At 45.1% G+C, this 144179-nt stretch overlaps 1 protein-coding gene and 1 pseudogene across 1 annotated transcript; both read left to right on the forward strand.

The window, feature by feature from the left end:
• The first annotated feature begins 38134 nt into the window (after positions 1–38134).
• Positions 38135–88911, forward strand: TMEM72 (transmembrane protein 72). The gene is made up of 5 exons (XM_088459796.1): positions 38135–38181; positions 44455–44521; positions 57251–57322; positions 85686–85825; positions 88044–88911. Exons 1-5 carry the CDS (start codon positions 38178–38180, stop codon positions 88517–88519), a joined length of 759 nt encoding a protein of 252 aa, XP_088315922.1. The 5' UTR covers positions 38135–38177; the 3' UTR covers positions 88520–88911.
• Positions 69983–70101, forward strand: LOC148473326 (5S ribosomal RNA; annotated as a pseudogene).
• Positions 88912–144179: the final 55268 nt, after the last annotated feature.

Below are 144179 nucleotides of genomic sequence, written 5' to 3' on the forward strand. Positions count from 1 at the left end.
GAGCTTGATGAATACTGTCCCCATACTAGTGTCTGTGATATATCCTGCTTTATCTTCTTGATGAATGGCCCGATAACTTAATTTCCACAATTGCACATCTCTCCAGCCCTGTCCAGCTTTTTCCGCCGCATGACGGGGCTCTTGTGAATATGCGTGACCTGTGGGCTTCTCCCAGGGAGGAAAAATGGAAAGTAGGAAAGTATGGAATAGACTCCTAAATTGTATAATTGTTGCTGTTCTAGAGGTGATGGGAAAAGCATGCAATTTCCTTCTAGACAGGTTTAGTACAGTGGGTAGAATACAGTATTTTCTCATTCCGATTAGTTAGACTTATGGGACACATCCACTAGCTGACCAGAAAAATTACTGCACGATTATGACATTGTAATCGTGCAGTCGTTTCATAGTCAGTGCTGTGCCTACACTGAACGTTCAGTCGCTCAGTGTAGGCACATCAATCATCCCCTAACATTCTCAACATGACGTTATTGCCAGGTTGTCCAGCATGTTCGGCCGATGACTGATGTCGAAAACGACCAGCGGGAGCGCGCATCGCTGGTCGTTTCTGACTTAACAGTGCACGATTTGTGCACGATTACTGAGCGATTGCACGATTATGATGTTGTAATCGTGCAATCGCTCAGTATTATCGGCATGTGGATGTGCGCCTTAAGCAATTATTGAGAGTGGTGAAGGATAGTTGCTAAAGGCATAACAGTGGATTATGCAGCACCCAGATTTTATTTTTACCTAGGATGAGAGCTAGTGGTGATGATCTCAACATCTTTAAAATATAATGAGAACATCTGGCTGATTAGGATTCTGTTTAATGATGAATAATTCATTTCTAATCATGCTACATCTTTGGGAAACATTATATTATAATCATCATTATTATGCATGTCACATTGTATGATGTATTCAGTAGCGTAACCTAAGATATTGCAGTTTATGTGGCTACTATGGGCCACAGCCGAGTTGGGACGCCTGGGGTTCCCTAACTTGTCACATCTGCATTGGGCCTTGGACATGCTATGTATGTGGATGGTGGCATTAAATGTCTCTATGGGGAGAAAAAAGGGAGGGAGCAGAACCACATACACGGATGACAATGTAGACTGTCAGCATTTGTTTTTTACAAGTCTATTGCTTTGCATGCAGCCCTTCATTTCACTAACCAGTGCTATTGATTACGATGCTGTCTGGTAAAGAGTCAGACTCGGTAATATCTAGGTACCAGGGTGCTATCTATATCTTCTCCAAGTCACACCAACACCTCCCTTAAAATATAGAAATCTGTATTTGAGGTGGTATAATTTATTTTTGTTGTGTATTTGGTATGATTCTGGTATATGCATTGGCAAGATCGGAGGAACTACAGCTCTCAACATACTCCACCACTATGACCAGGCATATATAGAGTTAAGATAATTATAATGGTTTTTAGGTAAAATTGGCTGCACAAAACTAAGGGAGTACCATAGTTGTCTTCTGGGACAGGCCAGCTTAACTTCTATAGAGTAGGTCATTCTGGGTCAGCAATGTTATGTTCTGGCACCATAGGAAATGTTGGGCCTGGTACCTGTGGGAGTGTAGCCACACTGCATTGTGAAATCCTGTTCCATCTATGAAGCAGTGGGGGACACTGGAGGGGTGCAGACCCACCATCTAGAAATAGCATGACTGCTCCTCTCTGGCAGGCCAAGTTAGGACATTAGTAGCTCCCTTCCCCAGGGCTGAAACTAGGATTTTTGTCACCCGGGCAAGGCAGTAAATTGCAGTCCTTCCACAGCAGGCCTCTGTTACCTGACCACAAACCTAAGGATCCCAAATTGGCTGTTGCCTATATAACTTGCCTGTATGTGCTCCTAGACCACTATACCTGGCTACTGCTACTTTCATAGACTGCTGCTTCAGGTAGATTTCTTAATTTGTTTTAATCACATAAAAATGTATATACATACAAGGGCTGATTGAAAAGTAAAAAGACTACCACAGAAGAGCATATGCGATGCCAAGTTCAATGCTGCTAGAACACCGTTCAAATGTCGGAGAGGGTACTCGATTTTCTGACATCGATTGTGAAATGGGCCTAATTAATGGAGCCCGCTTTTACAAAAGCCCAAACACTATCCAGTCTAATTTGCAATCACAGACATTTTCCTGGGGTTTTTAATACATATAGGTGAGAAACCTGGGACAAACATATCTCCCGTATATGACCTTAGGTCTCCATGCAGGATCACAGGTGGGGAGGGGATCTGTGTCCAACTGTATGTGTGGGGACAACCTGTCCATGGTGGTGTCAGGAGATGTATTGTAGGTCTTGTATAGTAAGACTAATATGGATATGCTGCCTTAGTGGTAAGTGGTGTGTAAACGAACAGGCGGACAACAAAGCACAGGGCCAATCCAACTTATTTGAGGAGACACAGTTCTGCTTTTAGGGTGGTCAAAGATGGTGAAGAAGTCTGTTCAATATCAGTCTTTTCTGGTGCAGTAGAGGATCCTGGCCCCTGTGGATATACTTGGTGGTGGTGTGACTCGGAGGGGAGGTAAGTGTGCTCTTTGACGGGACTACTTTCCATGCAATACACACATATCCCCTGCAGGACAGGGTCTACAGATTGAGGATCCGAGTGTATCTTGATAATGTATAGTCCTGGAGCACCCCACTTGAGCGGCGTCCCGCACAGTGGTGTCAAATGCTTACCTAACGGTAGGAGCTTGTTGAGGGGGGCTCTTGTCAATGGAACTCCTGCTGATGGGTGTTCAGTACTAGTGACGATAACCACACGGTCCCATGCGGTCTCAGTACGAGGTGCTGTTGATATCGTCTAGGTGAGTCATGTGGTGTGGACCCCGTAGTGCTGACAGAGCTGGTGGTCTTGCAATGTAGCAGTGACCCCATGGGCTATATATATTTTGCAACATGGGTATTGAAATGAGGACTCAGACAGGCAGGTACTTGGTAAAGCAGTGTCTTTTTAATGGTAGCAGACACTGCACCTTAGCATACGTGAGTTTAGGCCTGCACACATACAGGCACATAACAGAAAATTAAACAAAGTCTCAGCACTCCTTGTGCTAATCAGTCAGCAGTGGCTTGCAGCCACAATTTGGGCATGCTCTCCCAACATAGCCCTTGGACCCTGGCACTACAACACTGTGCCTCTACTTCCTGGCTGCTACTCAGCATCAGGGCAACGAGCATCGTGTGTGAGAGAGTTTAATCCCTTCCTGTGCTCCAGTGAGTATTCCAGCTGCGAAATGTGAAAAACTGTAATTCCACACCTCCACTGCTAATGCAGAACGCACAGGTTTCACTCCAGTTTCCCTTAGAGGGAGCCAATTCCACCAGAATGTGGGCAATTCAGGTGATAGACAACCCCTCTCACCACAATATATTATGTAAATATATATATATATATATATATATATATAAATCTTGGACAATGCTTGCGCTAACTAATTTTCCTATGATATACTACAACAAGAAACTGAAAGAAGCAAGATAAAAGGAACATAATTGCCACACAATCTTCCTGTAAATTGGAAAGGCTTGACATGTTACTTTAGGGCAGGGTTGGACTGGCCCACAGGGGTACAGGGGAAATCCCCGGTGGGCCCCACTGCCAGTGGGCCCACCCCCTCCTCTAGGTGTCAGTTTTCAGACCCCAAATTATAAATTGTTACAGTTACCTGGTGGAGCAGGACCACCTGATTAACAAGGGGGCTTGATTCACTTCTAAAGAATCTACACCAAGATTTGCCTAATGGTTAGCCAACTGTCTGTGGTGGCAGGCCACACCCCCTCTGGTGGATGACCACTCCCCTTAAGCATGGGGCCTTACCACTGATTATCCCAGTGGGCCCCTCATGCTCCTGTCCGACACTGCTTTAGGGGGAAATATATGGCTCTCTTCTGTGACTTTTTATCAGGGTTTTATCTAGAGCTACAGTATAGTTTGATTGCCTACTGGATTTTAATGTGTAGGATGCAGAACATATTTTCTGGGTGTTTTTCAATATGTATTGCCAATCAGACCAATCACACTCTTTATACTACAGTGCACAGGGGTGCTGAGAGAGGGGGGGAGCAGGTACTAATTACCCAAGCCCGGGCCTGTTGGAGGGGCCCGAGTCTGATGCTGCCCCCCTACCTCTTACCTGTCAGCAGCCCAGCACATGCTGCTGTGTGCTGGGCTGCAGTGGGAGACTGCTCGCTGCTGCTGAGCAACAGCAGTTTCCTCTCTTCTTGTGGGGGGGTGGGGAGTGATCACAGTGATCACACCACCACCCTGGTTTTACACCGGATTTAGGGGCTCACAGCGTCCCACTCCCCAGGGCTCAATCGGCACTGCAAATAAGTTTTTTTTCCTAAGGAGCATGGCCATGCCTCCCGCGATTAGGCCACACACCCTTCCCCCGAGCCAGCTCTCTGCGGTCCTGACAGTGCAAGTAGGATTGTCCCTCAAATCACATGCACAAGTCCGACCATTCATCTAGGCTTAGCCTAGTATTGTATGTGAGTCCTGGATATGTCGCAAGGCAACTGCAGGCTTCCACTATGAATTTTATTTACTAAAGGACGGTTTCAGGTTTTACAAACTGACAATTTAATAAAGTCAAAACCAATGGCAAAAATACCAAAAACCCGACTTTAGAACATCGGACCAAAAATCTATTTTTCAACATAAGAATCCTGAGATTTACTAATGATCAGTTTTAACTGTTGGTGATGTCGCCCAAACAAAAAAATCTAGTTTGGGAGAAGCACTGCACAGATCAGTATGAACTGTGTGGTGAGTTAAATTGTAAAAAAAAAAATGTGCGAGGCCAAAAATAAAAAAAATTCATAACCAACCTCAGTGGCGTTACTGCGCATGTGTGACCTACAGGTCACGCATGCGCACAAGAGCCCCGATGTCTGGCAGAAGGAGTCGGACAGGGGTGGAGGGATCTGAAAGGATCCCTCTTCGCAACCTGGGACTCCTTCCCATGGGGAAGGAGCGGGATGCGAGAATGGTGCAGGTAACGAATGCTCCTCCACTAGAGCTCCGACAAATTAGTATTTTCTGAGCTTGATGAATTCTAGTGTATGGGGACAGCGGGCCATTCTGTGAGAGGAAGGTAAGCAGGAAATATTTGTAATATCTCCTGCTTTACCTTCTTGATGAATGGCCCGATAATGTTCATTTTCACCTGCTTTTATAAAAAGTGATGATGAATAGACCACTATATCTTATTATTTGGTAAAACTATGTGATTAACTTTATGACTCAACTGTACCTTTAATTTGGTTAAAGCAATGCCACTACAAAAATGTGTCTGCTGCTGACCTAAAGTTCCCGGTTTAGGGGTCTGTCTGTGCAGGCTAATCTCTTGAACCACTGGATGGATTTTGATGGGGTTTTCACTATTATATACAGCATTGGTCGAGGAAGGTTTAGGTGTATGAACCATTCATCTGTGACAAAAGGAAATCGAGCAGTAGAAATAGTGAAGCAGTCACAGAAAAAAATCTTGCACCAAGCTGATATAGAGGAGCTGCCCAAGGTTCTGAAACAGCACCTGAAACTGAGGCTTGGAATGAAGCAAGTTACAGAAAAAACCTGTTGTGCTGTGGGAGTGACTGACAGTGAGAGCCAATCAGAGCTAGCAACGTGCCCTATTGCTTAGCAGCAGCCTAGAGAGGGAAGGGAGTCAGGGATTGAGCAGGCTCACGTCTGAGGCTGGCAGAAGGCCTGATTCATTATGGATTGCACCTGCGATTACACATGCAGTCGGCTTATTGTTGCATTCTGCGCATGCATATGGATCGCAGTGTGCGTGCGTGAAACAGCTACTGAGATCGCAGTGACTACACAGGCTTATCGCTTGTGGGAGGTGATGGGAGGGGTGGTCGGCAAAACTCAGGCATGTATCAGTGACTGATGCTGTGAGCTGCATACAAAGGATAATAATGGTATCAAGGGATAATAATGGTACTATAGAGGGGTACACACCTATACAATCAGCGATTCAATGTGGACCCTCTGATCCCTCTGGGTGCCTGTATAGGTGGACAGATTGCAGTTAGACAGGATAGTTTTATATTTGCTGATTTGTACATTCCTTTTAAGTACTACAAGTCCCCATATTGCTTGCAAAGTGTTAGCATTATACTTGTCCAGTAGCCGACCGGAAAATCTGAGTGACTCCCAAAGTTCAGGGAGTTCTATAGCATAGAGTAGACCGGCCTCCACGATCCTGCCAACATCTCCAAGAAAGTGAATGCTCCGGATGCTTGTAAGCAGTTTCACAAAAAATAAAGGCTTGTAAATGAAAGTACTTTATGCAAGCAGTGATATTGAGCATTGAGTCATGGAATTCTCCAGCAAGTCTCTCATTGTTACAAAATGATTCGACACTGAGTTAGTGGCCAATACTATTAATAATTTTGCTGTATTCAATGTTTGTTTAACAGCGAAAAGGGTTAAAGGCTCCGAAGAACAATTCTGCAGAAGTAGAAAGCAAAGAGCTGATCCATTAATCCCTCAGTTTGAACTATGCAGACTCTTTAATCAGAGCAGGACAAAAGCTTGGGCTATAGATTATTCACCCTGGTGTGTGTGTGTTGGTTTAGCAGGTGGCATGTCCTGGGTAGGAAAATGCACATACTCGGCATAACTGAGAGCCCAGTGGTGAGGGGGTGTGAGATTTAGTCATGGGCTCTGTGCAGATTTTGTATAGTCCACTGAGCAGCTCCTCCATTTATGTAATTAACCCTCTCTGAAGATTGGGACAGGGGCACACTGCAGATAATTACATATTTTTAATGCTGATCACTTCGGCAACTTAACTGTGAATGTTATTGGGAACCACTTTATAACAGACATCAGAGACATGTGTAAAGGGTAACTTCACCCAAAACTAAATATGTAGCTTTCGGTGATTTTTTTTCAATACAACAACATTGTGCAATGTGTGTGGGTGTGGGGTAGTAGAAAACTTCTCTTGCTTCACCCCCTCTCACCTTGGAAGATCTAAGAAGATCGCAGTTCACATGACACAAGAATACTGTAGAATGGGATGTTAGGACCAGACAAAAAATACAACATGGAAGAAGGATGATCCCGTCTACCTAAATAGCTGGTCAGGTGTAGGTCATCACTGGGGGAAAAGGCTCAGACTATTGTTTTACCTATAGAGTGCTCACACACTCAGATGAAACTGTCTGTAGTACCCACCAAACAGTGTTACTGGCAGGGCAATAACTAAGTATGGGCAACCGGTGCCGCTACACAGAGCGCAGAGCCTCTGTGGGCAGCTCCATCCCCACCACAAGGCCTATGCTCCTGGCTAGCGGGGTGCCTGGAAGCTGCACTGCTCACAATGGTGGGCCATTCAAAAGGTCCACAGCGAGCTCCCATTGGCTTGCCTCTCTAGCTTTCCTGCCTCTCTCTGTCCTTGCCATATCAGAAAAGCAACATCAACTTACCAAATGGATCTTTCTGATGTCCAGGAACGACTCTCAAGTACTGCGGTTGGTGGTGTCCCACAAAATCATGTTGTGTTTACAGTGGATGTGCAGTTCATTGTGTCGTGTGGGGTCACCAATGGCTGTTACTGCCCCACACCACAATTCTCTCTCCTCACAGTCCCAGAAACAGACCAAATGAATATCAATGTTTTTCCCGTGACCTCCTCATTCCTCCACTCTCCTAAGGCAGTAAGTAAAAGCAGTTATCTAAGTTTTATTTAGAAATAATTGTTAAAAAAAACATAAATCAGAATTAATTAATTTAAAAATGATTTTATTTTATTTTATTTTTTTAATAATATTTGTTTATTTAGCAGTTTACAACTAGGAAAAAAGTAGTAAGTAAATTAGACTGTGTATTGACAGTAGGAGAAGTAAAAGGGCCTTGTTTGTAAGCTTACACTCTATAGGGAAATAGGAATTTCATACATGAGGATAACTGCTACTGTACATATTGTATGTTGGTCCAGTCAGGAAGGATAAAAGGTTCTTGTGGGCTGTATGATCTAGTCATACAGGAATATTGGTCTGTGGTAAGAAGGTTATACGGTCACTACGATGCTCTCTCCATTATGTGGTGCCCACTGTATGCACTCTGCATTATATGGCAGTCACTGCAATACTCCCTCTATTATATTGCAAATACTGTAATGCTCTCTGTAAAATATATGGTGGTCACTGCAATGCTCTCTCTATTATATGGTGATCAATGCAATGCTCTCTATTATATGGTGGTCACTGTAATGCTCTCTGTATAATATACAGACACTGTAACATTCTCTACATTATATGGCAGTCACTGCAACACTCTGTATTTATGGTGGGCACCCCAATGCTCTCTGTATTATATGGCTGTCATAGTAATGCTCTCTGTATTATATGGTGGTCACTGCAATGCTCTGCATTATATGGCAAGCACTGATGGTCTCTGTATTGTATGGCAGTCACTGTGATGTTCTCTGCATTATATGGTGGACACTACAATAGGTTATATTAGCAGTGGCATAGCAATGGCCCCCACAGACCCTGTGGTAGCTTGACAGCCAGGGAGGATGTGTGGGCCATTGCTACGCCACTGCGAAATGCTGATCATGATCTACTGGTAGCTCGCAGAGCCTACAGCAACTGTGAATGCTGGCCTCTGAATCAGAGGCTAAAGAAGCCTCTGATTGCTTCAGAAGCCAGCGTTCCCAGTGATTCAGTGTGCGGGTGACATCATGATGTCTCCCGTGCTGTGAAGAGCCTGAGTGCCTGCTCTATCCAATTAGATCCAGTCAGCAGCAGCAACAGCGGGAGCCCTGATGGTGTGAAGCCAGCGGTGCCCAGCATGGTCAGGTGAGAACTGCACAAGGGTGTGGTGGATGTTCTGCACTGGGAAGGGGAACTAGAACTGGGGGCACTGCATAAGGCGAACTACTTTAGGGGCACTGCATAAGAGGCACTACCACATGAAGCACTGCATAAGGGGCACAACTACAGTGGGCACTACTACAGGGGGCACTGCATAATGGGCACTACTACAAGAAGCACTGCATAAGGGGTACCACTACAGGGGGCACTGCATATTGGCCACAACTACAAGGGGCACTGCATAATGGGCACTACTACAGGGAGCATTGCAAAAGGGGCACAACTACATGGGGCACTGCATAATGTGCACTAACCAGATACACACAGAGTTTACAGGTTATAACCTATGTTCCCAATAATCTGGTTCTACACGGACATAGAAACTGTGCAACCTGTCTTGAGCTGAAGTGACAGACTGGCAGAAGCGGAGAGGAGGGTTGGTGAGGTAGATCTTTCAGGGTGGGATGTAATGGGCACTACTGTGTGGCACAGTGTGCTATAAGGCACATCATTGTGTGGCATAATGTATAAGGTGCATTATTGTGTGGCATAATGTGTTATAAGGGGCATTACTGTGTGGTATAATGTGTTGTAAGGGGCTTCTTCCACTGGTGCCTGACTTACACAAACAACATCCTCATCCTCATTAGCGCCAGCGTCAGCTACACAAATATCCCCTCATCCTCTTGCACTTCCTTGGTGGCATCCTCAATTTCTATGCCATCATCTATATTTGCGCCCACTCCCCGGCTCATTACAGCCTTTGCCACCTCACCAACTCCCCACAGCAGCCAGAGTCTTCTCCCCAGACTCCGGTCTCAAAGTCCTCTCCTCCCTCTGCTGGCTTCTCTCCCCACACTCCTTGCTTAGCTCCTCACCTCAAACTGGTCTCCGGTCAGGTGTTGGCGACTTTTTCTCTCAGGCCTGTCAGGCGCGGTGTCCTCCTGGTGATGTGGCTTTCTGGGTGTCTTGAGGGCTGCATGGTTGGGCATCCAGACCGCGATGCTCCTCATGGTAACTGCGTCTACCTCTCTCCTGTCGGTCCCGGGGGCTGCATGCCAGTTGCTGCTGCTGGGCTCCTCTACACTGCACAATGTCATGTGCATGCAGAGAGCCTATCAAAGATCACCTGCTGTAGGCGGAGCTGGGCTAATCAATAATAGCTGCATAGACTGACAGCCGGCAGCCTCCTCCTGTCGGCAGTGGCAATATATAGTAAAATAAAAATTTACTCCGCTAGGGCTGATGAGGATCTGATTCTCATCATGTATTATCTGGTCGCCAGGTAGCAAAACGTTATGGAAACACAGTGGTGTATGGCCTGCAGAGTCATAGACCAGTACTTGTATGGTTTGGATACACAGTGGGGTACGGCCTGCGCAGTCACAGAATATTACTTGTACGTTATGGATACACATGGGCTATGGACTGCAGAGCCACAGTACTTGTATGTTATGCATACACAGTGGGGTACGGCCTGCGGAGTCACAGTATAGTACTTGTACATTATGGACACACAGTGGGATACGGGATGCAGTCATTTTACCGTCGGACGGGATGCCGGCTGTTGGAATCCCAGCATCAAAATCCTGACACATAGGCGTCGAAATGCAGATGCCGCCATCCCGATAAGTACACAGGAGCCCCTTAGCTGTTAGCTGCGGGAGTGGGTTAGGTTTAGGCACCATGGAGGGTTAATGTTTGGAATTGGGGGGAAGGTTAGGCACCACTGGGGGGGCTAGGATTATGCACCCCTGGGGGGGGTAGGGTTAAGCAATAAGGGGGAGGGTTAGGTTTAGGTCCTTACGGGGTTAGGGTGCTGGTGGGGACGGTTAGGGAGCAAGAAAATGAGGGTTAGGGGGAGAAGGTGGGTGGTTAGTATACTTACCCGACCCCTGTCAGTATACTGACCATCGTGATGCTGCTGTCGGCATCTTGTATCCAGGGGCGCTGAGAGGGGGGGAGCGGGTACTAATTACCTGGGCTCGGGCTTGCTGCCACTTGTATGAAAACAGCACAGCCACTTATATGGAGTCTGTGGACACAGCACAGTCTCTTGCAGGGCCGGACTGGGACTAAAAATAGGCCCTGGCATTTTAAAGCACACAGGCCCACCTCGCGTCAGCACCTGGGTCCTGGCATAGACTCCTCCCCTTACTAATCCTGACTCCTCCCACATCCTACTCTATGAGCTTAATAAAAGTGTACATCATTCTCTGTATTAAAATACACACAAAAGAGCACATCCTGCAGGGGATTCATACATGTGCCATATTTAAACTAGGGATGTGCAGGCTCGGTTCTACTCGGTTCCGTTCGGTTCTTTTTACCGAATCTTATTGGCTATCCAAAACTCGTGACAGCTGAAACCCAATAAGATCCGGTAAAAAGAACCGAACGGAACCGAGTAGAACCGAGCCTGCACATCCCTAATTTAAACATTTGGTATTTGGTTAGTTCTGTTAGGTAAAGCTGGCGCTACATTGGTATATGTCACGCACAAAGTAAAGGAAAGGCATTTTGCAATTGACCAAGGCCTAGCCTAGCAGTTGTAGAGGATTAGATGGTGTTCACTGTAGGAATTTTTTAGGGCAGGGGAGCTGAGCAGAGGAGGACACGTCTGTGCCACCAAAGCAGAGCTGTTACTACACATTTTGATGCCCTGTAGACATAAAGAGCTTTAGTTTCCCCCGGACACAAAAGAATATGGTAGTATGCGCACCGTATGCGTGCCTCGGAAAAAAAAGTGTGCTCGCTGAGAAGGGGCGTGAGCACACAATAGTACCCCCAATTCAAATTATTCCATACCATAGTGCCCCTTTGTCACATTACACTGCAGAGTAGTGCCCCTCATTCAAGTTACACACAGTAATGCCCCTTACACCCAGTGATTGCGCTAAATTAAAAAAAGTGTGGGTCCCAGGGACCCCTCACTTTAAAAAAAATGGGTCCTACTCCATACTGTCTGGGTCCTATGACAATTTATGCCTCACTGCGTGTAGCGCATAAAAAAAGCACAGAAAAGCAGAAGGGGTATCGACATGAGGAGAATAGGGGGCACTTAGTACACAGAAGAGCAGAAGGGGTACAGAGATGGGGAGAGGGGAACAGGGGGCACAGAGCTGGGAGGGCCGAGTACACAGGAGAGTAGAAGGGGTACACACATGGGGAGAAGGGAACAGGGGTCACAGAGGTGGGAGGGCAGAGTACACGGGAGAGCAGAAGGGGTACAGACATGGGGAGAGGGGAACAGGGGGCACAGAGATGGGAGGCAGAGTATACGGGAGAGCAGAAGGGGTACAGACATGGGGAGAAGGGAACAGGGGGCACAGAGGTGGGAGGGCAGAGTACATGGGAGAGCAGAAGGGGTACAGAAATGGGGAGAGGGGCATAGGGGGCACAGAGGTGGGAGGGCAGAGTACACAGGAGAGTAGAAGAGGTACAGATATGGGGAGAGGGGAACAGGGGGCACAGAGGTGGGAGGCAGAGTATACGGGAGAGCAGAAGAGGTACAGACATGGGAAAAAGGGAACAGGGGGCACAGAGGTGGGAGGGCAGAGTACACAGGAGAGCAGAAGGGGTACAGACATGGGGAGAGGGGAACAGGTGTCACAGAGGTGGGAGGGCAGAATACACGGGAGAGCAGAAGGGGTACAGACATGGGGAGAGGGGTACAGGTGTCACAGAGGTGGGAGGGCAGAGTACACGGGAGAGCAGAAGGGGTACAGACATGGGGAGAGGGGAACAGGGGGCACAGAGGTGGGAGGCAGAGTATACGGGAGAGCAGAAGGGGTACAGACATGGGGAGAAGGGAACAGGGGGCACAGAGGTGGGAGGGCAGAGTACATGGGAGAGCAGAAGGGGTACAGACATGGGGAGAGGGGAATAGGGGGCACAGAGGTGGGAGGGCAGAGTACACAGGAGAGTAGAAGGGGTACAGACATGGTGAGAAGGGAACAGGGGTCACAGAGGTGGGAGGGCAGAGTACACGGAAGAGCAGAAGGGGTACAGACATGGGGAGAAGAGAACAGGGGGCACAGGTGGGAGGGCAGAGTACACAGGAGAGCAGAAGGGGTACAGACATGGGGAGAGGGGAACAGGGGTCATAGAGGTGGGAGGGCAGAATACACGGAGAGCAGAAGGGGTACAGACATGGGGAGAGGGGTACAGGGGGCACAAAGGTGGGAGGGCAGAATACACAGGAGAGCAGAAGGGGTACAGACATGGGGAGAGGGGTACAGGGGGCACAAAGGTGGGAGGGCAGAATACACAGGAGAGCAGAAGGGGTACAGACATGGGGAGAGGGGAACAGGGGGCACAGAGGTGGGAGGCAGAGTATACGGGAGAGCAGAAGGGGTACAGACATGGGGAGAAGGGAACAGGGGGCACAGAGGTGGGAGGGCAGAGTACACGGGAGAGCAGAAGGGGTACAGACATGGGGAGAGGGGAATATGGGGCACAGAGGTGGGAGGGCAGAGTACACAGGAGAGAAGGGGTACAGACATGGGGAGAAGGGAACAGGGGTCACAGAGGTGGGAGGGCAGAGTACACAGGAGAGCAGAAGGGGTACAGACATGGGAAGAGGGGAACAGGAGGCACAGAGGTGGGAGGCAGAGTATACGGGAGAGCAGAAGGGGTACAGACATGGGGAGAAGGGAACAGGGGGCACAGAGGTGGGAGGGCAGAGTACATGGGAGAGCAGAAGGGGTACAGACATGGGGAAAGGGGAATAGGGGGCACAGAGGTGGGAGGGCAGAGTACACGGGAGAGCAGAAGTGGTACAGACATGGGGAGAGGGGAACAGGTGTCACAGAGGTGGGAGGGCAGAGTATACGAGAGAGCAGAAGGGGTACAGCCATGGGGAGAGGTGAACAGGGGGCACAGAGGTGGGAGGCAGAGTATACGGGAGATCAGTAGGGGTACAGACATTGGGAGAGGGGAATAGGGGGCACAGAGGTGGGAGGGCAGAGTATAAGGGAGAGCAGTAGGGGTATAGACATGGGGAGAGGGGAACAGGGGTCACAGAGGTGGGAGGGCAGAATACACGGAGAGCAGGATATGGGGAGAGGGGAACAGGGGGCATAATGGAGCTGGAGAGCAGAATGAGTATAGAAATAGGGGGAGGGTTAGGTCTATGCATGAAGGGGGGGTTAGGTTTAGGCACTAATGGGGAGGGTTAGGGGGAGAAGGGGGGAGGGTAAATATGAAAAGCTCAGTTTTTAACAAACAAAAAAATTTGGTGAAAAGTGAGAAAAATATGGAAAACAATATGTGTATATTAGGGGTGTGCACCGACTACTTTTCGTGTTTTGTGTTTTGGATCTGGATCTTTCTTAGTGTTTTGGATCTGGATTGGTTTTGCCAAAACCACCCTTCCGTGTTTTGGATCTGTATTTCTTTAAAAAAACAGCTAAAATCACAGAATTTGTGGGTTTTTCTGCTCCTATGCTATTATTAACCTCAATAACCTTAATTTCCACTCATTTCCAGTCTATTCTGAACACCTCACACCTCACAATAGTGTTTTTATGTCCAAAAGTTTGCACCGAGGTAGCTGGATGACTATGTTAAGTGACACGAGTGGGCGGCACAAACACGTGGCCCATCTAGGAGTGACACTGCAGTGGCAGACAGGATGGCAGTTTGAAAAACTAGGCCCCAAACAGTACATAATGCAAAGAAAAAAAAGAGGTGCAAGATGGAATTGTCACTGGGCCCACCCACCCACCCTTATGTTGTATAAAAAGGACATGCACACTTTAACAAACCAATCATTTCAGTACCAAGGTCTGCTACACGACTGTGGCTGAAATGATCATTTGGGCCCCCACAAAACAAGCTGGCAATTAATCTGTCCCTGCACAAACTGGCTCTACGGAGGCAAGATGTCGTCCTCATCCTCCTCATGCACCGATTCCTCACCCTCTTCAGTATTGTGTACATCCTCATCCTCACAGAGTATTAATTTGTCCCTGCTGGAATCCACCACCACAGGTCGCTCTGTACGTTCTGGAGGCTGGTCTCCCTGGAAGAGTTGATAATTAATTTTTATGAACATCATCTTCTCCACATTTTGTGGAAGCAACTTCCTACGCCTTTCGCTGACAAGGTTCCCGGCTGCACTAAACACTCTTTCGTAGTACACACTGGAGGGGGGCAACTCAGGTAAAATAGAGCCAGTTTGTACAGGGGCCTCCAAATTGCCTCTTTTTCCTGCCAGTACAGGTACGGACTGTCTGACATGCCTACTTGGATGCTGTCACCGATGTATTCCTCCACCATTCTGTCAGTGGTGACAGTATCATATGCAGTGACAGTAGACATGTCAGAAATTGTTGCCAGGTCCTTCAGTCCGTACCAGATGTCCAAACCGGCCCTTGACTTATGACACAGGTGCACGCTTGGCGCTGCAGCTGTGTTGATTCACGTGCGGATACTGCGCATACATTTCGCACACAAACACAGAAAAAAAAGAATAATTTTTTGTGGAGCGCACTTTGGGGGTTACACCACCCTTTAACAGACTTATGGGACACAGGTGCACGCTTGGCGCTGCTCCTTTGTTGATGCACGTACAGTGCACACAGTTCGCAAAGACAGAAAAAAAAAGAATTTTTTATTTTTTGTGGAGCGCACTTTGGGGGTTACACCACCCTTTAACAGACAGACGCACACTTGGCGCTGCTGCTTTGAGGATGCACGTACAGTGCACACAATTCAAAAACACAGAAAATAATTTTTTATTTTGTTTGGAGTACACTTTGAGGGTTACAGCACCCTTTAACGAACAAGCCACCCGGCCCTTTACTCATGACACAGGCGCACGCTTGGCGCTGCTCCTTTGTTGATGCACGTGCAGCCACAGAGCACACAATTCGCAAACACAGAAAATAATTTTTTATTTTGTTTGGAGTGCACTTTGAGGGTTACAGCACCCTTTAACGGACAAGCCAGCCGGCCCTTTACTTATGGGACACAGGACCTTTATATAGAGCTCCCAGTAGTGGTGCAGTGATCCCAGTGGTAGTCTCCCCCCTATGCAGTACCCCTAGTAGTAGTCCCCTACCCTTGCAATGCACCTAGTAGTAGTCCCCTCCCCTTTGTAGTGCCCCTAGTAGTAGTCCCCCCTTGTAGCCCTCATGGTGCCCCTAGTAGTAGTCCCCCCCTTCTAGTAGTAGTCCCCCCCTGTAGTGCCCTAATAGTAGTACCCCCATGTGAAGTACCCCCAGTAGTGGTCCACCGATGCAGTGCCCCTATTTGTAGCCCCCCCTTGTAGTAGTAATCCCCCCACAATAGTACCCCTAATAGTTGTCCACTCCCTTGCAATAGTAGTTCCCCTAGTAGTAATCCTCCCACAGTAGTACCACCCCTGATGCAGTGTCCCTAGTAGTTGTCCCCCCCCTTGTAGTAGTACTAATCCCGCCACAGTAGTGCTAGCCCCCAGTAGACATACACATAATGAAAAAAAAAAAAAAAAACACACCTGAAAGGCAGGGGAGGCAGCATGCAGGTCTTGCCCGGGATTTTGCCGAACTAGCTGCTCCCTGTTACTAGAGGTACAGCTGGTCCTCTAGCGTCTGGCAGCAGAACATGGCAAATGAAGACCTCTCAAATGTCAATGTGCTACGATGTCTCCTATGAGGCGGTGGCCATTTTGGGAGAGACAATTTCAATAGTACTGTTTCCATGTAGACGGACAGACTGGCCCACGCAGCCATCGGCCCTTCTGGCATTTACCAGAAGTGCCCGATGGTCAGTCCGGCCCTGGTCACTTGAACCAGCAGAGCTCAGCGCAGAACACAGCAGCGTGCCTGAGAACAGAGTGAAATGGCGTAGTCACCACCTCGGGTCCCTTATATAGAATTCAAAGCCCGCAAGAATCCGACGCCGGGAGTATGACGTTTTGCCTCGATATGGAATATGAGTCTGGTGGGAACACTTGGATTCCGGAAGTTTGGGAGCGTTGAGATTCTTTAAAATCCGAACCGCTCATCTCTAGTTTCAATTAGTATTTAAGATTGTACTTTTTATAACCATAATCACATATTTCATCATTATTGTTTATTTGTAAGGCGCAACAAAATTAAGAAATACTGTACAGTCAGAGCTGTTAGTTTAAATGACATTTGCTAAAGGTGTATCCATTTTACTTAATTTATTTTACAGCAATGTAAATTTGTGTACAAAACACACAAACGGTTTGTACAATATTACGTGTAGCTCTAGACCAGTGGTTCTCAAACTCGGTCCTCAGGACCCTAAACAGGTCACAATTTCCACATCACCTAGCACAGGTGTATTCATTACTCATACTCCTTTCACATCGCTAATGGCGGGTTGCACCCGGGAAGTGTGTACGCGTCGATCCCGGGTGCGACCCTCCTGAGACCCCTTTCAGACCGGCGGGCCGACCTGGCACTAATGCCGAGTTGATTACGTCACTGCCATCGCAGCTGAGCCGGCGCTTGGAGATGATCTCATCTTAATGCGCCAGCTCTCCCTATGCAATGAACAGGATCCGGGTCACCTCGACCCGGGTTACCCATTCACACCGCGAGCTGGGTTGAACTCGTGTTTAACCATGCTCGCTACACAAGTTGAAATGCTGGTTATTTCAAGTGGCACCTTTCACACTGCGCAGTAACCCGGGTTGCTGAGCGTTCTTGTGCAGTAACCCAGGTTATTTGATGGCAGTGGGAAAGGGGATCACGGACACATTTCCCAGGGGACCTCACAGATGCACAGGTGTATTCATTACTCACTGACACATTTTAACAGATCCACAGGTGAAGCGAATTATTTCACTTGTGATTCTGGGAGATCTGGAAAACATGTACTGTTTGGGGTCCTGAGGACATAGGGCCTGATTCAGAGCCGGACGCTATTTGCGGACGGTCGTTCTAAAAAAGGGGCCGGCTATATAATTTGAGCGCTCGCTCTTTGCGGTTTGTTGACGCCTCTATGTCTGAGCGAGCAAACAAAAAATGCGCTCGCTATTTTGTAAAGAAGCCCCTTTGCCGTTCACATCACACGTCATCTCCGGTATTTATTAGATTAATCGGGTACATCGAAAGGCATCTGAACTGCTCGCAGTGCTTGTGGTAGGTCTTTTTTACCGCAATCACTGCGAGCAGTTCAGGCTAAAAGACAACCAAGTGACGTGGTTGATGACGCTCCTTTACTAATTAGGCACTCCCATTAAACGCCCTTTTGACCGTTTGGCACGCCTGCATTCGGATCTCCACTCCCCCATTTTCAAGCACCTTCCCCTGTTACCACACACAAACGCCTCATCCTGTCATTCAAATTAGCAGCCCCTCGCTGTTTTGCGAGCGCACGATTTCCGACTGCAATGACTGGTTTGCGCATGTGCATTACGACCCATACGCATGCGCAGTTGTGCGAACATCATTCAGAGTGAACGAGCGGCCGCTTATGAGCGGCTCTGAATCAGGCCCATAGTTTGAGAACCTGTGCTCTAGACAGTTTACTAAAACGTGTTCAATTAATTGATCACCCCTGTATTAAATGTTTGCTTAACTTTAAAAGTAATCTTGCCTCTGTTGTGATGCCAAAGATTGTGAGGAGTCTATAGAGGTTACTGTAATGATCTGTTTATTATATAAAGGTCACTAGAATGCTGTATATATTATATATTTCTCTAGAATGTGCTCTGTAATGTATGTGTCAGTGACTGTGATTTGTATCAGGGGAATTGGTATGAAATACCGCCGGCCGCATGGCGGTTCGATTCCCGTCAGGGGCAGCCCGACAGGAGCAGAGTGCGACGCAGCAGAAGGCCGACAGCGCTGGAAATCCCGATCGTGGATAGGTAAGCATTTACTAACCTAACCTAACCCCCCTAACCCTAACCCTCCTTAGGGGTGCCTAACCCTAACTTCCCCCCCAAGTGCCTATCCCTAATCCCCCCTCTAAGTGCCTAACCCTAACCACCCCCTTTCCAGCTGCCTAATCCTAAATCCCCCGGGGGGGTGCCTAACCCTAAGTCCCCCCCGGGGTGCCTAACCCTAACCCTCCCGGGGGGGTGCCTAACCCTAAGTCCCCCCGGGAGCCCTAAACCTAACCCCCCCCCCGCGGCTGTCCGCTCGCGGCGCCCGGCATCCCTATGATCGGGATGCCGGGTGCCGGTCTCCTGGCGTCGGGGAAATGCAGGCGTCTACATCTAGATGCCCGGCATCTCACCCTTGCCGGGATAAGACAGTCGGGAAGCTGGCTGCCGGTATTTAGGCAGTCGGCTTCCCGAATGCCTCCCGTACCAGGGCCTGAGGTAGTTACAGTATGTGGTTAGAGGCTGTGTGAAGCAAACTGGAAGGTTTAATAAAGCTTATCCTCATAGATTATAAATGGTATAGGTTTATTGAATAGAATATGGGAATAGAAAATTGGAAGAGCACAAAAAAACAGCAGGGCTAGTGAATATGAAACGGTCTGGAACTACGGTGAGTGCCCAGCAATATAACATGGATAGTCTCTGGTGGTATTAACAGGAGACTATGAGTAATGGTTTATGTGATATTTCCAGCAGCAGGTTGTGTAGTCGGCAGGATGAAGTAGCTAAGGGTACCAGGATGTGATTAAGAGCCTTAAAGTGCATTCATTTCGTTATCGTTCATATCGATAATTTTTATGTACTTACCAACCTGTCAACGACCAACGATGCGCATTCCCGCATGGACAATAAAGGTATCTTTCATCGTCCATGCATGCAGGCCAACTTGGACGATATCATAAACTTTGCCTGTTCAAGGATGTGGCAGGATGACTTCACTGAAAGATATCTTTGAAGTTGTTGGTGGTACAGATTGTACCGTGTGTATGCACCATTAGACCAACTTACATCCAACTAGTTGATTGGTTGGAATGAAAATCTGGTAATGCATGGGAGCAAATGAAAATCAACCATTTTCTCCCAAACCCCGGAAAACAGACAAAAACAGTTGTTTAAACAAATTGTTTAATTTAACATTTAACCAACAATGACCATTTTCGTCTGTTTTCCGGCGTTTGGGTGCAGACTGCTGAATATTATTTGCTCCCATACCTTAGCAGATTTTCATTCCTACCAGCAAACTAGTTGGATGGTTGGATGAAAATTGGTCTACTGTATGGCCAGCTTAATATCTGTGCTCTCCAGCAAGGAGTGTTCAAGAATACAAATGTGCTGCTATAACGCTTCCTGCTTCGCCACTTTACTGAGGTGAAGCAGGAAGCACTAGTGATGAACATCTCATTGGCCAGAGCGGAGGAGTGATAACTCCCCCCTCCGATGATCACTGCCTGAGTACATAGCGCATCTGCCTAGTGCTGATGCACTGTGTCTCAGTCCCGGCCGACTCCACTGAGCAAGCGCGGGACCTGGAGCCGGCAGCCCACGCAGCAGGGACAGCGCTGTCTCTGCTGTGGGGATAGGGCAGGGGTTCTCAAACTTTTTTTCTCTGGGACCCCGTCTAACAATAAAAATTATTACAGGACCCCAGCATATTGCTGCAGAATGACTGCCACACGTGTGGTCAGCAGACCGCTCATGCACAGTAACACTAGGGAGACGCAAAACTGTAAGGTGTCCGATAATGTAATCATTTCATTTTTTACACATTGCAGGGATGAGCTCTTTTCGAAGCCCCTGTCCCTGCAAGACTGAGGAGAAAGTGGGTTACTGGTGAGGCAAAGGGTGACGTAGGAGGAGAAGCTGTGGGTGACAGGGAGAAACCGGGTGACAGGTGAGGAAGATGGTGGCAGAGAGTGAGGCAGAGGGTGGCATGGAAAGGCAGAGGGTGACTGGGGAGGCAATAGGTGATGTAGAAGGCAGTGGGTAATAGGGAGAAGATGTGGGTAATGGGGAGGCAGAGGGTGCCGGAAGGTGATGGAGAGGCAGGGAGTGGCAGTGGCTGGCAAGGAGCAGCATAGGGTGGCAGGGGAGACAGTGGGTGACTGGGGAGGCGGTGAGAGGCAAAGGGTGACATAGGAAGCTGTGGGTAACAGGGAGAACCAGAGGGTGACGAGGGAGGCAGATAGTGGCAGAGGGTGAGGCAGGGGGTGGCATGGAAAGGCAGAGGGTAACTGGGGAGGCAATAGGTGATGTAGGAGGCAGTAGGTAATAGGGAGGAACAGGGGGTGACAGGGGGAGGCAGAGGGTGTCTGTGGGTGACGGAGAGGCAGTGGGTGGCAGGGAGAGGCAGTGGGTGACAGGGAGAGGCAGAGGGTGTCTGTGGGTGACAGAGAGGCAGTGGGTGGCAGGGAGAAGCAGTGGGTGACAGGGGGAGGCAGAGGGTGTCTGTGGGTGACAGAGAGGCAGTGGGTGGCAGGGAGAAGCAGTGGGTGACGGGGGAGGCAGAGGGTGTGGGTGACGGAGAGGCAGTGGGTGGCAGGGAGAAGCAGTGGGTGACAGGGGGAGGCAGAGGGTGTCTGTGGGTGACGGAGAGGCAGTGGGTGGCAGGGAGATGCAGTGGATGACAGGAAAAGGGAGTGGGTTGCAGGAGGAGGCAGTGGAAGGCAGCAAATAGCAGTGGGTGACAGGGGAGGAAGTGGTGACAGAGAGAGGCAGTGGGTGGCAAGAGCAGCAAAGGGTGGCAGAGAGAGCCAGAGGGTGGCAGGAAAGACAGTGGGTGACTGGGGAGGCAAAGGGTGACATAGGAGGCAGTGGGTAAGAGGGAGAACCAGTGGGTGACAGGGGGAGGCAGGGGGTTAAAGGGAGAGACAGAGGGTGGCAGTGGGTGACGGGGAGGCAGGGAGAGGCAGAGGGTGACAGGGGGAGGCAGTAAGTGAGAAAGACAGAGGGGGCAGTGCATTTCAGGGGGGGAGGCAGTGGATGACAGGGGGAGGCAGTGGGTTTTTAATAAATTCATTTATTTTCTGTTTCCCCCCTCCAGTTCCCACACTATGTGCTCCCCTGTTCCCCCATGGGGTCAGTGCTCAGCACTCCCCTCATTCCTTGTGCTCCCCTGCTGATGTTTCTTCACCCTCCACAGCAATCATCACACATTCTGTGTCCCCCACCCTGGCAGCTGCGGCCCCCCAGGCTGCACTTACTTAAGAACATCTGCACAGACTGCAGAGAGAGTCCGGCAGCTGGCTCCTCTGAGTCTGTCTGCTGCTGATGCTTGCTTCCTGTGTGTCAGTTTCTGCTGCTGAGCAGGAGGACAGGAGACGCTGAGCACTGGGGTGGGGACAGGGCTGCCTGGATCTCTCAGCCAGTGATCCGAGGAGTCTGAAATAACAGACCAACTGGTTCCACTCTCCTCAGATCACTGGTTGAGAGATCAGAGGAGTCATCAACCTGACCACATGTGAGTCGCGACCCCAAGCTGGGATGGCCGCGACCCACATTGGGGTCATGACCCACAGTTTGAGAACTGCTGGGATAGGGCATTGCCAAGCTGTAGCTGTCGATAGCAACAGCTGCAGCGGGCGGAACAGTCAGGCAAACTGACCATTCATACATCGCACAGGCTATCAGCGCCGCTATCTTGTAGATAGCAGCGTCGATAATAACAGCGCTCCTGTCATTTACCGCCCAGCCCCCAGTCATACATGGGGGAGAAGCGGTATCAACACACGTAACGTTCGCTGATGCCGCTTCGGCGCTTCATACATCTCCCCCAAAGTATCTCAATTGCAGACTGTAGAAGCTGGTAAATGTAGGCAGGCTGAAATACTGTACCACAGTGGTACACTGGCTAAAGTAGTGCAGTCTGTGATGTACCAGCAGAACAGACTTTCTGTTGGCTACATTAGGATCTTCCAGATAATGGAGAGCAGCTCTAGCTGAACTGTCTGGTGTATATATATTACACAGATTCACATAGGAGACTGAATGGTTCTAACAGGATAATCTAACACTTTAGCAGCATACAAACACACTCAGGAGTCATTGGATAACACCCAGCTGCACTGATTAGCACTTGGCTAGAACATAGTTCAGCACATGAGTCTGTGAATAATACAATAGCAGGACTGAATGAAACTTTAAGCATAAATAGCCCAGGAGTCTGAGGGTAGCACTTTGCAGGACAGACAAGTGCTGATGAATAATATATCTTGACTCAGGAGTACTGAATAGAAAACAGCTGGTCTGGCAGGAATCTGGAAGCATACAATAATGCACAGGAGTCTCAGGATAGCATTCAGCAATACAGGCTAGCACTCGAGTAACACAAACAGCAACTTGACGCAACATATTGGACTGTGGGAAAACCTTGAATACCAGCAGGATACAGCAGAAGTTGTTCTGCCAATACTAGGGAGAGACTTATATAGGGAGTAGGGGTGTGCACCGGCCACTTTTCGTGTTTTGTGTTTTGGTTTTGGATCTGGATCTTTCTTCGTGTTTTGGATCTTTATTAGTTTTGCCAAAACCACCCTTCCGTGTTTTGGGTTCTGGGTTTTGTGTTTTGGATCTGTATTTTTTTTAAAAAAAGCATAAAAACAGCTAAAATCACAGAATTTGTGTTTTTTTCTGCTCCTATGCTATTATTAACCTCAATAACCTTAATTTCCACTCATTTCCAGTCTATTCTGAACACCTCACACCTCACAATAGTGTTTTTATGTCCAAAAGGTTGCACCGAGGTAGCTGGAAGACTATGCTAAGCAACACAAGTGGGCGGCACAAACACGTGGCCCATCTAGGAGTGACACTGCAGTGGCTGACAGGATGGCAGTTTGAAAAACTCGGCCCCAAACAGTACATAATGCAAAGAAAAAAAAGAGGTGCAAGAAGGAATTGTCCTTGGGCCCTCCCACCCACCATTATGTTGTATAAACAGGACATGCACACTTTAACAAACCAATCATTTCAGCGCCAGGGTCTGCCACACGACTGTGGCTGAAATGATTGGTTCGTTTGGGCCCCCACAAAACAAGCTGGCAATTAATCTGTCCCTGCAGAAACTGGCTCTACGGAGGCAAGATGTCGTCCTCATCCACCGATTCCTCACCCTCTTCAGTGTTGTGTACATCCTCATCCTCACAGAGGATTAATTCATCCCCGCTGGAATCCACCACCACCGCCAGTACAGGTACGGACTGTCTGACATGCCTACTTGGATGCTGTCACCGATGTAATCCTCCACCATTCTGTCAATGGTGACAGTATCATATGCAGTGACAGTAGACATGTTAGAAATTGTTGCCAGGTCCTTCAGTCCAGACCAGATGTCCAAACTTGGTCCTGCCTGCCCTGCATCACTGCCAGCGGGTTGCTTAGGATACCTAAGTTTTTCCCTGGCAGCCCCAGTTGCTGGAGAAAATGAAGAAGGAGCTGTTGACGTGTCACGTTCCGCTTCAGCTGACAGTGTTTTCACCAGCAGGTCTTTGCACCTCTGCAGGCTTGTGTCAGCCGGAAAGTGAGACACCTCATAGGCTTTAAACCTAGGATCAAGCATGGTGGCCAAAATGTAGTGGTCTGATTTCAACAGATTGACCACCCTGGAATCCTGGCAAAGTGAATGAAGGGCTTCATCTACAAGTCCCACATGCTGAGTGGAATTGCTCCGTCTTAGCTCCTCCTTCACTTTCTCCAGCTGCTTCTGCAAAAGCCTGATGAGGGGAATGACCTGACTCAAGCTGGCAGTGTCTGAATAGACTTCACGTGTGGCAAGTTCAAAGGACTGGAGAAACTTGCACATCACGGAAATCATTCTCCACTGTGCTTGAGTCAGGTGCATACCCCCTCCTTTGCCTATGTCATAGGTGGATGTATAGGCTTGAATGACCTTTTGCTGCTCCTCCATCCTCTGAAGCATATAGAGGATTGAGTTCCACTGCATCACAACCTCTTGCTTCAGGTGATGGTGGTGCAGGTTCAAGAGTGTTTGCTGGCACTCCAGTCTTCAGCACGCAGTCGCTGAATGGCGAAAGTGGGCAGAAATTTTTCGGGCCACCCAAAGCGTCTCCTGCACGCCCATGTCGCTTTTCAGAAAATTCTGCACCACAAAATTTATTGCGTGAGCAAAACATGGACGTGCTGGAATTTGCCCAGATGTAATGCCCGCACAATATTGGTGGCATTGTCAGATATCACAAATCCCCAGGAGAGTCTAAGTGGGGTAAGTCCCTGGGCGATGATTTCCCTCAGTTTCTCTAAGAGGTTATCGGCGGTGTGCCTCTTACTGAAACCGGTGATACACAGCGTAGCCTGCCTTGGAATGAGCTGGCGTTTCTGAGATGCTACTACTGGTGTCGCTGCTGTTGTTGCTGCGTAAGGTGATACATCTACCCAGTGGGCTGTCACAGTCATATAGTCCTTAGTCTGCCCTGTTCCGCTTGTCCACATGTCCGTGGTTAAGTGGACATTGGGTACAACTGCATTTTTCAGGACACTGAGGACACTTTCTGAAGTTTCTGTACAGTCTCGGTATCGCCTGCCTAGTGAAGTGGAATCTAGACGGGATTTGAAACCGGGGACACACTACCTCCATCAATTGTCTAAATCCTACTGCACTAATGGCGGATACCGGATGCACGTCTAACACCAACATAGCAGTCAAGGCCTCAGTTATACATTTTGCTTCAGGATGACTGCTGTCGTACTTCATCCTCCTCGCTTAGGACTGTTGGAGGGTCAATTGATTAGTAAAAGTAGTGGTGTTCCTACTTCCTCTCTGGGATGATGAACGACTCCCAGCAGCAGCAACAGCAGCAGCGGCAGCAGTAGGCGTAGAAATGCAGGATCCTCCGGAGGAATCCTGGATAGGAGAGTCAGTCATGCCAATGACATGGCCTGCAGGACTACTTCCAATCCTGACTAAGGAGAATATTGATGAGGAGAGAGTTGACGGTGTGGTTTGAAGGCGCTTGTGTACAACAGGACAAAGGGATTTAGGTGTCCCTGGACTGCTTACGGTCTTTGCCAAAGTTTCTGAACTTGACAGTAACTTTTTATGAACACGATGCAGGTGCTGTATAAGGGAGGATGTTCCTAGGTCCCTACCCTACTTATTTCACCTTTACATATGGTACATATGGCAAGACAGTTGTTGTCCGGATTTGGATAGAAATATTGCCAGACCAAAGAGGTGGAATGTTTGGTCTTCTGCCCAGGCATGACCGTGATGGGCTTTTTCATCCCACGGACAACAACTGTCTCCCCCAGAGCCTGATTTAAACAAACCACATCACCATCAGAATCCTCCTCGCCAACTTCCTCCTCAGCGCCAGCTACACCAGTATCCTCATCCTGTTGTACTTCAACAGTGACATCTTCAATATGCATATCAGCAAGTGGACTGTGGGTGCTCCTTTCAGCACTTCCAGGGGGTGTGCAAATGGTGGAAAGAGCCACCTCTTCCCGTCCAGTGCTGGGAAGGTCAGGCATCGCAACCGCCACCACACTTGGATTCTCCTTGGAGATTTGTGATATCTTCTTAGAAAGCACAGTTCTTCGCTGTGCTTTTGCCAGCTTAACTCGTTTGATTTTTGTAGCGGGAGGGCTTCCATCATCATGTGAAGCTGAACCACTAGTCATGAACATAGGGATAGACCTTAACCATTCCATGCCACTCTGTGTAGTAAATGGCAAATTGGAAAGTTTACTTTTCTCCTCAGATGATTTAAATGTTTTTTTAAGATCATTTTCCTGAACTTTGTCATTTGGGATTGTATATGCCCTCTTCTATGACATTGGGCATCGGCCTTGGCAGACGAATTTGATGGCATGTTATCATCTATGTCATGACTAGTGGCAGCAGCTTCAGCACTAGGAGGAAGTGGTTCTTGATCTTTCCCTATTTTATTTTTATCGAAGAAAGTTTGGTCCTCCATTTATGTTATATATATATATACGTGAGGCTAAGGCGCACACAAACACAGAAAATTATTATTTTTGTTGGAGACTAATGCACTTTGTGGGTTACACCACCCTTTAAGAAATGAGCCAGTCGGCTGTTTACTTATGGGACACAGATGCACACTTGGCGCTGCTCCTTTGTTGATGCACGTTTAGCTACAGTGCACACAATTCACAAAGACAGAAAAACGAAGAATTTTTTATTTTTTGTGGAGCGCACTTTGAGGGTTACACCACCCTTTAACAGACAGACACACGCTTGGCGCTGCTGCTTTGAGGATGCACGTACAGTGCAGACAATTCACAAACACAGATGAAAATGTTTTATTTTTGTTGGAGTGCACTTTGGGGGTTACACCACCCTTTAACAGACAGACACACGCTTGGCGCTGCTGCTTGGAGGATGCACGTACAGTGCACACAATACACAAACACAGAAAAAAAAAAATATATTTTGGAGTGCACTTTGGGGGTTATAGCACCCTTTAACGGACAAGCCAACCGGCCCTTTACTTATGATACAGGCGCACGCATGGTGCTACTTTGTTGATGCACATGCGGCCACAGTGCACACAATTCACAAACACAGAAAATTATTTTTTATTTTGTTTGGAGTGCACTTTGGGGATTACAGCACTCTTTAATGGTCAAGCCAGCTGGCCCTTCACTTATGACACAGGCGCACGCTTGACGCTACTTTGTTGATGTACGTGCGGCTACTGCGCACACAATTCGCAAACACAAAAAAAATATGAATTTTTTTTTTTTAGAGAGCACTTTGGGGGTTACAGCACCCTTTAACGGTCAAGCCAGCCGGCCCTTCACTTATGGGACACAGGCGCACTCTTGATACTACTTTGTTGATGCACGTGTGGCTACTGTGCACACAATTCACCCCCTGGACAACACTACAGCACCCCTCTAGGACTACAGCTTTGATGGGACACAGCACAACACAGTCCAGCCAGCCCCTATAGACTTTGGAGTGGACACAGCCACTATGGACAACTGACTACACAACACAGTCCAGCCAGCCCCTATGATACCTTCACAACACAGCCCAGCTAGCCCCTATGGACAACAGCAGCACCACACAGCCCAGTCAGCCCCTATGGACTGAGTGGTCACAGCCCCTATGGACAACAGCTGCACAACACAGCCCAGCCAGCCCTAGCTCCCACCCTCCCTCTTCACTGTCCACAGCCGGAGTGAGAAATGGCGCCGACACGGGGACTTTTTATAGAATCCAAAACCCGTGAGATCCGGAGGGCGGGATGATGACGATTTGCCTCAATTTCAGTTCCGAGTCAGGCAGGAAAAGTCGAGCCTGACTCGGATACGACTCGGATCGGGGGGCTCGGATTTCAGAAATCCGAACCCGCTCATCCCTAATAGGGAGCCCTAGCTGCTGGTCTCTGGAGTCATGTACAGGGAATCTGGTCCAGGATTGGTAGCACAGCGGTCAGCTGATTTCAGGCAAGATGGCGGCGCCCATACCACATACTTGCTGACTATTACATTTTCCTCCCCGGGAGAAGTCCGGGGAGGTGAAGCAGGTGGGCGGAGCTGACAGGATTGCGTCATTAAGCCATGCCCCCTCATGAGAATTCACCACAATTGTGCATATTTAAAATAGGGGGTGGGGCTAATTGACACAATTTTCGTAGAATCGCATCATTAGGCCCCGCCCCAACACTCGGAAATGCTAATCCCCGCTAATTTTCTCCACATTCTGCCCACTTCACTAAGAAGTGGGCAGAATGCGGGAGAAGTGCTTACACTTCGGTGGGGGTGGGGGGTTACCCGAAAAATCGTGAGCCACTCGCAAATTTCGGGAGGGTAGGCATGTATGACTTCCCAACAATGGCCGGAAGGCTCTAGAATATCGGGTGGCACTCCCAGCCCCCCGCAGGAGAGGGCAAGTCTCCCGGTTAGGTCAACATTGCCCTCCAACACCTCCCTGCATCCCCCGCACTTGTCTGTCTAAGGTGAGCAGTCTGGAGGGGTGTGATGCCATGATTTGCGCTGAATTGTGTCATTGTAGCCCTGTCCCTGCTTTACAATGTATAAAGGGGGCGGGGCTGCGATGACATGATCACAGTGCCACATCCATGCTCCAACCACCATTACCGCTGCCACGACCCCTACAGCGCCGACCTGGCTGCCCATTCCGGCATGCCATGTCCACATGAAAAAAAAAAGACTCTGGCAGCAGCTTGGCATGGGATAACGGACAACCAGTCCAGCATGTGACAGTATGGATGTCACTAGAATGTGCTCTGTATTGTATATTGGTCAACAGAATTCTGTGTTTTGAATAAGGGTCGCTAGAATAGTACATATTTACATACCTTCTTTACCTACAGAAGCACAGAGAGTAGATACAGCTGACAGCTCCGGGGGCGAGGCCAGGTGCACACATCACCTTGTCATAGGAAAATGCAGCAAATCGCGTGTCAGCTGGTAGGGGGCAGAACTAAAATGATGAATTTCAAGCAATTTAGCCCCGCACCCTCCATACTGGAAGGAAGTGGTCGTGATGTGGGAGATCCGGCCACTTTTATGGTGGTGCAGAGGACTACCCGAAAAATCAGGAATCTCCTGCACCTTCAAGGAGAATAGACAAGTATATAGGGAGAGGGGCCCTAGATTGCACACCCTAAGCACAATGTGAGGTGCTACCTGCTGAGACTTGTAGTGCTGCAAGCATAAAGAGACAAATGCAAGTGCACATTCTAACCATGCAGAACCTAATAATATAACTGCTAAATAGCATCAAAGAGGTTCTTTGCATAATAATGGCCATAATTATGGGCCTGCCCACCGCGTCCAGATGACCTCTATCAGGCAGGTCCCTAACACTGCCATGGAACAAATATATTGCACGGGACTCCCCAGGCCAACCCAGCAGAACCGCTCCATGGCATCACACTAGTGTGAGATTTAAAGTGAGGGTTAAAGAATAATAAAGGAAGCCTATGTGTTAAGTCCTACCTAAGTAGGAGGTTATAATAAAAAGTTTATAAAGTTCTACTTATATAAAAAACAAACTAAACAAGTGAAAAAGTGTACATTATGATGCCATGAAGCAGTCCAGCCACACCAGCCCAGAGAGCCCCGCACCCCAATACCAGTCCCAAAACTGACACATCATATATATAATAGGTCTTAGCCTCAGTGTGCCTCATTACATGTGCAGTCTTGGAGTACAAGGACTCCTTGCTAATTAAAAACACCCAGGAACAGGTGGGAGGGGTGCTAATCAAGGTGGAAGGAGGCTCGTCCTTCCATTGTACATACATACACACAGTACAGATTACATAGGGGGAGGGGCCCTAGATTGCACACCCTAAGCACAATGTGAGGTGTATTTTTTTTTTAAAAGCATAAAAACAGCTAAAATCACAGAATTTGTGGGTTTTTCTGCTCCTATGCTATTATTAACCTCAATAACCTTAATTTCCACTCATTTCCAGTCTATTCTGAACACCTCACACCTCACAATATTGTTTTTATGTCCAAAAGGTTGCACCGAGGTAGCTGGATGACTATGCTAAGAGATACGAGTGGGCGGCACAAACACGTGGTCCATGTAGGAGTGACACTGCAGTGGCCGACAGGATGGCAGTTTGAAAAACTAGGCCCCAACAGCACATAATTCAAAGAAAAAAAAGAGGTGCAAGATGGAATTGTCCTTGGGCCCTCCCACTCACCCTTATGTTGTATAAACAGGACATGCACACTTTAACAAACCAAACATTTCAGCGCCAGGGTCTGCCACACGACTGTGGCTGAAATGATTGGTTCGTTTGGGCCCCCACAAAACAAGCTGGCAATTAATCTGTCCCTGCATAAACTGGCTCTACGGAGGCAAGATGTCATCCTCATCCTCCTCATCCACCGATTCCTCACCCTCTTCAGTGTTGTGTACATCCTCATCCTCACAGAGTATTAATTCGTTCCCGCTGGAATCCACAACCACAGGTCCCTCTGTACGTTCTGGAGGCTGGTCTCCCTGGAAGAGTTGATAATTCATTTTATGAACATCATCTTCTCCACATTTTGTGGAAGCAACCTCCTACGCCTTTCGCTGACAAGGTTCCCGGCTGCACTAAACACTCTTTCGGAGTACACACCGGAGGGGGGGCAACTCAGGTAAAATAGAGCCAGTTTGTACAGGGACCTCCAAATTGCCTCTATTTCCTGCCAGTACAGGTACGGACTGTCTGACATGCCTACTTGGATGCTGTCACCGATGTAATACTTTGACAGACAGACGCATGCTTGTCGCTGCTGCTTTGAGGATGCAGGTGCGGCTACAGCCCACACAATTCACAAAGACAGAAAAAAAAGAAGAATTTTTTATTTTTTGTGGAGCGCACTTTGAGGGTTACACCACCCTTTAACAGACAGACGCACGCTTGTCGCTGCTGCTTTGAGGATGCAGGTGCAGCTACTGCACATACATTTCACACACAAACACAGAAAAAAAGAATATTTTATTTTGTTGGAGCGCACTTTGGGGGTAACACCACCCTTTAACAGACAGACGCACGCTTGTTGCTGCTGCTTTAAGGATGCAGGTGCAGCTACAGCCCACACATTTCACAAAGACAGAAAAAAGAAGAATTTTTTTATTGTTTGTGGAGCGCATTTTGAGGGTTACACCACCCTTCCTTTAACAGACAGACTCACGCTTATCGCTGCTGCTTTGAGGATGCTGGTGCGGCTACAGCCCACACAATTCACAAAGACAGAAAAAAAAGAAGAATTTTTTATTGTTTGTGGAGCGCACTTTGAGGGTTACACCACACTTTAACAGACAGATGCATGCTTGTCGCTCCTGCTTTAAGGATGCAGGTGCGGCTACAGCCCACACATTTCACAAAGACAGAAAAAAAAAGAAGAATTTTTTTATTGTTTGTGGAGCGCACTTTGAGGGTTACACCACCCTTTAACAGACAGACATACGCTTGTCGCTGCTGCTTTGAGGATGCAGGTGGAATCTAGACGGGATTTGGAACCGGGGACACACTACCTCCATCAATTGTCTAAATCCCACTGCACTAATGGCGGATACCGGACGCACGACTAACACCAACATAGCAGTCAAGGCCTCAGTTATACGTTTTGCTTCAGGATGACTGCTGTCGTACTTCATACTCCTCGCTAGGGACTGTTGGAGGGTCAATTGTTTAGTAAAAGTAGTGGTGTTCCTACTTCCTCTCTGGGATGATGAACAACTCCCAGCAGCAGCAACAGCACTAGGAGGAAGTGGTTCTTGATCTTTCCCTATTTTATTTTTATAGGAGAAAGTTTGGTCCTCCATTTATGTTATATTGATATATACGTGTGGCTAAGGCGCACACAAACGCAGAAAATATTTTTTTATTTTTGCTGGAGAGTAGTGCACTTTGTGGGTTACACCACCCTTTAAGAAATGAGCCACCCGGCCATTTACTTATGGGACACAGGCGCACGCTTGGCACTACTTTGTTGATGCACGTGCGGCTACTGCGCAAACAATTCACAAACACAAAAAAATATATTTTTTTATTTTGTTTGGAGTGCCCTTTGGGGGTTACAGCACCCTTTAGCGGTCAATCCAGCCGGCCCTTTTATTTATGGGACACAGGCGCACGCTTGGCACTACTTTGTTGATGCACGTGCGGCTACTGCGCACACAATTCACAAACACAGAAAATATTTTTTTATTTTGTTTGGAGTGTATTTTGGGGGTTACAGCACCCTTTAACGGTCAAGCCAGCCGGCCCTTTACTTATGACACAGGCGCACGCTTGGCACTACTTTGTTGATGCACGTGCGGCTACTGCGCACACATTTCACAAACACAGAAAATATTTTTTTATTTGGTTTGGAGTGTACTTTGGGGGTTACAGCACCCCTTAACGGACAAGCCATCCGGCCCTTTACTTATGACACAGGCGCACGCTTGGCACTACTTTGTTGATGCACGTGCGGCTACTGCGCACACAATTCACAAACACAGAAAATATTTTTTTATTTGGTTTGGAGTGTACTTTGGGGGTTACAGCACCCTTTAACAGTCAAGCCTGCCGGCCCTTTACTTATGATACAGGCGCACGCTTGGCACTACTTTGTTGATGCACGTGCGGCTACTGCGCACACAATTCACAAACACAGAAAATATTTTTTTATTTGGTTTGGAGTGTACTTTGGGGGTTACAGCACCCTTTAACGGTCAAGCCAGCCGGCCCTTTACTTATGACACAGGCGCACGCTTGGCACTACTTTGTTGATGCACGTGCGGCTACTGCGCACACAATTCACAAACACAGAAAATATTTTTTTATTTGGTTTGGAGTGTACTTTGGGGGTTACAGCACCCTTTAACGGTCAAGCCAGCCGGCCCTTTACTTATGACACAGGCGCACGCTTGGCACTACTTTGTTGATGCACGTGCGGCTACTGCGCACACAATTTACAAACACAGAAAATATATATTTTTTTTGTTTGGAGTGTACTTTGGGGGTTACAGCACCCTTTAACGGACAAGCCAGAAGGCCCTTTACTAATGGGACACAGGCGCACGCTTGGCGCTGCTCCTTTGTTGATGCACGTGCAGCCACAGTGCACACAATTCACAAACACAGAAAAAATATTTTTTTTTTTAGCACTTGGGGGGAGCACCCCTGACGGACAGAGCACCCACTGGACAACACTACAGCACCCCTTTAGGACTGGGACACTGCACAGGACTTTGGAGTGGACACAGCCCCTATGGACAACTGACTGCACAACACAGTCCATCCAGCCCCTATGGACTTTGAAGTAGTGGACACAGCCCCTATGGACAACAGCAGCACAGCGCAGCACAGCACAGCCCAACACTACTCTGCACTACACTACACTACACTACACAGCCCAGCCAGCCCTAACTCCCACCCTCCCTCTTCACTTTCCACAACGGAGTGAGAAAATGGCGCCGACGTGGGTACCTTATATAGGATCCAAACCCGCGAGACCCGGAAGGTGGGATAATGACGTTTTGCCTCGATTTCAGATCCGAGTCAGGCGGGAAAAGTCAAGCCTGACTCGGATCGGCCTCGCTCACCCCTATCCGAACTCGAACTCGCTCACCCCTAGTCTGTATGTGTGTATATATATATATATATGTGTGTGTGTGTGTGGGTTCCCACTGTCCATTTTGTTAACAGTGGAATGCACCCTGCCCGTTTTGCAATAGATGATTTGCACCCCACCTTTTCCACAGCAGACACACACAACGCAAAAAGGGGAGGTGGAACAAAGGGCGGGGCGCAGCTGCTCAACCCAGCCCCTGGGAGGTACACGCAATATATGGTGGAACCCAGGGCTCCCACTACATGCCTCCAGCAGCCCAATCCACACACACAAGCTGGAGAGAGACATCCAGACGTACAGCCTCCCCCTGTGACTGCGAGACACCAGAGTCGGGACAGCACATGATTTTACCTGAAGGATATGGAGCAGACTGAATGCTTTGGGCCAGTATCTACCCGGACAGACATTATTAGATGCTACACACACAAGATGTTGGTCATTTTATAATTAGTGAGAGGCTTAAGCAAAGGCGAGGGCGGACTGGTGGGTTGACACAGGTGGACGTTAGTGGATACACCTGGATAACACATCACCATGAAGAGGCCCTTATTTCCACTGTGACCCTAGCACAGTCTAAGCTTTTTAAGAAAAGCTTTAAGAGAATATCTGCCCACCATAATAAACAGCCTTAAATTGGCCCTGATGTTCATGTCTCAGCTAAAGCTGGGTATACACCTGGCCGATGGGTCGACCTATCTAACGATTGGTAAGTGCATACAACCTAACCGTTCAGGCTGATGTGTCTGCACTGACATCACAACTGGGTGGGCATTTAAATTTGCCCACCCAGTTGAGATATCCCTCACTGGCAGACACCTGCAGCAAGTGTAAGGGCATTCGGCTGGTCTCCCATACACATAGCCAAACGAGCCTATATATCTGTAATCCTGGGCATGTATGGGAGCAAATGCCAATCATCCATTTGCTCACAAACACTGGAAAATAGCCAAAAATGGTTGTTCAGACAAACTGGTTAAAAAACACAAATTTAACCAATTTGAACAATTGTCCTTTTTCAGTGTTTAAAACCATATTATCGACTGTCATTTGCTCCCATACATTACCAGGTTTTCATTCCAACCAGCCAGAGTGGACAGATATCTGACAGATAATTGTATAGTGGATGCCCAGAATAAGATATATCGGCATCAGCTGGGCTGCAAGGCAGATACGATATGTCTGTGAATGACGCAGTTAATAGACATATCATTTTTACACACTCACCGATCATACTGTAATATATTGCCCGTTCAATAGAAAAGGCGAAATATCTGTCAGTGTGCACAAAGCATTAGTCATATGAGGCTGGTACATGATATATTTGTTTATAGCTCTTTGTCATAACATTTTTTTATATTTAATTTGCTATTTAAACCATACCCACATTACACAAACCACATGCCCAACATTATTGTAACGGCCATAAAATTGCATTTGTTGGTAGAAAAACTGGGCCACTTGTTATTGTTTGGAAGTAGAACTACTTTTTCATTTTTGTCATTCTACTACAGACTGAGGGCCTGATTCAGCACGGATCGCTACTCTGCTTATACGCATACAACGCAGTTGCTAATATCAGCGGTGATATGTAAATGTTTGCATTTGCATTGCGATCGCAACCTGATATAAGGACGCCCACTTCCCCTTACACACATCCGTATACTTGGCCAACATAGAGAAACAATCGGTAATATTGGACCCATGCGCACAGTTAATGCAGGTCAGACCTCACTCAGGAATTGTTTACTTCTGTGCACGCTATGTGTCCTCAGGCAGTGTCTGGTATCGCAGTGGCGAATTATGCACAACCCTGAAGCAGCATTGAGGTGCACTGGCATGCCTACGTTTGCCCAACCACCCCCCATCACCACTCACAAACAGCACTGTCAGTCACTCTGCCATGGGTCTGCGTATCCTCTGCAATCGCAATCCCGATTGCACCATCTGGTTCGCACACTGCATACGCATACATAGTGCGAATTAATCGTCCGATTGCGTGCGTAATGCAAATGCGTTCCTTGCTGAATCAGGCCCTGAGAACAATTATCACTTTAGCGGTATCAAGTGTCTGAGGACTGTGGCCTAGTCAAAATAAATTTGACCAAACTATAAAAGGTCTGTACCTATGCTAAAGTAGTTTCCCAAGCATACCCGGCCTCCTAACCAGTTTGTCACCACCCCCATAGAAATCAAACATTTTCAGCATAATATTTTAAATTTTCATATGACAAATTTGCAGCATGAAATCTTATAAAAGGGAGAAGTATCAAGCCTTGGGGGTCTACTCATCATCACTTCATTTTTACAAAAGCAGGTGAAAATTAACATTTTCACCTGCAATTGTAGAAATTAAGTATTCCGGCCATTCATCACGAACGTAAAGCAGGAGATATCACAGATATCTCTTACTTATCTTCCTCTTGCGGAATGGCCCGCTGTCCACATACACTAGTATCACAGATATCTCCTACTTACCTTCCTCTTGCGGAATGGCCCGCTGTCCACATACACTAGTATCACAGATATCTCCTACTTACCTTCCTCTTGCGGAATGGCCCGCTGTCCACATACATTAGTATCACAGATATCTCCTACTTACCTTCCTCTTGCGGAATGGCCCGCTGTCCACATACACTAGTATCACAGATATCTCCTACTTACCTTCCTCTTGCGGAATGGCCCGCTGTCCACATACACTAGTATCACAGATATCTTCTACTTACCTTCCTCTTGCGGAATGGCCCGTTGTCCCCATACACTAGTATCACAGATATCTCCTACTTACCTTCCTCTTGCGGAATGGCCCGCTGTCCACATACATTAGTATCACAGATATCTCCTACTTACCTTCCTCTTGCGGAATGGCCCGCTGTCCACATACACTAGTATCACAGATATCTCCTACTTACCTTCCTCTTGCGGAATGGCCCGCTGTCCACATACACTAGTATCACAGATATCTTCTACTTACCTTCCTCTTGCGGAATGGCCCGCTGTCCCCATACACTAGTATCACAGATATCTCCTACTTACCTTCCTCTTGCGGAATGGCCTGCTGTCCCCATACACTAGTATGGGGACAGAATTCATCAGGCTCCGAATATATAATATATCAGACTCCTTCTGCCAGACATCGGGACATCACTCCCGTCACTGCTCTGCAAAAAGGAGCAGTGAAGATGCTCGCGGGACAGCTGATTTTCACATCAGCTGTCACCGCACCGGAGCAATGATGAATTGCTCCGGAATCCACAGCGAGTTAGAATGTTAATTATCGGGGTGCGATAATTAACATCATGAATAGGCCCCTTGGAGAGAGATAAAGTGGAAAAAGATAAAGTACCAATATATCAGCTCCTCTGTCATTTTGCAGGCTGTTTGAAAAGGAATCGATATGATTCACCCCCCTCTAACCCCCCCTTCCCCGCCGCCTAAGTCCCCAGGGGGTTGCCTAACCCTAACCTCCCCCGGGGGTGCCTAACCCTAACCCTCCCTCCCCCTAGCCTAACCCTAATCTCCCAGGGGGGTGCCTAACCCTAACCCTCCCTCCCTCTAGCCTAACCCTAACCTCCCAGGGGGGTGCCTAATCCTAAATCCCCCCCGGGAGCCCTAAACCTAACCCTCCCCCCCAGGCTGTCCGTGCCCAGCATCCCTTCGATCGGGATGCCGGGCGCCTGTCTCCCGGCGTCAGTAAAATGACAGGCGTCTAGATTTAGATGCCTGTCATTTAACCCTCGCCGGGATTAAGTAGTCTAGAAGCCGGCGGACGGGATTCCGTCCACCGGCTTCAGAAACGTATACCATTTGAAAATATACTGATTGGCTGGTACCTCTCGCCAAGGCTTCACACATTATGGGGGGTATGCACTAAGCAATTTAAACAAGCGATTGCACAATAACGATGGCATTATCGTGCAATCGCTTGCAAGTCGCGCATGCATTGGGGATGTTTTGGACGGAAGCGACCCGCGATGCCATCTCATGCTTAAAGTGTATGTAATGAAGTACAACTTACGGCAATTAAAAACCAGTTTGGGCTTTACATGCTTTAGCTCATTTTAATGTACAATTTCAAAACTATGTGATGAAAGACACAATGTAAAGGTTGAATGACAAAGAATACATTACAGACATGTGCTATCACATCATTTTCACACACCAAGGAAACGTGTTAATCTCTGCAGGATTCTAAACCACTTGTATCGCTAAGTAGAAGCAATACAACACTGTTACCACTTTAGGACCTAATTGTCTCTTATTTAGGTCTTTAGAGCTGTGCTGTTAATTGGAGAGTGATGAGAGAAATCTGACTAGGCACTCATGTGTGAACTGATCAATGCAACCTTTGCCCTCTTGCCTTCAAGCAGAAATATGTGTAAGGATATTCAGAGCTTACGTCAAGCCCTCACTTTACAAGTTTAGACTTGCACAGGAAGCGAAAGGGAGTTAAATGCGGAAATTTTAAATTTGAAAATAGAGTTTGTTTTCATTTAAAATAAATGTTCTGAATGGCGTAACAATCCCAGTGTTTGAATTTACAGCTTTGTTAGCAGAACATGTAAAACCTGTGCATGCTATAGTAGTGCTTAAGTGCGGGAGGAGAAATGTTAGAACTAAGGGCCTGATTCAGCGGAGGACGCTAATGCGATCGCAGCTGCGATTTTGCACGGAACGCAGCTGCGAAAATATTCTAATGTTTGCCATAGCTCAGCCGGCATGAAGACGCCCACTGCTGCTTTCTCATATCCGGCCACTGTCGCTCTTCTACGTAAACATTGGTACCATCGACGTACAGCAGCAAGTCATGTAGCAGTTACAACAAGACCGACCAGCACAAACCCTGCAAGTTTCCTCTCATTAAAGTGTCCTTTTTTTTCTTTTTATAATGAAAAATTGACTTACTACTGAAAGAGATACCAGTCTGAAGGAAAGTATTATTTATTTTTTCATTTAATTTATATAATTGTTATTTGGAGGCATCAGCGCCAGGAGTTGTTGTTACCATTCTTTTTCTTACATATTGCAAGTCTCCTCGCATGCAAAGAGCTCTCATGCTACATACTGTATGCAATCGCAGTGACTAATTTATGCACGCCCATGAAATGGCAATCTAATGGACAGACATACCTGCGTTTTTCTGATCACCCCCCCATCACGGGTTCCGGACTATAGATAGAAAGTAAAAAGGTCGACAATGTCTAGGTAGACACCAGATGTTAGACAGTGAATAGGTCAACTGGGACAAAAGGTAGACACATTAAAAAAACAAAAAAATCTTGTGTCGACCATTTATGAAGACCTTTTGACCTGGTCGACCATTTGTACCCATCAACCTTCTTACATGTCTACCTTTTGTCCCAGTCGTCCTATTGACTGTCAAACATCTGGCGTCTATCTAGACAATGTCGACCTTTTTACTGTCTATCTGTTAATCCACCCCCCATCACCACCCCCAAACGCTGACAGCCTGTCACTCACTATGTAATAGATTCCTCTGTGCCTCTATAATCACAATGCGATCGCTGCTTACACGCAGTGTGGCTTATACTCATGCGCAATGGCAAACAATCCCTGGATCTGTAATCACCATTGCGTAGCTGCTGACTCAGACCCAATGAGTGTAAGATCACTCTCTCTGTGTGACACTGACACATGCAGACATGAAAGGTGGTGAGTTGCAGGCTGGCATTGATACTTATGTTTTGCATGAATTTATATTTATGGGAAGCATATAGACCATTTCTGCTGCACAGTGCTGCCATCCTTCTGATGGATAGAGCCAACAAAATAAAGGGAGCAATTACAGATAAGTGGTAACTAAAATACACAGTTTACAGTTGTACATATGCACCCTGGTCATGGAAATACTGTTCACCTACTGTATTGATAGACAGCAAATTCATTTTCTGAACCCAAGCTGGGGAAGTCAGCACCGCCCAAGAACTGATCACTGGTTTCCTGCTCGCTCTAAACTCAATATAGGAGAAGACTCAGCTGCTATCTCTTTGCAGGTTGATAACAGCTCTGTAACCCATCTGGTGCACTCAGGCTATCCAGTTGCTTCCACTGATGAAATGCTCCTGATAGGGAATATGTTCTGTCTTGCAGTGGGCCTCCAGAAAATGGATTCTATTAATAACTGATGGAATATACAACTGAATTGTACACTGGGCCACCATGACATATGCTCTATTGTACACTTGCCAAAAGATTCTGTATTATATTGTAATGTACACTAGCCTTGATAAAGCAAATACTCCAGCGAAATGTGTGTCGGCAGCCACGCTCACTATGTTTCTAATAAGTTATATTTAATACAAATGTAACATATCGGTTGTATGTATTACAAATAGCTAGAAAGCAGGGGTCTTTGTGAGTTATAGATTAGCTAGAGCACTTAATTCCCTCAGAAGATCTACCTAAAGTCACACATGCATTTATATCATCATGCCTAGACTACTGCAATGCCCCCTACCGGGGTCTCCCAGCAAAATAATTGCACCGCTTGCAGATGGTACAAAATGCAGCTGCCAGGCTATTAACCAACCAGCATAACACCCATTCTCTACTCCCTTCACTGGCTGCCTATAAGATAGCAAATCGTTTGCAAGATTGGTTTAGTGACTTTCAAAGCCCTACATGAACAGGGCCCCTAGTACTTGAAGCAGCTTCTGACCCCTTACTGCCCCACTTGATCACTGTGATCTGTTGACGAAGGGCAATTAGAGGTACCTAGAATCTCCCAGAATTCATCTGGGGGTCGAGCTTCCAGCTTTGTGTCTCCGACTCTATGGAACTCGTTTTCCCCACAGAGTTTGACTCCACTCTAGAATCCTTCACAAATAGACAAGACTCACCTGCTCAGCCAAGCATTTCACCAATGTCTCTTTTTAAGCTTGTTTTGTGCTGTAAACGCAGATGTAAAGCATTTTGAGTATTTTTGGAGAAAAATGTTATATAAATAACTATTATTCTTATTATTACTACTATTATTGTTATTAGAGTGTGAATGCTATTATAATGCACCGAAAGCTCTATTGCATGAATGTGAGCTCATACAGAGTACTTCACGCTGGAGAGTTCTATGTAATATTGAGAGATCTCTAATACAAGCACTATTCAATGACTGTAACTTCACAAACAGAGCCCCATACTGGAGAGTGCTATGTTATATAAGCATGTCTACTATGTTATTGTGTATCAGTAACATTGGATAGTATTTTAATATTATGCAACACTATTAGAATTACTACACTGATACAATTAGGATCTAGTGCTAATTGTAAGAGGCTATGAATTAAGTTTGTCTTACTACCCACCTGAACATTAAATGTGAATTTGATATCAACGCAGTAGAAAAGAGTACTACACAAAATATTTAGAGATATTTTAATATTTAGTATCATCTCAGGAGTGAAGGACATAATTAATAGATAAAACAACTATATTGAAGCACTTTGTTACCAGTATTTATAAAGTAGTAGAAGTTTTCATGAATTACAAACAACCTTAAGAAATGAACAATATAAAATGAGGGAAATTCCCTTATATTGCACTAGGATTTATTTTATGCGCAGCATAAAGATACTTTCATTTAAATCTGTAATTAAATGAATGTGCTATTGTATTCTCTTGGCTAATGATAACCAAAAATTACTGTATCTACAATTATGTGCATATTATATTTGATCAAGTGAAATATATTATGATCTGAAAGCCGTAGTATGGTGTACTATTACCATACTGACAGTATTATATCAGGATCTGTGCACAGCCTATGTACAGAATACCATCTCTGGATAATGTAAATTTGCCCCCTAACTGTTTATGAGGCTATCTACGGGCAGGAGAGATTTCTATGACTGTGCATAAAAATATTTGATCGATACTGATATTGGAATTTTTTAGGACCTTCAAAGGAACCAGAAGTATTTCTAAATAGAGAAATTCTAAATTAGAGTTTATACTCCTACCCTTATTTTGCATACTTCGTTATGAAGAATATAGTGGTACTTTAACACTATAATAACGCTTCACTTTGCAGTATACACTAGCCAGGGGCAGAACTATGGGAGACAATGGAGACGCCTGCTGCCGGGCTCCAGCTCTGAAGGGGCACCTCCTCCATTATCCACAACATATTCATATCACTTAGGGCTGTGTACCGTCACAGCTGCCCAATACATGGCACCCCTTCCCGGCACCTGAGAAGCCACCATACACTAGTGGAAAGCTCCATGTCAGACCATCAGCTGCTGCCTTCGTCTATCTATAGCCTGTCTGCATGCAAAATGCTAAATTACAGTATCAGTGGCTGTGACGGGGGTGGGGGGGTGGGGCACCAAATTATAACTTGCCTCCTGGTATCTGGAATGAACTTACACCACTGACACTAGCCAATGAGTAGTGGTTACTGTATCACTTACTAGCTATCAGTGCCCTATACTGCATCTAGTCACCAGGCAATGGACTCTGTATTATATTCTAAGCATCAGGCAAAAAGCTCTGTATTTTAGACCAGTCACTGGGCTTTTGGCAATATATTACATCATTTTGTACACACCAAGGGACTGATTCAGAGACGGACGCAAGGGCAATTACGCTCCAATTGAGCGTTTATTTGCCATCGCACTACGAGTGCGCAGAGATTGCGGACGCACATGGGAATCCATCGCAGAGTAAGTGACAGGTTGTCAGTATTTGGGGGTGGAGACCGCGGGAGGTCTGAGAAACGCAGGCATGTCTGTTCATTTAAACACAGTTACATGGACGTGCATAAATTAGCCACTGCGAATGCATACGCAGCTCTGCATGTCTGGCTCCCAAGGCTGTGGCAGGTCAGACCACCTGCAAGGGCTAGATGGCTGCCGATGTTACCAATATTTACGCTGGTATGCATTGTCGCACGCAGGTAAAAAAGTAGCAGTGGGCATCATTATGCTCTGGTGCTCTTTGCAGACATTTTTAGCAGCTGTGTTGCATGCAAAATTGCAGCTGCGATCGCATTAGCGTTCATCTCTGAATCAGGCCCCAAGTGAATAGCTCTGTATTATAGGAACCGGTATGACATACCGCCAGACCTAAGCCCTGTGGATGAAATACCGATGCTGGAAGTCCGGCAGATGAAGATCCCGACGGCGCCTCGTAAGTATCCTGACAGCTCCCCTCTCCCACTCCTAACCCTCCCTTAGGGGTGTGTAACCCTAACCTCCCCCCACTGCCTAACCCTAACCTCTCCCCCAGGGGTGTCTAACCCTCCCGGGGGGGTGCCTAACCCTAACCTCCCCCCCGGGAGTCCCTAAACTGAACCCCCCCACTCCCCGGCTGACAGGTCTCGACGCCCGGCTTACCTACGTTCGGTATGCCAGGCGTTGGGATTTCGGCGTGGGGCTGATGATAGGCGTCAGTATTTAGACGCCTATCATTATTCCCATGCCGGGATTTCACAGTCGGGAAGCCGGCGGTCGGCATTTCGACCGCCGCCTTCCTGACTACATCCAGTATTATATATTAGTCACCAGGCTATGGACTGTGGATGGGTTTTGTAGTTTACATAAGTGAATGGTGTATGTCCTGTGTGGTACAGATATGGTCTCTGAGGTCACAGTTTTGGCATAATTTGTGTAGTGTTGGATGCCGGGCCTTGTGTGTGAGTGCACCTTTGGGTAATGTGTAAATAGTATTGATAGGAATGGTAAATCAGTCTACTGGCACATTTTTTAAGGCAGTAAAGCACCTTTTCCATACTTGCCAATGTTTGATATCATCAGGAACACTCCACTGTATATATCAGTACAGTATATATCCAGCACCGAACCATTTATATGATATGACCACAGGATCATGACACTGCTCATATGTTTATTAAATGTCTTCAAAATGACCTAACTGGCTATTTACAGTATAAGGACACGTATTGGAAATTTTATTCGGAATGAAGAACAGGAGAACTGCTTTTGTGCAAATGATCATTTAAAAGAACAGATACAAAATTCCAGTGACAGGCTGGTAGAAATCATAGTCAGATTGTATTAACCAGTCCTTTAACAGTGTGTCGTATATTTGAAGTAACACTTTGCACCAGTTGGTAGCAAATTAACTGGAATTTATCTTACATGGAAAAATTTCAGCTACATGCATGTGTTTATGTGACAGCTACTACTGCTTCATAATTCCCCATTAATCTCTATATTAACCATTCATGAAACATCAAAGTATTTTAGTAATAAACTGCTCCAACTTTATTACCCTTCACCTCCCTGAATTCTGAGAGTACTTAGCACTGGTCAAAGTCACATGTGGATTTAATGGTAAAGAAGTTAGCTGATGGTGTTATCAAGGGTCATAAGTGACTAGCAAGCATTGGTTGGTCTATTAAAAACTATTTAAAAACAAACCTGAATTACACAGTCTTATACTGCCACCTGCTGTCTGTAATGAAGTACTGCATGAATTAAAACGAACGAAAGATAAAGTTCTTAACCATTAAATATATGTAATTTTTTTGTTTATTTTTTTGCAACTGTATAAAGAAGGCTATTCCACAATTGCTATAGTACCACGCTACATTTGTTGATATAACATTACAGCTGTTGGTCTATCCTTAATGCAATTCTTTATATCTTGTTTCTTTCTTGTTATCCTACAGTGCTAGTTGGTGTTGGAATTGAAACTCTGCAACAAGGACAGTTTCCGAGCCTGGCTTATTATTTATTGTGAGTATTAAATGTACACTAGCCTCTTAGGACTCATTCACACTAGAATTATGGAGAGATGTGTCATACTTTCTGAAGAGGACGAGTGGAGAAGTTACTTGTAGCAACCAATCAGCTTCTTTCTATCATTTATAGAGTACTTTCTATAAAATAATAACTAGAAGCTGATTGGTTGCTATGGGTAACTTCTCCACATGTCCTCTGTAGAAGGCTTAATATATCTCCCCCATAGTCTCACATGCGGTGCACTGACCAAAAGTAAGGGTAACCTGGTGGCCACTGATTCCTATAATGACATTACCTCCTCATTATACTAAATCCTCCACTGCATCATAATGAACAGACCATCAAATAGTATACATATAGAGAGACCAGCATACATGAGATGGCAAACCATAGAAATAAAAAAAGAAATATGTACAGTATCGTAGATGCCATATTTGAAGTGCCTGAGCAGAAGTGAGCAGTGTTACCCTGTGAATGCAAGCGATCTGACGCCCGTTTCAGTGTATAAAACTGCAGTTTTCTCATGGGATCCTTAATCAAAAATTCTTAATTCAGATCTGTAAAGATACAGAGGTAAAGAGAAACAGGTAATTCAATTCACTAATGAAAACTGCCAGCACTCACCTGAAGTTGCCTCCCACAAAGTGTAATGATCGGAAATTTTGCTAACATGGGGCCGGATTCAAAGATTGGTGCAATGCTGATGATTTCGCAAATGGCCTATGTTTTTTCTACTGCGCATGCATCGGAATCACACTGCGCATGTGCCGTGAGGGTCTTGCGATGGCAGTTGCAGTGAGAATTTACAGTATTTGTCAAACTGACTGACAGTCAGGGACTGTTTGTGAGCAGTAACAGGGAGTGGCAACTCAAACACAGGCGTGTCATGACCGTGTTCAGGGCGTGCTGCAATCCCCAAGTCTCCGGCATCTAATTTCTGATGGCCATTCTGAGTAACCATAGAAACTACGATAATTGACTCATCTGTGTGCGATGCTGTGTCTGTGTACGCAAGTGCTTCGATTTGCGAAGCAGTCTGTGGGCGTCTCAATACAAATCACTGCTACATTTGCATATTTGTGCACAGTCGATGAATCAGGCCCATGACAAATGTGTGGGGTAACAGTTACAAATGCCAGAAACCACACTGATACATTACAATGAAACAGCAAACATCTTCAATATACTCTGCATATTTGTGAATCCAACACAAGACTGTCTGTGCAGTTCTCTGTTGAAGAGCAACACGAAGACTTAAAATCTGTAATGCTATAGGATGAGATCCAGTCTTTACCAGCTCGAAGCTGGGGCAAGAATCAAGTCCTTTGGTGGACTTTGCATTTTTCCCCATAGCAAGGGACACCAAATACGCATCCTCTCCATTATCTTATCTCAAACAATAATTTAGGTCTGCAAGATGAAATCTGTTTTTTGTACTTCTCTGTAAAACTTGGAGCACTGCTATAATTACTAGGGGTGAGCGGGTTCGGATTTCTGAAATCCGAACCCCCCCCGAGCCCCCCCGATCCGAGGCCGATCCGAGTCAGGCTCGACTTTTCCCGCCTGACTCAGATCTGAAATCGAGGCAATACGTCATCATCCCGCCTTCCGGGTCTCGCGGGTTTTGAAACCTATATAAGGTACCCGTGTCGGCGCCATTTTCTCACTCGGCTGTGGACAGTGAAGAGGGAGGGTGGGAGTTAGGGCTGGCTGGGCTGTGTAGTGTAGTGTAGTGCAGTGTAGTGTTGTGCAGTGCTGTGCTGTGCTGCTGTTGTCCACTACTTCAAAGTCCATAGGGGCTGACTGTGTTGTGCTGTGCTGCTGTTGATCATAGGGGCTGTGTCCACTCCTTCAAAGTCCATAGGGGCTGGCTGGACTGTGTTGTGCAGTCAGTTGTCCATAGGGGCTGTGTCCACTCCAAAGTCCTGTGCAGTGTCCCAGTCCTAAAGGGGTGCTGTAGTGTTGTCCAGGGGGTGCTCTGTCCATCAGGGGTGCTCCCCCCAAGTGCAAAAAAAATATATTTTTTCTGTGTTTGTGAATTGTGTGCACTGTGGCTGCACGTGCATCAACAAAGGAGCAGCGCCAAGCGTGCGCCTGTGTCCCATAAGTAAAAGGCCAGCTGGCTTGTCCGTTAAAGGGTGCTGTAACCCCCAAAGGGCACTCCAAACAAAATCAAAACATATATATATTTTTTTGTTTGTGAATTGTGTGCGCAGTAGCCGCACATGCATCAAAAAAGTAGTGCCAAGCGTGCGCCTGTGTCCCATAAATAAAGGGCCGGCTGGATTGACCACTAAAGGGTGCTGTAACCCCCAAAGGGCACTCCAAACAAAATAAAAAATTTTTTTCTGTGTTTGTGAATTGTGTGCACTGTGGCTGCACGTGCATCAACAAAGGAGCAGCGCCAAGCGTGAGCCTGTGTCCCATAAGTAAAGGGCCGGCTGGCTCATTTCTTAAAGGGTGGTGTAACCCACAAATTGCACTACTCTCCAGCAAAAATAAAAAAATATTTTCTGTGTTTGTGTGCGCCTTAGCCGCACGTATATAGCAGTATAACATAAATGGAGGACCAAACTTTCTCCGATAAAAATAAAATAGGGAAAGATCAAGAACCACTTCCTCCTAGTGCTGTTGCTGCTGCTGGGAGTTGTTCATCATCTCAGAGAGGAAGTAGGAACACCACTACTTTTACTAAACAATTGACCCTCCAACAGTCCCTAGCAAGGAGAATGAAGTACGACAGCAGTCATCCTGAAGCAAAACGTATAACTGAGGCCTTGACTGCTATGTTGGTATTAGACGTGCGTCCGGTATCCGCCATTAGTGCAGTGGGATTTAGACAATTGATGGAGGTAGTGTGTCCCCGGTTCCAAATCCCATCTAGATTCCACCTGCATCCTCAAAGCAGCAGCGACAAGCGTGCGTCTGTCTGTTAAAGGGTGGTGTAACCCTCAGAGTGCACTCCACAAACAATACAAAAATTCTTCTTTTTTTTCTGTCTTTGTGAAATGTGTGGGCTGTAGCCGCACCTGCATCCTTAAAGCAGCAGCGACAAGCATGCGTCTGTCTGTTAAAGGGTGGTGTAACCCTCAAAGTGCACTCCACAAACAATACAAAATTCTTCTTTTTTTTCTGTCTTTGTGAATTGTGTGGGCTGTAGCCGCACCTGTATCCTCAAAGCAGCAGCAACAAGCGTGCGTCTGTCTGTTAAAGGATTACATCGGTGACAGCATCCAAGTAAGCATGTCAGACAGTCCATACATGTACTGGCAGGAAAAAGAGGCAATTTGGAGGCCCCTGTACAAACTGGCTCTATTTTACCTGAGTTGACCCCCTCCAGTGTGTACTCCGAAAGAGTGTTTAGTGCAGCCGGGAACCTAGTCAGCAAAAGGCGTAGGAGGTTGCTTCCACAACATGTGGAGAAGATGATGTTCATAAAAATGAATTATCAACTCTTCCAGGGAGACCAGCCTCCAGAACGTACAGAGGGACCTGTGGTGGTGGATTCCAGCGGGGACAAGTTAATACTCTGTGAGGATGAGGATGTACACAACACTGAAGAGGGTGAGGAATCGGTGGATGAGGAGGATGAGGACGACATCTTGCCTCCGTAGAGCCAGTTTGTGCAGGGACAGATTAATTGCCAGCTTGTTTTGTGGGGGCCCAAACGAACCAATCATTTCAGCCACAGTTGTGTGGAAGACCCTGGCGCTGAAATGATTGGTTTGTTAAAGTGTGCATGTCCTGTTTATACAACATAAGGGTGGGTGGCCCAAAGACAATTCCATCTTGCACCTCTTTTTTTTCTTTGCATTATGTACTGTTTGGGGCCTAGTTTTTCAAACTGCCATCCTGTCTGCCACTGCAGTGTCACTCCTAGATGGGCCACGTGTTTGTGCCGCACACTCGTACCTCTTAGCATAGTCATCCAGCTACCTCGGTGCAACCTTTTGGACATAAAAACACTGTTGTGAGGTGTGAGGTGTTCAGAATAGACTGGAAATTAGTGGAAATTAAGGTTATTGAGGTTAATAATAGCATAGGAGCAGAAAAACACACAAATTATGTGATTTTAGCTGTTTTTATGCTTTTTAAAAAAAAATACAGATCCAAGACACAAAACCCAGAACCCGAAACACGGAAGGGTGGTTTTGGCAAAACCAATCCAAAACCAAAACACAAAACACGAAAAGTGGCCGGTGCACACCCCTAATAATTACAAGGAATATCTTCATTACCCACAACTCTTCTCATCAGCCAAGGCAAATACAGACAGGTGCATAAATATTGGGACATTGACAGAATTTTCATATTTTGGCCTCTATTCACCACCACAATGGCTTTGAAATGAAACAAACAAGATGTGCTTTAACTGCAGACTTTCAGATTTAATTTAAGGGTAATTACATCCAAATCAGGTGAACTGTGTAGGAATTATAACGGTTTCTATATGTGCCTCCCACTTTTTAAGGGGCCAAAAGTAATGGGACTATCAACTCAAAAGCTATTTCATGGACAGGTGTGGGCTATTCCCTCGTTATTTCATTATCAATTAAGCAGGTAAAAGGTCTGGAGTTGATTCTAGGTGTGACATTTGCATTTGGAATCAGTTGCTGTCGACTCTTAATATGAGATCCAAAGAGCTGTCACTATCAGTGAAGCAAGCCATCATTAGGCTGAAAAATCAAAACAAACCCATCAGAGAGATAGCAAAAACATTATGTGTGGCCAAATCAACTGTTTGGAACATTCCTAAAAAGAAAGAACGCATCGGGGAGCTCAGCAACACCAAAAGACCCGGAAGACCATGGAAAACAACTGTGGTGTATGACAGAACAATTATTTCCCTGGTGAAGAAAAACCCCGTCACAACAGTTGGCCAAATCAAGAACACTCTCCAAGAGGTAGGTGTATATGTGTCAAAGTCAACAATCAAGAGAAGACTTCACAAGAGTGAATATAGAGGGTTCACCACAAGATGTAAACTATTGGTGAGCCTCAAAAACAGGAAGACCAGATTAGAGTTTGCCAAACAACATCTAAAAAAGCCAATACAGTTCTGGAACAACATCCTATGGACAGATGAGACAAAGATCAACTTGTACCAGAGTGATGGGAAGAGAAGAGTATGGAGAAGGAAAATAACTGCTCATGATCCAAAACATACCACCTCATCAGTGAAGCATGGTGGTGGTAGTGTCATGGCGTAGGCATGTATGGCTGCCAATGGAACTGGTTCCCTTGTATTTATTGATGATGTGACTGCTGACAAAAGCAGCAGAATGAATTCTGAAGTGTTTCGGGCAATATTATATGCTCATATTCAGTCAAATGCTTCAGAACTCATTGGACGACGCTTCACAGTGTAGATGGACAATGACCCGAAGCATACTGCAAAAGCAACCAAAGAGTTTTTTAAGGCTAAAAAGTGGAATGTTATGCAATGGCCAAGTCAATCCCATGACCTGAATCCAATTGAGCATGCATTTCACTTGATGAAGACAAAACTGAAGGGAAAATGCCCCAAGAACAAGCAGGAACTGAAGACATTTGCAGTAGAGACCTGGTAGAGCATCACCAGGGCTGAAACCCAGCGTCTGGTGATGTCTATGTGTTCCAGACTTCAGGATGTAATTGCCTGCAAAGAATTTGCAACAAAGTATTAAAAAGTGAAAGTTAGATTTAGGATTGTTTAGTTTGTCCCATTACTTTTGGCCCCTTAAAAAGTGGGAGGCACATATAGAAACCGTTGTAATTCCTACACCATTCACCTGATTTGGATGTAATTACCCTCAAATTAAATCTGTAAGTCTGCAGTTAAAGCACATCTTGTTTGTTTCATTTCAAAGCCATTGTGGTGGTGAATAGAGGCCAAAATATCAAAATCTGTCTGTGTCCCAATATTTATGACCTGACTGTATGTACGCAAATGTTGCCTCCTTGCTTCACAAACCCATGACCACCTTTGCAAATCTGCTAATGTGCCTCAGCCAACGGGTCCTCTATACTGTTGGCTTTTTCCACTATCTCTCAGTCTGTGGATTCCATCCTCCTCTCTTTATCCTTCTCGGATGGCTCTGACACTGTAACATTATGCCCTGTTCTCACCTAAGCAATCACATGATTACTGCCTTCAACAAGATGCAAACCTATTAATTGCTTTATTTAAAACTGGGTTTACTATCTGCAGCAGCTTAAAAACTGATGAGCCCAGAAGAGGAGTTGGAAGACTGAATAGACTCTAATCAAACTTACCATAAAAAGTGCATGTCCCCTTGTGAATAGATTCACATTAAAGTGCCAGAGTTTAATCATCGCCAAGGGTGTAACTATAGTTGGTGTCACTGCAATGAAACTTAGTGCCCGTCTCCCCTGCACCCAGTTCAAATCGGCATCATTATCGAATGACGCCGTAAGAACAGATGACAGTATATTACATACAGAAAGGGACAATCTACAAACTACTCACCACAATACTAGTGTACTCAATGTAGTGTACTGAATACATTAGATTGCGGTGAGTAGTCTGTAGACTGTCCCTTTCTACCAGCCCATTGCCTAGCAGTAGATCTCATGCAACAGATTTGTCACTCAGAGCACAAGGCATTTATCCACAAATAGGGAGGTAATGAAAACATTCACAATGGTTGTTAATTTTATGCCCCACAGTAGTGCCCTAGTAAATTTAATGCTCCATAGTATGTGCCCTAGTTGATATTATGCCACAATGTACTGCCCCTAGTTCAAATTATTCTAAATTATACTGTCCCCAGATTACATTATGCCAGACTGTAGTACCCTAGTTCATATTATGTCACATTGTAGTGCTCCCAGTTTACATTATGCCACACAGTGCCCCCAGTTCACATTATACCACACCTTTCCCCTAGTTCACATTATGCCTCACAATGCCCCCAGCTCAAATTGACTGGCTCCTGCTTACCAAGTTCCTCAACCCCATCTGCTTTCTTTTTCCGATTGACTTGCTCCTGCTTCCCAAGTTCCTCAACCTCATCTGCTTTCTTTTTCCCATTGAAGGGAAAAAAGAAAGCAGATGAGGTTGAGGAACTTGGGAAGCAGGAGCCAGTCAATTTGAGCTGGGGACACTGCAAGGTATACTGTGAACAAGGGGAACTGTGTGGTATAATGTGAACTGGGGACACTGTGTGGCATAATGTAAACTGGGAGCACTACAATGTGGCATAATATGAACTAGGGCACTACAGTCTTGTATAATGTAAACTGGGGACAGTACACTTTAGAATAATTTGAACTAGGGGCCGTACTACTGTGGGGCATAAAATGAACAACCATTGTGAATATTGTTTTAGTTACTTCCCTCTTTGTGGCTAAACTTCTTGTATATTACATGCAAGTATTACTAAGCTTAATTTAGGTTGTGGACAATGGGGATACTTACCTGAAAGTTTATATTAGTGTATAGTTGTCTAGAGCCTGCATATATATTTGCACATGTATGAACCTCATCCAGATATGTCACCAGTGTGCCTGGTGTAGAGTTGTATGGAAATCAGCCATATGAGCTCGCACATTTTATACATGCGGGAAGTATAAGTATATGTATGTATATTAGACCAAATGCAGAGTTAGCTTATATAGTGATGTGCCTGCTCCACCCAATTGCCCTACTGCTCTTTTCAACTATGCATCATCACCTGTACTTATGGGCATGCAGTGCTGTACCAGAACATGCGCAGTCCGGAAACTTGCAAAATATGCTCCACAAACGGTCGTACGTTCAACTCAGCATCGGTCAGAATTCATTTGAGCAGAGACAGACAGTAACATCTAAGTAAATAAAAGCCAACAATCTGCGAACTTATCATCTTGAAACACCCCATAGCAGTTGCTGTTAATTACTTTGATGCTAACCCTCGCCCCTGCTCAGCAAGTGTAATGAGATATCTGCAGGTGATTAATTACCATTTATGAATAGATAGTTATTTACTGTCATATTATTTTCAACTATCGATACCTTTGTCTTACACCATGTTTTTCGCGGGGAGAATATTGTAGACTAGAAATCTATTATTCTGTAAACCACTCTGCGTGCTGTTAACATGGAGATCAATGATATATAATGTGCAGCAGTGGGGTTACTGCAAGAAAATGAGGTATGTGTTTGGGTGAGGGAGCCCTAACTGATTAATTCCACAGAGACAAAAAGAAACAAGAACAGACTCCTGGAAACCAGAGAACAAACAGAAAACTGTAGGGAGCTTATCTTGCAGTCACTTATAAAACTTACATGTTTTCAAACGAGAAGAAGGGAATCTGCGACCTAAGCTAATTATAGAACATACACTCACATTTGTCCTTCCTCTCCGACAGGCAACCTAATAATTTGAATAACGTTTGTCATAAATTCTCTTTAGTAACCAACAGAGGCACATTCTCTTCTAATCACAGAAGATGTGAGACATGCACATGTAAAGTACCTGACTGGGGTACATCAAAGCTTCAGCCTAGAAGGAAATCTGACAATCCAATGAGGAAACACTTTTGCAGCCCAAATCACAGTACTGGGGACATGAAAGGCTGACATTAGGGAATTTCAAAATCAAAACAGAAATTTAAATCTATTAATTCAAATTTATTACAACATCTAACACTTTTAGACAAGAGTTGAACTTTGACCCTGGGTTCCTGTCACAGTGTAAACCCCATCTTTAAACTAAATACCTGTGTCAGATCTCTGAGCTTTTCAAATCCTGTATCTGAGTAACCCTTTGATATGGGCACATGTTCTTATATTGCTTAAGACTTTGGCAAATTGGACTGATATGGCAACGTATTTTACTCCAAAATAAGTTATATGACAGATGATACATGCACAGATTTTTACATACTGGCAAATTTACTCTATACCACTGCCAGCCTCTGATGGGTAACTGAGTAACACTGAACTGCCTTGGTGAGGTTTTGTTGCTAAATTAAGCCGATAGGAAACTTTCTGAAACTGCAATATAGAAGACCAGTTTTATTGCAGATTATTAATAAATAGATCTGACAATCTGAATGAAGAACAACCAGATCTGTCTGGTTCCCCCTGTATCAAAAACTGGAAAGAATTACTATTGTTTGGTACATGTGGGGCCAGTGTTTGGTGCCTGTTCATTTGTAACCTTGTCGTTTATATCATAACAACCTGTCTACACATTTTATTTACAAAATATAGTAGATGGGTATATAACCATTTTGTAATTTGAGCTTTGTTTGTAGACTTTTGTCTGTATGGGAGCTTCAGACTCCCTAAAGCTTTCAATATAAGGGGTCAATCCAATTACACGTGATGTGCTTGCACTTGCGAGTCATTGCGGCAACGGGCACACTTGATGGCAGCTTGAATGTGCAAAAAATGTACTCGCAGCCCCACAGAGCTTAGAACAGAATTATATGAATTTGGGCTCGGATCCGACCGTGAAGGGTGCGAGAAGCGGTGCCGTTGCCGGCGTTTTAATGCCATTGCAGCCTTCACATGTAATTTGATTGACCCCATAGTTTTATTTTTTCCAGGAAGAATATTATTATTATTATTCTATAAATTGTCTAAAAATATTAATTTACCTCAGGGCCTATGCCGACAGGGACTCCGACGCCCCATAACCCTGCGTGTGGGGGCAAAGCTGCGCGTGAGCAGAGAAGGGGCCGTTGCCTAATTATCATAGAAGACACTATTTGGGGCGTGCCCACATGGCACTCCTCCCAGTTTGACATCACACTGGGTATTGAGCCCAACACTCCGTAAGTAGCTGGGCTGACCCAGGCTCTCTCTCTGGACTGCAACGGGGTGCGGTGGTGGAGGTGGATAACCTCCTGACCACCGGCGGGACACTTCAGCCCGCGGATGGAACAGTGGGGCAGTGCCCGAAAAACAGGACTGTCCAACTGAAATTGGGATGTTTGGGAGGGGTGCACCCTCTATGGGGTTGCGCCCCTGTTCGACCGCACTGGTCGAACGTGCCTTGAGCCGACCCTGATTTACCCTATACTTACAGTGGTCCTCTTACTGTTAATTAATATGTTCTAGAAAGCTCACAGATGAGTAGAACACCAACAGATCCGGACTACTATGAGCTCTGAGCAGAATTATCCGAATTTGGGCTTGGAGCCGACTGTGAGGGGTGCAAGATGCGGTGCCATTGCTGGCGTTTTAACGACGCCGAATGGCAACTCGCACCCTTTGCGTGTAATTGGATTGACCCCTCATGCTTGTTTTTTTCCAGGAAAAATATTATTATTATTTAATAATTTGTGTTGTAATTCCCATACAAGATTGTCTAAAAATATTAAGTAACCTAATACTCATTCTAAAAAGCTCACAAATGAGTTATGAGTAGAACACCAAAAGATCTGGACTACAGGCTATAGCTGTGGCAAAACAATGGTGGGGTGGCAAGCTAGACACGTACCTTTGGTGCCACATATTGGGGGCACTATCAGGAGCGCCAAGAGCAGAGCTGGATTAAGGAAGGGACATTGGCCCTGGACCCACATGCCTTAGTATCACCTTACCAACAGTCACTCACACAGCTTACTTATGGCTTATTGCTGCATCAGTCACACACACTGGCTGCGCAGAGTGTGATAGGAACTTGGGAAATACTGTAGGACACTGAGGACAGGAGAGTGACTCCGAGTGGCTCACTGGCTTTAGACTGATGAGTTAGCATATGTGACCATTATTGACAATTTTTGCACATAGAGAATCTTCTTTTTATACTACTCTTTAGATTTTTTTACTCTATTTTCATTAGATTCAATTTTTCATCTCATTTATTGTGCTTTTCATTTGTTTTAGAGCCACATATTCCCTAACATAAATAATGCTCTTTCATTAAGGGAAACATTTTTTGCTTTAATATTTTTGTATTTGGCCAAACAACATTGTTATGTTATAAACATATAATTTTTAAACGATATTGTGCAGGCCATCAGACCTAATTTAAGTACCTAATTTAATTCAACAATCATATAAATCTGACGATAATAGTTTGCACTATATTTTTCTTTTCCTAGGCGGGATGCAGCAAACGTAGAAATGCAGTCAAACCCCGAAAATGTGAGTTTGACTGCATTTCTCATGTGCACCAAGTGCTTTGTTGCGGTGGGTAACGCCATCTCCTGTTGCTCCCAACACCCCCCCATGGTGCGTGCTTCCTTCTGCGCATGCCCAGAAGGTCGCGAGAGGGGCTTCTTGGTCATACCCCAGACGTCTCTACATCGCAAAGGGCCGCTCTTACCGAGAGAGTGGTCCTTTGCGGTGTTCTTTATGCATATCGGCGTTGCTAACACCGGCATGCATGCGAAGGTTGGCATCAAGCGTCCTGCCCCTAGTGTTTGTGGGAATGGAATTACCTACAGTCTCTCATATGATATATGTTCAGGAATTTAACATTCATAATGTCAACAATGACAATGTTGACATGACATAATGATGACTTTGTGAATGTTGACAATAGAATGTCAACAGATGACTTTTTAATACTTTTAGGGTTAAGGTTAGGTTTCGTAGTAGGCTTAGGCTGCAACCACGGTTAGGGTTAGGCTGTAGTTAGGGTTAAGGGTACTTACCTTGGCAATGGAAGACCACGTGGTCAACACCTTGACTGTCAACATTCCGCTTATGTCAACATTATGAATATGATCAATGTCAATATTGTGAATGTCGACATTTGATATGTCAACCTCCCATCCTTGTCAACATTCAGAACATGTCGACATTTTGCACCACAACCTATCATATGGTAGCAATCTTTATACAGATTAAACTGACACCTCACAATATACTGAGTGCAGATCATGGTTAGTGTGCCTCGTCTTCAATATTTGATCTGGCTATTTTTTTTAATTTTTAAATTATATATATATATATATATATATATATATATATATATATATATTGTGGCAGTATCACCAGAGATGGCACTGGTGAGCAGCAGATTCTGAGAAGAAAAGGATTCTGGGAAGATGTGTAAGTGCTGCCTTGTGGAGAGAGCTCAGGTGTGGGCTGACGAGGAGGCAGACCAGTCAGGCTGCTGTTGGAGACAGTCTATGTGGGACTGTGGCAGCCAGAGAGCCCAGTGAAGCTGAGCAAGCCATTGGGTCCAGGAGGCCTAGGTCTGTACCTGCAGGAGGCAGGGGGGACCACAAAACTCTCAGACTGTGTGACAATAACAGGCTGAGGAAGCCTGGGCTTATATCTGTAGGATACAGGGAAGGCCACCAAGACTGACTGTGTTTGTGTAGCTGTGGCAGCCAAGCCAAGTGAGGCTGGAGCTGGCGATAGACCTGCAGAGAAGCAGGGAGAGACTGTGTTGGTAGACTAGCTGCACCTTAATAGAGAGGGTAAAGAAGTGAGTTAGATGCCCTAAATAGGGGCTAGGTTGTTTATTATTTTCTAGATCTGTTTCCTGGTTTGCATGCTGGAAGTAAAAGCACCATTTTTATTTATTTTTCTGGAATGCCATGTGTTTACTCTAATTCTGCACCTAATCACTGCACCACTGACACCAATCTACCGAGCTAATTACCCCCAAGATATCACTATATATATATAATTATTTTTACAAAATTTTTTTGTAAACTGAGCGAAACTAAGTATTAGCCTGGGTGATAATAAGCCGAGCTTCACCCCTGGGTTATAGTAACTCACAAGTATCAGTTAGTAACATGCATCTGTTCTCTGTGTCTTTGCCACAGGTTTTCATCAGCAGCCATTGCAGTCTGTGAAGGAGCATTCTTCCTGCATCTATTTCTTACCCGCTGCTTTAGGTAATCTTCTGTGTCTGTGTTGTTTCGTGTTCGTACGGAATCTGTACTTTTCACCAACATTCATGAATGATTAATCCATAAGGCACACAAGGGATCTTATGTCATAGGTTGCGAGCTGCAGTCACTGTGGGAACTCCTGCGAGTCTACCCGTATTTTTAAAGTGGCAATCATTTTTAAGGCAAAACCAGCTTGCTTTTGCCTGCAAAATGATTGCCACATAGAAAATACAGGAAGACTCGCAGGAGTTCCCGCATCAGCTGCAGTGCGCAAACTACTGTATTACAATAACCCCCAGGTATGAATTAAAAAAAGAAACAGCCTTTCTAAATTTTCTACATGATTTCTGAAAAAAAAATGACATATTGGAAAAACACAGAACAAGTGATAACCAGATGGCTTTTAGTGAGAAAGTGAAAAAGTAGCCAGGATTTCTGTCGGATAAATACTTTGCTGGTAAGTTACTGTTGCATGCAAGTTTGCAACCTTATGCCCATTTTTCCTTGCCTTGAGAAAAAACACAAACAAAACACATGCCAGTGGGTTCAATGGGCCCTATTTATCGGGATGTAGTTATGAGACCAAAGACCGCATGGGCACCGGTCTCAATCCCGACAGCGTAATCCCGGCAAGGGAATACCGATGCCTATGTTATTCCCGGCGCCGGACCTATTGTCCTCTCTGCCAGGTAAGTATACACTTAGCCCGGGGATGGTGGGGTTAGGATTAGGGACCCCCGGGGGGACTTAGGGATAGGCACCCCCCTCCCGGGAAGGTTAGGGTTAGGCTAGGGGAAGGGGGGTTAGGGTTAGGCACTCCCCCCGGGAGGGTTAGGTTTAGGGTGCGGGGAGGGGGGGTTAAGGTTAGGCACTAAGGGGGGAGGTTAGGGTTAGGCACCCCTAAGGGAGGGTTAGGTGGGGAGAAGGGAGGGCTAGGGTACTTATCTCAAGCTGTCGGGATTTCGAACCGCCAGGCTGCCGCTGTCGGTCGCAAGCATTACATACCTATTCCCTATTTATCAATATTATTTTTACCAAAAAAATGTGAAAAGGGGTGTTTTCAGACCCTTTTCACATTATTTTTGTATCACATAAATTTCATTTAAAAACGACTCTATCTAAACCCTTTAAGTCGAATATTTTTAGTACGCAGATCGCATTTTCCGTACTTGTAATGGGAAATGTGATCTGCCTGATATTTACTAAAAATAAATTGTAAAAAAATAAGTGGAAAGCCCTGTGATAATAACGCCATCTTCTCCCCAGTCCCCCGACTCCTGCTCTCCTCTAACAGGCAGAGCCGAGCCGGGAGCCAGCCCCTGTGATCAGTTGTGTGGGTCTAAATAGACCACAAGCTGATCATTGGGAAAAAATTGTTTAATAAAACAAACGTACCTGATTCCAGGGACCGAAAATCGGTGCTCCGGTGATGTCCTCTGGGCCTCCAGTCAGCTGGGCTCTGCACTGTGACCCCGGTCAGCTGTGCTGTAAACCGGCATCTCAGTTTACAGCATCAGCTGACTGGGGTCACAGTGCAGTGCAGAGGCCCGGAGACTAGCTAACCGGAGGAGAGAGCTCTCCAGGCAGGGAGAGTGAGGGTTGGGGGGGGGGGTAGTGCTAGCCGGTGGCGCATGGGCAGAGAGATCTCACCATATTTGTTTTATGAACAATCGCGTGAGAAGTCTGCGGTGAGGATCCTCCGATATATCCGTGCGATAACGTTGATTATCTCACTGCGATAATAATCATTAGCATCACTGGGTAACCGCAATTATATTTTGGATTTTGATAAATCAATCTGTACAGGATCAATTAAGGGGAAAAAATAGCGATTACAGACGCAGTCGAGCGATTGTTTGCCATTGCGCATGCAAACATGATGCACTGTGCATGCGGAGCGATTGCATTGTGATTATGGACGCACAAAGGAATCCATCGCAAAGTGAGTGAAAGGCTGTTTGGGGGTGGTGATGGGGGAGTGGTCAGAAAAACATAGGTATGCCTGTCCGTTGGAATGGCGTTTTATGGGCGTGTATAAATTAGCCACTGCGACTGCATACGTAGCTTGAGTTTTGCAGTTCATGCGGCTGGTCAGACCTGCTGTAAATGTGTGTAACGGGCTGATGTGCGTTGATGGTACCAATGTATACGCAGAAAAGGGAGGTTGGACGGATATGAGAAATCAGCAGTGGGCGTTCCTATGCCAGCTGTGCTTTGGCAAGCATTAGCATATTTTCGCAGCTGCGTTTCATAAAAAATCACAGCTGCGATCGCAATTGCATAATCTGCTGAATCAGGCCTAGAATCTGTATGTGGAGCATATCTGGCACGTTTTCCTTAAGCACTTGCTCTGGAACCAAGCATGAACAATTACAGGCAATGCAAAGTCAAATGCAAGCCAAATGTATCTCAATTTATGAATGATGGGGCTTAACTGGACTAGAACAGGGCCTTCTGATATAGGGCCTGATTCAGAGACGCACGCTAATGTGAATGCAGCTTTACGCATTGCAGGTGTGAAAATATGCTAATGGTTGCAAGATTATCTGAGCATAAGGACGCCCACTGCTGCCTTCTCATATGCGTATGACGTCTCTTACGTGCGTAAATATCAGTAACATTGGCGGACATCAAGAAGCCATCTTGCTCTTGTGGCAGGTCTGACCTGCTGCTGCCTTTAGTGCTCTTCTTATATGCAGAGCTGTGTATGCTTTCGCAGTGGCTAATTTATGAAACTGCGTTCAAACGGACAGACACGCCTGTGTTTTTCGGACCACCCACCCCCTTTCACCCCCCTCAAACCTTGACAACCTGTCACTCACTCTGCGATGGATTCCTCTGTGCGTCCATAGTCACAATGCGATTGCTGTGCACACACAGCGCAGCTTATGCGCATCTGCGATAACAAACAACCGCTCGATCTGCATGCATAATTACTTTTGAGTCCAGCTCTGAATCAGGCCCATAGTCAATGCTCAGTAACGGCTTGTCTATGGAATTGGGCGCTGTGCAGAGTTGTGCATACACATACATACACCTGTTTTAAGATTGTTTTGCATCTAGTGCAGGACGGGTGCAAGTGCAAACTAATAACGATGACGTATATGAAAGCAAGCACAAGGATAGGGGCTGTCCTGATACAGGGATGTGTACAACTCTGCACATAGGCAAATATACACCTTTATTTCCATGCACACATTACAGGCGACAATCTTACAGAGCATAGTGAATCTAGCTACAGTGTTGGACAGGGGCATGAAAGGCCCACAGGTGGAAGGCAGTGGTAGGGGTCCATACTTAAGGGATGTAGCCAGCCATCACAGAGGCTTGGCCAACCATTAGAGAGGACAACATGAATACAATACTGCATGATCTGTTCATGCCAACTCTACCTGGTATCTGACCCTTTAATAGACTAACAATGTAAAATTTTAGTGCGCAGTCTGAAAACTGACAATAGAAGAGGAGGTGGGGCCCTCAGGCAGTGGGGCCCACTGGGGATTTCCCCTGTACCCCTGTGGGCCAGTCCGACCCTGTCTAGCTACAATACCTTTTAGCCTTTCAGTTATAGAGATTATAAAGAAGTGTGAATAATATGTTCCTGAAAGGACTATACACAGAAATAACCCCTAAGATTTAGGGGTTATTTCTGTGTATAGTCCTTTCAGGAACATATTATTCACACTTATTTATAATCTCTATAACTGAAAAGCTAAAAGGTATCAGCTAGATTCACTATGCTCTGTAAGATTGTCGCCCATAATGTGTGCATGGAAATAAAGGTGTATATTTGCCTATAAAGTGCTAGAATGCTACAGAATATAATGATCATTTATAGTGACACATTATTCAGCTTTGAGTCAAATTGTTAGCTCCAAGTATTGTGTACAGTACCATCGCAATCTAATAACTCACCACTAGAGGGCAAATAATCCTAAATATAGATATACGTACACCGACTCTGCAATTAAAAAAAAGGATACAATATATAAAATTCATTGGTCTGTTTGTTTGTCTGTCTGTCCAGTTATGCTTTTGGACACCCCTGCACCAATTGGGATGAAACCAACGCGAGGTGGTCCAGTTGTATCCTGGCCAGGTTTTAGGGGGGTTAGAGTCCCGGTCGGACCTCCAGCTGATGTACAATGAACAGAACTTTAACCTGGGGAGCCTGTTCGGAAACTTGCACTGGATGGATTTGGATGAAAACTTCACAGAGTGGTAACATTGGCTCCCAGAAGACATACTAGATGGTTGAAATGCCGGTCAGACCTCCCATTGGCATACGCTGCGCAGAGCTTTGACTCAGGGACCTTGGCAGAACTTTGACCCGGGGAGCCTATTCTGGGTCTTCCACTGGATGGATTTGGATGAAAACTTCACAGATGGGTGGTAATTGGTCTGGGATGCCTAATGGAGTAGTTGGGGTCCCGGTCATACCTCACAGGAGAGTGCGCCAGGCAGAATTTTGATCCAGGGAGCCTGTTCTGGGCCTTCCTCTGGATGGATTTGGATGACATCACATAATTTGGATGAAAACTTTACAGAGTGGTAACACTGAATCCCAGAAGACATACTAGGGGGTTGAGGTCCCATTTGGACCGACCGGCGGAGTGCGCCGGTAAGAACTTTGACCCCGGGAGCCTGTTCTGGGCCTTCCACTGGATGGACTTGGACGACATCATATAATAAAACTTAATAACTTGAAGATTTAAACCCGGGCAACACTGGGTACTTCAGCTAGTTGTTTATTAAAATTAGAATCTTTATATATGTATTTAAATGTATTGTAATTATAATTTAAAAGATAAGGGAGAACAAATATTTGCTCCAACTATAACAGATAATTATTAAGTGATACATATGTTAACCACAAAGTTTCCATACTTTACACAAACTTTTTTTTAAATAAAATATTTCACCTTAAAACAAAGGTTCTTGACCTTGTCCTAAAGGGATTCTGCATATTTTTAAATTTTATTTTAAATACAGGTTGAGTCTCCCATATCCAAATATTCCAAAATACGGATTTTTTTTGGCATGACTGAAATATTAAAACTTTTGATTTTTGATGGTTCAGTGTACACAAACCTTGTCTAAGGCACAAATTATTAAAAATATTGTATAAAATTACCTTCAGGCTGTGTGTATAAGGTGTATATGAAACATAAATGATTTTCATTTCTGTACACAAACTTTGTTTGAACCACAAAATTATTGAATATATGGTGCGGTATGCAATTGGGAAGCCAACTGCCTTAATACCGGCAGCCGGCTTCCCGACTGTCATATCCCAGCAAGGGTGAAATGCCGGGCATCTAGATGTAGACGCCCGGCATTTCCCCGACTTAGCAATGCATGTGTAATGAAAACAATGGCACAATCTAGCTAATTGGTAGCTCTCCCCATCAATTAACACAAAGGCCTTTTGATATTATGTCCAACATGTGTAGCAAAGTCCCGGATACCGTGGATTATCCCCAACAAATTATGAGCATGAAGAACCCGCACTCTCTCAGGAAGAAATATAGATTCCCGCTTCTGGTGCAACCGCAGTTAGGCAGTAATAGCGGGTCTCATGGAAAGAAATGTGAACGGCTGTCAGACCATTAGCTGCAGATATCTTGATCGGGGAGCAGCTCCAATAGCTGAATGAAGAACACAGCAACGCGTTTCAGCTACTGCTGTAGCCTTTTTCAGCTTGCCATTGTTTTCATTACACATGCATTGCTAAGTACACCTGAAATAGGTTTCTTAGCTGCAATATTCAGCATCGCTTCTGGCACAGATTTTTTTATACTCATTATATTTTCAATCATTTAATAAGGGATTGAGATACTAATATCGGAGCCTGATCATCTCCTATATCTGTACTCACATTCTTATTTATCCTTTATTGTTTACATCTTATATAGCTTTCTCAGCTGAATTTATGTGATTATTGTGTGTTTTTATATGTAATTTTGTATGTGTGTCTTATTATCATTTTAATAGCTTCTCTATAGATAATAAATTGAGTTTAATATACCAAGGTGTTACTCATATGTTTCAACTTAATTATCAGAGCGCATTGTACTTTTCATATTGTCACTATTTATTTTGGAACATTATTTTTCTTAGGAATATAATTGCAAGTAATAATAGCTCAGTGGTCATATCCTTATTATGAACATATAAAAAGTAATAGCTGATATATGCTACATGCCCTTAATACTGTCAGGGCCAGATTAACAATGAGAAGGCTGGAGCTCCAGCTCCAGGCCTCCACATCTAAATGGGCCGGTCATCATCACAGCATGATGATGACCGGCCACCAGCTGGGCACATGGTCACCCATAAATCATAACTATTAAAATTGTATTTCTATTTTCCTCACAAAATGATGCAATTTTTATATATTTTGCATAATTAGATGATAGTATAGGAGTGTACACGTCCACATGGCACTGGTCATGCCCACACAGCACTGATCACAGATCTTTTGCTTCTCTCCAAAGGCCCTTAAATATTTTCAGCCCCAGGTCCAGTGCATGCTGTAATACCGATTAGTCGGTCGCATTATCTAAACTTGCTACAGGTCTATGGCAGGTGCAATTTGTCTGTCTGACCTATGCTTGCAGCTGTGCATCTGTGAACCCAGCTGCTTTCACATACACCCCAGCGACACTAATATGCCCACTAAATGGACCATATTTGCGTGCAATACTAGACAGCTCCCAGTCACCGCCCAGGAAGACCCATCAATTTTCCACCACATTTCTTATACCATCTGACCCGAATGCAACAGCACCTTTGTGAGTACACTCTGTGTAATGCATGTGTTGTAGGGGTTTATAGAATTGTTTGCACATGCGCAATTGCAAATAATTGTTGAACTAATGGATGAATATGCATCCAAAAATAGAAAGCTCTAAAGTAGTATATTTACGCCCATATGTTGATTTGGAGGTATCTCAGTATGCATCCAGCTCTGCAGCAGTACCATATGCTCCAGCTTTATATCAGGCATCACATGTACTTACCATCCCAGCGCTCACAATACAGGCACCAGATACCCGACAGCAGTCAGAATCCCGGGTCCAGAAACCCGATGGTAAGTATTAGGGTTAGGGGGAGGGTTAGAGTTAGTCTGCGGGGGTTAGGGATAGGCTGCGGGAGGGGAGAGTTATGCTGGGGAGGGGTTTAGGGGGGTTAGTCTGCGGGAAAGGTGGGTTAGGGGTTAGGGCTAGGCTACTTACGTTCAGGCATCAGGATTCTGACTGTCGGGATGCTACTGTCGGTATTCTGACCACCGACATCCCGACCGCTGAGATCCCGTACCCAACTCCTTACATTTGGTCATGTTATAAGCACAAAGAACAAAGGAATATGAATTTAAGATTCAATCCACTATCAAGCATCAACCAATCAGATGCCATTAGCTAGGGCTGGTAACTGGCATAATCTGTAGAAAGGAAAAGATAAGTACTCACAATTTGACCATCATCAATCTCTCTAACAGAACACTGACGGACGCTGAGACTTCAATACTTAGTAAAGGATTGTCATTTTCTCCAACAAACTCATTTAATCGCTTCAATTGGGAGAAAGATCTCAAAATATTTGGTCGCAAACTCTTACTCAAAAAACATTATGCTAATCAAAAGAAAGATGTGGTAAAAGATGTAATTCCGACTACATTAGATTCCATCCCCTTGGAAACTGAAGATTTTGAAGAAGATGAAATAGAAGCCCTGAACCTATTAGAATAATTGCAACAAGAAGGTCATGTTTCTTACATCACCCAACACTTAGAGAGACCATGTTTGAAGAGCAAATCTAAATTCTTTCCCTCTGAATCTATTAGTCCAGAAGTCAAGATATTTCAGGAACTCGTTTCCAGAGATTTGGACAAACTACATATCAACACCATGAACTCCACCTACAGACTAGGAAATTTGAACAGACAAGAAGTTAAAGCTCTGAAGGACATTCAAAAGTGGGACAATGAAATCATAAAACCTTCCAATAAAGGCGGTAATGTGGTCATTTGGCCAACAGAAATGTACTACAAAGAGGTGATACGACAACTGACTGATGAAGGATGTTATCGGAGGATACTGTTGAATCCCACTGAGAATTACAACACACTATACAACAAGATGATAGATCAAGCTAGAGATGAGGGGACAATATCTAAACAAGAACATGATTATTTAAAGGTTAGCAATCCTAAAGTACCTACATTATACTTACTTCCCAAGGTCCACAAAAACATCCAAGACCCACCAGGACGACCTATAGTCTCTGGTCTGGGTGGATTACTAGAAAATGCCAGTAGATTCATTGATCTACATTTGCAACATCATGTACTTGGTCTAACATCCTATATACAGGATACGGCTGACATCTTAAGAAAAATCCACGATATAAAAATGGACAAACATCATTTCCTAGTGACATTAGACGTCGAATCCTTGTATACATGCATAGACCATGCTCTGGGATTAGAATCAGTGGCCTACTTTTTACAAATGGAAGAGCCAAGCCCATTTCATCAATTTCTGTTGGATCTTTTAAAATTTGTCCTACACAGGAATTATTTTACCTTTGGGGATCGATTCTATCTGCAGATGAGGGGGACGGCTATGGGGGTAGCGTGTGCCCCCACATATGCCAACCTCTTCATGGGCAGATGGGAGCGAGAATTCATCTTTGGAGAACCATTGGAAAAATGTATGCAATTTGTTGGGGGTTGGTGGAGATATATTGACGACATCCTCATGATATGGGAGGGAGAAGAATCATCACTCCTTGACTTCATCTGTGAACTCAATAAAAATAACATCAACATTAAACTAACACATCACTATAGTCAGACATCTGTATCTTTCTTAGATTTGAAGATTTACAAGACAGATGAAGGGAACCTTCACACTGAACTGTATCGCAAGGAGACAGCCATGAACAGCCTCCTACATCAGACTAGTGCCCACTTTCCTCCAACAGTTGAAAATTTACCCAAGGGCGAATTTTTAAGGCTGAAACACAATTGCTCAGAAGCCAATGTGTACAAAGTCAACAGTCTTGAACTTTCTGACAGACTTAGGGAAAGAGGCTATAGTAAAAGATGCATAAAAAGAGCTCAAGCCCATGTCTCTAAAATTCATAGAGATCAACTTATTTTCAGAGAGGTTAATCTGAAAAAGAAGGACTCTTCACAGAAAATAAGATTTATTGGATGTTTTTGTAGAGAATGGAGAACCATACAAGAGATAATACAAAAACATTGGTCAGTTCTTCTTTTGGATGAAGATTTATCCCAAGTATTGGACAAAAAGTTAGCTATGGGATGGCGTCGATCTAGAAATCTCAGAGACAACTTTGTACAAAGTCACTTTATCAAATTTCCTAAGAATAAGATCACAACGCAGGGTTCATTTGCATGCGGGACGTGCAAAGCATGTCAATACATGATTAAATGTCATACTGTCCTTGACAAATATGGACAAGAGAACAAGATAAAAAGTTTTATAAACTGTAATACCATGGGCGTCATATATTGCTTAACATGCAGTTGCAACAGAAAATATGTGGGAATGACCTCAAGGAACCTAAAATTGCGTATTTTGGAACACGTGGGGTCAATTAGGAATGCTTCCTCTGATATGGCCAAATTTAAAAAATTAACATCTGTGGCACGACACTTTTATAAACATCATAATGGGAATTATAAAGAGCTCCAGGCATTTGGTCTGGAGAAAGTCAACATAGGAATTCGTGGTGGTGACATGGCACAAGAACTGATTAAACAGGAGAGTCTGTGGACATTCAAACTTGGTGCTCTTAATCCAACCGGGATGAATGAGTTTATTAATTATGGTGTATTCTTATAACACCTTCATCCCTACTCAACCTAAGTCCGGATCCATTGGCTTACACTTTGAACCCACGAGGTTTATCATGAATCTCTAATATCTAAAATATTGTTTTCTTTCTTCTGAGTCTTTTTATTGATTAGCATGGTATATTGTTTCCGTGGTGTTCCTATACATGATCATGTTTTTGATTCCTCGTTTGTGATCTATACATTTGATAACCTAACTTCTCTTAATTTCACATTACTAGTTCACACTTTTCACTATATATTGGTGACAAAATTGTCGCACAATATTCTTATTCTCACTTGGTTTTATTGGCACTTGTCACTTTTTCCTCATCTATATAACTATATACATTATTGTATATACTGAATTTTTACACTCCCATCACTACTTTGGAGGTTGGCATTCTTGAACAGTGTATTGAGGAATAGAACTTCATAGTTTATTCAATTATATATCACCATATTTATTTTATCTTAGCATATATACCTTATTGTTACCTTCCCTTTTGAGGTAACCTGATAGATTGCTATATTTCACGATGCACTAGACACTTTAACACCTTAGATCTGGGTCACCAACATTTTTTTTAATCTTTTGATTGTGAAATTCTTTATCATTTATATAATATTTTAATTTATGATAAACATGGAATTTTTGATATCCTGAGCTCCTTTACTCAGAACATTTTAGTCATATGTAATCACTTTTTAATTACAATCATTAGTATGTATCTGATAGGGTGAATTATGGACAATATGTATGATTTGTTATATGGAACATGATTGGACCCTTCTACCTTGACTATTTATCAGTCTACTAATTTGTAATATATTTTATGAATTCTTAATTTATAAATTATCTTCATTGTGTTACTGTGATTATGTAGCACACAAATTAATGGATAAACAATGGTTCCCAGCATACAATGTATCCAGTGTCTGTGGGGACTGGCCCACATGTGTAGCCCATACAGAATAACACAGAGGCACCACTCTCTCTTTTTAATCTATAATAAATTCTTGTGTGGCACTGCGCTCCTGTGTAGCCCCATTGGGTGTGGACTAAGTCTACACTAAGTGGTATGATAGAGCATAACACAATTCTTACAATATGATGATTTACCAGTATTAACTACAATCCCCAACATGCAATGCATCTTATACTGTGATGGCAATTTTGTAGTACATAGATGAGCGGTTAAACTACAGAATCCAGCATGCAATGCACTTAGCGTCTGTGGCGATTGGTCCACATGCGTGGCTATTACTGAATATACAAGTGCTTTATAGTGATTTCCCAATATAAACTTCAACCCCCAGCATCTTATATTAGGATGGCGATTATGCAGCACATAGATCAGCGGATAAACTACAGATTCCAGCATGCAATGCACTTAGCGTTTGCGGTGATTGGTCCACATGCGTGGCCATCAGTGAATACACAAGCGCTTTATTTTATTACATTATTAGCCTATATTAGAATTCCTGCTGTGGGGTTACGCTTTTTCTGTAGCATATTGGATGTGGACTTATGATTGGTACTTGATATTATGGTAGAGAAACACAGTTATATAAGACTAAGAATATCTCTTTGTACATTGATAGACTACAATCACCAGCATGCAATGCGCCTGATTTGTGCATGATTGGACCAGATGTATGGTCATGACAGGCTAACTTAGACGCATCATGTGTCTCACTAGCCAATTACATTCCAAGTTCTGTGGAATTAATTTCCGGATATGCATATTTAAGGAGTCTGTCTCCCAATACGTGACATGTGAGGTGAACAAGCCCCGACTGGGCAAAACGCGCGTCCTCTTCCTCCGTGGATATCCGACTTATGCAGTGACCGGACTCCAACTAGCCTTACCCTGGGATCGTATGTATGCCTGTATTTGACCACTGTGTCACTACAGACATCTTTACAAATGGATTTCATGTGAGCCTGTAATTGACCTTTGTGTCATTACAGACACCTTTTGCATGAGCAACGCATAGAGCTCTCATTGTGATTACATTGTCTCTTTGTCGATTTATTAAGGGGTTTTTTTTTTTTTTTTTTCCAACCCTAGATTGGCATACATCTTGCCATCTATTTACAGTACTGACACATTTAAACTGTTTTCTTTTACTATCTTCACTCACCCAATGAGCTGGGTGGGATTAGAGTAAGACTTTGATGTGTAAGATTCTAGCAAATACTGATTACCACAGAAATCGATTATTTGTATGATTGTTAGAATTTATATTGGTGTGGTTATTACTTATCAACAAGAACAGCACACACTTTGCTGTCTACCTACACTTAGTTGTTAAGTGTGTGGAAAGAGCAGCAGAGTGGGGTCAGAGACCTATTTCAATATGCATCACTGTATGTTGGCCGCCATATAAACCATTGATTATCATAGCTGTTAGAATGCATTATCAGTAATTGCCTATCAATAGGATTAAATCGAATCACTTATTATATAGATCGTCATAAGTGCATCACTGTCATTTAGATCATCATTAATGTGTTATTGCTTTATGAACAACAGAACTAATAACAGCTAACTAGATAATTTTGTCTGACTGCTCTATGAATACAATAATCAGTCAGATCATTATATTTGACTGTTTTACGACATATGTTTAAGCATGTGATCATTTGTATGAATACAATTAAAGTATGCTCATGCAATACTTTCATTGATACTGTGCATTATTTAACAAAGTGGACTCCTCTGGTGAGGTAGTCCTACATACACTCTTACGCTGTGTGTACCTGGGCATTCACACTCCCCAGTTGGGTAATTATCTACAATCATACCATACTGGATACGCCCAATCTTGTCCGATCTTGGAAGCTATACAGTTATGGGCCTGGTTAGTACTTGGATGGGAGACCACTTGGGAATAGCAGGTGCTGTAGGTTACTAATACTGGAGGTGGATTGGGACGGTTTGGTAACTCAGCAGAGAGGCAACTCAGTACCATCACTATGATCTACATATATCCAGATAATAGGATATTGGTATCACTATTATTATTATATCTACGACCAGGGTATTTATCTATCCACATATATATATGAATACATGTGGGGATTTTACTATTCAGTACACAATATTTTCGCCCTAATTGATTATTCTTATATTTTGTTTGAAGGGATATTGGTTTTAATACAACTTTGATTAAAAGTTAATTTTTAATTATAGGAATTTTGTTGGATTATCCATTGTTAATGTGTTCAAACTACCCACCTTTTTTCCATTTGCAGCTCATATATGGTTGTGCAACACTTGTGCTATGTAGGGTGGATTTGCTATCATCTTAAATAATTAACTAGCAAATATTATTTAAAGTGGACATTTGTCATTAAGAGTGCCCCAGTGACTAGCCCTCTCTTTCCCTCTTTCTACGTATGCAATACTGGGCTGTGGGAGCACCACCAACAAAAATTATTGATACAGTTGTATCTAAAAAATCTAACGGTTGGTTTTTACTAATAAATTACTACTATTATCCCTACTTTGAGTTCTGTGCGGAATTCTCTCCTTTTTCCTGTACCAACTGGCATAATCTCCAGTGTGTGTATTTGTACCAGCTCTCCAGTATCTGCAAGTGATACAACTACTGATAGGCATATTTGTGTCTCTGTGGTTCTGCCGCTGTCACAAGTACACCTCAATGTAGGAAAGATTCCTGGACTGCACACCCTGAATATATGTATAATGGGAGGTGCTACCTGATGAGACTAATTGTAGGCACAGAAACAGACAAATCTCAGGTGCACAACTCCAAATTACTGATAATATATAAATGCAATAAAATTTTGCAGTCAATAGAGGTTTTTAGCATAATCATGGCCAAGGTTATGGGCCTACCCACCATATACAGGTAACCTCTTTAGGGTAGGACCCTAACATACTAGGGTTCAAATCCAGAGCACAGGCACCCCAAATCAGTGCAGCCGAGCCTCCCGAGGGCATTGCAATAGTGAGAAAAGTGAAGTAAAAAAAGTAAGAGCAGCTATGGCTGCATAGAAAGATGAGAATACAAATATAATGAATCAAACAAAGTATCAAAATTGTGCAGAAAAGAATGTGTTATGATGCAATGCTCTGGCGCAAACCAACCAAAGCAATTACACCTCCCCAAGCAAGTGTTTGATATCACCAAGCCTGTTTACGGATGGATGCAGATGCTTTTTTTGTAGGCATGCATAAAACACATTTGAGTGAACACCGAACAGGGGTGTGATGTTCAGACTAGAGATGTGCGCCTACCTCCGTGTTTTGGTTTTGGATCTGGATCTCCCCTGGTTTTGGATCTAGATTGGTTTTGCCAAATCTCACCTCTGTGTTTTGTTTTCGTGTTTTGGTTTTGGATCTGGATTTTTTTCTTAAAAAATCATAAAAAGAGCTAAAATCACATAAAATGGGCCTGTTTTAGTTACTACAGTATAATTAACCTCAATAACATTTATTTCCAGTAATTTCCAATCAATTTTGACCACCTCACAATATTATTTGCTTCATCTGGTTAAGGCCAAAAGGTTACATCCAGCTAGCTGGCTGACTAAGCTAAGTGACACAGTGGGCGGCACTAACATGTGGCAGTTCAGTTTCTAATTTCCAACACGGATACAGTGTGTTATACAGTGTGGGTTGGATACACCAATAGTGCACTTACTGTGACAGCAGTGTCGGCAGGGCGGGGTTGCTGGCCGTGTCCTCAGTACATGGAATGGCAGTGCTGCAGTGCTAGCAGTGTCCTCAGTGAATGATACCAGTGATGTCAGCAGTGCGGGGGTGCCAGTGGTGTCTTTAGTGCGGGTTTGCTGGCTGTGTCGGCAGTGTGGGGGTGACAGTGCTGCTGTTTATTGACCCTTCTTCATTCTTTGGATTTAGAAGTTTACAACCCACATCTACGCAAACATGGAAGAGCCTTGCTTTCCGAACAAGAGAAGTGTTCCCATTATGTTGTTTTGAGTGTAGTGACCTTCCATGATAGCTTTTATAATTTAAAAATGTAATACTTATCATCTATTTCTATCCCTAGCCTATTAAGTTGTGCAGGTTGGGAGTAATACCATGACCATTGAGTTTTTAAGTACGCTCACATTACATGCATGCCTGATACTTTTAGAACTGTCTGATCATATTATAGCCCCTATCTTTTCCCTGTAAATTGTATATTTTCCTCACTTACTGTCTGTTGGAATTATAAGCAAAATATCTATGATGTTGTTATGCTATGTATTTCCTTCTCTTTTTAGTTTTCTCTGAATAAAAACAGCGATTTTTATATATATATATATAAAAAAGGTCCAATATAATGTATTATTTTTGGAGTGATACCAGTATTGAAAGTCGTTTGAAATATCCACCTATTTAAATTAGTAAATAAGAACCATACTGATTGTCAAGATATGATAGAATATTTTGCTGTTAGTTCTGATGTAATTGCCTTTGACTATTTATTTCTTTCTTTCACTTTTTAATTACATAGTTTTTCATAATACTATGAACAGTTTCAATTATTATTGTCAGTTGTGATGAGTAACATTTAAGGTTACAATAGTAGCAAGTCTCTAAATAAAAATAAAAGACTGAGACACATGGTAATAACTGAATGTGTTTGTAATCAGTGCAATGAGATTCACTGGGAATAATTAAAACAGCTGCTAAAATTCAAGGTGATTATCTTAGCTATTTCAATTCTGAACCAGCCCAGTGGTCACTACCTTCGAAGGAAACCGGGACGCTTGAACTCGGAGAAATGCATCAAGGTTTTTGCATGCAAGTGCTTCCCCACCATCCTGTACACCGCCTGGTTTGTCGCCATATATGCTGCCCATCCACCAGCTTCTAAGTCAGCTAAACCAGCCCGCACCAGCACATCTATATGTGGATGTTCATATAGGTTGAATCATCTCCTGTCCGGCGCACACGCCTGCACGGCGGGTTCAGTGTCGGACACCGCTACCAGCTATTTTGCCTGTCACAGGCGGCATACTCCACAGGTGCCCATATGGAGGCTGGAATATTTACTAGCCACTGGCGGAATTGGGGACTTTCTTACAGCCACATGGACATTGTCCATAACAATTGGAGGTACATTCCTTACCTGCTTGGTTGAAATATCGTGGTGACTGGATGACACACTCCCGGTGAATGTCTGTAACAAACCAGAACGGTGAGCACCTCAGTACAATTAAAGAATTGTCTTTGCAAGCAACATATCAACAACAATAATAATTTTGTATCCAAATACGAGTAACATCAGACAATTGAAAGGATACACATTACCTTACTCTGGATTCCACTGAGACTTCTTGTATTGTATCCATGTGAGCATACTTTGAGACACTATAGGAGTGTAACCACATGGGATGTCCAGTGAATCACATATTATTCATAGGCATATGCTATATATAATTCATTTGAGAAAGCTCTGCATTTTATTTTAGCACTGGAATTTTTATGTTGAACTATTTGTTGTTTATTAAATTTTTTAGTATTTACAAATATTGTGTCATTTCAAACCTAGCGCTTCAATTTTTATCTCTATAGTTGTTGTTTCCAGCAGGATTTGCAGATCCTGTATATTGAAGCTGCTTGTTTGGAAATATATTGATTGGCTGGGTAAGCGCACCACCTATTGTTTTATAGTAATATGATGTATGCAAGCAGGCTATAGATATATGATGTATGCACGCAGGCTATAGATATATGATGTATGCACGCAGGCTATAGATATATGATGTATGCACGCAGGCTATAGATATATGATGTATGCACGCAGGCTATAGATATATGATGTATGCACGCAGGCTATAGATATATGATGTATGCATGCAGGCTATAGATATATGATGTATGCACGTAGGCTATAGATATATGATGTATGCACGCAGGCTATAGATATATGATGTATGCATGCAGGCTATAGATATATGATGTATGCATGCAGGCTATAGATATATGATGTATGCACGCAGGCAGCTTTGCAATTGCGATCTTTGTAGATATGGTAATGCAGTAGGAGGCAACATGCCTCCTGTGCATTAGTTATCCGAGCTGCATTGTCCAACGCAGCATCGGATAAACTGCATAACATCGGCAGGCTAAGGTGACCCATGGGGTCAAACAAGCAGGCCGCCGCAGATGAGAGGAAGAGGCCAGGAAATCTCTATCAGCTGACGGAGACCCTGGTCTCTTCCCTCCCCTGCAGCGGTGGTGACACATCTCCGTTTCCAGAAACAGAGGCCATCGCCGTCCCCTCCCTGTCCACAAACGGCAGCACACTGTCAATTTATGCCAGTCTGCGTGTGGGATTGCAGACCCGTTCTGCACATGCGCAGAACAGGTCAGGCAACTGCGCAGATTCCCGGTCAGCGTGCACTGCTGAATAAGGCCCATTGTTCTAACAAAACTGAGTATGCAGGGTTACTGGCAGTAATAACACAATATAGCTTGGTGATCCAGGGAATTGTCTGATTGCCAGTATGGGGTCAGCAAGGAACATTTTTGTCAAACAGAGAACAGAAAAACATCTTTTTTAAAAAAACTCTTCGATAAATGCCTTTGTAAGACTATTTTACTAGAAGAGGGAATGTGCTACTAGATTTCCAGCACTCCGGGGCCGAAGTAACTAACATAAATTATGTGTAAATCGCTGCTGAAATAATGTTATGGTGAAAACATTTAAAAACAGTCATCGTTTTTCAGTGGGTGTGGTTTTGGGTCTTGCTAATTTGGCCTCTTAGCTGGCTGTACCCAATTGTTTATCAGCTATTGCTTAAAGAGGTGAAAACCTCTTCCTACCTCAATCACTGATGATTTCTCCCACACTGATCTCTTCCAAGATAGCGCTTAGCAGTCAGCCCCCGCCTCAGAGGAGAAAACATCCAAGAGTGAGGAATGTTGTATGGGGCAGCAAAAGACTACATAAATGATCCTCCCTCATTAAGGGGTCTATTTACTAAGCAGTGTTAGCAGACAGAATGAAAAGTGATGCCAGCCAATCAGCTCCCAACTGTCATCTCACAGGCTGTTTTTGAAAAATGACAGTTAGAAGCTGATTGGCTGGCACCTTATCACTTTTCACTCTGTCTCCTAACACTGCTTAGCACAATTATTTAACTTCCAATAAAAGAAGACTTTGGTCAAATGTAATAGGTCCCAATTTGGCAAACTTGTTAATTTTTTTTGTAAACTTTGCTGCAGGATGTAAAGCAGTGATTTTTTTTAAAGTCAAAACTAGGTTTTGAGTTAAAAAGTATCTGGATCACTGCCAGCTTGCTTTCTGACTTGCAGCTTACTAGCTGATTACCCTATGCAATTGGCATCTCTTTTACTGACACTGGCAGTTGCCTCTGTGATTGTGGCAGCTCTCTCAGTGAAGAGAAAAACAAAGAAAAGAGACTCTGTATGGTGAGCACTCTTAGTACTTTATGGTCTAAGACAGGACACAAATATGTATCCCTAAAAAATAACCTTTATTTCAAATGTCTAAAAAATGAGATCCCACACATGAAATACCCATTCAAAGTCCAATAAATACACATGGATACAATACAATATACATAAACAAAATACACAATATACAATATACAAAATTTGCATAAGATAAATATAACTCCCTGAGACTGGCGAAATATTAAATAATGAATGTAAAACAGTATGGTTATTAGTGATCAATACCTAATCTTGCAGCAGTTGTACCTGTAAAAATGTCTTACTAAAGTTGCCTTTAGAAACAACAGACTAACAGGGACGTTGCTCACATTTCATTTCTGCTGTTGAGTGTCATATATGAAGCATCGGACACACAATGAGAGAATTACTCTAATGAGATAGCCCACTGTTAATAGATAATTGAGACAGTTAAAGACAAGGTGTCACACAAATTCACACCATCAGTACTCAGAGCTATATTCATGATTAAATCCACCTGTAGAGCAAATAACAAGCCATTCATTCATGAATTACAAGCATTCCACATTAACTATTTTCTTATATTTAATACAATGACCCAGTGGACGTCAGCAAAATCACAGATGAAATGGAAGGGTAATGTAATGAATATACTTCAGATGGAACAAAATAGGACATGGAAATCATAGGTACAAAATACTGAATGATAAAACACGTAACATTCAATAAAGTACTGATATTGGTTTTAAAAAGATGACTGCAGACATATGTATTAGTACCAGAGAACATTAGGTATAGATCTATTCACCATGTATAATCTATACTCTAGTACATAACATTGGATATAATAAATGTAATCACTGTGCGTTACTCATGATAATGGGAGATAGTCCCTGTAATACCTATGTGTAACAGATGTAAGCTGTATCAGACCTGGCAGAGACGGCTATCACATGTGTTACACTACATACGGAACAACAACCCCCCCCTTCCCAGGGTAAACATAGTAGATATAAGTTAATACTTGGACATAAGGTTATGATACGGATACGTCCTGGAAGACAGGTGCCGTCGGCAACACAATAATCAGTGAAGTGAATGCTGAACCATAATCCAATATAATGGCTCTATGTTGTAAAACTGCATGTGCATAACAGCCTCCCAAATAGCGCTCCACATAAATCTAACAAGTGAGAGGAGCAGTGTTAGATTAAAAAAGAAAATGGTAGATGTACTAGTGTCTCTGGGAACATAGATACACATAGTAAATAGAAATAAACTGTGCATACATAAATGGTAAGGCTGCAGTCCGCTAGACATGCATAATTGGAAGTACTAATGAAAACCGAATGTACAATGTCAGAAAATATATAAATCCCGCTAGGGTACAAACTTGCTGTGGGGATGCCGCGTGCTGCACAGCCATGGGCATCCATCTCTCCCAACGTGCGTTTCGCCGGCAGCTTGGTCACGGGGGTAATCACAGGAAGAAAAATCCTGTGTGATATAGTGCTGGGGAAAGGAGTTGACCAATCACTTGAAAATTAGATCCGGATTGACAAACCATTCAGCCTATCAGTATAATAACACACTAATTAAGCTAGAGGATATTCTAAAGTTAACTCTGAGTGCCTGCTGTTTATTAGGTAGTCATTAAATACGATAATTGTGCTAAGGAAAATCCTGCATATGATTACTGATATCACATAAGGGACACATATTTGGACAAATCATTAAAATTGGATACCAAAAATGTATGTATAAAATATCTAAGTATTATAAGTGAAAGAACCCCATTACTGAGAGATTTTTTATCCTAGTATAATTGTGAAATATATAATATAATAAAATTGAAATATTCCCTTAATATGTGAAGGGTGCAATGTGAAAAAAGTGTACAAAAGTAAACTATAAGAATAAATTAAATAATTATTCTGGTGATACATGTTGAAAAATAAGTAATAATGTGTTTAAATAGTGAAAGTGCTGTGAAGGAATGTATAATATGTCACTAATGTGATGGTGAAAAAAGAAAAAACAAACAAATTAGATGTAAAATGTATACAAAAGTAACTAATCTAAACAATACAGTGAGTTCGTGCTAACCTACCATGACTCTCACATATTTGGGAAAATAAATGTATTTGTAAAAATAAATATTCAAATTAATTTAGGGAATAAACCAGAAGAGTCTCCAGTCTGTGATTCAATTATCATTAAATTATGTGTAGACAAAGCAGAATGTTTGTCAAACCGATACTTTTAAATAATGGTTGCTTATCACTATTATGGTCCACTTCAAATTTCAGCTTCTATTAATCATCAATGGTATATAAACCAAGGAGATAATCAAATGGATATTTATGGAAAGGGGGCGTAACTATTATACTCGTTCAAACCTCCAGGTGTGAGGGTACCCAATCTGAATATCCATTCTGTTTCTTTTCTCAACAGAATCATATTGATATCACCTCCTCTAATTCCCATGTTCACTTTCTCCAGACCAAAAACTTTGAGTTTTCCCGGGTCACTATTATGTTTGTGCAAAAAATGTCTGGCTACCGATGTAATCTTCTTCATTCTGTCCGGGCATATCTTATGTTGCCTGCGTGTTCAAGTATCTGTATCTGATTACATTCACATTGCAGGCAGTAGATGACCCCTGTGGTATTGCAGTTGAAATAATCCCGTATACACACATTCCTACCAAATTTATATTGAATCTGAACAGTTTAAATTATGTGTGCACAGACTTTGCAGCCGCCACTGGGAAAAGTACCTACAGCCTTGGCTTTCTTTTTCGGAAACTTTTCAAAATGACTGTGAGTAAGAAGATCTCCCAGATTCTTAGCTCTTCTCCAACTCATCGAGACACCTTTTTCGAGATGCAACCTCAGATCTACATCCAATAAGAGGACTGGCCAGTGTTTTTGCATGATACCCTTAAGTTCCTCCCACTCTTTACAGAAGTCTCCAACAAACCTGAGTTCCTTATGTTCTTCTTTATATTCTTTAGGTTTCAGGAAGACTAGAGTGTCCCTGTTAATTTGGGACACCTGGTATCTGGCTTTCTTGATTGTCCGATTACTATATCCTCTGGCTTTTAATCTTAATGAGAGAGCTTCACATTGTCTGGTATAATCAGCTTCATTTGAGCAGTTGCGTCTCAGGCAAAAGAACTCCCCTTTAGGGAGTATGGAAATTGTGGGTGGAAAATGGCAACTTCTTTCATGTAATAAATTATTGGTTGCTGTAGGTTTTCTAAACAAACTCATTGTCACCTCACCATCTGTTTCTTTGTCTATTTTTAAATCCAAGAAGGAAATAGTCTGTTTGTTAATCTCCCAAGTAAATTTTAGATTCAATTAGTTGTTGCTGAGGATTTTCATAAATTCTAAGAATTCAGGTTCTCCTCCTCCCCATATGACAAATATGTAATCAATATACCCCAGCCATTGTATAACATGCTGGGTATATTTGTCATTGGTTTCAGAGAAGACTACTTCCCGCTCCCACCAACCCGAAAAAAGGTTGGCGTATGTGGGAGCAGAAGTGGAACCTATGGCCGTGCCCCTGATCTGTAAATAAAATTTGTTCTGAAACATAAAATAGTTTTTGTGGAGAATGAAAGATAGTAATTTGATCAAAAAGTCGTTGAATTCACTCCTATTGTCCATCTCCAAAAAATATCTAACTGCATTTAGGCCATCCTGGTGTCTTATAGAGGTGTAAAGTGATTCCATGTCTATAGAGGCAAGTAGATAATTCTCCTCTAATTTCACATCTTGTATCTTCTGTAAGACATCTCTAGTATCTTTGAGGTAGGAGGGTAAAGAAAGTACATGATCCCTCAAATGCATATCTATAAATTTACTTCCCTGTTCAGTTAGGCTGCCTATACCTGAAACTATAGGTCTGCCTGGGGGAATGTTGACATTCTTGTGAATTTTCGGGAGTGCTTAGAATGTCAGTGTTTTAGGGAATTTGACTAGTAAAAAGTCTAATTCGTTCTTAGTGATGACCCCCTTTCGGAAAGCTTCTTGTATCAGTCCTTTATAAAGAGATTGAATATTTTCTGTTGGATTGAGCAATAATCTTGTATAGCAAGAGGAGTCATTCAACTGTTTAAGAATCTTTCACATACATCTCCACAGGCCACAATACAACGTTGCCCCCCTTATCAGAGGGTTTAATGACAATGTGTATCCAATTTTGCATAGTCTTCAATGCCAATTTTCCATGTTCCGTCAAATTATGCTCCTGAAAGTTGAAAGATTGTTGTCTCTCCTGTAATGCATCTAGATCCCGGGATACTAATTCCATGAACACCTGAACTGATGCGCACGTATTCTTGGGAGGAAAAAATGTAGATTTATTTTTGCAGGGTGGTCTTATCTTCCATACCCCTGGGGTAGCTCTGGATTCTTCCGCCAGTTCTTCCAAAATATTTAGAGCTTCCAAATCCTTTGTATTTTCTATACTTGTGACATCAGAAACCGTAATAGGAGAAGTTAGGTTCCCTACCACTTGTTGGGTAAGGGGATTACTCATCTCCTCAATTTTTTGTTGATTTATGAAAAATTTCTTTAGAAGTAATTTCCTCCCGAACAGATGCAAATCTTTTTCCCATGAAAAACGATTAAAATTAGTCATTGGGGAAAAGGAGAGTCCTTTCTTAAGTAAAGAGATTTGTGCTGGTGTATTAAAAATAAGAAAATAGTTAATGTGGAATGCTTGTAATTCATGAATGAATGGCTTGTTATTTGCTTTACAGGTGGATTTAATCATGAACTTTAGTAAGACATTTTTACAGGTACAACTGCTGCAAGATTAGGTATTGATCACTAATAACAATACTGTTTTACATTCATTATTTAATATTTCGCCAGTCTCAGGGAGTTATATTTATCTTATACAAATTTTGTATATTGTATATTGTGTATTTTGTTTATGTATATTGTATTGTATCCATGTGTATTTATTGGACTTTGAATGGGTATTTCATATGTGGGATCTCATTTTTTAGACATTTGAAATAAAGGTTATTTTTTAGGGATACATATTTGTGTCCTGTCTTAGACCATAAAGAACTAAGAGTGCTCACCATACAGAGTCTCTTTTCTTTGTTTTTCTCTTCATTTGATAGTTTGTATGACTCTAGTGAGCACCGCCACTCCTCCTATATTTTACTTATTTGACCAGTAATATTTGGGAGACTAGTGGTTCATCTGGATATGTACAGATATATGTACATATAGGTATATTTATACCAATGTTTATACGATCCTGATAATTTTCCTGCCTGTGGGACCAGTCTTCCCATCCCCTACCCTGTATTTTTAAGCTCTCTCAGTGAGACAGGTGACACTTATTAAAAGTATAGCAGCCATCTTCATCTTATTCAGCCTCTCTATCCTAACATTGCCCTCTCTGGCCTTTCTCTGCAGCTCAATTCAAACATCTCTCTCTCTGCTCCTCCCTACATCTCCAAACCTTATTGCCTCACATACTCCCTTCGCCCTCTTCGCTCTTCTAATAATTGCTGCCTCACCCTATTCCTGATCACCACTTCTCACTCTCACATTCGAGATTTCTCCTGGCCTGCTCCTAACCTTTGGAATGATCTCCTCCACTCCATTAGACTTTCATCCAGTCTCTCAGCTGTCTTAACACTCATTTTATTTTTATTTTTTTTATTCAACGTACCAACTCCTCCACCTAACACTGAAGTCCCTGACCTCTTGTCCGATTGGGGAAGATGTACTAAGCTCTGGAAAGTGATAAATTGGAGAGCTATAAACGACCAACCAATCAGCTCCTAACTGTCATTTTCAAACACAGCCTCTAATATGACAGTTAGTAGCTAAGTGGCTGGTAGTTTATCACTTAACAAACTTAGTACATCTCCCCCATTGTGTCCAATCATATCCCCTATAGATTGTAAAGGCCACGATGCACATCGGGATCTTCTGCAGCCCACCATAGAGGGATTCCTGCCTAACTGAAGATAATGGGCTAACGCCATCCAAACATGGTGTTAGCCCATGCATGCAAGTTCCGCAAAGCTTTGCAAGAACTATCAGAAGAAAGCTGCTTTCTATATAGTTACATACCACATACATATTCTGCCCTTAAACATGAATGTGATGGCACGAGGGGAGGGGGCCTGCTTGGATGCTGCACACAAGCCCCCTACCCTCATAATATGCCCCAGCATGCCCTAGGCAGTGTGCCTAGGTAGGTTTTGCTTGCACAATTATCGATTAAATTATTTTTCAAAAGTATGTATATACATTTTTAATTCTAGTACGCCATTCCCCCCCTGGTGTTTTCACTTATCTTTCTAATCAGCCTACAGTGACCTCCAATTACTTCAAATAACAAACAAATACTTTAGTCACATTTTTTAGCACAAAGAAAGTCAGTGGGTACGAGCCCTTATGCAGCTTTAGGTAATAACCAACAATTATCAGTACAAATAACTTACTTAATGTAGCACATACTTGCCTACTCTCCCAGGACGGTTGGGAGCCTCACAAGAATTGTCTCCCCAGAACAGTGGGCAAGTCTCCCGGCTAGTGCCACCCCCCGCCGTTCGTTCCCCCTTGTAATTGGCCGGTCCAGGGGAGCCGATATCAAGATTTGCGCTGAATCGTGTCATCGTGGTCCCGCCCCCGGCTGCACAATGCCTGTAATCTCGGCATTGTGTAGAGAAGGCGTGTCTGCGATTACGCAGTCCCGCCCCCCGTCCCCATATTCACATCACGCCCCCTGCTGTGTCGATCTGGCTGCCTCCTCCTAGAAGAGGCAGCCAGATTATTGGCAACCCTGGCGTAGCATCATGGTAATATATAATTTAAATATAAAATAGTATCATAAAGCAAGCATGCAACCACCAGTACTGTACAGTACAGTATAATACATGTACTGCATAATCAAAAAGTATTGTATTTTTTTTAACTAGAACACAAAATATAAATAATACAAGATAGGATAAGATGTATACAATCGGGAAACCGGCGTGGGATAAATGACCGGCGTCTATATCTAGATGCCTGTCATTTCCACGATGCCGGGAGACCAGCGCCCGGCATGCTGATCGAAGGGATGCCGTGCGCCGCGAGCGGACAGCCGCGCGGGGGGGGGTTAGGTTTAGGACACCCGGGGGGGACTTAGGGTTAGGGCCCCCCCCCGGGAGGGTTAGGGTTAGGCTAGGGCGAGGGAGGGCTAGGGTTAGGTACCCCCGGGGGGGGCTTAGGGTTAGGCACCCCTCCGGGGTTAGGCAGCGAGGAAGGGGGGGTTAGGGTTAGGCACTTAGAGGGGGGATTAGGGTTAGGCACTTGGGGGGGGAGGTTAGGGTTAGGCACCCCTAAGGAGGGTTAGGGGGTTAGGTTAGGTTAGTTTATACTTACCTTAGCAACGATCGGGATTTCCAGCGCTGTCGGGCTTTTGCTGCCGGGAACTCTGCTTTTGTCGGCTAGGCGCTGCCGGGAATCGAACCGGCCGGTGGTATTTCATACCGATTCTGATAAGATTAGTTTACATAGTCCATTTTGTTCAATAACATTACAAGAAAAGAAATAAAAACAATGTGTAATATTAAATTTTAATAACAGAATGACAAAAAAAAAATACAAGTAGTGATAAAGTAAGGGAAGGGGCCGGAGAGGGGGGATAATCTACAGGAAACAAATCAGATTGCCCCAATTGTAATATATATTAAAATGTCTGAACGCATGAGTGTGATGATGACGCAAAGTTTTTAATATTGGGGAATGTTTTTACATATAAAGGAGCATAGCTATAGAGTTGATTGGGAACAGATCTGATTTTCTTTTATCAGGCAAAGGAGTAAGGTGAGGGCAGGGGCAGATTGGGATGGAAAACCAGCCCGGGAAATATCTGGAAGCAGTCCAAATGGAGGCGGGGTCTTTTTAGGGGATGTGGTTTGTTAAGGGGGCGGGATTGATCCTCATAGAGCCTGATCCTGAGTCTGAGGCAGTCACGGCCTTCCCTGCAGTTGTGTGAGGGACTTTATGCTAATACTACTACAATGCCCTTCCGTGGTGTAAAACCGTGCATCCGAATGCACAAGGACTGAGACTCCCATTGTCAGTGTCTGAAGACACTGCAATCATTCTTTGTGCATCTTTAAACGCTACCATCAGTCACACCGTTGAAACGTTCACCAGCCCTACGCGAGGTATGACCTCCAGTGTGAGCAGTGCAGCATCTCTATACTCAACCACCTTCAGCAACACGTCTGTGTCACTACTATAACACACCCATACTATGCTATATCCTCCTGAAGAAGTCCAGCATATTGCATTAGGACAAAACGCGTTGAGGTTAATGCCGTAATCCCTCTGATACTGGGACTATAGAACTTGGTCAAGTTCTCCTACAGATCAGCTCTAGTTGTTTTTATATATGGTACAAACATTTACTTGTTTAGTTTGAAATAAATTTTGTTTTGACTTTATTACGCTATGGTATATGTTCTCTCTATTTTTTTCCTGTATACTGCGGGAAATTTGATGAAATAACCCCGTAAAAACATCTGCGGCTGTCATTTGTGAATGGAAACGTGCTAGAGACAGAATTTCGCCTAAAGTGGTTGAATTAGTGGTTAAATTATTCCACCAGAAGAGGTACACCTCTTGTATTTGGGTGACATTTCTGGTGACGGGATCAATAATTATTGATGGTATTGCAGTAGGAGGCGCTTTTTTCTCATCTTTTTTAACAGAAAGGGATATATATATATATATATATATATACTGTACACATACACGCAAGATATATATATATATATATATATATTCTCCCTGACAATAGACCCCAGCATGGAGACAGAGTGCATATATGCAGTGAGGGGAGAGTGATGCTCAGTGCAGCATGAGGGCACAGTACCGTTTATGGTTGCGATGTTGCACTGTGGTTGCCACCTCATCTCGCTCTCTGACTTTCAGTCACCCGGCTCCAGGCGCTTCTGCTGATGCCGCGGCGGGTGCAGGGGAGCCACTGCGCTGGCCGGCCAATGGTCTGACTCCTGAGAGGCGGGCTGGAAGGGTGTAGCTTCCGGTTTGCGCTCTAGACTTGAACGCAAATTCTGGAAGCACGGCTGCGAGCCTGGGCCGACAGGCAGTGACAGTGTGTGAGCCGGCCCAGTAATGAGAACTGGCCCTGTAGGGGGGATGATGGGACCGGCCCAGCGGGAGCCTTCCCACTGTCCCGGTGGCCCAATCCGCCTCTGGGTGAGGGGAGGATCCGTCATTCAGTTTCCAGTGTGTTGCTACACTTAGTACTGTTAGCTAATATATATGAGGTTAGCAAATAGGCAGAGTAGGAACCGGCCTATGGGTCAAATCAAAATAATATTGATTTTGACAGAAAATTACAATCAAGCTTTCTTAAATTGTTTCCAAAAGTTAGAAAAAATTAGGCCCAAATTACAGTATGTGATTTCTGCTGTTTTTTTTATTTTTTAGAAAAATATATATACGGATTCAAAAACAAAGCCAAAACACGCAAGGGCGGTTTTGGCAAAACCAAATCCAGATCCAAAACATGAGGGAGATACAGATCCAAAACGAAAACACGGTGGTCGGCGCACATCTCTATTAATAACAATAATAATTGTTAATATTTGTTTTGTGTAATAAAATTGGTTTATTATAATTGTTGGTTGGCAAAATGAAAAACGTAATAGGAGATAATTTGCGAGGGGGCCCCAAGATTTCGACTGCCTAGGGGCCTCCACAGTGTTTAATCCGGCACTGGAAGTTAGTTTTCTAGATTGTCTGGATACATTTCAGGGTAGGGAAAGCATAGATGAAAGAGGATTTCGTAATACACAAGAACATCATAAAGTGGACATAAAATGCATTTCCCTTTGAATATATTCCAGGATCACTACCTCTGCAGTAAACAGTCATTTAGAGACTAACAATATCATATTTAAGTCAATAACATTAAAGCAAACCAAGTATAATACTTTTTCTGCAACGTCCTGTTTTTCATATCCTGCATTGATGTAGTCTAATAGATAAATATGCTGTCTCCTCTCTTTAAGGTGCCAGACAGAGCCCCGTCTTTATGCGTCCTTGGGGAAAGCAGCACGGATTGGAGGATTCCAGAAATTCCTGGGGTATGGCCTGCTGTCTGTGGCCTGCTTCCTTCACCCTGTCCTGGTCTGGCATGTCACCATTCCAGGTAGGTCTGATTCCTGAAAGTGTTAGCACGTATGAGACAGATACAGATGTCATTATTCATATTGACACTGTACAGTTCAGGTAAAATAAGCATTCCAGATCATGACAGGTGCTGTTTCAGTGTACAGTGCGAGTTTCAAAGAACCAGGATCTATTCATTCTATTAAGTATCCACCTCACTACGAGGGATAATTATCACCGGAGTAATTCAGCATTGAGGGGGCAGCTATTCCCGCAATTAGTAACACTGCTATAGAAGTAGCAGCGTTACTCCCCCGTGGCCGGCTTCTGCATATGTCTGACCGGATGTAATGCATGCGCAAAGCCGCTGTGAAGGCAGCGGAGGGATCCGCACGGATCCCTCTTCGCATCCCGGTACTCCTTCCCATAGGAAGGAGTTGGGTTCCGACAACAAGTGCCATCTGAAGATGGCATTTGTTCTCGCAGGCAAACCCTGGAAACTAAGTTTCGGAGTTTGACTATCAAGTGGTCCTATCAGACTCCTGATGAATGGCCCCGTTACCTAATATGTGTAACAGGCTATTTAGTGATCATGAATGAAGCCCTAAATTAACAACTTAACCAACTCAATAATTGGATTTGGGGCTGATTAGCAGAACAGCAACATGTTTCTTCATTAATGCCTGTCAATACTGACCTATGCAACTGCCCAAACATTGTATTCTTCAGCCAATGGCCAAGAACCACTGTCATGCACGCTCATACTTGCCTCCTTTTAAAATTGAAAATTATGTTATATATATATATATATGGACCAGATTTGGCTTCTTTTTGTCACAGTGTCCTTAATCCTTACATAAACTTATACTTTCATTGTATAAATGTTTGTATTTTATAATACATACATTTATACTTTCATAGTACTATGGAGTAGTGCTTTTGTTGTCTATTACTGAAAGTTTTTAGGCCATTATAGTAATTATACTATAATTCAATATTTTATATTCAGTCCATTATAGTAATTCATGTTTTTCTTATGGAAAAGTAAAACATTGTATATACTGTACAGTATATAGAAATGGACAGACACAGTACCAGATCATTTTTTTTGGTATCATTTTCAGTTTGCCCGCTAGATGTACAGTATGGCCCGAATTATCCAGAGCTACAAATCTTGTATCAGCTTGTAACTTTAGGTTAGTAGTAGGGGTTTATCCCCAGAGTACTGGTATCTTTGTTATACAAGGAAATCACAGTGCTTAATTTTCTAAGGATAAGTTGATTTTTTTCTCAAGTTTACATTTAATTTCATTTGACTGTACATATACGGTTTTCCACATATTCTGCCCATTATTAAAGACATAATCAATGATACACCTAGCTTCCTAGACATGTACATAAACATACAGTATGAATCAAAACATAACAAAGAAATGTGAGTAGAAAACTAAGGGGCCTATGTATCAAGCTGTTTTTTACATGAAATTATGTAGAAACTGCAGTTTCTGCATAATTTTATGTATTGTAGCTATATATTAATGGCACAATGTAGGAGATTTCACACAAATCTCAGGCACGGTGCTAATTAGCACTGCAAATCGCAGTCAACATTATTATCAATGGGGACTACGATCTGACCCCTATGTACCAAACTCCACAAAGCAAAGCTATTCTGAGCTTGGCCCAGTAAGTTACACCTTCTTCAGATGCTGTAAACTACTGTTAGCCTATGGAGGCTCCAGGAGCAGTAGAGAGTTCTGTTGATCTCTCTCACAGGGGTCTATTTACTAAGCAGTGTTAGGAGACAGAGTGAAAAGTGATAAGAAAGTGATAAGGTGCCAGCCAATCAGCTCCCAACTGTCATTTTTCAAACACAGCCTGTGAGATGACAGTTGGGAGCTGATTGGTTGGCACCTTATCACTTTCTTATCACTTTTTACTCCGTCTACTAACACTGCTTAGACTGTGGGGTCTATTCACTATCGCAGGCTCCGGTAGGTGACACTGTGTGCATGCGCAGTGTTAGCTTTCACAGGAGAAGTCTTTCACAAACGTGAAAATCTTGTACATTTTGTCAGGGATATTACTCTCAGGGCTGTCCCTGTGATTTCGCCTTTGTACAATGCGGGGATGAAAATAGCAGGGGATATGTGGATACTTAATAATTGCGGTAGTTCCATAAATATTAGTACATAGATCCCTAAATGTTTTTGTTCCTCATTGTTCATCCTGCATATTTTTCATACATGTTCTTACAGGAACCATGCTAGTTGTTACTGGTATAGCTTATCTTCTCTTGAGCAAGCAGAAGAAGATCAAGGGAAAAGACTGTATTGTGCAGGCGGAGTACTATACAGATCCTTCCACTACTGCCATTGCCATGACCAGAGCTGGGGACACAGAACAAACTTACACATTCACTGGATCCCTGAGAGAAAAGAGAGAGTCTCTACTTACCCAGATGAGAAGCATTCTCAAAGTAAAGAAGAGTTGTCAACTATCCAAGACACCAGGTCTTGACCAAGGCCATGTGGATGTTACCATGGATATGTGTTCTAAAAAAAAGCAAGTGCATTTTGAGGAGAAGGTTATTAAAATCATTCCCATGGAAGGAGGTATCATAGAGGACCAGGACAGCGAGCTAGAGGAGACCAACTCAGACACTGCTCCTATAATACCCGCTGAGACAAGGCATACACCAAACACTATACCTATGACTCCTGGCCTCTTCTAAGGACGTTTATACAGCGTTAGAGCAACATTCACAACTATGTGCTACTGTGAACAAGTGTATATCACTTTCAGAGGCTTTGTGGGCATTGTTTGTATCAGACAATCTGGGTCAAGGATTTTCCAGGATGCAGAGAATGAGAAAAAGAGTGCCTGGCGACTGTTTCACATACTACTAATCTTGCAATATAATATGCTATATTGTGCATTAAGAAGTACTACAGGTTGAGTTTCCCATATCCAAATATTCCAAAATATGGAATATTCCGAAATAGAGATTTTTTTTTAATATGACTGAGATAGTGAAACCTTTGCTTTTTGATGGTTCAATGTACACAAACTTTGTTTAAGGCACAGAATTATTAAAAAATAAAGTATTAAATTACCTTCAGGCTTTGTGTATAAGGTGTATATGAAACATAAATGAATTTCATGTGTGTACACAACCTATGTTTGAACCTCAAAATTATTGAAAATATTGTAATTTGTATTTTAATATTTGTATTTTAAATACCTGCAGGCTGTGTGTATAAAGTGTATATAAAACATAAATGCGTTCTGTGTATAGATTTAGTTTCCATTCCCAAGATATCTCATTATGATATGCAAATATTCCAAAATACGGAATATTCCGATATCCAAAATACCCCTGGTCCCAAGCATTTTGGATATGGGAGACTCTACATATTTATATGTTGTGATCAGTGGCGGGCTGGGCCGGGGGGCAGGGCGCCATGTGCCCCCCGAGCCGCAGCATCATGCGGGCCGTCTGTGTCACTGTGACACAGACTGCACCGCGTGTGTAGCGCTGACCGGACGGAGTTCGGTCAGCACTACACAAGTGACAAACACACAGCCGCTGGCTCCGGCATCTGTGTGTTTGTTTTGATCAGCAGCTGCTGCACCCACTGCAGGAGCCGCTCCCGCAGTGGGCAATGGGAGAGGTGTCATGATGTCATATGACGTCTCTCCCATAATGCAGAGCGGCCCGGCCCGGGAAGGACAGACCGAGGAGCGGATGGCGACGGTGGGAGCGGGGATTCAGGTAAGTGGTTTTTTTTATTACATGTGTCTACTGGGGGAGGGGTGGGCACTACAAGGGGGAGACCACTACTGGGGGCACTACAAGGGTGGACTACTAGTACTGGGGGAACTACAAGGTGGGAACCACTACTGGAGGCACTGCAAGGGGAGGGACTACTACTACTGAGGGCACTACAAGGGGGGGCCTACTACTACTGGAGGCACTACAAGGGGGGACTACTACTACTGGGGGCACTGCAAGGGGGGGATTACTACTACTACTGGGGCAATACAAGGGGGGGACTACTACTGGGGGCACTACAAGGGGGAGACCACTACTGGGGGCACTACAAGGGGGGCGACTACAGGGGGGGTCACTACAAGGGGGGACCACTACTGGCGCTCTGCAAGGTGGAGACCACTACATGGGGTTTGTTACTGGGGGCACTTCAAGGGGGGCACTACAACTGGGTGGACTACTACTGGGGGCACTACAAGGGGGGGACTACTACTACAAGGGGGGACTACTACTGGGGGCACTACAAGGGGGGGACTACTACTGGGGGCACTACAAGGGGGGGACTACTACTACAAGTGGGGATTACTACTGGGGGCACTACAAGGGGGGACTACTACTACTAGGGGCACTACAAGGGGGGACTACTACTACTAGGGGCACTACAAGGGGACGGGACAACTACTAGGGGCACTGCATAGGGAGCAGGGGACTACTACTAGGGGCACTACATAGGGGGGAGGCGATAACCACTGGGGGCACTGCATCGAGGGACCACTGCTGGGAGACTATATAAGGGCAATACTGGGGGTACTGCATATGGGGGAGACTACAACTGGGGCCACTATTTAAAGTGGACTGCTTAAGGGTTACCACTATTGGGGGCACTGCATGGGGGGTGGACTGCTACTGGGGGCACTATATAAGGGGCACTGCATAGGGGTACCACTACTGTGAGACTATATAAGGGGCTTACTACTTTGGGCACAAGGGGCACTGCATAGGGGAGATCACTACTTGGGGCACTACTGGAGGCCTGCATAAGGGGATTATCCTCTCCTGGGGCACAGGGGGGCACTGCATATGGGCACCACGACGGGGCTGTCACTAATCTTTATTTTGACTTTACATTAATCCCATATGGACCCGCCTCCTCCCTGGAACACTTGAGGGGGGGGGGGCGCCGTAGCACGCACGTTCTTCGGGCACCCTGGCTACACGCTACTCCTCTGCCAGGGCTGCCTGCATGCATTTGCCCCCCAGGCTAAAAGTTGCCAGCCAGCCCCTGGTTGTGATATATAACTACAGAAAACTTAATATATTGTCCATTCATGCATTTGAAACAAATGCTCCTTAAAATTGTCTTTTTTTAAATAGGGAATACTTGCAAATGACTATTAATATAGCCTATTTTCTTATAGTCTAAGACATGTAAAACATTGCCACTAAAAGTATTATTACAATGGTGGATCAGTGGTAAGCATTACTAACAGGGCACTGTGTTGAGTTTGTGTGTGCTCCCAAACTTCAGAAACATACTCATAGGTTAGCTGTCAGCTGACAATATTAACCTGTGTGTGTAAAGGAACATAATGTAAGCTCCACTGGATCAGGGACTGATGTGACTGATTAAACATTCTCTGTAAGCTCTGTATAATATGTATGCACTATATACTGTATGTAAGGGATAATACATTCTACAAAACTTAAATCAGCACAGGAATTGATACTAGTCTGTAATCAGTAGCCTAGGGGACTTACCATTACAGTTTCTAGTAGCTACAGTATGTTCTATATTTTTAATACTGATAACTACATAGTAAAAAAAATAATTTACTTCTATGGGTTGGGTATGGGGTGCCGACGCTCAGGATCCCAGCAATCAGAATCCGGCATCCCAAAAGGGTTAGGATACCGACACTTGCCTTTAAGTACCCTACCTATACCCCTAATCCTTACTGCGGGTTTTATCCTCCACCTCCATGGCAGAGCAGCAGTCACCGCGATGTTTGGGGGCTGCCCGGCATGTCCGTCAATACCGGGCATGCCCCCAAGAGTGAAAAAAAGGGGACGTGTCATAAAGACATGCCCCATTTTCATTGGTCACACCCCATTTTCGGGCATGCACGCGCAAGAGTGCCCTTGCTCTAGGTCCAGTGCCCTGCGTGCTGCTGGACCTAGAGTGAACACTAAGTATAGGTACTGTGACGCTGCAGGCAGTACCCCAGTGTATACTTTCTTACTCCAGTGTATCCATATAAGCACTGTGACACTGCAGGCCGCACCCCCCAGTGTATCCATGTAAGTACTGTAACGCTGCAGGCCATACCCCAGTGTATCCATATATGTGCTGTGACACTGCAGGCCATACGCCATTGTATCCATAAGAGTACTGTGAATTAAAATTAAAATAACTACAAACTAATCAATCTTTCCTTCCTTTTCCTGCCTTCAATTACTCCATAAACATACTCCATCTCCTTCGGGTCTCTGGTTTCTCTATGGGGTCGTATAGTTTATTAAACTGCCATACTGTCTACCACTGCAGTGCCACTCTGTTTCCTAGATTTTCCATGTTGGAAGCTGATCTTCCAACATGGAAGCTCCAGCTAGCTCACTGCAACCTTTTGGACTAAATTGGATAAAATCAATATTGTGAGCTGTAAGGTGGTCAAAACTGACTGGAAACAAATGTTGTTGAGGTTAATAATACTGTAGGAACAAAAACAGGCCCAAATTATGTGAGTCAGCTGTTTTTATGATTTTTTAGAAAAATATACAGATCTAAAACCAAAACACGCAAGGGTGGTTTTGCAAAACCAAATCCAGATCCAAAATATGAAGGCGATACAGATACAAAACAAAAACCAAAACCATTATATATTTATCTTTCAAATTTATCTATACTTCTTTCCCAAATGTCCCACTTGCGATGTATACAGACAGTGAGGTCTATTCATGCAAAATCCAAGGCAACGGAAAACCAGTCTTCAGCTGTGGTTCTTGGGGACATCGCGTTGTTGGACCCAGGTTCAGTGTGTGCATGCGCTGGCAGTAAAACTGGGATAGGGAGGAGCCGAGCAAGCTAGGGGCAGCGGGGAGGCAGCACAGGAATTACACTGACCAACCAGGAAGGGGGGCTGACAGAGTCGGGTGCAGTGGGGAGTATATAGTCTGAAGTGACCAGATTTCATTAACATATATAACCCTGGGGTTCCTCTGATTGGCCGGCATTAGAGAATGGGATGGAGAGTACTGGGAGGAGGTGGGGAGACTACAGTCTTCGCTGTTCTCCTACCCTCAGGAGGGTCATTACACCATCCTGAAATGCAGAATTTTTTTTTAGAATCGAAATGGAAAGATAAGTTTTCTGTGCTTCTATGAATTGCTCTCCCCATACTACTGTATGGTGAAGCAATTAGTACACTAATCAGGGGCACTGGTGGAAAAATCTGAGATTTCTCCATGGCAGCCCCTTCTATTAACAGTGGTGCAGAGAGGGGGGAGTGGGTACTATTTACCAGCACGGGCTTGTTGGAAGGGCCCAGTGGGGACCCGGTGTCCGATGCTGTGCGCCCGCCCTCCCTCCCGCTTACCTGTCTGAAGCCCAGCACAAGCTGCTGTGTGCTGGGCTACAGTGGAACCAGGGAGAATGCTGCCACTGAGCAACAGCAGTCTGCTCTCCCCTCATCCAGGCGCAAATCTGGGGGGGGGGGGTCAGGGCAATCAGTCTGATCACTTTCCACCCAGATTTGTGCCTGGCTGACGGGCACACAGTCCCCCCCCCCCTCTAAGAGTGGCAAATAGTTTTTTTTTACTAAGGGGGCATGGCCACGCTTCCTGCGTTTAAGGCCACGCCCATCAATAGTAATGGGGGAGGGGCCAGCTCTCTACGGCCCTATCTTTGACTAGAAAGAAGCAGTGAAAAGCCCTGTTATCACTGATAAAGGGCTCTTCACTGCTACATGAATAGACCCTAAGGGGTATATTTACTAGAGTGCAGGTTTTTAGAAGTGGAGTTGTTGCCCATAGCAACCAAACAGATTCTACTTATCATTTATCTAACGCCTTCTAGAACAGGGGTGGGCAATAAGCGGCCCTCAAGCTGTTGTTGAACTACACATCCCAGCATACCTTGCAACAGTTTTAGAATGGTCAAATAGCATAACTGTGGCAGGGTATGCTGGGATGTGTAGTTCTACAAAAGCTGGAGGGCCGCTTATTGCCCACCCCTATTCTAGAAGATAATAGCTAGAATCTAATTGGGCAACATCTCCACTTCTATTAAGCCACACTTTAGTAAATATATCTCTAAGTGTGAAGGAAGTGATATAATAGTTAATTGGAGCCTATTGTAGCTCTGGTAATGTAAGTGTTAAAACTGTTGCTTCATATACTACTTTAGAAGACAACTTGGTAAACTTTACATTTAATCTTGGTGCTGTCTTAGCCCGAGGGAACATTTTATTCATTCTACGCTAATAGATAAATTGTTGTCTTAGCTTTAAAACATTTCTTGATGATATAGAAAAAAATGCCCATTAGGATCAGAAATCTATACATGACCTGTTAGCTCCAAAACCAGCTGGTTTGATGTTTCTATATAAAACTAAAAGGCATTAAAACAAACAGTAAATCTAGTGTCATGTTCCAATGAGATGTACAGGTGTGTCCACATACATCTATCCTCCGTGCGCTACAAGTCGCCGTGTGACTCTGTAGAGCCAAGCGTCTTTTTGTGCGAGCTTCTTACCTTTAAATGCGTCTTTTCTATTATTTGCAGTGTGATATGCTGACTGGTTTGTACAGTGCTGCACCACTAGCACCAGGTTCAGGTGTGTTCGGATTGCTTCGGTGGCCGATTTCCCCGTGTTAAGATAGGACACGCCGTGACAGAGAGGCAAGCCTGAATTCCCCTTTTGCAGACACAATGACCAGTCAGGAGGGAAGGTGCAACACAATTTTATTATTTGTTAATAATTAACAACAAATGACAGAAGATATGTACCATTTACAGATGGAATGAAATTAATTACACTTTTCAATGACAAGGTATTTATTTATTACCTCCCCGTCATCTACCGGTGACCCCAGCTGGCAAGCATGTGAAACCAACAAGAACCACAATTCCTGCAGAACTTTACTTTACCAAAAAAACAAATGAGAGACCTAAATATGAAACCTGCTGGTCTAGCTTGAATCAATGGTGCTCTAGTGCCCCCACAGTCTATAGCTGTGAAATACAGTATGTGTTAACGCTCCCTTTTTGCTGAGGAATAACGTGGGAAAAAAACATGCAGGCCAAGCTTGTACTTGTAGTTCTCCAGCTGTAATGGCTAACAGTGCATGCAGAGTAAATGGCCCAAGCTCAATAAAGCACATGCAAGTTAGGCTGGTACTTGTAGTTCTCCAGCTGTAATGGCTAACAGTCTATGCAGAGTAAATGGCCCAAGCTCAATAAAGCACATGCAAGTTAGGCTGGTACTTGTAGTTCTCCGGCTGTAACGGCTAACAGTTCATGCAGAGCAAATGGCCCATGCTCAGTAAAGCACATGCAAGTTAGGCTGGTACTTGTAGTTCTCCAGCTGTAACTGCTAACAGTTCATGCAGAGTAAATGGCCCAAGCTCAACAAAGCACATGCAAGTTAGGTTGGTACTTGTAGTTCTCCGGCTGTAATGGCTAACAGTTCATGTAGAGTAAATGGCCCAAGCTCAATAACGCAAGTTAGGCTGGTACTTGTAATTCTCCAGCTGTAATGGATAACAGTCTATGCAGAGTAAGTGGCCCAATCACAATGCAGGTTAAACTGGCACTTGTTATTCTCCAGCTGTAACGGCTAACAGTTCATGCAGAGTAAATGGCCCAAGCCCAATAAAGCACATGCAAGTTAGGCTGATACTTGTAGTTCTTCAGTTGTAACGGCTAACAGTTCACGCAGAGCAAATGGCCCAAGCACAATAAAGCACATGCAAGTTAGGCTGGTACTTGTAGTTCTCCAGCAGTAACAGCTAACAGTTCACGCAGAGTAAATGGCCCAAGCTTTTACTACCAGAATTGCCAGCCAGGGTTACACAGGGCCAGGGGCTGGCTGGCAACTTTTAGCCTGAGGGCAAATGCATGCAGGCGGCCCTGGCAGAGGGGTAGCGTGTAGCCAGGGTGCCTGAAGAATGTGCGTGCTACGGCGCCCCCCCCTCAAGTGTTCCAGGAAGGAGGCGGGTCCATATGGGATTAATGTAAAGTAAAAATAAAGATTAGGAACAGCCCCATCGTGGTGCCCATATGCAGTGTTTCCCTGTGCCCCAGGAGAGGACCCCCTTATGCAGGCCTCCAGTAGTGCCCCCAGTAGTGATCCCCCCTATGTAGTGCCCCTTATACAGTGCCCCAAGTAGTGGTCCCCCCTGTGCAGTGCCCCTTGTGCCCCCAGTAGTAAGCCCCTTATATAGTCTCCCAGTAGTGGTTCCCCTATGCAGTGCTCCTTATATAGTGCCCCCAGTAGCAGTCCGCACCCCATGCAGTGCCCCCAGTAGTGGTAACCCTTATGCAGTCCCCCTTAAATAGTGGCCCCAGTTGTAGTCTCCCCCCCTATGCAGTACCCCCAGTATTGCCCTTTTTATAAAGCCCCCAGCAGTGGTCACTCGATGCAGTGCCACTGCTGGGAGGTAGTCCCCTCCCCCCTATGTAGTGCCCCTAGTAGTAGTCCCCTCCCCCCTATGCAGTGCCCCTAGTAGTTGTCCCCTCCCCTTGTAGTGCCCCTAGTAGTAGTAGTCCCCCCTTGTAATAGTAGTTCCACCCCTTGTAGTGCCCCCAGTAGTAGTCCCCCCAGTTGAAGTCCCCCCTTGAAGTGCCCCCAGTTATAATCCCCAGTAGTGGTCCCCCCTTGTAGTGCCCTCCCCCCTGTAGTGCCCCCAGTAGTGATCTCCCCCTTGTAGTACCCCCAGTAGAGGTCTCCCTCTTGTAGTGCCCCTAGTAGTAGACCCTCCCACTACTGGACTGGGGACTGTAGTGCCCCCAGTCCAGTAGTGGTTCCCCCTTTGTAGTGCCACCAGTAGCCCCCCCTTGTAGTGCCCCCAGTAGTTGTAGTATCCCCCTTGTATTGCCGCCATTAATAGTAGTCCCCCCTTGCAGTGCCTCTAGTAGTGGTTCCCCCTTTGTGGTGCCCCCAGTAGTGGTCTCCCCCTTGTAGTGCCAGCCTCCCCCCCAGTAGACACACATAGTAAAAAAAAAAACAAAAAAAAAAACCACTTACCTGAATCCCCGCTCCCGCCGTCGCCATCCGCTCCTCAGTCTGTCCTTCCAGGTCCGGGCCACTCTGCATTATGGGAGAGACATCATATGACATCATGACACCTCTCCCATTGCCCACTGCGGGAGCCGGAAGATGGAGCGGCTCCTGCAGTGGGTGCAGCAGCTGCTGATCAAAACAAACACACAGCTGCCAGAGCCGGCGGCTGTGTATTTGTCACTTGGGCAGCGCTGACCAAACTCCATCCGGTCAGCGCTACACACGCGGTGCAGTCTGTGTCACAGTGACACAGACTGCCCGTGGCCCGTGGCCTGCATGATGCTGCGGCCCGGGGGGCACATGGCACCCTGCCCACCGGCCCAGCCCGCCACTGCATAGGGCTAAATAAACAAGTAATGTGCATTACATCGCGGGAATTGACAAAGCAACAGATTCACAGTAAGCATACACCTTTTGCTAATGAGATGACAGCACAAGAAATAAAAATTACTTCAGCATGAATGGACTTTGAAATGGATACCGGGCCAAGCAGTGAACAGCTTTACAGAGTGCTATAACAGATAAAGGGCCACGGAGGGCCACTATAAAACACTTTATCTAACACATGAGTCAAACAGTAAACAGAGCCAAATACATATCACATGGCATTACATTTAGTTTAAAGCTAGACATAAAATCCTTTATACATCACCCACAGTGGCATTGGACATGAGCCGACGCCCATCAGTCACGTCCCCTCCTGGACATGAGCCAGAGGTTCACAGGAAAGAAAATGACCACCAATACAATACTTGGGGAAAAGAGGGGGTGACCTATCTTTTACTTCCCCCTATTTCATCACTACACACACACTTTACTTCATTTAAAACACTATGACCCCTTTCTACACCCAGTTGTGTAGGAGACTAACCCCCGGTCACAGCTTTTAAACAAAACCTAGTCTCCCAGCCTAATCATGTTTAGCCACAAGGTAAAGGATAATGCAATAGACCCAGGGGACCCAGATATGATAGGTGTACAGAGGGGCAGGGCTTTAATGGAGGGAAGATAGGAGCTGTGGAGGGACAGAGTATAGGGAGGTTCTGGTATGATCTCACCCCTGGCAGTGGCTATTCAGCCTCCTCTGATGTCCAGGGCAACTCTGGGATGCACAGCACCGCACCAGAGCTCCCAGCTGCAGACCTCCGGCAGGTATTTTACAAGGACAAACAGGTACAAATCTCTCTCCACAGGGGCTCTGTCCAGCAAACACACACAGCAGCAGGGGTCCTGAAGCACTCTTCCTCTGGGGCTGTCTTTTCTTCTGCCCGTGCGGGTGCCAGCAGGGTTTTCGTCACTGGCAGGACCTTTTCCTCAGCTGGGGCTTCATCTGCAACGATGGAGCAATGGGACCTCCTTCCCAGGCAGCTCCTCTTCTCTCCCAGAATGTGCAGACTTCCACATGCGGCGCCTCCTGATAACAGGCACTTAGGAAGGCAGTCCTTTATTCAGAGGGGGCTTCTTCCAAAGCAGGGTGCTCTATACAAATCCCCAGGCAAGCTTCCTCCAGGGACTCACATCCACCATCAGAGCACCTCTCCTGGCAGATTGGTTAGGTAGCCTTCCGGGTTAATGCTAAGTCTGGTATTTGTAATCCAGGATAAATGAGAGGGGTTACTGCACCTCTATTTGAACAGATCCAGGGACACTCCACAGCAACTCCTTACAGACAGCACACCAGGTGCAGTATTTGTAATCCAGGGAAACACAGGGGCATACTCTCCCCTATTTTTACAGATCCAAGGGCACTCCACAGAAACTCCTCACAGACAATCCTTTTTTCAGAAATTCCTCCCAGACTCCTTTTGCAGAAATTCCTCCCAGACTCAGCACTGACAGCCCTGAGGAAGGTATTTTATAAGCTCTCCCTCACTCTCCTCCCTGTCGGTCCGGCATCTATGAGTGGATAGAGGGGACCCAGCAACAGACTGCCTACAGGGATCTCTGCCTGGACACCTAGGCTACCAATCAATGGGGCAGGATTTTCCCTCCAAAAATGGGTCGCTGACCAAGGGGCACTTTCTACCTCCCTGTCTGCACATGCTCAGTAAGGTCCGAGGGAGAAAGGTCAGCAAAAGTTCACTGTATTATCCTATGGGGCCAATGGTGCTGTATGATCTTGTATATATATATATATATATATATATAATGGCAGGGGCTAAAGAACACCTAAGTGTCTCCCTGATTTACTAACTATGGGGGTATCACAGCAGTGGTGCGGATAAAACGCACAAGCAGCTTCTGCTGATTAAGGTAAAAAGTCTCAAGAAAAGTTGCTCGGCCAACCAAGTCATGCCACAGCATGGCGCGACTAGAAGGGCTGTTTAATGCACAAGGAGGCTAGATGTATGTGGACACATCTGTAAGAAAGAAAGGGGAACAGACTTCAACACTTTTGACACTAAAGGTGCCCACACACTAGGCAATATTTTACATGATTAGCCCGAATCCGACGCATCGGGACGACAGATCATGTAAAATATGTCCTAATCGTGAGTCTCTACTCACAATTACGATGCCGATGCGCGTACCCGCTGGTCGTACATCGCATCTTCAGATCTTGCCTGCTGCAGGCAAGATCTGAAAATCTTATCATGATGCACTGGAATAGTATAGGATGCACGAAGATCATGGGTCAATTTGGATAGTTTTTAACACCAAATCGTGCCCATGACTGCAGGGGGAGAAATTGGACACGATAACGGATCATGACCTGAACGCCTAGTGTATGGGCACCTTTAAGGCCGTATTCAATTAGGTGCGAAAAGCCGAGATCCGCAAAAAAGTATCGCCGATTGCAACTTTTCGCCTATCGGAAAATTATTCCCTTATTCAATTCTGTCCGCTTTTCACGTACGCGAAAACACAATGCAATTTAATATGCAAAAAAGATTCACCTCGGAATAGGTGGAGAAAAGAAGCGTAAAATTTTTGTTTGGGGGTGCAAAGGTGGGGAAACCACTCGGAATCCTTGGGACAGACCCCGAAAGGATAACTGTGTCAAAAAAATCCTAAAAAACTTTACACCCCAAAAAAGTATTTTGAATTTGGGGGCGAAAAAGTGCACAGTGAGGGGCCGAGTTCGCAAACTAGCAAAATAAGGTTCTGGGGGTGCACTAAGAAGGGGTCATGTGTTTTGGGGATTGCAGGTGCAGTTTTGGGAGTACAAAATTGCATTATTTAAAAGTTCACTTTGAAGACATTAAGATATGCTAGCACCCATTTTCAAGTTCCCCAAATTTGACTGGATTACTTATTTTCTCCAAAAAATACTGCTTTATACCATTCTTCACCACTTGTGCAAATACGCAAATTAGTAGCAAATGTGTGAACTTATGCACCCCAAATAGTTTTATTAGTGCTAATCAGGCACTACTACATTGTTCCCCAATGTTTCTGCATCTTTTTGGGGGGTACAGGCTGATTTCCCCGATTCTGACACCACTTTTTGCCTGTTCTGACTTCGCGTATATCCATTTTCGCGTCTTTTGGAATTGAATACGGCGAATAGCGGGAGACGCTCACAATAAGTTTCCGCTGCTAAAATAAATAATGTAGACGAAAAGTCCCGCATTCGAAAAAGTATCGCGGGTGCGAAACTGATTGAATACGGCCCTAAGATTTACACGCATCAACTGACCCACAGAAATATGAAGATGAATGGGATGTAGATTAGATATCATACATAATAAAGATAATATAGATGAAACTGAAAACATAGGTCAGTCGTCCGTAACAGGCCAAATTCATTTATGCAAGATACTGTAGACTTGTAGATCAGTAATTGTTCAAACAAATTTAGCTTTAGGGGCTTGATTTACTGTAGGCACTGGAAAAACACTATTGATGTTAAGAGGTCATTAATATACAGTTATACACACTATACATATATATTTATTATTATCATTTATTTATATGGCGCACAAGTGTTCCGCAGCGCCTTACAAAGTACATAAACAAACAGGTTGACCAGTGACTTACAAGGACATGGATAATATACATTGCAACATTTGCGACCATAAGACCCAGATAAGCAACAGAGCAAAGCAACCAAGTGTTAGGTGCCCTAGTGGGGAGTAAGGAGTAGATGAAAGTAGAGAACGGAGAAACACAAGAAGGTAGAGGGCCCTGCTAGTAAGAGCTTACATTCTATATATATATTACAGTGATTGCGCTAAGCGACAAAAATTTTTGGTCCCAGGGGCCCCTCCCTTTAAAAAATTGGGGTCCTACTCCACAGTTTCTGGGTCCCATCACATTTTATGGCGGTTGAGGGCAGGCAGCAGTTGGGACAGTCCTGGGGGCAGGTATCAGTTGGAGTAGAGCTGGGAGTATAGGCAGGTAGCAGTTGGGGTAGAGCTGGGAGTATAGGCAGGTAGCAGTTGGGGTAGAGCTGGGAGTATAGGCAGGTAGCAGTTGGAGTAGAGCTGGGAGTATAGGCAGGTAGCTGTTGGGGTAGAGCTGGGAGTATAGGCAGGTAGCAGTTGGGGTAGAGCTGGGAGTATAGGCAGGTATCAGTTGGAGTGGAGCTGGGAGTATAGGCAGGTAGCAGTTGGGGTAGAGCTGGGAGTATAGGCAGGAAGCAGTTGGGGCAGAGCTGGGAGTATAGGCAGGTATCAGTTGGAGTAGAGCTGGGAGTATAGGCAGGTAGCAGTTGGGGTAGAGCTGGGAGTATAGGCAGGTATCAGTTGGAGTAGAGCTGGGAGTATAGGCAGGTAGCAGTTGGGGTAGAGCTGGGAGTGTAGGCAGGGAGAAGTTGGAGTAGATCTGGGGCTAGAGGGGAGTAAGGGTATGCCACGGGTCGGGAGGGGTAGGTGCAGACAGAAGTTATGACAGTGCTGGGGAGCAAAGAGGGGACAGGCAATGATAGAAAGCAGCTGGCTCTGTACTTGGGGGCAAGGAGTTTTAGGGGCATGCAGTACTGGGGGAATGGAGTAGGCAAACTTAGATAGCAGCTAGGGCAGTACTGGGGGCAAGGAGGGAGCTAGGGCAAAGGCAGTGCTGGGGATAGGGAGGAAGCAAGGGGAGAAAGCAGTCAGAAAGTAAAGGGGAATTAGTGAGAGAGAGAGGAATACTGTGTGACTGAAACAGAAAGAGGAGTGCTGTGCAGACCAGTGTACTGCGCTTCCTACCATAGGTCTGTTCAACAATCTTCTCTTGGCGTGAGGAATGGCGTGGTGCTGCTGCTGTTGTGGACCCAGGGGTGTGTTAGCCAGACTTCCTCTGGTCCCCTTGCTGTGCTCCGCTCCTGGCTCTCACCTGCTCTGAGTCCGCTGCTGTGGGCCCGGGAGTGTGTGACCAGGACCTCCTGTGGTCACCATGCTGTGCTCTGCTCCCGGCTCTCACCTGCTCCGAGTTCAGCCTGGGAGAGGGGGCGGAGTTGCAGCACTGCCTTGTGCAGAGTTAGGGGCTTTGCGGTCCACAGACGCTGCTGCTACAGGGGAGTGGGCGGGGCCGGGACAGGGGGGTGGGCTGGCCGATGTCTGTGGGTAGAGATTGGGTGAGGTCTGGAAGGCGGGGAACTAGTTGAGGAGATGCCAGCGGCATTTGGTTGAAGACATGCCGCCGACAGCAATTGGCTGCTGCAGTGCTGCACATAACGGGTCCTGCAGAACCCACTTAGTTTTTAAAATTGGGTCCCCAAGTGCCTGTAGCGCATAAAAATTCACTACAGCATGTATTTTGCTATCCCTATATATATATATATATATATATATATATATACAGTATATATATATATATATATATATTATAAATATATATATATATATATATATATATACAAACAAACGAATAGTGGTGACCGGCGCTATAATTGTAGATAGAGATGGCTTAAAATGATCCTGAAGAAGTCTGGCCATTTGGCATCTTGACGAAACGCGTTGAGGTATCTCTGGTGTTGGTAGTCCATATCCTCTTGCTGTTGGTCCTAACCAGATAAGCTGATCATTCTGTTCTTAGAAGTATGTTACTATTATATTTTATTAAATGTGGTTTTAAATTTACTACTCATTGGTACCTTATTCTATTCTTACCTGCAAATCCATTTGAGTGACATGGCGAATATAAGGACAAAATCGTGAAAGTCCTCTGAAGGAGCTAGTTTTTGACTGGACATTATTTAAAGTCAGATTTAATTTGAGGTTAATTACATCCAAATCAGGTGAATGGTGTAGGAATTACAATGGTTTCTATGTGTGCCTCCCACTTTTTAAGGGGCCAAAAGTAATGGGACAAACTAAACAATCCTAAATCTAACTTTCACTTTTTAATACTTTGTTGCAAATTCTTTGCAGGCAATTACAGCCTGAAGTCTGGAATGCATAGACATCACCAGACGCAGGGTTTCATCACTGGTGATGCTCTGCCAGGCCTCTACTGCAAATGTCTTCAGTTCCTGCTTGTTCTTGGGGCATTTTCCCTTCAGTTTTGTCTTCATCAAGTGAAATGCATGCTCAATTGGATTCAGGTCATGGGATTGACTTGGCCATTGCATAACATTCCACTTTTTAGCCTTAAAAAACTCTTTGGTAGCTTTTGCAGTATGCTTCGGGTCATTGTCCATCTGCACTGTGAAGCACCGTCCAATGAGTTCTGAAGCATTTGACTGAATATGAACATATAATATTGCCCAAAACACTTCAGAATTAATTCTGCTGCTTTTGTCAGCAGTCACATCATCAATAAATACAAGGGAACCAGTTCCATTGGCAGCCATACATGCCCACGTCATGACACTACCACCACCATGCTTCACTGATGAGGTGGTATGTTTTGGATCATGAGCAGTTCCTTTCCTTCTCCATACTCTTTTCTTCCCATCACTCTGGTACAAGTTGATCTTTGTCTCATCTGTCCATAGGATGTTGTTCCAGAACTGTAATGTTGTTTGGCAAATTCTAATCTGGACTTCCTGTTTTTGTGGCTCACCAATGATTTACATCTTGTGGTGAACCCTCTATATTCACTCTTGTGAAGTCTTCTCTTGATTGTTGACTTTGACACATATACACCTACCTCCTGGAGAGTGTTCTTGATTTGGCCAACTGTTGTGAAGGGGTTTTTCTTCACCAGGGAAATAATTCTTCTGTCATCCACCACAGTTGTTTTCCATGGTCTTCCAGGTATTTTGATGTTGCTGAGCTCTCCGGTGCGTTCTTTCTTTTTAAGAATGTTCCAAACAGTTGATTTGGCCACACCTAATGTTTTTGATATCTCTCTGATGGGTTTGTTTTGATTTTTCAGCCTAATGATGGCTTGCTTCACTGATAGTGACAGCTCTTTGGATCTCATATTGAGAGTCGACAGCAACTGATTCCAAATGCAAATGTCACACCTAGAATCAACTCCAGATCTTTTACCTGCTTAATTGATAATGAAATAACGAGGGAATAGCCCACACCTGTCCATGAAATAGCTTTTGAGTTGATAGTCCCATTACTTTTGGCCCCTTAAAAAGTGGGAGGCACATATAGATATCATTGTAATTCCTACACCGTTCACCTGATTTGGATGTAATTACCCTCAAATTAAATCTGAAAGTCTGCAGTTAAAGCACATCTTGTTTGTTTCATTTCAAAGCCATTGTGGTGGTGAATAGAGGCCAAAATATCAAAATTCTGTCAATGTCCCAATATTTATGCACCTGACTGTAGATATATATATATATAGAGAGAGAGAGAGAGAGAGAGAGAGAGAGAGAGAGAGAGCAGCAGGAAGACAGCGGCACTCCAGGACCTCTAATAAATCCAAATTCAAATCTTTAATGTGTGCCCATTAACACCGATGTTTCAGGGCCACGCAGGACCCTTTTCTCAAGGCTGGCACCATACATAAATATACACAATAATCCACATATACAAAAACTCTCACCTTAAATAGCATCCTTCCTTGATGCTGGAGCAGGCCGAGGCAGACGGAGAATCACGGGCAGCTGCACACGCGGCGCCCGAGTCCCCCTCCAATGACGTCATTCCTGAGCTCATCGGCTGCTAAGCAACTGGTGTAAACCTCCGGAGGCATGTCTCCCCGGCCCACCACCAGCTGTCAACGAGGGATAACAGTACATATTAAACAAATTTACAACACATAAATCATGAATTACATCACAAAAACTGCAAAGCATTGATCACCCCTCACATACCAATGTGTACACTACAAACTAACGTTTAGTCCCAACTGTGAGAACAAGCAAGTGCAGAATTAATTTTGTGCTTACCTGTACATCATCCTTTGTAGTTTATCTTATTACATGTCCCTGTGGTCAGGGGTATGTGGGCAAACTACAAGGACAGTGCGTGCAAGAATGGCTTTGCATCGTTCGCCCATCAAGGCGGCATTATTAAAACGCACCTCAGATCAACCTGTAGCCAGGCACTTTTATCAACAGAATCATTCTCTAGAGTCTTTAAAACACATCATTATTGACCATGTACCTAGTTCTCTGCGAGGTGGAGACAGAGCGGGTCGTCTATTACAGTTAGAAACAATGTGGATTCACAGATTAAATACTATATATCCAGCAGGTTTGAATGAAAGATTACCTCTACAGGTTTTCCTGTAGGTAGTGGGCCCGTTATTTTAGGCCTATTCCTATTATGATGTTTTATTGTGATTTAGTTAGTGGCTTTCTGTTACCCCTGTGCACTTAGTTACACTTGCTTGTTCTAATATATGTTGGGACTAAACGTTAGTTTGTACACATTGGTATGTGAGGGGTGATCAATGCTTTGCAGTTTTTGTGATGTAATTCATGATTTATGTGTTGTAAATTTGTTTAATATGTACTGTTTTCACCCGTTAACAGCTGATGGTGGGCCGGGGAGACATGCCTCCGGAGGTTTACACCAGTTGCTTAGCAGCCGATGAGCTCAGTAATGACGTCATCGGAGGGGGACTCGGGCGCCGCGTGTGTGGCTGCACGTGATTCTCCGTCTGCCTCGGCCTGCTCCAGCATCAAGGAAGGATGCTATTTAAGGTGAGAGTTTTTGTATATGTGCTTTATTGTGTATATTTATGTGTGGTGCCAGCCTTGAGAAAAGGGTCCTGCGTGGCCCTGAAACGTCGGTGTTAATGGGCACACATTAAAGATTTGAATTTGGATTTATTATAAGTCCAGGAGTGCCGCTGTCTTCCTGCTGCTCTATTTTACGTTATTGCAGAAAGCACCCAGGCCAAGAACATTTTTTATTCAGTAAGAGTGCCGGTTCGTGTTTGAGCCCGATCCGAGTCAGGCTTGACTTTTCCCGCCTGACTCAAATCTGAAATCAAGGCAAAACGTCATCATCCCGCCTTCCGGGTCTCGCGGGTTTTGGATCCTATATAAGGTACCCGCGTCGGCGCCATTTTCTCACTCGGCTGTGGACAGTGAAGAGGGAGGGTGGGAGTTAAGGCTGGCTGGGCTGTGTAGTGTAGTGCAGTGCAGTGTTGTGCTGTGCTGTGCTGCTGTTGTCCATAGGGGCTGTGTCCACTCCTCCAAAGTCCATAGGGGCTGGCTGGACAGTATTGTGCAGTCAGTTGTCCATAGGGGCTGTGTCCACTCCAAAGTCCTGTGCAGTGTCCCAGTCCTAAAGGGGTGCTGTAGTGTTGTCCAAGGGGTGCTCTGTCCATCAGGGGTGCTCCCCCCAAAATGCAAAAAAAATTAATATTTTTTCTTTGTTTGTGAATTGTGTGCACTGTGGCTGCACGTGCATCAACAAAGGAGCAGCGCCAAGCGTGCGCCTGTGTCCCATAAGTAAAAGGCCGGCTGTCTTGTTCGTTAAAGGGTGCTGTAACCCCCAAAGTACACTCCAAACAAAAAAAATATATATTTTCTTTGTTTGTGAATTGTGTGCACTGTGGCTGCATGTGCATCAACAAAGGAGCAGCGCAAAGCGTGCGCCTGTGTCCCATAAGTAAAAGGCCGGCTGGCTTGTCCATTAAAGGGTGCTGTAACCCCCAAAGTACACTCCAAACAAAAAAAAATATATTTTCTGTGTTTGTGAATTGTGTGCACTGTGGCTGCATGTGCATCAACAAAGGAGCAGCGCCAAGCGTGCGCCTGTGTCCCATTAGTAAAAGGCCGGCTGGCTTGTCCGTTAAAGGGTGCTGTAACCCCCAAAGTACACTCCAAACAAAAAAAATATATATTTTCTGTGTTTGTGAATTGTGTGCACTGTGGCTGCACGTGCATCAACAAAGGAGCAGCGCCAAGCGTGCGCCTATGTCCCATTAGTAAAAGACCGGCTGGCTTGTCCGTTAAAGGGTGCTGTAACCCCCTAAGTACACTCCAAACAAACAAAAAAATATATTTTCTGTGTTTGTGAATTGTGTGCACTGTGGCTGCACGTGCATCAACAAAGGAGCAGCGCCAAGCGTGCGCCTGTGTCCCATAAGTAAAAGGCCAGCTGGCTTGTCCATTAAAGGGTGCTGTAACCCCCAAAGTACACTCCAAACAAAATAAAAAAATATTTTCTGTGTTTGTGAATTGTGTGCACTGTGGCTGCACGTTCATCAACAAAGGAGCAGCGCCAAGCGTGCGCCTGTGTCCCATTAGTAAAAGGCCGGCTGGCTTGTCCGTTAAAGGGTGCTGTAACCCCCAAAGTACTCTCCAAACAAAAAAAATATATATTTTCTGCGTTTGTGAATTGTGTGCACTGTGGCTGCACGTGCATCAACAAAGGAGCAGCGCCAAGCGTGCGCCTATGTCCCATAAGTAAAAGACCGGCTGGCTTGTCCGTTAAAGGGTGCTGTAACCCCCTAAGTACACTCCAAACAAACAAAAAAAAATATTTCCTGTGTTTGTGAATTGTGTGCACTGTGGCTGCACGTGCATCATCAATGGAGCAGCGCCAAGCGTGCGCCTGTGTCCCATAAGTAAAAGGCCAGCTGGCTTGTCCATTAAAGGGTGCTGTAACCCCCAAAGTACACTCCAAACAAAATAAAAAAATATTTTCTGTGTTTGTGAATTGTGTGCACTGTGGCTGCACGTGCATCAACAAAGGAGCAGCGCCAAGCGTGCGCCTGTGTCCCATTAGTAAAAGGCCGGCTGGCTTGTCCGTTAAAGGGTGCTGTAACCCCCAAAGTACTCTCCAAGCAAAAAAAAAATATATTTTCTGCGTTTGTGAATTGTGTGCACTGTGGCTGCACGTGCATCAACAAAGGAGCAGCGCCAAGCGTGCGCCTGTGTCCCATAAGTAAAAGGCTGGCTGGCTTGTCCATTAAAGGGTGCTGTAACCCCCTAAGTACACTCCAAACAAGCAAAAAAAATATGTTTTTTTGTGTTTGTAAATTGTGTGCGCAGTAGCCGCACGTGCATCAACAAAGTAGTGCCAAGGGTGCGCCTGTGTCATAGGTAAAGGGCCAGCTGGCTTGACCATTAAAGGGTGCTGTAACCCCCAAAGGGCACTCCAAGCAAAATAAAAATATATATTTTTTTGTGTTTGTGAATTGTGTGCGCAGTAGCCGCACGTGCATCAACAAAGTAGTGCCAAGCCTAGCGCCTGTGTCATAGGTAAAGGGCCGGCTGGCTTGACAATTAAAGGGTGCTGTAACCCCCAAAGTGCACTCCAAATAAAATAAAAAAATATATTTTATTGAGTTTGTGAATTGTGTGCGCAGTAACCGCACGTGCATCAACAAAGTAGTGCCAAGCGTAGCGCCTGTGTCATAGGTAAAGGGCCGGCTGGCTTGGCCATTAAAGGGTGCTGTAACCTTCAAAGTGCACTCCAAACAAAATAAAAAAATATTTTCTGTGTTTGTGAATTGTGTGCACTGTGGCTGCATGTGCATCAACAAAGGCGCAGTGCCAAGCGTGCGTCTGTGTCCCATAAGTAAAGGGCCAGCTGGCTTGTCTGCTAAAGGGTGCTGTAACCCCCAAAGGGCACTCCAAACAAAATAAAAAAATATTTTCTGTCTTTGTGAATTGTGTGCACTGTGCCTGCACGTCCATCAACAAAGGAGCAGCGCCAAGCATGCGTATGTCTGTTAAAGGGTGGTGTAACCCCCAAAGTGCCCTCCACAAAGAATAAAAAATTCTTATTTTTTTTTCTGTCTTTGTGAATTGTGTGGGCTGTAGCTGCATGTGTATCAATAAAGGAGCAGCGCCAAGCGTGCGCCTGTGTCCCATAAGTAAAGGGCCGGCTGGCTCATTTCTTAAAAGGTGGTGTAACCCACAAAGTGCACTAGTCTCCAACAAAAATAAAAAATAATTTTCTGTGTTTGTGTGCGCCTTTGCCGCACGTATATATCAATATAACATAAATGGAGGACCAAACTTTCTCCGAAAAAAATAAAATAGGGAAAGATCAAGAACCACTTCCTCCTAGTGCTGAAGCTGCTGCCACTAGTCATGACATAGACGATAACATGCCATCAACATCGTCGGCCAAGGCCGATGCCCAATGTCATAGTAGAGGGCACATACAATCCCAAATGACAATGTTCAGGAAAATGACCTTAAAAAAAACATTTAAATCATCTGAAGAGAAACGTAAACTTGCCAATATGCCATTTACGACACGTAGTGGCAAGGAAAGGCTAAGGTCTTTCCCTATGTTCATGACTAGTGGTTCAGTTTCACATGACGATGGAAGCCCTCCTCCCACTAAAAAAATCAAACAAGTTAAGCTGGCAAAAGCACAGCAAAGAACTGTGCGTTCTAAGAAGATATCACAAATCCCCAAGGAGAGTCCAAGTGTGGTGGCGGTTGCAATGCCTGACCTTCGCAGCACTGGACGGGAAGAGGTGACTCTTTCCACCATTTGCATGCCCCCTGCAAGTGCTGAAAGGAGCACCCACAGTCCACTTGCTGATATGCAAATTGAAGATGTCACTGTTGAAGTACAACAGGATGAGGATACTGGTGTAGCTGGCGCTGAGGAGGAAGTTGGCGAGGAGGATTCTGATGGTGATGTGGTTTGTTTAAATCAGGCTCCGGGGGAGACAGTTGTTGTCCGTGGGATGAAAAAGCCCATCACGGTCATGCCTGGGCAGAAGACTAAACATTCCACCTCTTTGGTCTGGCAATATTTCTATAAAAATCCGGACAACAACTGTCTTGCCATATGTACCATATGTAAAGGTGAAATAAGTAGGGGTAGGGACGTTAACTACCTAGGAACTTCCTCCCTTATACGGCACCTGCAGCGCGTTCATAAAAAGTTACTGTCAAGTTCAGAAACTTTGGCTAAGACCGTAAGCAGTCCAGGGACACCTAAAACCCATTGTCCTGTTGTATCCAAGCGCCTGCAAACCACACCGTCAACTGCCTCCATGTCAATTTCCTCCCTAGTCAGGATCGGAAGTAGTCCTGCAGGCCATGTCACTGGCATGACTGACTCTCCTATCCGGGATTCCTCCGGAGGATCCTGCATTGCTATGCCTCCTGCTGCTGTTGCTGCTGCTGGGAGTTGTTCATCATCCCAGAGAGGAAGTAGGAACACCACTACTTTTACTAAACAATTGACCCTCCAACAGTCCTTAGCGAGGAGGATGAAGTACGACAGCAGTCATCCTGAAGCAAAACGTATAACTGAGGCCTTGACTGCTATGTTGGTGTTAGACGTGCGTCCGGTATCCGCCATTAGTGCAGTGGGATTTAGACAATTGATGGAGGTAATGTGTCCCCGGTTCCAAATCCCGTCTAGATTCCACTTCACTAGGCGGGTGATACCGAGACTGTACAGAAACGTCAGAAATAGTTTCCTCAGTGTCCTGAAAAATACGGTTGTACCCAATGTCCACTTAACCACGGACATGTGGGCAAGTGGAACAGGGCAGACTAAGGGCTATATGACTGTGACAGCCCACTGGGTAGATGTATCACATTACGCAGCAACAACAGCAGCATCACCAGTAGCAGCATCAAAGAAATGCCAGCTCGTTCCAAGGCAGGCTATGCTGTGTATCACCGGTATCAGTAAGAGGCACACCGTCGACAACCTCTTAGAGAAACTGAGTGAAATCATCGCCCAGTGGCTTACCCCACTTAGACTGTCCTGGGGATTTGTGATATCTGACAATGCCACCAATATTGTGCGGGCATTACATCTGGGCAAATTCCAGCATGTCCCAAGGTTTGCTCACACAATAAACTTGGTGGTGCAGAATTTTCTGAAAAGTGACAGGGGCGTGCAGGAGACGCTTTGGGTGGGCCGAAAAATTTCTGGCCACTTTCACCATTCAGCGACTGCGTGCCGAAGACTGGAGCACCAGCAAACACTCTTGAACCTGCCCCGCCATCACTTGAAGCAAGAGGTTGTGATGCGGTGGAACTCAACCCTCTAAATGCTTCAGAGGATGGAGGAGCAGCAAAAGGCCATTCAAGCCTATACATCCACCTATGACATAGGCAAAGGAGGGGGTATGCACCTGACTCAAGCGCAGTGGAGAATGATTTCCGTGTTGTGCAAGGTTCTCCAGCCCTTCGAACTTGCCACACGTGAAGTCAGTTCAGACACTGCCAGCTTGAGTCAGGTCATTCCCCTCATCAGGCTTTTGCAGAAGCAGCTGGAGAAAGTGAAGGAGGAGCTAAGACGGAGCGATTCCGCTCGGCATGTGGGACTTGTGGATGAAGCCCTTCATTCGCTTTGCCAGGATTCCAGGGTGGTCAATCTGTTGAAATCAGACCACTACATTTTGGCCACCGTGCTTCCTAGGTTTAAAGCCTATGTGGTGTCTCTCTTTCTGGCCGACACAAGCCTGCAGAGGTGCAAAGACCTGCTGGTGAAAACACTGTCAGCTGAAGCGGAACCTGACACGTCAACAGCTCCTTCTTCATTTTCTCCCGCAACTGGGGCTGCCAGGAAAAAACGTAGGTATCCTAAGCAACCCGCTGGCGGTGATGCAGGGCAGGCAGGACCAAGTTTGGACATCTGGTCCGGACTGAAGGACCTGGCAACAATTTCTGACATGTCTACTGTCACTGCATATGATACTGTCACCATTGACAGAATGGTGGAGGATTACATCGGTGACAGCATCCACGTAGGCATGACAGACAGTCTGTACCTGTAATGTCAGGAAAAAGAGGCAATTTGGAGGCCCCTGTACAAACTGGCTCTATTTTACCTGAGTTGCCCCCCTCCAGTGTGTACTCCGAAAGAGTGTTTAGTGCAGCCGGGAACCTTGTCAGCGAAAGGCGTAGGAGGTTGTTTCCACAAAATGTGGAGAAGATGATGTTCAGAAAAATGAATTATCAACTCTTCCAGGGAGACCAGCCTCCAGAACGTACAGAGGGACCTGTGGTGGTTCATTCCAGCGGTTAATACTCTGTGACGATGAGGATGTACACAACACCGAAGAGGGGGAGGAATCGGTGGATGAGGAGGATGAGGACGACATCTTGCCTCCGTAGAGCCAGTTTGTGGAGGCACAGATTAATTGCTAGCTTGTTTTGTGGGGGCCCATATGAACCAATCATTTCAGCCACAGTCGTGTGGCAGACCCTGGCGCTGAAATGATTGGTTTGTTAAAGTCTGCATGTCCTGTTTATACAACATAAGGGTGGGTGGGAGGGCCCAAGGACAATTCCATCTTGCACCTCTTTTTTTTCTTTGAATTATGTACTGTTTGGGGCCTAATTTTTCAAACTGCCATCCTGTCTGCCACTGCAGTGTCACTCCTAGATGGGCCAAGTGTTTGTGCCGCCCACTCGTGTCGCTTAGCATAGTCATCCATCTACCTCGGTGCAACCTTTTGGACATAAAAACACTATTGTGAGGTGTGAGGTGTTCAGAATAGACTGGAAATGAGTGGAAATTAAGGTTTTTGAGGTTAATAATAGCATAGGAGCAGAAAAATCAACACATTCTGTGATTTTAGCTGTTTTTATGCTTTTTTAAAAAAAAATACAGATCCAAAACACAAAACCCAGAACCTAAAACACTGAAGGGTGGTTTTGGCAAAACCAATCCAGATCCAAAACACGAAGAAAGATCCAGATCCAAAACCAAAACACGAAAAGTGGCCGATGCACACCCCTAATATATATACACATACACACAATAAAGCTCAAATAATCAACTCATCACCAAAGATGGATGTATTCTATGATGTCACTGGTTGCTTTATAAATGGAATCTGGCAGGGGAATGAGGAGAAAAAAGGCAGACATAGACTACAGAATTGTATGTGATCAATTAACAAAAATAATGCTGTTATATGTGTCTGGCTTTCTACCGGCCCACTGAAAACCAGCCGGCCATGAAATTGAGTTAGAAGGCTCAATTTATTAGTAGATGATGGCTCTCACTCGACAATGCACATTCTACAATTAAATATATATGTATATGTAATAGATAAAGCAATGCCTAAACTAGCTCAAGCATTCTCTACATAAATGTTTGAGTTAGGCAAGATATACCTATTTTGTGCATAATGTCTGTATACAAATTAATTACTTTCCATGTTTCCATGAGGTTTTTGTTCATACCAGACTGAGAGGTTACACAGAAATAGATCAGAAACCGTTCATTGTACATTTTTGTCACTAGAATAAGGTAATTCATGACTATGGGCCTGATTCAGAGCCGCTCGTAAGCGGCCGCTTGTTCGTTCTGACCGATGTTCGCACATCTGCGCATGCGTACGGATTTTAATACGCATGCGCGAACCAGTCAGTGCGGCCGAAAATCGTTTGTTCGCTATGTAGCGAATGCCTGCTAATTTGAGTGACAGAAGGAGGCGTATGTGGGTGGTAACAGGGGAAGGTGCTTGAAAACGGGGGTGTGGAATTTGATCGCAGGCGTGCTTAAAGGTCAAAACGGGAGTTTTAAGGGAGTGCATAATTAATACAGCATCGTCATTGACCACGTCACTTGTTTTTTTTTTACTCCAAACTGCTCGCAAAATAGCGGTTGAAAAAACCAGCCACAAGAATAGCGAGCAGTTCATACGCTGTCCGATGTACTCGATTAATCTAATAAATAGCGGACATGACGTATGGTGCGCGCGGCAAGGGGGCATATTTTTCAAAATTACAAGCGCAAGTTTTGCTCGCTCGTTCAGACTTAGAGGCGTGAACAGACCGCAATTAGAGAATGGTTCATTTGAATAGCCACCCCTTGTTTTAGAACGAACGACCGCAAATAGCGAGCGGCTCTGAATGAGGGCCTATGATTTCCTCCTAATGTTTCATGATGTAGATCGAAGGTCGTAGGATTAACTGTAGGATTGCTGGAACTATTAAAGGACCAAGGCAGAAGCCTAGACAGAAAATGTGTTGGTCTTATCTGATTTGTCCTGTTTTTAATACATTAGCAGCATGGTTGGTGTAATGGTAAGCATTGTAAGACCGAAGGCTGACAATTTAAGCCTAAGGGACATTAAACCACAAGTGTTTTGAGTGCTGCCAGTTTAATAACATGTTTAAATATTGCCCCTTTAAGTTTAGCTGGTCTTATGCAGCCAATGAATGTTTCATGGGGAGTGGTCTAAGAGTATTTAATGGAGTGATGTGTGTAAATCTGCCTCCTTGTTACAGTTTTTTCCAGGACAGAGAAGTATAGTTGTAACTTAAATCTCCTGTATAAATCTCCTTTTGCTTTTCTCCTTCTCCTGTTCTCTTCCCTCCTGCTATTCTTTTGTTCTCTTCCCATATACTTTCATTCTTTTCACTTATTCCTTCATACTTTCCCTCAATATTCTATCCCACTGTTATTCCTTCCTTCCTTGTCTCTACTCTTGCCCTTCAAAATGTTCCCCCATCGCTTCTCTGTTACGCTGCTCTAAAACAGCAGGCTCCCGTGCTGCCCATCTCTCTCTCCCCCCTCCACCCGAGCAGGCCGCCGCACTTATTGCGGACCGGGCCTAAGGCAGCGCTTGTGCAGTACGGCAGGGCAACAGCTATGACCGCGGCCGTCGGCACCTGCCCTTTCTCTTTGCTGTACGGAGGCGTCTGGCGGTATCCGCCGCCTCCGCTGATGCCTCTCCACATGCGGCGTGGCCTCGTGCCATAGCACAGCCGAGGCCGGAAGCTTCGGCCCCGACTGTGCTGTGAGACGGATCGTGGCTCAGCATGTTGCTGCTGGCCCCATCTCTATATTGTTTAACCAGCGGCAGACAGCGGTGGCTGCCCCACTGGTTGGTTCAATGAGCGGCCTGCGGGCGGTTGCACGCCCGTGATTAAGGCCACAAAGGGGGCGTGGTTTTCTCACAAGTTGCGGCCGCCATCTTAATACTGGGGGGCTGCTGCTGCCTGCTCTAGGTGTGGCAGGATGCCCTCCCAGGTACCACAGTCTGCCCTATTAGTGCCCCAGATTAGAAGGGGCCATACAAAATTAGGAAACCCTCAGTAGTGTCGCTAGTTAACTAACTGGCAAACTTCAGACCCTGTTGATTTTTTAAAATGTGTCACTAGGAGATGTGGAAAACATGCAATGAATATAGTTTTGTAGCCAGTGGTAAATAAATTGGAAAGCCAGTAATGAATATAGTGGTGCACCGACTAGGAGATCTAGAAAACATGTAATGAATATAGTGGTGCAGCAAAAAGTAAATAAATTGGAAAGCCAGTAATGAATATAGTTGTGCAATGACTAGGAGATCTGGAAAACATGCACTGTTAGGGGTGCACTGACATAGACCATCTATAGGTTCAATTATTAATACTGAATAATACACCATCCAGTACATAAGCGGACCAATCTGTACATCTATGTCCAGGGCAATGCACGGTTTCATTTCTATCCTTTCCAAGATTTTCCAACTTGCTCAAATGATCTGTAATGGAGCCCACATACTGTATGAAATAAAAAGATTAAGGCCCTCATTCAGAGCCGTACGCTCTGAGCAGAGCGCACGCTCTGAATGAGGGCCACCCTCCATAATTATGGAGCGTCCTCCTGGACGCTCGTATAGCTGTGGGTCACCACCCACAGCCTATACGAGCGTGCAGTTTGATGGCCGCGATGGTCGTGACCATCGCGACTATCGCCACTGCAAGCCGGAGCCTGCGGTTGAGGTTTTCAACCGCAAGGCCCGGAGTGATTTTGGCTCTATCAGAGCCAAAATCACTCCCACTGACATCACTAGTGATGTCAGTGGGCCGGCTTCTGACGGTAGGTGTTCCCTTGGGACCGCCACCGTCAGGGAGGCACGCCCCCAGCACGCCCACCAAAGGGGGCGTGCTGTCAATCAACATCGACAGCACGCCCCCTTTGATCAGACACAACGAGCGAAGGAAAGTCCTTCGCTCGTCGCGTCTGGCGCATGGGCACGACGGAGCTCCCTCCGTCGTGCGCATGCTCAGTGCAGACCATCGACCCACTTGCGAGAGGACAGCTGCTCGCGAGTGGGTCTGAATCAGGCCCTAAGCTCAGACAGGATGGCCCTACTGCTACTTATAATTGCTTACTGTGTTTGCTGATCCTGTATATGCCAGAATTCTTTCATTCAGTACATTAGTATGATGTATATTATAGCAGGTGTAAGTGCTGATTATGCCCTCTTAATAGTGAAATGTACAAATCAAGCATTTGGAAACCCCTTTGTAGAGATTCTGCATTTGCCACTAAGCCCTATCCCTTTACAAACAAGGGCTGTTAGGATTCCCCAAAGGGGGAAGGCAGGCCCCTCATTTATAGCGAAGAAGCCGCATATGGGTCCAGTAGTGGTGGGCTCTCCATTAACGCAGCAGCGGCAAGTGCGTCAGCTGCTGTGGGTGCTCAGGTCCGGGGTTCCCATTCCCCTGCTGTTACGCCAGCAGTTATGTAGTCTCCCATGCATAGAGCTTAGCAGTCCTGGCTCCGCCGATCCATGGTACTATACTGTACTGTGCTAGTGGGGTATGGCCAGCCTGCGGGGGAGTACTGGAGTGAAGAGAACCCAGCAAATAGTGGCAGTTTTCATGCTGGGCATTGAGGTCCCATTGTGGTAATAGAATGCTTTAGTGGTGCGCTTTAAGGGGTAGCTGCTTTGGCACTGCTTTATATATGTATGGCACCTAGGAGCTGACTTTTATCTCCTTTGAATCACTGTTATCAGTCAATAGAGGAGACTGTATTATTATTCTGAGCATTTAACTTAAATTTACAGAATACATGTGCTAGAGTGAGATTATACAGGGTGCACAAATTATTACTACAATTACTGCCCCAAGCAGCTATCACTGGAGAGGGAACACCTATGGGAAGCTCAATTTTCAGCTATGCTCCTACTTCGCAAATATACATTGCACCTGTATTACTGTGAGTACTACTAACCATGTCATGTTCTCTCTACCACCATTATTCTTATTCCAGGTCTCTTAATAAATAATAAAAAAAAAAAAAAAAAAAAATTTTTTTTAAAAATATTTAGGGTATAGTGCAAACTAACCAAGATAAAACAGGCGGACGTCATACTAGGTAGTGCCCCATGAATTCATGAACCCTGGATGGTGCCTCCTGTCCATTTCATGTTCCTCATGATGGGTGCATTGTCTCCCGTGGCTGGGGCGCACCACCCCCACCCTCTGACCCAGCTGCTGCTATTGCTGCCCTCCATACACTGTCATCTCGGGCCAGCATTTTTGACCCTTTGTTAGATGACCCAGGCGTAGAGACTGGGATGCTATTTATCAGTCATCAGCAGTTGCTGCTTCCCATTGCATCTTCATGTTCAGCCACAGCTGTGCCCGTTGGTTGGCCAGCGCTTGCTGCGCTGCGGGGGGCGGCACAGGTGAGAAGGCCTATTGCTCCTACCATAATTGGCAGGCGGGTTTTAATTATATATGCAGCGTGCTACCCTAAAACCCACCCTCAGCTATATTCCCATAGGGAAGTGGCTGAGTACTCATGCAGTAACACTCAGCTCCAATTTTAATGAAGCTGCTGTCGCGACTGGTCTTTTGGCTTACCTCAATGGTCCATGGTGCACTTCACCTTGGCCGCTAACGTGGGTTGCATAGGGGTTCACTAAGAACGTGCTGTTGCTTTAGATGTTCCCCATTGTGGTGGCTCTAGAACTCTGGAGAGACTGCTTGGGTAACGCGAGTATGATTTTGTTGCGACAACCTAGGCACGGTGCATGCGCTTGACCTCAGAGTTCGTCCTCTCTTCTGGTTGTTCATTTGCTAGAATTAATTGTTCTGGTTGCCTGCTGCTTAATGTCCATTTTGTTGCCAGTCATGTGCCTGGTATACAGTTTGGGATTGCATATACCCTGTTGCAGATCAAGTATTTAGCCCCTCAGGCAGTTTGGGCCGGTGACCCGTGTCCTCCTTATGTTTGGCAGTTCAGCATGCCGGCATTTTAGAAATTAGCTTTGAGGGCCATTGCCCCAGGACTTTGCGCTGTTAGTAGGTGGGTTAGCTGGAATGGGAGCGTTTTTTCTGTTTTTTGGTGGCTCGGGCACGGAAGAGCTTGCAGAGTCATGCTGACATTTATTTGGGATCTGTTTTTGCTAGGGCACTCGCTCACTGTAGTACGGCTTAATTTGGCAGGCGTGTCTATTTTCTCTGCGTTGTATGACAGGCCTGGCCCCTTCGGGTCATTCATAATTTTAGGGACCTGCAGGGGTTGGTACAGGTCGACCCTTAAAGCCATTGACTGCAGGTGTTCCATTGATATGGCCATGTTGCTTGCTTCCCTTGCTGGCTGCGGTCCCTTTGGTTTGTTTTATTTTTCAGCTTTGTATGCTTGCTGTTTCAATTAGGTTTCTGCCATGATGCTTCATGTAGCGTTTTTTCTAGGTCTGCACATTAGTTGCCCCCTTTAAAAGGGCTGACCCATCACTCACTATTGGGACGTAATTTATATGCCTGGAAGCAATGCTAGGCCTTATACAGCGCTCCAGTGTGGACTAGACTGGTAGAAGGCGCTGGCTTCACTTCAACCATATCCCATTCCTGTAGTATGTCAGGTGGTGCTGGCGCGCGCTATTGAGCAGATGCATGATGGTATCCCCGGTTACGAAATACCAGTTTCGGCATGTTTTGCAGCGTTGTTTGGCTTTTTCAGAGCTCAAGCCGGGCAAGTTCGGTACTCACTCATTTGGAATAAGAGCTGCTTCATCTGCGGCTTCTGCTGGCTTATCCGACAGGGATATCCAATCCCTTGGTTGGTGTCATCCTGCTTCGTTCCAACGTCATATTCGTCTGGGTTTAGCTATTTTGCTCCAATGTAGCTCAACGGAGGCCTAACCACTCGCCGACCTACTGCGGGAGACTATGAGGAATTTTTTATTTTCCCCTGGGGGCCCAATTGGCTTCTGAATTATATGATATAGCGTGATGGTTAGTTTACTCGGGGGGTTTTAGTTTTTTCCTCAAGTCTGATTAGCTACGTTGTACCCCTCCCCCTTCCCCTCTCTTTGTTATGTTTCCATGTCTTGTCGGTATGGTGTGTCTGTGGTTCAACTGCTTTGTTTGTGTTCCTCTTTCTGTATTCTAAGGTGCTGCATCTGTGCGGGAATAACCATATCCACTTAGGTTATGCTATGTGTACATATGAAGCCATTCAAAGCAGTGTTATAATTATGTTTAAAATAATACTGACACAGTGGCATTTGGTTTAAATAACTATTTATTGTAATAGATTTAATGAATGATAATATATAGATATCCAGGATACTACCATATATTTCAGAAAAATATTGGAAACACCGGTTTTGTGCCGAGACACTAGTTTAATTACACGTTTTTCTTAGCTATATAACACTTTAATTTCTTTTAATATTTCACGGACTGTATAATTTCTATACATATTTTCAAGACTAATCAAAGTTATAATTAATTCTGTGCATCAATTGCAGACAAGTTTTCCTCTCTACCCTTCATTGGGAATGATTTAAGTCTGCAAACTGCATTGTATTTGCGCTCTATTGTCATTAGATCCATTTGATAGATAACTGAAGCCCTGCTTTCCTGCCAGTTGTGTGTTCTTTCATTGTCCACAGGACTGTGTGGTGGAATGTTGGTTCTGGTTCAGTTTGATGTGGCTAGGAGGAAGGTAAAATACTGTAGTGGTGAGATACATGTTGGAGAATGATGGTCGTGTAGTGGAGAATGTTGGTGACGGAGAATGGTATCGTGTAGTGGAGAATGGTGGTGGTATAGTGGAGAATGGAGGTGGTATAGTGGAGCTTGTGTTTATTCAATTCCGCGATGCACACTTGTTTCGTGGAGATGGCGTGCATTTTAGTCCTGCAGGATTGCCTGATTTTCTGCTGATTTGAGGGTGTCTTGTTACAGGGTTGAGTTATGGTGGTTGCGCATCGGTTTAGGCCTCACTTGGCGGGAAAGAATAACACTTGGAGTTAGTTTATGTTATTAGGTAGGCTTAGTGGGTGCGCTCTCATTGAAGTGGAGTAAGGCGACAGCCAATTGTCCTGGACGGGAAATGGCTATACCACCTGGACCGGTGGTTGAAGTTAAAGGAGAGTTGATCACCAATGCTTGGCTTGTGTGTGTGTGTTTCTATTGAGCCGTTTGGTTGTTATTGTTCTGTGCTTCTTTTGTGCCGTCACCATTATTAGTATTAACTTATAGTCTAAAAATGTAATGACTTGTCAAAAATAAATTTGACTAAATATTTAAACGCCAACACTGTTGTCTGTGTCTTTATTTAGGAGTTACATTGTATTTAAGAAGGTATTATATGGTAACACGATAATGTCACGTCTGGTGTCTGAGAGTTACCTGACTCAGGTGATGGACTGGATTCAGCGGAGACCGGCATGACAGGAATCACAGACGAGGTAAATAGCCCTATTGCAAAGACTTATGTGGCATTGAGAACTGCCTTTGATGATAAATGACAGGAACTTGGAACCAGTAGGAAACTTGAAGGAACCGGCAGGAAGACTTGCTGAGTTGAAGTGGTGAACTTGGAACTTGACTCCAGACAGGAGTAGAGTGGAATGGGTAACTGAAGAACTTGGGCTTGACTCCGGACTGGAGAGACGAGGATTGAATTGAAGAACTTGGGCTTTGACTCCAGACTGGAGTGACGTGGATTGAACTGAAGAACTTGGGCTTTGTCTCCGGACAGGAGTGACATGGATTGAACTGAAGAACTTGGGCTTTGACTCTGGACTGGAGTGACGTGGATTGAACTGAAGAACTTGGGCTTTGACTCCGGACTGGAGAGACGACAAGGGCTAAAGGGAAATCAGGTAATGCTGGGATTAGGACTAAACAGGGTAATCCGGAAATGCTGTGACAAAGGCTGGAACTCAGGTGCAGGCTGGATTGGGTAATTGGGAAACAGGTTCAGGAAGGAATAGGTAGGAATGGGAATTTAAGGTTCAGGGAGGACTGGGTAGGTAGAGGGAGCAGGAGTTGATCCACAGCAGGAAGCAAGGCAGGGTAACACGGTGCAGGTTTACAGGGAGCCAGGGACCAACCAGGAGTAGGGCAGGCAGTGGAGCATAAGACTAAGGTCAGGGGCGCAAGAACTCACTTATAGCTGATGCTGAAACACACGAGTTGCACTGGCCTGGGAACTAGCAGGATTTCTGGCTGCTCCAGATATTGCTGTAAGCAGGACTTCTGGATTTGCCAGGTATTGCTGTAAGCAGGATTTCTGGATTTGCCACGTATTGCTGTAAGCAGGATTTCCAGATGAACTAGTCTAGGAACCAGCAGGATTGCAGAATGTGCCAGGTATAGCTGTTAGCAGGATACCGGATGAACTGGTCTAGGAACCAGCAGGATTTCAGGATGCACTTGCAGACAGATACAGCATGAACTATATACCGCAGGAAGTAACGAGATGTTCAGGCCCACAATCCAAAACCATACAGTTGGTTAATTGGATCCTGATGATGAACCCTAGTGTATATATGTGTGTACATGTTGTCGGAATATAGATTGTAAGCTCTACTGGGGAATTGAATGATGTGAATAGCTAAATATTCTCTGTAAACTGCTGAAGAACATGTGTGCACTCTATAAATAAATTAACAATGGTAATAATAATTACATATCATGACAAATTCAGAGTGGGCAATTAAGAAATGTTCTCTAAATTTCCTGCAGACTTCTGTGGGGTGCGAGGAAAGATAAGAAAGATGCATTACCGCAGAATGCCTTTGTAACCATTCCGGATGCACATCAGGGAGAAATGAATTGCCCCCTGATGGTTGTGTTTCTTTTAGCTCTACTAATTTTAAAGTAAAGACTTAAGGCGGATATCCACTACCCGATTAAACAGAGCGATTGAACGATAACGCCATGCTTGTTAATCGGGCACAAACCGGGCAGCTTAATGTCAGAATCGACCAGCGATGCGCGCTCCTGATGGTCGTTTTTGACATCTATCAACGCCCGAATATGCTGGTCAATCTGCCGATAACGACAGATTGGCCATGTTCGGGATGAGGGAGGGTGCCTACACTGAACGACTGATCGTTCAGTGTAGGCACTGCAGAGACTGTGAAACGACTGCATGATTACAATGTCGTAATCGTGCAGTCGTTTCACAGTCTGCTAGTGGATACGCACCATAACTACAGTAAACCTAAAAACATAAAAAAGGTCTATTAAAATAGAAGGCTTTTTACTTTTACTCCGTAGTTATAACAGAGTAGTCATTACTGGCACTATTCCCTGCAAATGTTCAACAATAAAAAAATAAATAAAACTATAAAAAGTGCACTTTAAAAAAAAAATGAAATATGTATTTATAATATAAACATTATGGGAAAATCAAACATATTGTATTAATCTATTGAGTTCAAGAACACAATGAACAGCTTTCTTGGGTGCAATCAGAGCATACTGTATGCATCTACACACATGGTACAGCATAGTCAATAAACAGCTAGAGGCTTAGGGAGTACTGTATTCTCCCTCTTTCTTTTTACATTTTATTACATTAGGCAAAGATGTATTGTGATTACAAAAACATAATAAGCCAAGTTTCGCAGCTGCAATTCATTTCATGGGAACCCGTAATTACCCCTACACTTATGCTATAGAAAACTGATGCAATAAGCAGCACTTGACCTCAATATTATTACATTATGAGTGGCAATACAAGTGTTTTGCCAGCTAGAACATATTGTTTAAATACGATCACACATATCATCTTCAGTTCTCCCACCTTTTACATAGTCCACCAGCTGATTACTGCAAAGTCCCCTATGCTGATCCCTGATATTACTATAATAGGATTTGTCACTTTATGAAAACATCTGCATTTACTTTGCTTGCCAGCAGATTTCTAAAGTGTTTTACTTTTTAAAGTGCAACTTTAAATGATGCAAGTTTTGGGTGTACTATAAGAATTTTTACCTCATTTAAACAGGTTTTTTTTTTACCTGGTGACTAGTTTCACCAGGATCAGAGGGCACTCCAACATCCTGTGCTGTGCCCTGGCCCGCCACTCTCTACTGTGAAGACTGTGTCAGAAGGAGTGAAGAGAGTATCATGGGCAGGTGGGCAAGCTGAGCAGGCCATGTAAGCAATGTGTTTTTATGTCTAAAGGTGCATAGACACGTAAAGATTTTATGTCCAACCATCCAACTAGTTGATTGGTTGGAATGAAAATCTGGTAATGTATGAAAGCAAATGACAATCAGCAATTTGCTCTCAAAAGCCAGAAAATGGACAAAAAACTGCTGTTTGAGCAAATTGTTTAGATCAAACTAGGGGTGTGCACCGGCCACTTTTCGTGTTTTGTGTTTTGGTTTTGGATCTGGATCTTTCTTCGTGTTTTGGATCTGGATTGGTTTTGCCAAAACCACCCTTCCGTGTTTTGGGTTCTGGGTTTTGTGTTTTGGATCTGTATTTTTTTTTTAAAAAGCATAAAAACAGCTAAAATCACAGAATTTGTTGGTTTCTCTGCTCCTATGCTATTATTAACCTCAATAACCTTAATTTCCACTCATTTCCAGTCTATTCTGAACACCTCACACCTCACAATAGTGTTTTCATGTCCAAAAGGTTGCACCGAGGTAGCTGGATGACTATGCTAAGCGACACGAGTGGGCGGCACAAACACGTGACCCATCTAGGAGTGACACTGCAGTGGCAGACAGGATGGCAGTTAGAAAAACTAGGCCCCAAACTGTACATAATGCAAAGAAAAAAAAGAAGTGCAAGATGGAATTGTCCTTGGGCCCTCCCACCCACCCTTATGTTGTATAAACAGGACATGCACACTTTAACAAATCAATCATTTCAGCGCCAGGGTCTGCCACACAAATGTGGCTGAAATGATTGGTTCGTTTGGGCCCCCACAAAACAAGCTGGCAATTAATGTGTCCCTGCACAAACTGGCTCTACGGAGGCAAGATGTCATCCTCATCCTCCTCATCCACCGATTCCTCACCCTCTTCAGTGTGTACATCCTCATCCTCACAAAGTATTAACTCGTCCCCACTTGAATCCACCACCACAGGTCCCTCTGTACCTTCTGGAGGCTGGTCTCCCTGGAAGAGCTGATAATTCATTTTGATGAACATCATCTTCTCCACATTCTGTGGAAGCAACCTCCTACGCCTTTCGCTGACAAGGTTCCCGGCTGCACTGAACACTCTTTCGGAGTACACACTGGAGGGGGGGCAACTCAGGTAAAATAGAGCCAGCTTGTACAGGGGCCTCCAAATTGCCTCTTTTTCCTGCCAGTACAGGTATGGACTGTCTGACATGCCTACTTGGATGCTGTCATCGATGTAATCCTCCACCATTCTGTCAATGGTGACAGTATCATATGCAGTGACAGTAGACATGTCAGAAATTGTTGCCAGGTCCTTCAGTCCGGACCAGATGTCCAAACTTGGTCCTGCCTGCCCTGCATCACCGCCAGCGGGTTGCTTAGGATACCTAAGTTTTTTCCTGGCAGCCCCAGTTGCGGGAGAAAATGAAGAAGGAGCCGTTGACGTGTCAAGTTCCGCTTCAGCTGACAGTGTGTTCACCAGCAGGTCTTTGCACCTCTGCAGGCTTGTGTCGGCCGGAAAGAGAGACACCACATAGGCTTTAAACCTAGGATCAAGCACGGTGGCCAAAATGTAGTGGTCTGATTTCAACAGATTGACCACCCTGGAATCCTGGCAAAGCGAATGAAGGGCTTCATCCACAAGTCCCACATGCCGAGCGGAATCGCTCCGTCTTAGCTCCTCCTTCACTTTCTCCAGCTGCTTCTGCAAAAGCCTGATGAGGGGAATGACCTGACTCAAGCTGGCTGTGTCTGAACTGACTTCACGTGTGGCAAGTTCGAAGGGCTGGAGAACCTTGCACAACACGGAAATCATTCTCCACTGTGCTTGAGTCAGGTGCATACCCCCTCCTTTGCCTATGTCATAGGTGGATGTATAGGCTTGTATGGCCTTTTGCTGCTCCTCCATCCTCTGAAGCATATAGAGGGTTGAGTTCCACCGCGTCACAACCTCTTGCTTCAGGTGATGGCGGGGCAGGTTCAAGAGTGTTTGCTGGCGCTCCAGTCTTCGGCACGCAGTCGCTGAATGGCGAAAGTGGCCAGAAATTTTTCGGGCCACCCAAAGCGTCTCCTGCACGCCCCTGTCGCTTTTCAGAAAATTCTGCACCACCAAGTTTATTGTGTGAGCAAAACATGGGACGTGCTGGAATTTGCCCAGATGTAATGCCCGCACAATATTGGTGGCGTTGTCAGATATCACAAATCCCCAGGAGAGTCTAAGTGGGGTAAGCCACTGGGCGATGATTTCCCTCAGTTTCTCTAAGAGGTTGTCGGCGGTGTGCCTCTTACTGAAACCGGTGATACACAGCATAGCCTGCCTTGTAACGAGCTGGCGTTTCTGAGATGCTGCTACTGGTGACGCTGCTGCTGTTGCTGCGTAAGGTGATACATCTACCCAGTGGGCTGTCACAGTCATATAGTCCTTAGTCTGCCCTGTTCCACTTGTCCACATGTCCGTGGTTAAGTGGACATTGTGTACAACGGCATTTTTCAGGACACTGAGGACACTTTTTCTGACGTTTCTGTACAGTCTCGGTATCGCCTGCCTAGTGAAGTGGAATCTAGACGGGATTTGGAACCGGGGACACACTACCTCCATCAATTGTCTAAATCCCACTGCACTAATGGCGGATACCGGACGCACGTCTAACACCAACATAGCAGTCAAGGCCTCAGTTATACGTTTTGCTTCAGGATGACTGCTGTCGTACTTCATCCTCCTCGCTAAGGACTGTTGGAGGGTCAATTGTTTAGTAAAAGTAGTGGTGTTCCTACTTCCTCTCTGGGATGATGAACGACTCCCAGCAGCAGCAACAGCAGCAGCGGCAGCAGTAGGCGTAGCAATGCAGGATCCTCCGGAGGAATCCCGGATAGGAGAGTCAGTCATGCCAGTGACATGGCCTGCAGGACTACTTCCGATCCTGACTAAGGAGGAAATTGACGAGGAGGGAGTTGACGGTGTGGTTTGCAGGCGCTTGGATACAACAGGACAACGGGATTTAGGTGTCCCTGGACTGCTTACGGTCTTAGCCAAAGTTTCTGAACTTGACAGTAACTTTTTATGAACGCGCTGCAGGTGCCGTATAAGGGAGGATGTTCCTAGGTGGTTGACGTCCCTACCCCTACTTATTTCACCTTTACATATGGTACATATGGCAAGACAGTTGTTGTCCGGATTTGGATAGAAATATTGCCAGACCAAAGAGGTGGAATGTTTGGTCTTCTGCCCAGGCATGACCGTGATGGGCTTTTTCATCCCACGGACAACAACTGTCTCCCCCGGAGCCTGATTTAAACAAACCACATCACCATCAGAATCCTCCTCGCCAACTTCCTCCTCAGCGCCAGCTACACCAGTATCCTCATCCTGTTGTACTTCAACAGTGACATCTTCAATTTGCATATCAGCAAGTGGACTGTGGGTGCTCCTTTCAGCACTTGCAGGGGGCGTGCAAATGGTGGAAAGAGCCACCTCTTCCCGTCCAGTGCTGGGAAGGTCAGGCATCGCAACCACCACCACACTTGGACTCTCCTTGGGGATTTGTGATATCTTCTTAGAAAGCACAGTTCTTCGCTGTGCTTTTGCCAGCTTAACTCTTTTGATTTTTTTAGTGGGAGGAGGGCTTCCATCGTCATGTGAAGCTGAACCACTAGTCATGAACATACTAGGGATGGACCTTAGCCGTTCCTTGCCACTCCGTGTCGTAAATGGCATATTGGCAAGTTTACGTTTCTCTTCAGCTGATTTAAATGTCTTTTTCAAGGTCATTTTCCTGAACTTTGCCATTTGGGATTGTATGTGCCCTCTACTATGACATTGGGCATCGGCCTTGGCAGACGACGTTGATGGCATGTTATCGTCTATGTCATGACTAGTGGCAGCAGCTTCAGCACTAGGAGGAAGTGGTTCTTGATCTTTCTCTATTTTATTTTTATCGGAGAAAGTTTGGTCCTCCATTTATGTTATATCGATTTGATATATACGTGCGGCTAAACACAGAAAATAATTTTTTTTTTGGTTTGGACTGGAGTGTACTTTGTGGGTTACAGCACCCTTTAACGGTCAAGCCAGCCGGCCCTTTACTTATGACACAGGCGCACTCTTTGCACTACTTTGTTGATGCACGTGCGGCTACTGCGCACACAATTCACAAACACAGAAAATAATTTTTTTTTGGTTTGGACTGGAGTGTACTTTCGGGGGTTACAGCACCCTTAACGGTCAAGCCAGCCGGCCCTTTACTTATGACACAGGCGCACGCTTGGCACTACTTTGTTGATGCACGTGCGGCTACTGCGCACACAATTCACAAACACAGAAAATAATTTTTTTTTTGGTTTGGACTGGAGTGTACTTTGGGGGTTACAGCACCCTTTAACGGTCAAGCCAGCCGGCCCTTTACTTATGACACAGGTGCACGCTTGGCACTACTTTGTTGATGCACGTGCGGCTACTGCGCACACAATTCACAAACACAGAAAATAATTTTTTTTTGGTTTGGACTGGAGTGTACTTTCGGGGGTTACAGCACCCTTAACGGTCAAGCCAGCCGGCCCTTTACTTATGACACAGGCGCACGCTTGGCACTACTTTGTTGATGCACGTGCGGCTACTGCGCACACAATTCACAAACACAGAAAATAATTTTTTTTTGGTTTGGACTGGAGTGTACTTTCGGGGGTTACAGCACCCTTTAACGGTCAAGCCAGCCGGCCATTTACTTATGACACAGGCGCACGCTTGGCACTACTTTGTTGATGCACGTGCGGCTACTGCGCACACAATTCACAAACACAGAAAATATTTTTTTTTTTGGTTTGGACTGGAGTGTACTTTGGGGGTTACAGCACCCTTTAACGGTCAAGCCAGCCGGCCCTTTACTTATGACACAGGCGCACGCTTGGCACTACTTTGTTGATGCACGTGCGGCTACTGCGCACACAATTCACAAACACAGAAAATAATTTTTTTTTTGGTTTGGACTGGAGTGTACTTTCGGGGGTTACAGCACCCTTAACGGTCAAGCCAGCCGGCCCTTTACTTATGACACAGGTGCACGCTTGGCACTACTTTGTTGATGCACGTGCGGCTACTGCGCACACAATTCACAAACACAGAAAATAATTTTTTTTTTGGTTTGGACTGGAGTGTACTTTCGGGGGTTACAGCACCCTTAACGGTCAAGCCAGCCGGCCCTTTACTTATGACACAGGCGCACGCTTGGCACTACTTTGTTGATGCACGTGCGGCTACTGCGCACACAATTCACAAACACAGAAAATAATTTTTTTTTTGGTTTGGACTGGAGTGTACTTTCGGGGGTTACAGCACCCTTAACGGTCAAGCCAGCCGGCCCTTTACTTATGACACAGGCGCACGCTTGGCACTACTTTGTTGATGCACGTGCGGCTACTGCGCACACAATTCACAAACACAGAAAATAATTTTTTTTTGGTTTGGACTGGAGTGTACTTTCGGGGGTTACAGCACCCTTTAACGGTCAAGCCAGCCGGCCCTTTACTTATGACACAGGCGCACGCTTGGCACTACTTTGTTGATGCACGTGCGGCTACTGCGCACACAATTCACAAACACAGAAAATATATTATTTTTTTAGCACTTGGGGGGAGCACCCCTGATGGACAGAGCACCCCCTGGACAACACTACAGCACTCCTTTAGGACTGGGACACTGCACAGGACTTTGGAGTGGACACAGCCCCTATGGAGAACTGACTGCACAACACAGTCCAGCCAGCCCCTATGGACTTTGAAGTAGTGGACACAGCCCCTATTAACAACAGCAGCACAGCACAACACAGCCAGCCCCTATGGACTTTGAAGTAGTGGACAACAGCAGCACTACACTACACTACACTACACAGCCCTAACTCCCACCCTCCCTCTTCACTGTCCACAGCCGAGTGAGAAAATGGCGCCGACGCGGGTACCTTATATAGGATCCAAAACCCGCGAGACTCGGAAGGCGGGATGATGACGTTTTGCCTCGATTTCAGATCCGAGTCAGGCGGGAAAAGTCGAGCCTGACTCGGATCGGACTCGGATCGGGGGGGCTCGGGGGGGTTCGGATTTCAGAAATCCGAACCCGCTCACCCCTAGATCAAACATTTAACAAACTTGTCTGAATTACTATTTTCAACTTTCTGTCATTTTGGAGCAAATTGCTAAACATCAGTTACTCCCATTCGTTACCAGATTTTCATTCCAACTAATCAACTAGTTGGATGGTTGGGCAGAAAATCTTTACGTGTGTACCCAGTTTTAGTGTTTATGGAATCTACTAACCTAAAAATAAAAAGTTAATAAGCGGAGTCACCTGCAGTACTACATGCATACATCAAAGACATCTCTCTATGTAAGTAGCCTGGATTATTTAAAAAAAAAATTGTGATTGCCTAGAAAATAGTTTTTCTATATTTTTTTGAGGAACAATTCAGAATACCTGAAAGGAAAGGATACTGGTAAGTTACAGTGTCCCAATTGGAATTAGACCCCACAGAGACTCACTTTAATTACTGACTCTTTTTTCAAAAACCCTTATATAGTTCTGAAAGATCCACAAGTGTTATCTCTGGATCCCCTGGTCTATATGTGACAAACTGTTTGTTTCTCAGGGGTCTATTTACTAAGCAGTGTTAGGACACAGAGTGAAAAGTGATAAGAAAGTGATAAGGTGCCAACAAATCAGCTCCCAACTGTCATTTTTGAAACACAGCCTGTGAGATGACAGTTGGGAGCTGATTGGCTAGTACCTTATCACTTTATTATCACTTTTCACTCTGTCTCCTAACACTGCTTAGTAAATAGACCCCTCAGTATCGATAACTAGGCTTCCAGGGAAGACATAGTAAGCTGTTTTGAGGTATTGTATAGAAAGTGTATACATCTCTATAAATTGGACCCTTATTGCTTCATTTATATCAATTATCTGGATATTCCTGTAAAAATTATTTGTGTTTTGCTTCTGTCCATCTGAAAATGTAGCTTGGTTGGTTAGTGATATTATCAGCCAACGCATAAGTCATCAGCCAACGGTTTGCTTGTGTTTCATCTGTGTTTTGCAAATAGTTAATGCTAGGTTCTGGGTGAATGGGCAGTGTTATTAGTAATATGGGTTACAGACAGGGGCGGATCCAGGAAAAAATGACAGGGAGGGCACCATGTTTGACGTGTGTGGCTGGGGGGTGTGGCCAACTTTGTGAGGGACTGTGGCCCATGTGCTCGCTGTGAATAAATTGTCATAGTTAATTGTGTAAAATATCATAGCATATGATCTATACAGTAGTTGTACTTTTATTTTGATAGTGTGAAATTAAGTTTAGATGTATTTTTTAACACTCCTGTCACCAGCTGAAGCTCTAATATTAGGCCACTTAAAAAAAAATATAGCTACCTGCTTTTATAAGTCTGTTACTCTCTACAAAAGACAAAGGGTTATATTTATGAAGCAGCGGCTTGCTTCCGGGCAGGTTGCAGGTGAAAATTTAAACGGCACCCGCAGTCAGTGTAAATCAGACCGAGTTTTACACTGACCGCAGGTGACGTTTTAAAATTTCACCCGCAACCCACCAGGAAGCAGCCAGCTGTGACCCGGTCACAAAACACGGGTTGGAGCCGGGGTTTTTTGTACCCTCCAACAGAAGTTCAATAAGACTTGTACCCACCATGTACCTGTCTCCCTATGGGTGACATCAAGCACTGGGCTGCTTCTGCATATAATATAATATTGTTCTGCAGTGACTAAGGGCCTTATTCAGAGATGTACGCTAACCCGATGGTCAGCGCACATCTCCGATGGTGGGAGGACTGTGCATGTGCAGGATGTGTACTGCGCATGTGCAGCCCTCCATCTGCAAGCCTGTTTGACAGTCTGCAGCATTTGGGAGGCGGAGCAGGGGCTTTCCTGGGTATCGCCCCTGTTTTCCCGGGAGGGACGAGGCCAGGGTCTGCATTCATGGACACAGACTACCTGGCCTTGCAAGCCGCCAGGACCCGGTCAGGTTGGAGTAAGCTTCAGCTACCGCAGCATGGCTAAAGGGTCAACAATCGTGACCCGTTCTTTATTACCTGTGGAAGCCAAAAAGTGCAGAGGTCGTTGTATACTGCTCGCCTCTGGGATGCAATCAGGCACACAAGGGGGGGGCTATAGTGGAGACATGGGGTAAGGGGGTGCTGGAGTTCCACAGGGTAGCCTGGACTGACATGAGGGGGTTCCAGTTCCTTACTTTGCCAGGGTCGCTCGGACCCCTAGATACACCCCTGCCTCCAGGGCCGAAACTAGGATATCTGTCACCCCGTGCAAGGCAGCAATTTTGCGCCCCATCCCTTCCCGTACCTGGATTTTGTACTTGCTCCTCCATAAGGCAGTGCAGAAGTTAAATGTCCCTGGTATAGTGACTTACAATATTCCACACACCATAATACCCATTACACATTATGCCACACACTCTAATGCCTATTACCAAAGTGCCACTTACATATTTGTCCGACACCATTTTATGCCCCACAGTAAGGCTTCTAATTACTTTAAAATTACCTGCTCGTTGTCAGAGGTTTTATGCTCGTTGCCAGGGGGTTTCATGCTTATTGCCAGGGGTTACATGCTCTTGCCTGGGCTTTCATGCTCTTTGCCAGGGGGTTTCATGCTCCTTGCCTGGGGGTTTCATGCTCGTTGCTATGGGTTTATGCTTGTTGCCAGGAGTTACATGCTTGTTGCCTGGGGGTTTCATGCTCATTTCTATGGGTTTATGCTTGTTGCCAGGTGTTACATGCTCGTTGCTATGGGGTTTCATGCTTGTTGCCAGGAGGTTTCATGCTCCTTGCCAGGGGGTTTCATGCTCCTTGCCTGGGGGTTTCATGCTCCTTGCCTGGGGGTTTCATGCTCTTTGCTAGGGGGTATCATGCTCGTTGCCAGGGGGTTTCATGCTCGTTGCCAGGTGGTTTGATGCTCCTTGCCAGGGGGTTTTATGCTCCTTGCCAGGGGCTTTCATGCTCGTTGCCAGGGGTTTTCATGCTCGTTGCCAGGGGGTTTAATGCTCCTTGCCAGGGGGTTTCATGCTTGTTCCCAGGGGGTATCATGCTCCTTGCCAGGAGGTTTCATGCTTGTTGCCAGGTGGTTTGATGCTCGTTGCCAGGGGGTTTCATGCTCCTTGCCAGGGGCTTTCATGCTCCTTGCCAGGTGGTTTCATGCTCGTTGCCAGGGGGTTTAATGCTCATTGCCAGGGGGTTTCATGCTCATTGCCAGGGGGTTTCATGCTCCTTGCCAGGGGGTTTCATGCTTGTTGCCAGGGGTTTTCATGCTCGTTGCCAGGGGGTTTCACAGGAGATGCAGCTTTCAGCATCTTCTCCCAGCACTTGCACTGGCCTAACAGACACTATAGGTCCAGTAGGACCTCTAGTTTCTGTCTCTTCCTTGGCCGGCGGCCATTTTTGGATGGCCGTTTTCAGCAAAGTCCATGCAGACGGCTAGTCTGCATGGAATCTGCTGAAAATGGACATCCAAAAATGGCCGCCGCCAAGGAGGAGACAGACACTAGAGGTCCAGTAAGGACCTCTAGCATCTGTCTCCTCCTTGGCGGTGGCCATTTTTGGACGGCCGTTTTCTGAATCTGCAGCCCCCAAGCAACTGTAAGTCAGCCCTTTTTCACCCCCTGCATTCTGGCACCCGCTGCACGTGCACCTCTAGCCCCCCCTAGTTGCGGCCCTGCTGCCCCCCATATAACATTCCTGCACTCCTGCGTCAGAGTCACACAGAACCCATAATACCACACTTGCTGCATTCTCCATGTCTGTAAGAGAAAGGGAGTGTCTGTAACCTGCTTGCCACTACACAAGTGTATTCAATAGTGTTTGAAGGATACACTTGTAAAGTGGCAAATAGTTTGAAGACTCTCCTTTGTTCTCAGCATGAGCTCTCACAGACAGGAAGAGATCGGATTACGCTGCAGGGAGCCGACGGGCAGCTGCTCAGCTATCATCATCTACCCCAGCGGCTACTCCTGTTATGTTTTTTTTAGGCACCGAGCCGGGACTGAGGCTGCTCATCGTGAGAGGTAGCTAAAAAGAGTTCTATTCCACTTTTGAAGCAGAGCTGCTTTGTACTGTGGACCTGCTGCCAGGCGATTGTTGCTCAATGCGCATGTGTCTAATTCGCAGTGCGGGTGTGCCAGCCAGTCTTAGCGATGGGGAATCATGCGCTCATAGAACACAGACTGCCTGCTACTTTGAGTGACAGATAGTGCCATTTGTGGGTGGTAACAGGGGAAGGTGCTTGTAAAAGGGGGAGTGGTGTTGCGAACTAAGGCGTGTGAGGCTGCCAAAACGCCATTTAAAGGGCATGCATAATTAGCAAAGTAGCATCATTGTACACGTCACCTGCAAGTATTGCATCCAGCAATGATTGCAGTGCTTGCGGCGGGTAAAGGCAACCCCAAGGGCTGCGAGCAGCTCCGATGGCTCTCAATGTTACCGATTCATCAAACAATTCCAGGAGATGACTTGTGTTGCGAGGGAAAAGGAGGCATCTTTATTAGGGGTGTGCACCGGCCACTTTTCGTGTTTTGTGTTTTGGTTTTGGATCTGGATCTTTCTTCGTGTTTTGGATCTGGATTGGTTTTGCCAAAACCACCCTTCCGTGTTTTGGGTTCTGGGTTTTGTGTTTTGGATCTGTATTTTTTTTTTAAAAAAGCATAAAAACAGCTAAAATCACAGAATTTGTGGGTTTTTCTGCTCCTATGCTATTATTAACCTCAATAACCTTAATTTCCACTCATTTCCAGTCTATTCTGAACACCTCACACCTCACAATAGTGTTTTTATGTCCAAAAGGTTGCACCGAGGTAGCTGGATGACTATGCTAAGCGATACGAGTGGGTGGCACAAACACGTGGCCCATCTAGGAGTGGCACTGCAGTGGCAGACAGGATGGCAGTTTGAAAAACTAGGCCCCAAACTGTACATAATGCAAATGCAAAGAAAAAAAAGAGGTGCAAGATGGAATTGGCCCTCCCACCCACCCTTATGTTGTATAAACAGGACATGCACACTTTAACAAACCAATCATTTCAGCACCATGGTCTGCCACACGACTGTGGCTGAAATGATTGGTTCGTTTGGGCCCCCACAAAACAAGCTGGCAATTAATCTGTCCCTCCACAAACTGGCTCTACGGAGGCAAGATGTCATCCTCAACTTCCTCATCCACCGATTCCTCACCCTCTTAAGTGTTGTGTAAATCCTCATCCTCACAGACTATTAACTCGTCCCCGCTGGAATCCACCACCACAGGTCTCTCTGTACGTTCTGGAGGCTGGTCTCCCTGGAAGAGTTGATAATTCATTTTTCTGAACATCATCTTCTCCACATTTTGTGGAAGCAACCTCCTACGCCTTTCGCTGACAAGGTTCCTGACTGCACTAAACACTCTTTCGGAGTACACACTGGAGGGGGGCAACTCAGGTAAAATAGAGCCAGTTTGTACAGGGGCCTCCAAATTGCCTCTTTTTCCTGCCAGTACAGGTATGGACTGTCTGACATGCCTACTTGGATGCTGTCACCGATGTAATCCTCCACCATTCTGTCAATGGTGACAGTATCATATGCAGTGACAGTAGACATGTCAGAAATTGTTGCCAGGTCCTTCAGTCCGGACCAGATGTCTAAACTTGGTCCTGCCTGCCCTGCATCACCGCCAGCGGGTTGCTTAGGATACCTAAGTTTTTTCCTGGCAGCCCCAGTTGCGGGAGAAAATGAAGAAGGAGCTGTTGACGTGTCAGGTTCCGCTTCAGCTGACAGTGTTTTCACCAGCAGGTCTTTACACCTCTGCAGGCTTGTGTCGGCCGGAAAGAGAGACACCACACAGGCTTTAAACCTAGGATCGAGCACGGTGGCCAAAATGTAGTGGTCTGATTTCAACAGATTGACCACCCTGGAATCCTGGCAAAGCGAATGAAGGGCTTTATCCACAAGTCCCACATGCCGAGTGGAATCGCTCCGTCTTAGCTCCTCCTTCACTTTCTCCAGCTGCTTCTGCAAAAGCCTGATGAGGGGAATGACCTGACTCAAGCTGGCTGTGTCTGAACTGACTTAACGTGTGGCAAGTTCGAAGGACTGTAGAACCTTGCACAACACGGAAATCATTCTCCACTGCGCTTGAGTCAGGTGCATAAACCCTCCTTTGCCTATGTCATAGGTGGATGTATAGGCTTGAATGGCCTTTTGCTGCTCCTCCATCTTCTGAAGCATATAGAGGGTTGAGTTCCACCGCGTCACAACCTCTTCCTTCAGGTGATGGCGGGGCAGGTTCAAGAGTGTTTGCTGGTGCTCCAGTCTTCGGCACGCAGTCACTGAATGGCGAAAGTAGCCAGAAATTTTTCGGGCCACCCAAAGCGTCTCCTGCATGCCCCTGTCGGTTTTCAGAAAATTCTGCACCACCAAGTTTATTGTGTGAGCAAAACATGGGACGTGCTGGAATTTGCCCAGATGTAATGCCCGCACAATATTGGTGGCGTTGTCAGATATCATAAATCCCCAGGAGAGTCTAAGTGGGGTAAGCTACTGGGCGATGATTTCACTCAGTTTCTCTAAGAGGTTGTCAGTGGTGTGCCTCTTACTGAAACCAGTGATACACAGCGTAGCCTGCCTTGGAATGAGCTGGCGTTTCTGAAATGCTGCTACTGGTGACGCTGCTGCTGTTGCTGCGTAAGGTGATACATCTGCCCAGTGGGCTGTCACAGTCATATAGTCCTTAGTCTGCCCTGTTCCACTTGTCCACATGTCCGTGGTTAAGCGGACATTGGGTACAACGGCATTTTTCAGGACACTGAGGACACTTTTTCTGACGTTTCTGTACAGTCTCGGTTTTGCCTGCCTAGTGAAGTGGAATCTAGATGGGATTTGGAACTGGGGACACACTACCTCCATCAATTGTCTAAATCCCACTGCACTAATGGCGGATACCGGACGCACGTCTAACACCAACATAGCAGTCAAGGCCTCAGTTATACGTTTTGCTTCAGGATGACTGCTGTCGTACTTCATCCTCCTCGCTAAGGACTGTTGGAGGGTCAATTGTTTAGTAAAAGTAATGGTGTTCCTACTTCCTCACTGGGATGATGAACGACTCCCAGCAGCAGCAACAGCAGCAGTGGCAGCAGGAGGCGTAGCAATGCAGGATCCTCCGGAGGAATCCCGGATAGGAGAGTCAGTCATGCCAGTGACATGGCCTGCAGGACTACTTCCGATCCTGACAAAGGAGGAAATTTACGAGGAGGGAGTTGACGGTGTGGTTTGCAGGTGCTTGGATACAACAGGACAACAGGATTTAGGTATCCCTGGACTGCTTACGGTCAGAGCCAAAGTTTCAGAACTTGACAGTAACTTTTTATTAACGCGCTGCAGGTGCCGTATAAGGGAGGATGTTCATAGGTGGTTAACGTCCCTACCCCTACTTATTTCACCTTTACATATGGTACATATGGCAAGACAGTTGTTGTCCAGATTTGGATAGAAATATTGCCATACCAAAGAGGTGGAATGTTTGGTCTTCTGCCCAGGCATGACCGTGATGGGCTTTTTCATCCCACGGACAACAACTGTCTCCCCCGGAGCCTGATTTAAACAAACCACATCACCATCAGAATCCTCCTCGCCAACTTCCTCCTCAGCGCCAGCTACACCAGTATCCTCATCCTGTTGTACTTCAACAGTGACATCTTCAATTTGCATATCAGCAAGTGGACTGTGGGTGCTCCTTTCAGCACTTGCAGGGGGCATGCAAAAGGTGGAAAGAGCCATCTCTTCCCGTCCAGTGCTGGGAAGGTCAGGCATCGCAACCACCACCACAGTTAGACTCTCCTTGGGGATTTGTGATATCTTCTTAGAATGCACAGTTCTTCGCTGTGCTTTTTACAGCTTAACTCACTTGACTTTTTAGTGGGAGGAGGGCTTCCATCGTCATGTGAAGCTGAACCACTAGTCATGAACATAGGGAAAGACCTTAGCCATTCCTTGCCACTCCGTGTCGTAAATGGCATATTGGCAAGTTTACGTTTCTCTTCAGATGATTTAAATGTTTTTTTCAAGGTCATTTTCCTGAACTTTATCATTTGGGATTGTATGTGCCCTCTACTATGACATTGGGCATTGGCCTTGGCAGATGATGTTGATGGCATGTTATTGTCTATGTCATGACTAGTGGCAGCAGCTTCAGCACTAGGAGGAAGTGGTTCTTGATCTTTCCCTATTTTATTTTTATCGGAGAAAGTTTGGTCCTCCATTTATTTTATATTGATATATACGTGCGGCTAAGGCGCACACAAACACAGAAAATAATTCTTTATTTTTGTTGGAGACTAGTGCACTTTGTGGGTTACACCACCCTTTAAGAAATGAGCCAGCCGGCCCTTTACTTATGGGACACAGGCGCACGCTTGGCGCTGCTCCTTTGTTGATGCACGTGCAGCTACAGCCCACACAATTCACAAACACAGAAAATATTTTATTATTTTGTTTGGAGTGCCCTTTGGGGGTTACAGCACCCTTTAGCGGTCAATCCAGCTGGCCCTTTATTTATGGGACACAGGCGCACGCTTGGGCTACTTTGTTGATGCACGTGCGGCTACTGCGCACACAATTCACAAACACAAAAAAATATATTTTTTTATTTTGTTTGGAGTGCCCTTTGGGGGTTACAGCACCCATTAATGGACAAGCCAGCCGACCATTTACTTATGGGACACAGGTGCACGCTTGGCGCTGCTCCTTTGTTGATGCACGTGCAGCTACAGTGCACACAATTCACAAACACAGAAAAATTTTCTTTATTTTGTTTGGAGTGCCCTTTGGGGGTTACAGCACCCTTTAGCGGTCAATCCAGCCGGCCCTTTATTTATGGGACACAGGCGCACGCTTGGCACTACTTTGTTGATGCACGTGCGGCTACTGCGCACACATTTCACAAACACAAAAAAATATATTTTTTTATTTTGTTTGGAGTGCCCTTTGGGGGTTACAGCACTCTCTAATGGACAAGCCAGCCGGCCTTTACTTATGGGACACAGGCGCACACTTGGCGCTGCTCCTTTGTTGATGCACGTGCAGCCACAGTGCACACAATTCACAAACGCAGAATTTTTTTAAAAATTTTGTTTGGAGTGCCCTTTGGGGGATACAGCACCCTTTAGCGGACAAGCCAGCCGGCCTTTTACTTATGGGACACAGGCGCATGCTTGGCGCTGCTCCTTTGTTGATGCACGTGCAGCCACAGTGCACACAATTCACAAATACAGAAAAAAAATATATTTTTTTTGCACTTGGGGGGAGCACCCCTGATGGACAGAGCACCCCTTGGACAACACTACAGCACCCCTTTAGGACTGGGACACTGCACTGGACTTTGGAGTGGACACAGCCCCTATGGACAACTGACTGCACAACACAGTCCAGCCAGCCCCTATGGACTTTGAAGTAGTGGACACAGCTCCTATGGACAACAGCAGCACAGCGCAGCACAGCACAGCACAGCACAGCACAACACTACACTCCGCTACACTACACTACACAGCCCAGCCAGCCCTATCTCCCACCCTCCCTCTTCACTGTCCACAGCCGAGTGAGGAAATGGCGCCAACGCGGGTACCTTATATAGGATCCAAAACCCGTGAGACCCGGAAGGCGGGATGATGACGTTTTGCCTCGATTTCAGATCCGAGTCAGGCGGGAAATGTCGAGCCTGACTCGGATCGGCCTCGGATCGGGGGGGCTCGGGGGGGTTCGGATTTCAGCCCTAATCTTTATACACTTGTGAGCGCTCAGTGCCGTAGCTCGCTAAGACATAGAGGGCTTCCTTACGCCACGCAGTGCGAGCATTTAATTTAAATATCCGGCCCCTTTTTGGCAGCAAGCGGCCACATCTTGCGAGCGGGTCTGAATCAGGTCCAGTATGTAGGAAACAATTTTTACTTTTGGCACCAGGGCCCCTTTTGTACAGCTACTTTTTGCGATTGCTGCAGATGAGCAAACATCTCCAAAAATCTTAATCTGTATTTCAATTAATACAACAGGAGCAATTGTCTCTATAATGCAGAAACTTTATATAAAAGACATTTTCCTAACCCTAGTGATTCTCCTCATAGGGACTGACTGAAGGTGAAAGAAAGATCACAAAAATGGAGTATGGATGTGGCTAACTCAATATCAAGAAAAAAACCACAGGGGAAGCATTAAACAAGTACATAATATACAACAATACTATAACTCTGTAGCATACTCGCGTTCTCTCCCGTTATGTCCTGTAGATTCCTGAATATAAGGGAGCTTTTATGGAGATCCGAATGAGTAATCAAACTGGATCCACCCACTTCACAGTGAATTGCATCATGCCCCTGCATCACAGCATAGTGTAGTGGGAGGTGGAGCCACAGTAACGCAATTCATGGCCCATGCCCACACACCACTGAACTTGTTCTCCTTCTCTTGCATCTCCTGAGTAAGAAATCATCATTTGCTGTATTTGGGTCGGATAATAAAACAGACAGTAGGTATTTTTAGCACAAAAATATAACATTAGTCTTGTAAGAGGTTGAAGACAAGCACAATTAGCTGCACTTAAATATTTCATAAACATCAAAACATGTACCTGTGTCATTATGAATGATGTGAATGACAAATATCTGTACAGTTCTGAGCAATATGGTGGCAATATATAAATAATAATAATAAAAATAATGAACTTTGCAGTTGTTATGTTAAGAGTGTGTTTAAAATCCTGTAGCTTATAGTGTTCATATAAATCTTAGCAACTATATATTTTTAATCAGCTTATATAAAACAAATCTTGTAGATTGGCTTGCCATAGTATCCTTTTAATTCTGAACACAAATTACTAAAAGCCCCCATACATCAGCAATGGATTGTGGTAATTCTGCAAATTGCAGATGATTGTCTTAAAAAAATCTGCAATGTATGGGCTTCACAGATCGCAGATTGCAACCAAAAAGTGATTGGAATTGTTAAATCAGGTTGTCCAACATGTTGGATTTCACAGATCGATTGAGGCTGTAAATTTCTAGTGCATGGAGATGATCAGCAGATTTGCAGACCATTAAGGTGGGTACACACTATAGCGATATATCTGCAGATCGAGAGATCTGCAGAAATATCTGCAGATGATGGTCATCATACACACTGAACGACCAACATCTGCAGGCTGCAGCGGGTCGGGCCGGCCTGGGGGCATGTAGAGGGCGTGGCATAATTGTGGAACTCGTGGCCATGCCCCCTTCGAGAAAAAAAAAACACATTTGCGGTGCTGCGCACTGGGGAGGGGGGCGCTCCCCCCCTTTGGCATAGGAGACTCTCCAGCTGCTGATTTAGCAGCCTCGGACAGTCTCCCAGTGCAGCCCAGCACACTGTGCTGGGCTGCTGTGACCTAAGAGGGATGGGAGCGGTGCCGGACCCGGGTAATTAGTACGCGCTCACGGCTCCCCCCCCTTCGGCGCCCCTGTGTTCGGGCAATCGGCTGATCGCCTGTACATGCTTGCTGATGGACAGATATGTCTGCAGACATATCTGTTCATCGGCTGTGTCGCACAGCCATTGTGATGTGTCTGTGAAAGACGTTGTTCACAGACATATCTTCTGTACACACTGGCCGACAGGGGCACGATATATTGGCCGATCAATTGATCGGCCAATATATCGACCAGTGTGTACCCAGCATTACTAGTAAAATGATGGCCTTTCAAGATTGACAGATCTGTGTTTGCTGAAAATGTTCTGCAAATCACTGAAAAAGATCTGTAGTGTATGGGGGCAGATTGCTAGATTGGGAAATCCGAAAGATGCCTACACACTTGGCGATGTGCTCACGATCCGACATCGTGAACGATTTCCCTTGAACTCTCCTCCGGCAGTCCTGCTTACGATTTGGTGTAAAAAGTGTCCAATGTGACAAACGATCTATCGTGAATCCTTAACTTTTTCCAGTGTATCGTCCTCCCAGATTGGCAAATCTGACCTACTGCACGGCAGATCTGAAGATGCGATGTACAACCTGCGGGGATGCGCATCGGCATTGTGATCGTGAGTGGACACTCACAATTTGGGCATATCTTACACGATTTGTCTTCACGATGTGTCGGAGTCGGGAAAATCGTGTAAAATATCGCTAACTGTGTAGGCACCTTAAGATCGGGCAACAAATATGGGGGCCTTCACACAAGTTATGTGGCTAGCTGACTTTTAAAGTTTCTATTTCACCTAGTTCTAATCAGCCAGAGAACCTGTGTGATTCACATGTGTCCCGAATTAAAGGGATGATATGGCAAGCCACTTATAGTGCATGTAAAATTTGTGAATTTAATGCCACATTATAATGCAAGATCCATATATGCATCCGAATACTTGAATAAGTTTGAGGATAGATAAGCATCCTGTTTGATATGTAATTTTGTTAGGTAAGTTAAGGGTTAAAAGCTGGAGGGGGGTGCGGTTAGTTATTGGTCATTTGAGGAGTATAAGCCTATGGTAGGATTTCTGGGAGGGCTTAGAGGTCCCATATAAATAGTCTGGGGAAGGGAGCCATCTTCCTCTTTCCAGTTTATTCAACCAGGCTGGCTAAGTGTCATTTATATATTATATTTAATCTGCCTGTCTTTCCCTTGCCCATCTGCGTTTTACACCTCATTTATCTACCCTTTTCTTACACCCTCTCTAGCTCCTGTCAGTATTTCTTTTATTGTTTATTTATTTTGCTTTCTTTCAGACTCTGTTCCACATTTTCCTCCTCCCTCCCCGGCTTTTGTGTTCATCCATCCCCTGTTCCCTGCCAGTATCTTCTCAGCCATGCCCAGCCATTCAGCCGCCCCCCCACCCCCCGCCCACCCGCCGCCTTATGGAAGCTCCCAGGCCTCTCACCCTGTGGCCCCCTCGTCCCCTTCCAGTACCCCCCCTCAGTTACTCCCAGGCCCTGCCGTTCAGCCAACGCCCTCCCCCCCCGCCGCCTCTCACCACAGTGGCTTCCTCTTAGCGGGGCGTGCCCTGCTATAGGCCACGACTGCGCGCCTGTCTGCGCTCCCGCACATGGCCCAGATCATGGCCGTCTGGCTCTCCGGCGGTGCCGCGAGTAGCTCAGGCGGCCACAGCCCCCCGTCCCAGCACCGCAGATCACGGCTAGCCCGCTCCCTGCGCCGGCGGTTGGCCCCGGCCACAGGGTCACGGCGGACATTTTATATATTTTCGGCCTACGCAGCGAGCCCTGCTTGGTCCTGTTCCCCCCTTCATCCGCCCCCTCTGCTCCAGGAGCACGGCCCCCCCAGCACTCCCCGCTGTTCTTTAGTAACAGGGTTTTCCAAGGCCCCAGGTTCCCCACCCAGCAATCTTTCCCCTGTTGTTTGCCGGCACCCAGGGGCGGGAGTTATACCCCTTCGCCCCGTTTCTGGCTCAGCAGTAGGACAGGTCCCCATATTTATACACCACCACACTACACGCAGAATCCCCTTAAAATATACTGCCCCTTACCATCCTGCCCCTTCCGTGTACCATCAGCCCCCCCCTGCTGCAACTCCAGACCCTAACCCCCTTTTACAAGGTTTTTGCACCTTCCTATTAGGTTTTTTCACCCCTTTTCCCTGCCTCATGCCCCCGCACCTGCATATTCCCAAACTACACATATGTTGCAACCCTCCCCCCTTCTGCCCCCCTGCCTCCCCCGCAATCTGCCCACACCCCACACTGCCACCCATTGCCCCCCCTGTCCCCCATTCCGCAGGCACAGTTGCTGTGCTGTCCAATTCATCAGTTTCTGTTTCAAGCCCCCAGGTAGGAGTTTCTGATCTTTCCAGTCACGTTATCGAGGTCCAGCAGACGGATGATGCAGTGGTATCAGCGAGTCAAATCGTGGTGGGCGCACCACGCAGCGAGGGACAGTTGGCGAATGCTCAGGAGGAAATGTCTGGTCCTTCGGCGGCAATTTCAGGTGAGCATGGTTTTTCTACATTTCGCAGCGCACATTCATCTTCCACTGATTCTAGCGATTCTTCCAGTTCATCTGATAGGCCGTGCAATTTCAGGCGTTACTTTGCGCAAAAAAATAAATAAATAAATAAAATAAATAAATAAATAAAAATTAAGGCAAAGCGGGGGAGCCATAAGAGGTCTAACACAGTGTCGGCAACTAAGGTGCCGGATGCATCGGGAGATTAGGTTCATCTGCGCGAATATGGCTATCCTTAAGGGTTTAAGTTCTAAATTTAGGGAGCAGATCAAGAAGAGTAAATTTGTGCATATGTTTGCGGTTGCGGATTATGCAAGTAGGTCTTTGGATCGGACTTAGTCAGCTGGGGTAGTTGTGGAGGCGACATGTCGTTCTTACCAGAATTCGGTGGCGCGTGTATATGTTTTTGTGGCACACCCCTTGAATCCAGGCCTGGGGAGTATTATGAATGTGCTAAAATACATGCACATGGTACACGGCTTAAACTAGTCAGCTAAAGGTACCGCTTGGCGGCAATACGACGCATTTAGGACACAGCAGGAGGGGTAGCAGTGTTTTAATTCGGTTTCAAGGACGTCGAGGTTTGGCTTGCAGTCAATCAACTGCCTAACGCACCTGCAGATTCCTCAGCTGGTCTGAAGCAGCCTTTTCTGATCCACCCTGGATCTGCAGGCATCAGTTGCGTGTTGTGCTACACGTGTAATAACACACAGCATCATGAGGGGCAGGCTGTGGATATTGGCATATCTGCATGCTCTGCGGGAGTGGTCACCCAGCCAAGATGTGCAGGGGGTCTGCGGCGCAGGAACAGGTTGAGGAGAATAGGGCAACGAGCATCGCGGAGGTGTTCAATGAAGCGCCGTTGCTGAGTAATTTGGGGGTTTTGAGGAGTTGGTTGGGTCGTTATCCCCTTGGGGAGGAAGCAGCCTTTTCTTTTTTTTTTTTTTGGGGGGGGGGCAAGGTTTTGGCGTGGGTTGGTGTTTACCTTT

The sequence above is a fragment of the Taudactylus pleione genome, unplaced genomic scaffold, assembly GCF_031769625.1.
Source record: "Taudactylus pleione unplaced genomic scaffold, aTauple2 ptg000935l, whole genome shotgun sequence".
Classification (NCBI taxonomy): Eukaryota; Metazoa; Chordata; class Amphibia; order Anura; family Myobatrachidae; genus Taudactylus; species Taudactylus pleione.

Excerpts from the sequence above, each read along its gene's own strand:
- TMEM72 (XM_088459796.1), top strand. Across the intron at positions 44,522-57,250 it reads AGCCTGGCTTATTATTTATT|GTTTTCATCAGCAGCCATTG; the intron begins GTGAGTATTAAA and ends TCTTTGCCACAG. Across the intron at positions 57,323-85,685 it reads TTTCTTACCCGCTGCTTTAG|GTGCCAGACAGAGCCCCGTC; the intron begins GTAATCTTCTGT and ends CCTCTCTTTAAG.